Below are 121896 nucleotides of genomic sequence, written 5' to 3' on the forward strand. Positions count from 1 at the left end.
GAAAACAATTCCAAGGTATTTGAAGGCCTGAACTTTTCAATATTATCCCCATTTACTTGCCATCTATAATTACATCTAACGGGCCTCTTTGAAAAGACCATAATTTTTGTTTATTTAATAACTAAAATGTCTATGCAGTAGGAGGGAAATGATTTTAGTGCTCACCTCAAACCAATGGATGATGTAGAGATAATGGCTGTGTTATCTGCATATAGGAGTAATACAATAGGTCTTCTGGCCAGATTTTGAAGATGATGTTCTAGTTTTGTAAGTCTTGCCACCATATCATTAATGTAAAAGTTAAATATCAGGGGCTAGAATACAACTTTGCTTTACACCCTTGTAAGTAGGCACCAGGTCAGAAAGTTGACCTTGATTGTCAAGCCTTATTTGGATGTGAGTGTTGTTATGCAGCGTGTTAATGAGTGCTAGCAAATATGTGGCAATAGATGGCATTTCCAGTTTGGACTACACTTGTTCTCTGGACTGAGTCAAAGGCTGTTTTAAAATCAATAAATACCACATACAAGGACTTCTAGGAGGAGATATATGATTTTCAATTAGATGTTGGACATTTTCAATTAGTTGATGGCATTGTAGTTGATTGGGTGATAATTGGATTGATCAGACCTATCTCCTTTTTTAAATACAGGGACAATAAGAGAGGGCATTTTTAATGGGTGATTTATAACCATAAACAGACCTGCTAAAACTTGTGTCCACCAGTCAATACTTAGTTCAATCAGCTCTGGGGGAATAATGACTCCCCCAGGGGACAACTTTATGTGTGGTATGTGAACCCAACTATTGAGTCATATCACTATTTGTCATTTGCTTGAAAATTCATTTCCCTTTCTGAAGAAAAAAGAAGAAAAGTAAAATGTTGACAAACAAAACTTATCAACAAATCAACTGTAGATCTTTCCTTCCAGCATGTAATAATCCTTTGGATCATCCCTTCTGCCCACAAAGACCAGAGTTTTTGATGCCTTGACAAATTCCAAGTATTGGGGATGTACCCAACAAGAATGTAGGGGTCATTGATACACAGTGATCTAAATATACATCTACAATCCTGTTAATTTCAGCCCAAATTGTGGCAACAATAGGACAACTCCAAAACACACACATTAGTGTTCAAGTTTCTCCAACAAAAAGATGACGGCAACCAACGCTAATTAACCATACTCTAAAGTGTCCAATATACTTGAAACATTTTGTTATATTAACTTTTGTTTAAGCTCAAAAATGCTAATTTAACATTCTGTAAGAACATTCAAGCACATTATTCCAAAGAATGAAATTAACTTTCTTCAATTCCTTTAAAAGTAAGTAACTGGTTTAGCAGCTGTATTGATTCCTCCAAACCATCAATCTATCATGGAAGTTCAGAAGGTGATGATATTTTTGCTGTAAAAATTCTGATGTGGAATATCCTATGAAATCAGAGTTGTGTTAAACAATTAAATCTTCCAATAAATCAGATTTTAGGGAAATTGTACGTTGATTAATTTTATTGCTTAGAATTGGATCAATCCTTAGCAAAATGTATTAAAGAAAATTAAACAGTGCAAATGATTTCTAGGTATGAGAAAACACATAGAAGACACTTTCTAAGGCATCAAATCCAACAACCAAATGCTATGTAAGAATCACCCCACCTAGCCTTGGTTTGAAGAGACCCAGGGTGCAATTGCTGATCTTTTCCCTACATTGGTTTTGTTGTCTACCTATTATTGTTAAGAAATTCTGAGGTTCAGCCAAAAGTGTTTGAAGATTATTACCACACCCTAATAATCTCTCTTTCAGGTATAGGCATTCATTGGAAGCTATAATAATGCCATATGTCATGATGTCATGAAATGTGTGATATTCCCACCCCTATGGATGCCCATGCTTCCAGAGCTAAATATAACCCATTTCTTCAGCCTTTCCCCATAGGATTTGTTTTCCATACCCTTTATCTTTTTCTTCCATTCAGTTCTAGTATGCCCATGTCCTGAAAATGTAGAATCAGAACCAAAGATATGTGCAGAAAAAAAGAATTTTCATGATTTGAAAGTTATTATGCAGCCTAATATATTAATAACTATTTTTTGCAGTCACATCATGCTGAAAATTAATATTTATTTTGAGAATATGTGTATGGTTTGGCTTATTTGAGGGTGGTAAGCATTAAGTGGAGTGACCAGTTCAAAAGTTTTCTTGGAATTGCAGGAAAGTTATTTGCCTTTAGATATATAATCTCTCTGGGACTTTTCCTTCATTTAATTAGTGGAGGGATGTGTACATTCTGTGATGCTATCAGCAACTACAGTAAATTAAGAAGAGTAATCAGGGTTTTTCCTTTATAAGCTGAACAAGGAAGCAAATTAGAAATGTGCAATGACTATGTAATACTATAGAGATGCATTAACCAGAACAGGATGCTAAGTTTTATCTCATCACACGTGCCTATTCATTATATTAACTCTTTCTAAATTTTCTTTCCTTTCTTAATGTGAAATTATATTTTATACAATTGCTCCACAAGGACTGAATATTTTATGAAGTATTCACCATAACTCTAGTAAAATCTTCTTCCCAGTTACCTTTATCTCATACCACATCATAATGCATGCCCTAATGTTTAGATCACTAACATAGAGTTTTCCCAAAACTGATAGAAAGCTAATCAGTCTATAATTAACAGGGTCTTCCATTTTTCATTTCTTATACAGGGGAAATATTATAGCCCTATACCAGCCTGGGGAGATTAAACCGGAATTTATGGAAGACCCTCTTAATTATAGGCCAATTAGATTGCTACCCATTGTGAGAAAACTCTATGCTAGATATCTAAATGAAAAATTAACCTTCTACCACTCTGTTTTAACAAATGCTCAGAGCACTTTCAGAAAAGGCAAATCGACAGTTGACCGATGTTTTATATTAGCCTACCTGGCAGGAAAATTTTCTATTTTTCTGAAAGGCAAACTGTTTGCCTCCTTTATAGGCTTTAAGGCCACCTTTGATTCCTGACAGGTGTCTTACATGCAGGCAACATAGTAATGAATAAGGGGGTAAGGCAAAGTTGTATTTTGGTCCCAATGCTATTTAATATCTACATTAATGATTCAAAGACTACATTACTTCAGGTTGACATCCATGATTAGCTAAAAGGAAAATGTTGCTTTGTTATACGTATTTAGATGATGCTGTTCCTCTTTCATGTACTAGACTGGGCTTGAATTGCCAACTGGAGGCCCGAATCAAGTAGTGCCAAGGTAATCAAGCAAGGAAAGATTGCTGTGTGAAATCCAAAATGATTCTTATATAGATACTTGATTTAAACAGATGGCTCAAAATATTTGTCAGATTAGTGTTGATCCTGATTACTAATATGACTTTCCGTTTTATTGTATTAAACAATGATTATGGGACAACTCAGTACAGGAATTAATGGTGAAAGCTAAAGTCCCAGGTTCCTCCCCAACCTTTGGAGTAAATGACAATTGTACTTTTCAGCTGCCTTTATACCTTAGCAGTTAACATTTAAGGAAATATTGAATAGCCTTTTCAAAAGCTAGATTTCATGTTTTGTCAACAAAAATATTATGCAGTACGGGGACGCGGTGGTGCAGCGGCTTAATGACGCTGAAAGTTGCTGGCCAGAAATGGTCGACGCTTCAGCGGTTCGAGTCCAGCCTTCACGTTAGCAGGGTGAGCTCCTGTTTCCTCCCCAGTTCCTGTCAACCCAACAGTTCAAAAACTCACATGAGTAGATAAATGGGGACTCTCACTCCGGTGGGAGGAAAAATGCTGGCGGCGCCTTGCAAAAAAGGAGTCGGGAGCAGTTGCCGGTAAGCACGAAAAAATGTGCGCGCCCAAAAAGGGCGCGAAGCAACGGAAACCCCGCCTCCTGCGCTTGCCAGCTGGGCTCTGCTCTAGGAAGGAGGCTCTGGCAAACCACTTCCAAAACACCTTGCCTTGAAAACTGCAAGGACTCGTCCAAGCAGTCACTGCAGAGTTGGTAACGAATGAGCGCAGATTAAAAAAAATATATATTATGCAGTAGATTTCAAAGCATTCCCATCTGTCTTTTTTAAATTAATTTTTATTAAATCAATTTTTGCAAAGTAAAAACAATACAAATTCAAAGAAAAAAGGAAGTAAAGTAAAAGAAAAGTGATAAGTAAATGGGAAAGAAATGAAAGAAAAAGAAGACAAAAAAGGAAGAAAACAAGTGAATGAAGTGCTAACAAAGCTTTCAGATTTAATGGAGAAGATCATAAAGAAAATAGCCAAGTGAAGCCTGAATATTTCTTGCCTTTTCTTTGATAGAATACTTCACTACTAGGAGTTTAAACAGTACCATTCCTTGCAATGCTATATTTCAGCTGTTTAATGATTATTTAAACCCTGTGCATTTTATGAGCTGAGCCAATGAAGTCAGAAATGCCCCTGAATTTAGGGTGTGCATTACAGGCATATCCTCTAAAATTAAGTGTAAGCTTTTATTAGCGTAGTTTTTTGTTTTGGATGGCTATATTAAAACACAGTGCTTAGCCCCTGTGTGTGTATATATTTTTAATGGAAAGCAGGAGATAAATAATATATCTACCATCTACCTAAAGGACTCCCTTAGGGCCACTATACCATTATTCCTAGCTGCCATATTCCTTTTGTGTAGGCATCACGGATTGGTCTTTTAATGCCTGTTCTTTCTGCATTCTAAGTATAGTTTGGTTCATCTGCTGTTGTTCTTCACTTTCTTTTTGCTAAATTCCTTTCATCATCCCCCAGACAACAACAACTCCTTCTCCTTCCCTTCCTTTGGCTTAGTACAGAGTTCAAGTGGATTCCTTGCATCTGCTTGAGACAAATCTGTTAATGCAAGGAGTTTACTATAATCATTAAATCACAGATTAGGAGCTGGAAGCCTCCAAACCCATTTTACCAGATGCTTCCCTTGGACCTTCTCTTTGATCTAATTAACAAGAGGGCCACCATTTTCTAGAGATTATACCATCCCTTTAGACAAGGAGACGTATGGGTTTGTTCTGTTCTTCAGGGAATTGGGGAGGGGGTGTTAGCTATGCAAGCAAATTAGAGAAAATGACAATGAACAAGAATTTATCTTTCTCCCCATAAACAAGGAGTGGAACAGAACAATAGAAATCTTATTGTATAGAAATAAAGGAGGAGATGATAAAAACATCTATTCTTCCATTTATCATCTCCGGGGAAAAGCTCAGTGAGTCATGCACTTTAGCTGAACTCAGCGCAGTTATTCTGCAAGTAATCAGCCAATCATAGAATTAAAAATAGAGCCATTAATAATAAATGCTTGGAGAAGACAGCCATTCTGCAAAGTGGAAAGATAATTGGTCTCACTTGCAGTTCTTCAGAAATCATTTTAGTAAGTATTACCCATTTTCAGCAGGCCATAATTGGTTGTGCAAAATTACAGAGGGAATGATGTGCAGCGAGAGGTGGCCTTGTGCCTGTGCCGTGTATCGTCCTAATTTGGTGATGTTCTGTGTAGCCTTTCTTACCAGAGCTCAGCAGGTCATCGCTGGCAAAGCTTTTAGAGTAGGGGCTTGGAGCAGCACTTCCAGAATCATCTAGATGGGGCTTGAGAGGGAGGCTGTGGCACCCAGGTCCCACAGCTGACAAACACAGCTCTCACCACAGAGGGAGGAGACGGTAAGGCCACCTGAGATGACAGGCCAATGGCTATGAAGGGACTGGTAGATGGATGAAGAGCTGACAGTGTTCCTAGGCGCTAATCCAGTATGTGGTTAATGCCGTTTTACCATTCAGTAGATTGTGGGGAGGGAAGCAATTCTGGGGATATATTCTCAAGATATTTTTTTGAAATAGGTTGGTAAAAGTGGGCCTACTAAATTGGCCTCCACTGTCAACCAAGCTTAAATTTTCTCTGGGTTCTTAACTATGAGCTACCTAGAATGACAGAAATTGGATTTCCTAGTGTATTAAAAGCAGCATTGTGGTTAATATTTGATTTACCTACTTCGGAAAGAAAAGGGATAATGCACTGAAAAGCACAAGAAAAAAAGGGGTGAGAGGGAGTGTCTCAAGTGCCAGTAAGAAATAATTCATTGCATCACCCTAACCATGCCCCACATATCTCATCCACGTATATTTCTAAGCAGGCTCCAATACTGGCTTTTACACTAGGCTGCAAGCCCTTGTCATGACATACATAAAAAAGGGTGGGGCTTTGACTGCATAGTTTTGGCCACCATCTTGACTTTTTTGACCCCTTCCTTGTAGATGCCCCTGCCTGAGTTCTAGGAAAGTTCTATCTTTCATGTGCTTCCACCCCCCCCCGCCCAAAACTGGCATTTACCAATGACATCCAATATCCTCTGCCCAGCATTGATGGTACAGAATCTCAGGTTGCAATTGAAAATCTGCCTTTAAGGAACAAGTGGGTTTGATTCTTTCAAATTAGTCTTGATTTGTTTAGGATGAGAATTATCATATTTAAAGAACGAAAATTCCTGTCTATTGCTTATCTGTACAAAGTGGTTTTTAAAAGTTGTTTTGTTTGAATAGTCTAAGGTCCAGAAAACTGTTCTGATTCTTGTCATAGCTATATATTAAATTCTATATTGGTGTCCTATTTATTCCACCCTAATTATAGAATCCCCTTCATGGATCACTGCCTTGTCGTGGCGAAGGGGCTTGCGTAACTCAGTGAAGCCATGAGCTATACCGTGCAGGGCCACCCAAGACGGACAGGTCATGACAGAGAGTTCTGACAAAATGTGGTCCACTGGAGAAGGAAATGGCAACCCACTCCAGTATCCTTGCCAAGAAAACCCCATGGACAATGTTAAAAGGCTAAAAGATATGACGCCGGAAGATGAGCTCCTCAGGTCGGAAGGTGTCCAGTATGCTACTGGGGAAGAGCGAAGGGCAATTCCAAGTAGCTCCAGAAAGAGTGAAGCGGCTGGGCCAAAGCCGAAAGGACGTTCAGCTGTGGATGTATCTGGAAGCGAAAAGAAGGTCCGATGCTGTAAAGAACAACATTGTATAGGTACCTGGAATGTAAGATCTATGAACCAAGGCAAGCTGGATGTGGTCAAACATGAGATGACAAGATTGAACGTCGACATCTTGGGAATCAGCGAACTGAAATGGACGGGAATGGGTGAATTTAATTCGGGTGACCATTATATCTACTACTGTGGGCAAGAAACCCTTAGAAGAAATGGAGTTGCACTCATAGTCAGTAAGAGAGTGGGAAAGGCAGTAATGGGGTACAACCTCAAAAACGACAGAATGATCTCAGTGCGTATCCAAGGCAAACCATTCAATATCACAGTCATCCAAGTCTATGCCCCAACCACTGATGCTGAAGAAGCTGAAGTTGACCGCTTCTATGAAGACCTACAACACCTTCTAGAACTAGCACCAAAAAAAGATGTCCTTTTCATCATAGGGGATTGGAATGCTAAAGTAGGAAGTCAAGGAGTAATCGGAATAACAGGCAAGTTTGGCCTTGGAGTACAAAATGAAGCAGGGCAAAGGCTAATAGAGTTCTGTCAAGAGAACAAGCTAGTCATAGCAAACACTCTTTTCCAACAACACAAGAGACGACTCTACACATGGACATCACCAGATGGTCAATACCGAAACCAGATTGATTATATACTTTGCAGCCAAAGATGGAGAAGCTCTATACAGACAGCAAAAACAAGACCAGGAGCTGACTGTGGCTCAGATCATGAGCTTCTTACTGCAAAATTTAGGCTTAAATTGAAGAATGTAGGGAAAACCACTAGACCACTCAGGTATGACTTAGATCATATTCCTTGTGAGTACACAGTGAAGGTGATGAATAGATTTAGAGGATTAGATTTGGTAGACAGAGTGCCTGAAGAACTATGGACGGAGGTCCGTAACATTGTACAGGAGGCAGCAACTAAAACCATCCCAAAGAAAAAGAAATGCAAGAAAGCAAAATGGCTGTCTGATGAGGCTTTACAAATAGCTGTGGAAAGAAGGAATGCGAAAAGCAAGGGTGAAAGGGAAAGATATAAGCAACTGAATGCAGATTTCCAGAGAATAGCAAGGAGAGATAAGAAGGCCTTCTTAAATGAACAATGCAAAGAAATTGAGGAAAACAATAGAATGGGGAAGACTAGAGATCTCTACAAGAAAATTGGAGATATGAAAGGAACGTTTAGTGCAAAGATGGGGATGATAAAGGACAAAAAGGCAGGGACCTAACAGAAGCAGAAGAGATTAAGAAGAGGTGGCAAGAATACACAGAAGAACTATACAAGAAAGATCTTAATGTCCCTGATATCCACGCTGGTGTGATCACTGACCTTGAGCCAGACATCCTAGAGAGTGAAGTCAAGTGGGCCTTAGGAAGCATTGCTAACAACAAAGCTAGTGGAGATGACAGTATTCCAGCTGAGTTATTTAAAATACTAAAAGATGATGGTGTTAAAGTGCTGCACTCAATATGCCAGCAAGTTTGGAAAACGCAACAGTGGCCACGGGATTGGAAAAGGTCAGTTTATGTTCCAATTCCAAAGAAGGGCAATGCCAAAGAATGCTCAAACTATCGCACAATTGCACTCATTTCACATGCTAGCAAGGTTACGCTCAAAATCCTACAAGCTAGGCTTCAGCAATACATGAACTGAGAACTACCGGATGTACAAGCTGGGTTTCGAAGAGGCAGAGGAACTAGAGATCAAATCGCCAACATTCGCTGGATCATGGAGAAAGCACGAGAGTTCCAGAAAAATATCTACTTCTGCTTCATTGACTATGCAAAAGCCTTTGATTGTGTGGATCACAACAAACTGTGGCAAATTCTTAAAGAGATGGGAGTACCAGACCACCTTACCTGTCTCCTGAGAAATCTGTATGCAGGCCAAGAAGCAACAGTCAGAACCGGTCATGGAACAACCGATTGGTTCAAAATAGGGAAAGGTGTACGACAAGGCTGTATACTGTCACCCTGCTTATTTAACCTATATGCAGAGTACATCATGAGAAATGCCAGGCTGGAAGAATCACAAGCCGGAATTAAGATTGCAGGGAGAATCATCAACAACCTCAGATATGCGGACGATACCACCCTAATGGCAGAAAGTGAAGAAGAACTAAAGAGCCTCTTGATGAGGGTGAAAGAGGAGAGTGCAAAAGCTGGCTTGAAACTCAACATTAAAAAAACTAAGATCATGGCATCTGGACCCATCAATTCCTGGCAAATAGAAGGGGTAGAAATGGAAGCAGTAACAGACTTCATTTATTTGGGCTCCAAGATCACCGCAGACGGAGACTGCAGCCATGAAATTAAAAGACGCTTGCTCCTTGGGAGGAAAGCTATGGCAAGCCTAGATAGCATATTAAAAAGCAGAGACGTCACCTTGCCGACAAAGATCCGCATAGTCAAAGCTATGGTTTTTCCAGTAGTAATGTATGGCTGTGAGAGCTGGACCATAAAAAAGGCCGAGCGCCGAAGAATTGATGCCTTTGAACTGTGGTGCTGGAGAAGACTCTTGAGAGTCCCCTGGACTGCTAGGAGGTCAAACCAGTCAATCTTAAAGGAAATCCACCCTGACTGCTCATTGGAAGGATCGATAATGAAGCTCAAGCTCAGATATTTTGGTCACCTAATGCGAAGAGAGATCTCTTTGGAGAAGACCCTGATGCTGGGAAAGATTGAAGGCAAAAGGAGAAGAGGATGGCAGAGGATGAGATGGTTAGATAGCATCACTGAAGCAATGAGCATGAAACTGAGCAAACTCAGGGAGGCAGTGAAGGACAGGAAGGCCTGGCGCAATATGGTTCATGGGGTCACGAAGAGTCGGACACAACTTAACGACTAAACAACAACAACAACAATTATAGAATCTTTTTAAAGTTTCATGATTACCTTTCACAAAAGCAAATGTATTGACAATGTAACTCCATCACCATATTCTTATCTATGTTCTGTATGAGTTGATGATGGAAGATACACGCTGTTTTTCAAAAAGGTCCATGAATAAATTGCCTAATTCAGGGGTCACAGTGCAACCCATGACCGCACCTTTAATTTGCCAAAAAAGTATTTATTTTCAAAATTAAAATAATCCTTGAATAACTGTTTCAGCTAAAGATGACAAAATGAGTTGGAGGATATCTCTTTTTTATTCAGCTATTTGCTGTTTGATCATGAAACTTTAAAAGATTTATTTTTATATTTTATTTATATTTCAAATTTGGACACTGCCCATCTCACAAGGAATATTCTTTTAAATATGAGCATGCTGGCTCTTCTGCCTCTGAACAGTAGAACAGCAAGCCTTGCGAAATATTCTCTCCTGTACAGGAAATGACAAGTGTCTGTTTTATGCTGGGTACATGGCAGACCATTCTGTAGTGTCGCCACCCGCAACCCTTTTGTTTCAAAGGATACCTTGCTGCTTGTCCAGAAAAATGGGCAGTGTTTCTCAACCTTGGGAACTTTAAGATGTGTGGACTTCAACTCCCAGAATTCCCCAGCCAGCCATGCTTAAAAATTCCCCTCTCACCCCTATAGTGGTCTGTGTCTTCCTCAATCTCGGGTCCTCTACCAGAGGCCTGGGAGTTTGAGGGTTCTGCGCAGTATCTTAGCTGTTCCTAGCACTGCTCTCTTCTGGACAGAGAGCTCTGATGTTGTTCCTGGGATCTGTTGGAGCCGTTCTCCCAGCTTAGGAGTCACGGCCCCAAGTGACCACTTCGGCCTTTACTTTCCACATCCTCACTATTTCCTCCTTCAGGCCCTGGTACTTCTCCAGCTTCTCATGCTCCTTCTTCCTGATGTTGCTGTCACTTGGCACTGCTACATCTATCACTACCGCTGTCTTCTGGTCTTTATCTACTACCACGACGTCTGGTTGATTGGCCAGTACCTGCCTGTCCACCTGGATCTGGAAGTCCAACAGGATTTTAGCCCTGTTATTCTCCACAACCTTCTGTGAAATCTCCCATCTGGACTTGGGGGGATCTAGCCCATACACTGTGCAGATGTTCCTGTACACAATGTCACCTACTTGGTTGTGCCATTCAGTGTATGCTGTTCTTGCCTGTATCTTACACCCTGGCACTATGTATTGGACTGTCTCTGAGGCCTCTCTGCAATCTGCACCTTGGGTTCTGTCTAGTGTGGTAGACCCCTGCTTCTATGGATCTGGGGCTTAATGCCTGTTCTTGTGCTGCTATGATCAGTGCCTCAGTGCTATATTTTAGTCCAGCCACTGGCAGGATTTCCCAGTGTCAGCCACCTCAGCTATCTGTCGATGGTACATCCCATGCAGGGTCTTGTCTTGCCATGGCACTTCCTCTGCTTGAACTTCCTCCCATGGCTGCTGCTGCTGCCTTAGGCATTCTGTTAGCAGCTCATCTTTGGGTGCCATCTAACTGATGTATTCCTGGATGCTCTGGGTTTGGACAATGGCTTTGACACTCACCAGACCCTGCCTATCCTCTTTTCACCTGGTGTACAGTCTCTGGGTATCGGATTTGGGGTGGAAACCTCCATACATTGTGAGGAACTTCCAGGTCTTCACATCAGCAGCCTCCATGTCCTCCTTTGGCCAGCTCACTATACCGGCAGGGTATCTGATGACTGGCAGGGCATACATGTTGATGGCATGGATCTTGTTCTTCCCATTGAGCTGGCTCTTCAGGACCTGTCTTATCCTTTGGTGGTACTTGGGTGTTGCTGTCTTCCTTACCTCCTCATCATGGTTCCCATGTGACTGTGGGACACCAAGGTATTTATAGCTGGTCTCTATGTCTGCTATGTGCCCCACTGGTAGTTCCACTCCATTGGTATTAACTACCTTCCCTCTCTTTACTATCATCCTGCCACACTTCTCCAGTCCGAATGATATCCCAATATCCTCACTGTAGATCTGTGTCAAGTGGATCAGTGAGTCAATGTCTCTTTCACTCTTAGCATACAGCTTGATGTCATCCATGTAGAGGAGGTGGCTGATGGTGATTCCACTCTTGAACTATCCACTCAAGCAGCTGGATAGCGTAGTGGTTAGAACACCGCCTTTGGTGCAGGAGACTGGGGTTCAAATCCCGGCTGGTACCTACCTTACCAGTAGGGGTCCTTGGGCAAAGACCCCCTAATGCTTCACCTGCCTACCTCAAATATGAGAGTGACATGAACTAAAGAGTCATGCCGGCTCAGATGTCACCCAGATTAACAAGGTCCGCGTCAGATGTTGGGGAACCAGGACAATCTGATGTTAAGTGGGCTACTGGAACAAACCATACATGGACGAGACAAGAGAACTTGGAATTGATGGAATGCCATGATATATAGATAAAGATATAGATATAGATATAAAAATAATTGAAAAAAACAATTAATATAAGCGAGCAGAGGAACAAAAAGCCAAGTGAAATGGCAATGCTATATAGCAGGGTTCCTCAACCTTGGGAACTTTAAGATGGGTGGATCAACTCCCAGAATTCCCCAGCCAGCCATGCTTTTTATATATATATATATATATATATATATATATATATATATATATATATATATATATATAAAGCTATCATGTGGTTTTATTTGTGGGCTGACAGGATCGCATGAGCCTAGCCACTGAGATTTATAGCCCATGGTTTAGAGCTTAGCATGTTTTGTGAAGCAAAGTTAAAAAGCTTCAGAGCAACAAGAATGATGGCCTCACTATTCTCTTTCGGAGCCCAGCTTATCACACCAGTGTTCTCTGTGCGAGACTAACATTTCCTGCTAACTTTTTATCACTTCTGTGGAAACCCAGAGGATTCTGATAAGTTAACTTAGGTTTCCCTATCTTTTAGGTAATGAAAGGAGCATTACCATAGATACCTTGAATATCCTCCTGTTTTGTTTTTTCTTCCATGGCAGGTGCTATATTTTTGAAAAATACTGCTGACTATAATCAAAGCAAGCCTCTTCCTCACTGAAGCTCAACCAGAAGCTCAAAACACAACTTTTCAAACTACTCCTTTAAAATTTTATATTTTTAACCAATTTTGTTTTGAGTACATTTTTGTAAGCCCTGTAGAGCCACTAGGATTGGGAAGTGCAGACATTTGCTAATGTAGCGGCATAATCTATGTAATATTTCAAAAAAACATTTTCTCATCCCCAACAGAATTTGAATTCTTCACAGTAGAGGGTGCTGAAGGGCACTGTAGAAACTTGAGTTTTCATAGTAGAAATAGCTGCATCTTATTATCCAAGCATAAAATGCTGAACTTGGCTGTGTATCTAATGGATGCTTCCATCTAGGTCCAGCTACAGTCTAGCTGTAGACTTAACCACTGATTTGTTTCTTTTGTGTAAAAAAAAAAGTGCCTTTAATATGTCTTATTTCTCATAGAAACTGAAATATTTAAAAAGCAAGCACAGGCATACGTAAGGGAGACTGGGCCAAATAACAAATTGTGCCTTGCGATACAACCATGTGGCTTACGTACTTGGGTCTGGCATCAGGACCCAAATAGGCCAGGGTTTGCTTCCTGATGTCACAAGGACCTTGCGTACGAATCCTGAACCCAACTGGTCATGGATTAAGCAGGTTCCTGTTATGCTAGGTGGATTAATCAGCATCTGGACAAGAATACCAATTAACTCTTTGGTTAATTATCATTATTCATAGATAATTCTGTCATCATTCTGTCATGCAGATGGCCTTGAGAGAAATATTCAGAAACTGTTAAATATTCAGAAACTTAAACATTCCTTAAGCTCTGGGAATGGAAAAAATATTAGAAAGAGACTTGCGTCGGCTCCTCCCTGACTCACTGGGGTATAAGAAGGGGAGGAGGAAAATCTCAATCAGACTTGCAAGATTCTATCTCAGTAAAGTTTAGTTCTAGTGTTCCTGAGGAGTCTGTTTTCTGCTCTGGATTACCTCAAAGGGCTGGCAGTCTCTCATCTCTCCTTTGCCATTTCCCATTCCTTTCTTCCCCCACCAACTCTGTTTATATGTAATGTGCCTTTCTCAGAACTATACTCCATCCTTCTGATGAATGAATGAACTACAATCTATGAAAGCTTCTGAAATAAGAAACTAAATATTGTAGCATAGAAGACTCTGATGGTTTTCCTGTTCCAGATTAATGTGGTCACTCTGCTGAAACTGTTACATGGGCATGGGTTCCTGTTTAGTCTTCCAACCAACATCTGCTTACTCCAGCCAGGTTACACATCAAAAGCTTTCAAAACCTGCATGACTCTAGAAATGTCTATTCAAAGATACCTGTCATCAATCTCTGGAGCTCTCCAAAAATAACCCAGTCTCCTCTTCATTCAAGATTAATTCCTTCCCACTCTATCCACACACACCTCCCCACACCCTTTATCTGTTATCTCCTGTCTCTCCTGCCCTTGGTTGGGTCATCCTGCAGGCCTCCCTCTCTTGCTGCTCTCCTTAGCCTTCTTACCCTTGCTAGGCTAATCCCACCCCCTGCCCCTCAGGTGAAACTCTGGTCTCCCCACCCTCTATTTCCATCTATATTGGTTGTTCCCAAGTCAAGCCCATCTCCTCCTTTCCTCACCCATCAGGAAATAGAGAACAGCTCTGAGGTATGCAGATTTCATGGCTGTAAATCAACGGAATATCTCTAGACAGACAATTATCCATGCAACATTTGGAACACATCCATACATTCTCTCACAGCTGATCATTCTAAGAATCAGAATGTGTTAATGACGGCAGGAATGTACTTGTTCTTTTCTTGTCCTATTTTCTTTTAGGCAGGGCTTTTGGGATTGTAAGCCTGAGAGAAGGGAGACTGCCTTGCTTCTTATGGATCTTATGTCAATAACTGTGGGAGTCTTTTTGACTAGAAGAGGAGGAGGGGGGGAGGGAAGGAGAATAGACTACTGTCATTCAATAAGACCATGTAATCAAATTAATTAATTGGTTAAATCTCTTTAATTTTTCTTTGTACATTATTTTGTTAACAGATATGTTTATTAACAACTTAAAACAGAGCCAGAAAACAGTTATACAAAATAAAATCTGGAACATATCCTGAAAGAGAGGCAAGCAAAAAAAAAAAAAAAGCATAAAAATGAATATTATCTAAGCAGAAATGTATCATTTGGGAATACAAAGACTGGAATCTTTCCTCTACATTAGATGACGGAGCTTTTCCACCCAGGCTCTTAGCCCAGCTTCATACTTTTCCAGTGAGACGTACATCTGATTACTTATTTTTGGTGCCTGGACCATCTCAGAAAGATGAGGTTTATTAAATACTGTAATACAAATGTCTGTCCTACATAGACAAGCAACATAAAATCCTGCATAGGAGATTTGGGCTGCTGCTACAACAAACTCTGGAGCTTGAACAATGAGACAGAACTATCTATGGCATGCATATATATTTGACATTTCCTTCATCCATGGAAACTCTGGGTGAAGTGCAGTCCCTGCAGAGACGAACTCTCCCCCCTTTTGCTTAAAAACTAAGACTTAGGTCCCTCTGCAAATAGATTCTCAAACAGCATAGTTACTGTGGAATGGCAATCCAGTGTTGGCCTGTTGGGTCTCTTGTACCACTAGAAGGTTCTAGGGAAGTGCAAATCCATGTATGTAACAGCTGGCTTTGGATGGGGCATGACTGAACCAGAACATGTTTGGGATTATTTCATCCATTAAAAATGGGGCTGCTTTGTTTCAGATAAAGACCAAGATGTTCTTTGGGTAGTAGGTGGTGTGGGGGAAAAGAGTGGGAAAAAGTCAAGGACATTGCTGGTGGTGGCTGAGGGGAGGCAAGGAGGGAGGAAAGGTAAGATCCTGGGAAGGGTGGGATGGGCAGGCCAGTGGGATATGCCACATTGTGATATCGGCAGCAAGTGAGATGAAATGGGAGGACGGGGTGGAAGGGGAAGTGCTGGGAAGATGTGGGGGACAGACAGGTTGATGGGATCTGCTGCAGTGAGAGTTATGAGGGGAGAAGATGGGACAATACGCATCAGCCTTGCCTGACTTGCCCTGTAAAATCATTCTGAGAACTCTCTGGATTCTGTTCTGTCTGAAACCAGGAATAACCAATATGTTCCATGTTTTGTTTCTTCCAAACTGGTACCAATTCAAAATGGTTCAACAGAACTTCTAGGGTGTAATGGCTGGTTTCAGATTTGAACAAAATCTATTCCCCATTTTGTGCATACTCTTAGTAGGTACTTTTATGATCACAGGACAAGGAAGACATTTCTTCCCTGCTCCCATTGGGCAGTTTTTAAAGCTTATTGAACTTTTTTTCCTCTCTCACTTGTAAGGCGAGAATTCAGGGCTCACTCCATCAATTGGATGATCTGCAGAGCTAGAACTGTGAAATGGAAATTTTCCCATTATTAATTTACAGAATTCACTGCCCTGGAATATGGTACTAGCTACAAATGAATGGGAAAACCTATTAAGGAAGGAAAGGAAGAAACCAAGAAATAAGAGCTGCCAAAGACCACAATATCAGCACCTTTTGCCTTGACTCTGATCCTAGACTGGGGGCCTTGCAGTTGGTTTATTTGTATCATAGAATATCCCAAACATGGGGCTGAAACACTCAGTCACAGAGTGGGAAAGACCTCAGTGATCATCTAGTTCAACCCCATCCTTAGCACAGGATGTGGCTAAAAAACTGTAGACAGATGGCTGCCATCAAGCCTCAGTTTGAAGACCTTCAGTAAAGGGAAGCAACCACTCTATTGAGCAATCTATTCCACTAGCTCAGTTTTCTCAACCTTGGCAACTTTGAGATGTGTGGACTTCAATTCCCAGAATTCTGGGAGTTGAAGTCCACACACCTTAAAGTTGCCAGGTTGAGAAACACTGCACTGGCTGACAGTTCTTGCTGTGATGAAATTCCTCCTCATAAGGAAGAAGAATCTGAATCTACTTTCCTGCACTTTGAACTTAAACACAAGTATACTTCTTGCTCTATTCCCTTTAAAGATATAGATGTATAGATATTGATTTACTAATATATAACCTTTGGATAGCTTAACACTGCTATCAGATATGCACCTCTCCTTGTTTAGTGACTGCAATCTGTTCCTTAAATTAGAACCAAAATGGTCATTAAGCAACATGGTTGCTAAGTGAACACATGACAGAGAGAGAGACCCTGCAAATATCACTGGTTGTTGCTGTCTCATTCAGATAAAGCAGCAACACAATTGTTACTCTCACTCCAGTGTGCCTTGTTATCAGGTGTAGACATTTGGGTATAAGTGCACATATTGGTCAGAAAATGACTTTTTTTTGCTGTTGTATTTGCAAATGGTCACTAAACAAGATAGCCACTAAATGAGGAACCACTGTATATTCAGTCTACCCTTTTGCAGATTAAATGTATCCAGTTCCCTTACTAACTTGGTGCCCCTTCTCTGAACTCTCTCCAGTTTGCCAAAGTCCTTTGCAGACTGCAGTGTCCAGAGCTGGGGTAAGAATGCCAAGGGAGGGTCTGACCAACACAGAGTAGAGTCAGGCAATTACTTGTGATCTGGGCTCTGGGCTCCCAAAATAGTATGAGTCCCTTTAGCAGCTGCATTATACTATTAGCTCTCTCTTTGTCCAATTAACAATACCTTGTCAGTCCCAGTCTCTCAGATTGGAAGGCTCCTCCTCTAACTATTGTCTGAAGATAAATAGCAGTTTTACCTTATCATTATAACATTTATTTGTTTATCTGATTTATATGGCCACCTATTTCACAACAGTGACTCTGGGCAGTGTACAAGGATTAAAACAAACCACAACATGTAGCCCATGGTGCCCTAGATTAAGCCCCAATCATATTAAAGGCACATCGAGAACAGCCAAGCTCACCCAACCTCCTGACCCAAGTGCCTGGGGAAACAACCAGGTCTTCAGCACGTTGCAAAGCTATCAGGGCCAGGGCCATCCAGATCTCTGGGGGGATGCTGATCAATAGGGCAGGCGCTGCCACAGAAAAGGCATGACTCTGGGATCCAACAAGATGCCATCGTTTAATAGAAGCGATGGGCCAGGCTGCAACAACAGGAAAGAGACAGTCCTGCCTGGCCCGGTGGTATGTAAGGCACACACTTTTAATCACACTCAGAAGCCTACTGGGAGTCAGTGCAGATCACGGAGCAGAGGTGTTATACAGATGCCGCGAGAAATGCCAAAAACTGCCTGTGCCCCTGCTTTCTGGACTAGTGGCAGATTCCAAACACTCTTCAAGGGCAGCCCTAAGTAGAGCGCATTACAGTAATCCAAACGGGAAGTGACAAAGGCATGAGTTACCTAGAAGAGTAAGCATACCTTCTACCACTACATGAAAGCAATGAGGAAAGAAGCTGCTTTAGCAAAAATGCCCGTCTATGCACCCTGCAAAGAATCAGCTTGCCCAGAATCTCTGCTGAATGGTGAGAACTGAAACTGCAGCCCAAAGTATCTCTGGTCAATTCATTATGACCAGAGACACAAAGGACCACATTCTGATCCTTTGATATTATACTCCTGATTTGCTCCCTCAGTCTCTTTGCTACTCCTTCTTCAAGCTTCCTCACCACTACTCCTACTTGATATTTTTTTAAATACACATGCAACAGTGCATTTGGGGGTCTCCAGGTAGTGAGACCCCCAAACCCATGCTGGGTATTACCTGAATGCTTAATGCAATCACATCTGTCTTAATGCTCTTTTTGGGGGTCAATTAATTTCTCTTTTGGAGCCCCATTCCTCTTCAACTCTTTTCAGTTTGCCTGCTTCTGACAATGCTCCTCTGGCATTTTGGAGAAGCCTGTAGTGCTTGGATGTCAGACCATCAGCCAGCATTTTGATAGCAATGTGGTCTTGCCAGAAAAGCAACTATTTCTTCTTCTCTTCTAATTCCTTCATTTCTCTCCTTTCTCACTTTTGCCTTCTCTCTCTCCCCCTCCATCCTTTATCTTTCCTTCGTTCACCATTTCTTTGAATGGACTGATTAATTTCCCCAAAAGTATTATATTTTTTAAATCTGACCCAGTTAATTACAGTTTTGTATCTTTGGCGTTACTCATTCTTTTCATTCATTGATATTAAAGCACTTTTAGAATCACAAAAACTTTAAAAGATCAAACATACTTTCCAAATGAAATGCACAGATGGATCCATTCCCCCCTACCCCCCACCTTTGATAAGTTGGGGTATGTTCAGAAGATGAAGTGTATGTGAGCAAAGGAGAAATTGCTGCCCTCTTCAACAGTCTCCTCCTCCTCAAAAAGTAGTAGGCTCTATCGTGTTGATGTAGCTGTCAAAACAGCCAAGCCAAGTGGTGAGGTGTAGGCTCTGGCCAATCCCTGCAGGCCAAGGACCAAGTAACTGCATCCTTTCTGCAACACTCTGCCCACATTCTGAAAGGAATGAAAGAACACGGTTAGCACAAGGAAACAATTCCAAAAAAGGGCTACAGTTCAACAAATATTTCCTACAGCCCAAAGATGTCAGTTCGGCACAATTCTCTCAGATCCCTAGAATGTCCAGTGCTTAATTCGGTTTGGGGAAAGCAGGATTTGGATCAGCACTTAGCCCAGAACTGCACTGAGTGAACTTGATCCAATCACTGTCTCTTAGGCCAACATATCTATCATGAACTCTATGAGGATAAAATAATAGAGGTTGTAGCTTGAGTTGCTTTCATGCTGGCTTGCTCCAAATGTGACTCTAAATGTCTGTGCCATTGCTTATTATAGTCATGAAGTTTCATTGTTACGCATTCCTTTTTTTTCTATCAGATTTTTCAACAGGAAACTTCAGTGCAAAAAAATAGGCGTGACGTCTAGGGCTAAGTCTCATCAGTGAGTACTGTGGTGTTTTGCACTTTGAAGCGGTTTCAAAGGGCTATGGATTTTATCACAGCCAGTAGCACTCACAGGATCCTGCTTGCTTTTGTCAGAATGATGAAATAGCGTTAATACTGCAAGCTGTGGTCACGTGTGCAATATTGTGACACATGTGGAAAAGTGGTGAGGCTTACTGTGATGCTTTCATTAGTCTGACCCACTCCTCTTGCCTCCCCTAACCCCACTGATCAGGACAGTAGCTGCAAGGGGAAAAGGCAACAGGACAAAGTGGTTCCAAAAACACATCCAGCTGCCACACACAAAGCATCGATTCCCCATTCCAAAATATCTCATTCCTATATTAATACAGCTGGGGGGAGGGGGGGAATGAGGACTTTCCTCTCCCCATCTAGTCGAGATGATACAGAACCAATTTCCAGGCTGGTTAGACTAGAAAACGTGCTCTGAAACTAAACACTTCAGGTCAAAATGATCTTTCTCCCTTTCTGAAGCTTTTTAAAAAGGAATTGTTAAAGATTCTATCACTGATCCTCTACTTTTAATCTATGCCAGTATTCCTCAATCTTGGCAGCTTCAAGATGTGTGGATTTCAACTCCCAGAATTCCCTAGCCAGCATGCTGGCTAGGGAATTCTGGGAATTGAAGTCCACACATCCTAAAGCTGCCAAGATTGAGAAACACTCATCTATGCAAATATTAGTATATTGCTTTATTGTGCCTTTAAGGGCATGGTTTCCTTAAAAGAGAGAGGTAAATAGGAGAATCAAAGCTGGTACAAGGGGCAAAATTAACCTCCAGCCAAGGGAAGGAGCCCCCTGATTCTGTTCTTGTCACTTAGTATTGCTGCTGTTGGGCTGTGATGGCAGGGAAAGAGCCATGGCAAGTACCAAGGAAGGAGAAGCCACAGCCTCTGCCCACTTTGATTCCACTCTCTGAGTAAAGGAGTGGACTGGGCTCAGGAACAAGCAATGGTGACAGAATAACATGGAGCTGATGTTAGGGTACATCGCTTCTGAAAGGTATCTGTGTTTGCAAAGGCATATTTATCTTGTTTGACTTGGTTGACACAATTTTATGAGTTGTGACAGCACATTGAACCATAAATCAATCAACAACAATTGGCTGGGTTTTTCTGTAGACTAGGCTACATAAACATTGGTGTCTCCGTTTGTTGGGTGAAGACAGCTATAGTGAGATTCTTCTTTTCTGCATGTGTCTGGAGGGGACGCTTAGCAGTGCATCACTCATACACTACTTGACTTTCTTTAGGAAGGCAGCATTAAGAAAATGAGTAGCACACGCAGACAGAGCAAAAGGTGATGACACTTTTGTTTTAAATTCTGCACTGGGAAGATTCATAACACAGGAACGTCTGTCTTGCCTTGCCATGCCAGTCTTTCTATAACATTCTGCCAAAAGCTTTACATGCATTTCTTGTACACAGGTAAGCCTTAAAGTCAACAGGACAGTACAAAAGAGAGGGGATCATAAAGCAATGGCACAGAAAACATCCTGACAGGCTTCAGTAGTCAGGAGACTGAGGCACCAGCAACAACCAAGGGCAGTGCTCCACATCCCCTGTACTCAGGGGGTCGCTGGCACTTAACAATCCTTGAGAAGTGTTAATAGCAAGGACTGAAAGAAGGTAAGCTGCTGCTCAGGTACAGGTGAGTCTGAGTTCTATCTGAGAGGCTTACTCAGCTGGAGAGCAGCGGACAGATCCAGGAGGGCTGAGGATGTATGAGAAAAACAACAGAACAGCAGGGAGGGAAATTCAATGGGGCTTGTCCTTTTCTAAAATCCAAGATGGGTCATGGGTAGATACAACAATATCAGAAGCAATGATAGAAAAAAGCGAAAAGATGATGGTTTTCTTCTTAAAGCTATAGTAACATGATAGGTAACATAATGATAGAAGATACATCATATGAAAGATACAATATATAAGATATAAAAGATACAGAAGTATAAAATTTCCACAACACACAACCACCAACTATTTAGACAAAACTGGCACTATTAATTTTTTAAAAGAAATAACCTTAACATGTGGATTTCAATTCCTATCAGCTAAGCCAAAAGCAAGGGATTATGGGAGCTGTAATTCAAAAGGCCTGAAAGATACTGGCCGGACCTTTCTTTTAAAGAACAGGTGGATCTGAAAACAGACAAGACCTGAAACATTCTCAAAACATCCCACCTCCTCCAATGCAATCATCTTATGATAAATGAAATGGCTCCAGCTGGTGGAGCAAATAGCACCACTGGAGAAGTCCAGGATACGTGAAATGAGAATCGCTGGAATCCAAGCCATTTTCTTTAGCTTGGAAAGTACAAGATCAAACAGCTTGGTGGTCAAGTTCAAGGAGGGGGCCACAAGCAATGGCAAGCTCAGCACGAACCATCTCCTTTACTGTCACTCATGTATCAGCTTATCATGGACTATTCTCTGTTACAAGAATGTATAGTGGGCAATTAAAGCAAGTTTATCATTTGATTACAGATAATATGAATAGTTCCTGTGAGTGAATGTGCTGGATAGGATCCAGTTATAGAACAAAGATCTTCCAATTAAACTTTTGCTTAGCTCTTTTTCTAGAGCAAGGATAGAGAGCTATTCTATCCAATACTCCCACTATTGTTCAGACTGAGCTAGTTAATGTAGTTCAGCAATATTCTGAGTATTTTCCAATACCTAGAGATTACTGCAAATTTCTGTGGTTAGGTGCCAACTGTAGATCCCAGCTGAAACAACATGCCTTCCCTCTTACATTGCTGTAATTAATACCGCTAGGAGTAAGAGGTAGGTATTTGAGAGGACAGATAAGGATTAACATTCAATTCTGATATGTAGTGCAAAACCCTGGGCTGAGAATTCTAAACTAAATGTGACTGGTGGATCTACAATACAAAGTAGAGCCTACAATCCAGAAGTTTGCCTGCCTTTGAATTAGAGGATGCAAATACTTCCATACTTCTTTAAATTAAGAGTCCCATTTGCACAATATATGAGTCAGGGGAATGTAAACATGCTGTGCAGACTTTCTAAACAATACAAATAACTTGCTTAATCAACCCAGGGGGAGCTAAAATTTAATTACAAACTAACAATCTTGTTTGGGGCTAACTCCATCCCCACATTAACTAATCTTCCTGTGTTGTGTGAACTACTTCCTGAGAATTAGTTAACATTCCTCAGTCCCAACGCAGCATCCTAGTGTTTCTTAAACTTTTTTTTCCTTCAGGACCCCCTTCCCACTTTTAAAAATTATGGAGGACCCCAAAAGAGCCTTTGTTTGTATGGTTTATATTTATCAATATTTACTATATTAAAAATTTAAATGGATGCATTTGCTGCTGCTACCTTTTCTCATGATTGTTTGATGGGATTTTATATTGTATTATTTTTCAACATAGGCTGGCAAATAATTTTGATTTTGCGGACCCCTGAGAGGGTCTTGGGAGATCCCCAGGAGTCCTAGAATCACACATTAAGAAACACTGTCCCAGAGAAATTCTAGAAATCCCATAGCTTCTTCCTCAGTAGTTTTCATCCCACACAACAGGTGAAAATACCCTTTTGTTGAGAGTATTTTCCCCTCCATACAGAAAAAAATTAAAAGAGCAAGAAGTTGGGTAGGAAGTATGTCAGCTGCCCAGTCTCCTATCAATAGTTTGGAGGACTTAAAATAATGGTCGTGACATGGCAGATCAAGTTGTCCTATGATCCATGCTTAGGACAGGTTCATCTTGTCACTATCTTTTCTTCTGTTCAAAATAGAGGAATCTGAAGCCTGAAAACAACATTGATCTGAATAAAAGCTGGTCACATGTAAGGCACAATTGCCACTTTCTCCAGTCTGAAAGGAGAAAATGACTGAAGGTTCCGTTTCAGAAGCAACTGTGTGCCACAGGAAATGCTTGATCTCAGCCAGAACAATGAAGCCCTGATCTGAGCAAGAAACAAAGTACTGCTCTAAGAAATGGCATACCTTTCCTTTTGTGGTTTCTTCCCCTACAGAGTACAGCAAAAGCTTTGAAGCAGGACATGAATACTTTATCAAGAGCACTAGCAGACAAAACCAACTCAAATCATCTTTCTTTTGGTTGTTACAATTGTTAAATCAGATGATCTACATACAGCAAGCCTACCAACATCACTATGTGAGCTAGTAAAAAGGTTGACTTCAGCTGATCCCTACAATAGGGTAGGCAATTCCAGAGCTGCATGCATCCCCAGCCCCACTTACAGTCGTGTGAAAAAGGAAGTACACCCTCTTTGAGTTCTGTGGTTTTACGTATCAGGACATAATAAAAATCATCTGCATCCTTAGCAGTTCTCAAAAGTAGGTAAATACAACCTCAGATGAACAACACATGACGTATTACGCCATGTCATAATTTATTTTACAAAAAGAAAGCCAAAATGGAGAAACCATGTGTGAAAAACTAAGTACACCCTTACTGCTTCCATAGGTATGAAAAGGCTAAGTAGCAGCCAGGTGCTGCTAATCAAATGCCCTTGAGCAATTGATCATCAGCAAATGTGACTACCTCTATAACAGCCGAAGTTTTAGGAGTTTGCTGGCCTTGAGCATTGAGGTGTGTGTTAACACAATGCCAAAGAGTAAGGACATCAGCAATGATCTTAGAGAAGCAATTGTTGCTGCCCATCAATCTGGGAAGGGTTATAAGGCCATTTCCAAACAATTTAAAGTCCATCATTCTACAGTGGGGAAGATTATTCACATTCAAGACAGTTGCCAATTTTCCCAGGAATGGACATCCCAGCAAATTCACCCCAAGGTCAAACGGTGCAATGCTCAGAGAAATTGCAAAAAATCCAAGAGTTACATCTCAGACTCTACAGGCCTCAATTAGCATGTGAAATGTTCAAGTTCATGACAGTACAATTAGAAAAAGATGGAACAAGTATGGTTTGTTTGGAAGAGTTGCCGGGAGAAAGCCTCTTCTCTCTAAAAAGAACATGACAGCATGGCTAAGGTTTGCAAAGTTGCATCTGAACAAATCACAAGACTTCTGGAACACTGTCCTTTGGACAGACGAGACCAAAGTGGAGATGTCTGGCCATAATGCACAGCACCACGTTTGGTGAAAACCAAACACAGCATATCAGCACAAACATCTCATACCAACCATCAAGCACGATAGTGGAGGGATGGCGATTTGGGCTTGTTTTGCAGCCAAAGGACCTGGGCACCTTGCAGTCACTGAGTCAACCATGAACTTCTCTGTATACCAAAGTATTCTAGAGTCAAATGTGAGGCCATCTGTCCGACAGCTAAAGCTTGGCCGACATTGGGTCATGCAACAGGACAATGATCCCAAGCACACCAGCAAATCTACAACAGAATGGCTGAAAAAGAAAAGAATCAAGGTGTTGCAATGGTCCAGTCAGAGTCCAGACCTCAACCCAATTAAAATGCTGTGGCGGGACCTCAAGAGAGCTATGCAAAAACAAATGCCTGCAAACCTCAATGAACTGAAGCAATGTTGTAAAGAAGAGCGGGCCAAAATTCCTCCACAATGATGTGAGAGACTGATAAAGTCATACAGAAAATGATTACTTCAAGTTATTGCTGCTAAAGGTCATTCTACAAGTTATTGAATCATAAAGCATACTTAGTTTTTCACACATGGCTTCTCCATTTTGGCTTTCTTTTTGTAAAATAAATGATGACATGGTGTAATATGTCATGTGTTGTTGTTCATCTGAGGTTGTATTTACCTACTTTTGAGAACTGCTAAGGAGCAGATGATGATTTTTATTATGTCCTGATACATAAAACCATGGAACTCAAAGAGGGTGTACTTTTTTCCCCCACACAACTGTATTTTGCAGCCTGCAGGGCCCTCAACTTGTGGCATGATTTCCTGCCATTTTCAAGCAGGAAACTCAGGAAATCTGTAGTAGCTTAATATAGCTGAACAGTAAAAAAAAACACCCAAGAATATTGCTGACTCAACCCAAAATAGGAAAAATGTTGGAAAACTCTGGCTCCCCCATTTGGCATTATCACCTTGCCCCCTGTACTCTCCAAGAAAATGTTAATTTAGCCCCCAGTTATCAAAAAGTTACTCACTTCTGTCCTTCACAAATTGCAATGTCATAGACAACCCTGTATTTGTTATGAAAGCTTTTCCTGCCTAGTGTTCTGTAACCCCTCAAAGTCATGGCCATAATGGCTGAGATAGGCTGAGCAACAACTGCTATCTGGAAGCATCAAGTTGCACAAAGATGCCTTAAAGTTCTCTCACTGCTTCTTTTTATTTCATTGAATGTTGAACTGAGTACAGGGAGGGACATGTGGTCTTCCAGGTAGGGCTGACCCTCAGCTTCCATTATTTTTTGCCATTGGCTATGCTGACTAGACCTGAGGGACATTAGACTTCAATAACATTTGCTGTTCTACACACTGATCATCACTGGATCCAGACTCAAATTTCAAGTCCCAGTCAAGAAGTTAACTGGGTGACCTTCATTGTCTCTCAGCCTGCTGTGACTTTCTTCAAAAGGTTCTATGGATAACAAGACAAGAGTAGACTGCCCCAAGCTCCTTGAACATAAGGAGCCACATAAATGGGAAAAGTAAATAAACACCAGGAACAAAATTTTCAGTAGCATCTCAAGCAGTAATAGGTTAGTGCTGATGCATTCTCTAAGCTGCCCTCTAGAATCTGCCCTGAAAGGAAATGTTGTCTTTTTGTCCCTATTGTGGGAGGAAGAAGCACACTTTCTGCTAACTGAAGCACTGACAAAATTGAGATACCAGGGAAAAAAGATAAAAAGCCTCTTCTGTCACATGGATTTACTTAGAATCTTTTCCAGGCAGAAATGACATATTTCTCTATAGATCTCTAGGGAAACATCAATTTCACTTTCACGCTGATCAAAATAGTTTCTTTTGAAGAGGGGGGGAAAAAAAAATACCAGCCAGCTCCTCTGCTAGATTTAACAAATTCTTTGTTTTTCAAAGATCATTCTTGTTCCTTTGCAAGGCTCCACAGAGTATCTAACACATCTCATACACAGATCCAGATAAATCAAACTGCATTGTTATAACAGATTTATTTAGACCTTACTGTCTGTATATTGCAATACATTTTGCATAGTTCACTGCAAAAAGAAAAGTTAGGTTCCCATCTCTTAGGAGCATACAATCTATATCGTCATCCTTTTCCTTGTATTTACTTTCCTTGCATTCTGTTGGGAGAATATCTTGTAATACTTTTTCATTCTCACAGAAGGCTAATTCTTGCTTTACCTGTAGTCATTCTATTTTCACTTCTTTTACTTCTTTCCTTCTGTGTCCATTTTTTTTTTTACCAAGATACAGTCCTGTCACTAACAAAAATGTAGGTCTCTCCTACATTCCAGGATATCACTTTTGCATTCTTCATTAATTATCTCAGTATTTCCTCAAAAATCAAATCAATCAAATCAATATTATTAGATTCAGAATGTTGCATAATTTCCCCCCACTCATCTCTGATTCTTCCATAATCACCATTTACTGAAGCATAACATGCAACTATCAGCATCTGATGCACTTCTGCTCTCATATATACCCACAACACCTTCTGATAATACTTTTCATTCTTAATTAAATCTACGTCTTCATTGTTCTGCATGCATTCATCACCTTCACTCCATCAGATCAGGCCACCTTCATTCAATTCTATTACAACCTTCCAATTTCTCTAAGTTTAACAAAGCACAACCTAACTTTTTCCCCCTTTCTTCTCATTGGTTAATCCATACTCTTTACCATTTCCTCCTCTTATATTCAAACTTGCAATATTACATGTGTGGTGGTCATCACGAGATGAACCCACAGATATTGACTCCTGCTGTCCTCCATGGCTTTGATCAATTGAGACTTTGACATAGTACTTTTTAATAAGAAAGATAGGGTATAGACTAGGTTATTAGTCTTAGACATATCTGGGACACCTGCAGCATTCCCTGCTAACAATAAGGACAGTACCTATAAGTTTAGCATATTTTGGCCAGTTTTACCCAAGCATGCTCATGCTAGTTTAAGCAAGTTAGGATCTCTAATCTAAAAACTACCTTGCAAGCCAACATGCTCCACCCCACCAATTAGGACATGCCATATAGTGAAAACACTCAGAATGCCAAAGGCATGATAAAAACCCTGGATCTCAAGACCACAAAGGTTGTGAATGTGAGGAAGGTGGCACCAGCTATAGCATATAAAACTTCACCAAGTTATTTTAAATAATATTGTTATCTATCAGCTCAGAGCAACCATTGCATTAGTTATCCATTCTTCAAAGGACAAAGAAGGCTGTCCTAGAATCTTTTTGATTAGCTTCTGAGTAAGAAACAAAGACCCAAACTTATTATAGTCAAATAAAAGCCTTTAAATGATTTTTAAAATAAATATATTTCTTAAGATATTTTCTAAGACTGAAATCTGTTGATAGAAGAAACAACCGTGTTATAGATCCTGCCTGATACTAATTCGAGTATCAACACAAACTATGGCTATAGTGTTTTAATTAATTCAACATTTCAAGCATGCGTTTTGTACTTTGTTACCCAACCATCTCATCTTTCGGAAGGATGATCCTTGCAACTCATCATAACTGAAAGAAAACAATTTAATTCAACAGTTTCCACAGCAGGCTGCTGTTTGCAAAATACTTTCAGATGTACTGTAACTCACATACCTAGTCTTCTAAAGCACCTGAGTTACAAAGGTTGTAATGCAGGAGTAAACAATTCCTTGACAGATTTGGTTTCCGTTTATTATGGCGTAAGCTTTCATAGGCTACAGCTCGCTTTATTATGTACATTAGTCTTCTGAAGGCTGTGTGTGTGTGTGTGTGTTGTGAATGTAGTTGTGTGTCAGTGTGTGTGGGGAATGCAGACTACATGCCAGACCTCAGGCTCACTCACATCCCCATGAGTGAAAGGTAGCTTTCTGTCATGTACACTCTCAGGGCAGATCCGCACTTTCTGCCTCCCCTGTTCTGAGTACAAACCACTCATCCCTTCCTGTCCAAAGGGTTGGATGATGCTGTTCTCCTCCCATTCCCAGCCTTTTGCAAATGTGCTCTGCACCCATGTTTTGCAGCTTCAATTCAAAACTATTTTCCAACCTGAGCTTTCTTAAGCCCTTCAGAACAAATGGTCACCAATACTTTGTTCCATTCTAGTAGGAGCCCCAGCAATGATTGGCTGTAGTGCCTGGCACACCCACTTGCTGGTCGTTCTCCTGGGCAGCCATTTCATCCTGGGCTGCCAGGCTGCTGTGCTCTCTACCAGTCAGCAGTCTCTGGCTTTTATTTTATAAACTTCTAGTTGATCCAGCAATGGCACTAAGTCAATGAACTATCCTCAGTCCTAGAAGTTCAACCCTTACAGATGCTGAGGCCCTAGAAAGAGTGCAGAGAAGAGCAACGAAGATGATAAGGGGCCTGGAGGCTAAATCCTATGAAGAACAGCTAAAGGAACTAGGTATGCTTAGCTTAACTAAGAGAAGACTGAGGGGAGACACAACAACAGTCTTCCAATACTTGAAGGGCTGCCACAGGGAAGAGGGTGTTGATTTATTCTCCATAGCACCAGAGGGTAGGACATGAAGCAATGGGTGGAAGCTTGTCAGAAGGAGATCCAACCTGGAAATAAGGAGAAATTTCCTCACAGTGAGAACTATTAAACAGTGGAACAGCTTGCCTCCTGGAGTTGTGGGTGCTCCATCACTGGAGGTTTTCAGAAAAAGATTGGACAACCATTTGTCCGAGATGGCATGAGGACTTCTGCCTTGGGCAGGGGGTGGACTAGAAGACCTCCAAGGACCCTTCCAACCCTGTGTTTCTATGATCTCCGAGTGGCATTCTTTCAATTTGTGCCCAAACTGTTCACAGGACTGCCATGCTTCCCTTTATTTTTCTAGTATCTTTAAGTTGCAACACAGGAATGTTGCTACTTTGTTTCTATAAAGCTGCATTATCAGTCTGTCCTTTCTACAGTGTTTCTCAACCTTGGCAACTTTAAGATATGTGGACTTCAACTCCCAGAATTCCCCAGCCAGCCAGTTGCCAAGGTTGAGAAACACTGGTTTAGATGGACCTATAGAGGAATGCTAGAGCAAAAAACCCAACCTTTTCCTTGTTGTTTTTGTTACTGTACCATTTAAAGCTACAGTACAAACACAACATATGGGAAAAAAAGGAAGAGTCCACCTAAGTGTCAAAACAAATAATGTGGGAAGGGGGAGTAGAGGCATCCATGTGTGCAAACAGCTGGGAAAGCAAAGGCAAGGCATGGGAAATAATGAGAAAGGAAAGGCAGGCTCCATACAGGAACCAGTCAGTGAAATCTGCTTTTCCTGCCTGGGTAGAAGAGTAAGGAGCAGGGAAATGATCAGCCAGGTCTTGCAGTAGCCATCTGGTGCCCTACCTTCCTTTTGGCCTGAAATCTTTTACAGGTAGACCTTGCTTAATGACTGCTCTGTTTAGCAACCGTTCAAAGTTACAATGGTGCTGAAAAAGTAACTTTATGACCAGTCTCACATTTACGACTGTTGCAGCATCCATGCGGTCATATGCTCGACATTCGGGCACTTAGCAACTGGTGGGCATTTATGACCATCACAGTGTCCCATGGTCATGATTGTCATTTATGCGCTTCACAGCCGGCTTCTGGCAAGCAGAGTCAATGGAGAAGCTGCCAGTAAGATCACAAGTTGTGGTCATGTGATGTCTTGCTTAATGACCCACAGTGACTTGCTTAATGATTGAATGGGAAGTGATGTCATAAGTCAATCATGGTCACATGTCTTGCTTAGCAATATTGTTGCTGGTCCCAATTGTGTCACTAAGCAAGGACTACCTGTGCTCACCATTAAGGTGAGTGAAGCAGTAACCTCTGACAAGAGATGCTAAGGGGCAGCAACACGGTGTTGGAGAAGAAGGCTAAGTTCTATATAGAGACCTTTGCAGGACACGCTTCACTGAATCAAGGAAGGAACAGTGTATGATGGGAACACCATAACAATGTCAATTAATTCCAAATTTCAGAGACCATTGTGGTGAACAGGACTGAGAGTTTAATACAGTGTCAACCCCTTCTCCTTGTTTCTGAGAAAGAGATTATATCCTAGAATGGCCCTAAAAAACAGGGCTTCTCTAGAAACTCAGTCATCATTTTACTTTTTACCATCCTGCAAACACACAAGGCAGGGGAGGAGGAAGAGGGGTAAAAAGGGTGAAGGTGAGTAAGCCTCCACCCATGTTGGTACTGATCCAAATCTAACCATCACCATTTTCTTTTTATGTGTGCCAAAAAATAGGAGGAAGGAACTGACTCAAGACACGATAACTCTGTAGGAGGGATTTAAAAGTGTTTGCTACAACTGATTGAATTATCCATTATTATATATTGCAGATGTGCCAGGGGTATGTGTAAGTTAACTGCCTTTGGGAGAGGCTGGCTCAGCTGTGGCATCACAAGATGACCAGATAAATAGGGAAGATGCTGCCAGTTAACAATCCTGAAAGGAAAAAAAAAATTAAATTTCAGCATCTGTTTAACTTCACAGCCTTTCCTTTACGAAGTTTTTAGGAACTACCAAAAGGAAGAAAATGCTTTTCACCCAAACTCTGCTGTGGAACATCCACTTGGGGAATGAACAGAAACTCCGACCTGCAACACCTTCCCTTCCCTGGAACAGCCCACCCCCCACTTCCTCAGAAGGCCTCTTCCAAAGGGCAGCCAGCAAGCACAAGACCAGTCAGCCACCCCACCCTCAGAGGCTCTGCTCATTCGCCCCCGAAGGTGAGGAGGGGGCTTTTTGGTTGGGATCGCAGCCAGGCAATCCAATGAACTCTCTTCGGATACATAAGGGGCACGACCCCAAATCTTCCACGCCGCCAGCAGTTCTCGGAATAGGACCGTTCACGTAAAATCCTCGCACTCTGTGAAAGAGGATAGTAACCAGTCCCTGAATTCGATTTCACCTTTAAACAATGACAACGGAAAGGGGAGAATCTGCCTTTAATCCAACACCTGTAACCACTTTTACTACAAACCTGCAAAGTATCGTGAGTTATTAAGGCCCAGAAGAATTTGCCCCTTTCCCTCTCAGTTCCATTTTTCTCTTAAATGTGCCCGACCGCCGGATGCAGCGGAAACTGGGGAAGAGCCGTCCAGCAGCAGCCTGAGCGGCGCGAAGGACCAACGGGGAGGCCTCCCGAGCGCACCGAAGCGCTGGGCAGGGGCGGAGCGAACCACTCCCGGGCCCCGCGCGATCAGTTTTACCTTGCCGTATCTCTTGAGTCTTCTCTTGCGCGCCTTGCTTGCGCGCTCCGCTTTCCGCGGCGGTGGCTGCTGCTCGCCGTCCCAGACGAGAGGCTGGTAGTTGTCCGGGAGGACGGCAAACGCCACTTTTTTGGAGGCGCAGCCAGCCGGCTCCTCTTCTTCAAGCTGGTCCTCGGGAGCCCTCAGGGCCTCTGCTTCTCGCTGTTCCTCCCGCTCGAGGATGGGTTCCTTGTCCTCCGCGGGGTTGCGGCGCCGCCGGAACTTGACCCGCAGAGTGCCCGCCACGGGCATCGCGCAGAGGGGGAAACCTGGGGGCGTTTTCGAGAGCGAAAGCGGGGCCTTGGAGTCTGCCCTCCCCTGCCGGAACAGGCCGCAGAACTTCTCTTTGCAGCTGAGCCCGGCAACAGGTGGAGCTCCAGGAGAGTCGCGAGCGCGGGCCTCTCTCGGGTCCCACCGCGGGAGACTGGGAAAGGCGGATAAGGAGGGCCCTTCCCTGTTCTGGGCAGGGATTTTGCCAGCGCCTCGCCAGAGTTCAACGTCCAGCCTCACGTTGCACTGTTGACACGGCCGCCTAGCGCAGCCTTGGCGACTCCTCGAGCTTCCAGCGCCAGAACGTGCGCAAAAAATCCATGGCTGGGGCTCGTAAGATCAGGCGACGAAGGAAAGGCGGGGCTTTTTTAAGAAGGGCATAGTTGGAACCTCTTTTCTCATCGGGTACTAAAGGGATTTGCTTTTGAGTAGGAAGAGATGTGGTTCCAATTGTCCTCCCACTTCCCACACCCTTTATTTGTTTTTAACCGTTGACTATGTAATCTGGTGATGGTTTCAACTTCCTAATAGAAAATGTAAAACTAGAATTAATAAGATTCGGTAATTAAAAGTTAAGAATCCACTTTAGACTATCTGCAGTTAAAGGCCTGCTTGAAAATAAATGGAAGAAACCAGTTTCCTCAGTTCAGCGGACAGTGCATTTCAGAGACAAGGGAGATGAACCTCTGATATCTGAGGACAGCAGGTAAACCTTCCCAGATGATCATGAAGGCCACAAGTCCACACAGCATTAGGTCAACTTACAGTGAAAAGACTTTAGAATTATTCCACAGCTTATCATTCTGCAGAAGCGGCTGCTTTGAAGGTCATTTTTCAGTTAAGGCAGCTACGGAGCCAAGACTGAGCAAGAATTCTGAGCAAGAATTTCAGCTTCTCTCAGAAAACTGGAATACCCACTTACTGCCAGTTAGACCATCTACATTACGGTACTTTTGCACTGACCACTAAGGTCAAGCCTCTTCACTAGATGCATCAGGTATCAGTTGGAAAATGATGGCTGTAATGGCTCATGTGTGTTTAAATAAATAAAGGGGCCAAGAATGTCAGAATTAGTGAGTTATAAGTGGAACAGCATTCTCTCTTTTAGGTTTCTACAGTATACATAAATTTTATATATGTTGCTATGGCTTCTTGCCTCTAATAAGTTAACCTTGTTGATCTCATCAAAACAAAATAAAACCCTGTTAATATTTAAAGTATGAAGAACCTCATGAGTGACTTCTAATATGTCCTCTTGATTTTCCTGGCAATGATATGGAAGTGCTTTAATTCAACTAAAATGTTTTTTGATTTCTCAAGTTGGAGTTGACAGATAAACTTCTGATACTTGCTGTATTGAAAAATTTATTGAATGACAGCAATAAAATAGTTTACTGCTTTTGCTTTCTTCCATATTAATATTTTCAGCTTTCTAGTTTAGCCTACAGCCCTAATATTTTCTGGTGGTTTGTTATCCAAGCACTAAACAAGATGGACTGTTTTGCTTCTAAGTTCAGTGATGTGCTACCACCTGGTGAGACTCTGTATGTTGTTGGGCTGCAATTCCAGTCATCTCCAGTCATTTGTCCATGCTAAGTGGATTGATAGTTAAAATCAAGGTTTTAAAATATTCTCAACCACGGTGTGGATTCTTGCTTACTCCTTCAACAGACTAAGTGCTCCCTTCCTGAAATTACCAACAAATTCATTTACCTTTTGCTGCTACAAGTCACTAACCCTTTGTAAATAGTTCTTGAGTGACTTGATTTGTTCCTGACAAATTTTAACTAGAGAAAGAAAAGAAATTATATTTATGAAACAGAAGGTCCTTAATTGCACAATGGCTAAACTAGACCTGCAATTAATCTACATTCTATTTATTATGCAACAGGCAGACCAGGGAAGCCGGAGCAGCGGTTCCCACCACTTTCTATTTACATAACAAACAAGCCAAGAGGCTGGTTAATTGAATTCACATAATCAACACTCAAGCTTAATTTAGCCCTCAGAAAAGGACTCAGCGGAGTAAAAAAAGGGAGACTTGTGATAAATACGACCATTCTCTCTGAGATTCCTCCAGTGGGCTTTCCATGCCGACTGCAGAGATTTGTTGCCTGTCTGAACTCCCACTAATCATCCAGCAAGAAGAAAAATCAGATTTTGAGATATAAATATGTCAATACCTAGTATCTTTGAGAAATTTGTTAGTATATGAACAAACTTCCATGGTTTTAGGTTCCATCTTCTATTGTACGCTATTGCCTCTTTAGTTATATATCTTGCTGGCAGAAGTTTATTCATAAGCTTATAACATTTTCTCCAGACAGAGTTACTACAGGAATTCGATACAGCAGATCAGGTATTACTGTATCTCATGCCTAGCTGTCCAACTGCTGCATTAGAACTAAGTACAAAAATATCAACAATTACACATTTTTCCCCAAAAGGAACCATCACAAAAAGTGCACATGGAACATTTTAGTTTCTGATGCTCACTGCAAGAAAATTTCCAACATCCATTCTGAGGTTGAATGAAAATACAGACTTGATCTCTTAAACTGGTCAACATAGCTTAAAAGAACAGCAGACAACTTGTATCTGCAGGTGAACTCCAAGTTCCTTCTGTACAGCCCACAGAGCGTGGAGCCAGAGCGCCAACTGATGCGGCCATGTGTCCATGCTAAGGACCCAGGATATCTATATAGTGCATTCTACTGCCAAAATATTGTATCTTATTGCTGTAAAATGTTAGATTCCAAGCTGTTCAGAGCAAGGTCCTCTTTTTTCTAAATCTTCATTCATAGCAGTAATGGCTAGAGATGTAGAATTTCCAGGAATGTTGGTTTTTCTTTTTTCTTTTTGAAAAAGAACAGAAATTTTGGAAAATAACATCTATTTAGTATTTCTAATATTCATTTTTATGCCATACTTTACAGACCTAAATTCACTTTGATATTTTAAGAACATACAATGCAATATGTATAACTTTGTTTACTCACACAATTATCCTTTTTGGTACTGTATATTTGTTAAATGTAACAGCAATTTAGTCAGGCAACAATTCAATTTAATAATTTAATTAGTAAAGTGGAAGTAATAAGAATGAAAGTAACATTTCATTATGAGATAATGAAGAAGCAAGAGACTCTGGAAAAGGCAAGAGAAAGAGAGACCAGGAAAAGACAAGTTGGCAAGATACTATCACTGTTGATGCAAACATGAGCTTGCAAGAACTGAAAAATGCAGCTGCTGACAGACGATCTTGGCAAATTGTTGTTCATTGGGATACAAAGAGTTGGAAGTAACTGAACAAATTTAGTTTGCTTCAAAATGTTTTTACGTTTTTTTGGTGCTCCTTTGTGATTCTTCTGCACTTAAGGCCTAGTCAAAAATAGATCCACCAACCACTAGATAAAAAGGCAGCAATAGAGAAACCAACAAACAAATCATATACTGAATCCCCCCCCCCCCGCCCTTTGCCAATGAAAAAGACAGTGGCCTCTCAGAACATTTCCTCTTGAATCCAAGAGTTGTACTGTACTGCTCGTCATCTGTATACAGGAACTGTAGCACTCTGGTACACCAGATAAAGGTCTTGCATGTCCATGATAATAGAAAACATTTGAAGGGAGTAAAGAATGGTTATTTATGAGAACTATGTCTTATTTCCTGGCTCTAGATTGGCAGAACAGTAAGACCAGATTGCATACTCTTCCCTTATTTATTCAACTGGTATACTGAATATACAGGGGGTACCAAGTCAGGCCCCATAGGAATGACATTTGAACATTCCTAAGTACAGGAGCATTTTCTCTGAAAAAAATATTAATAAAACATATTGTGACTGGACTATGGGGTCTGACTTTTGGCACAACCTGTATATCGAGAGAAGCTGGACTGGAAGATGATGGTGGTTTTAAAACTGAAGGAAGAAACCTTGATAACCTGTGTTGAGCCATTCTGAGAACTGGCAGTGAAGATATCAAAGTGATGGATAGTTTCTGCCTTTTAGGACCAATTATCAACAGTAAAGGAATACACTGCAGACTAGCACTTGGAAGAGCAGCCATGAAGGCCTTGGGAAAAACATTCAAATGCCATGGTGTGCTTATACTTACACAGATCAGAACTGTGCAGGTAGTGGATTTCCCTATGACAGTCTATAGAAATGAAAGTCGAACTCTGAAGAAGCAAGATAAAAATAATATTGACACTTTTAAACTTTGATGTTGGAGAAGACTCCTGAGAATATTATTAACAGACAGGAAAACAAATAAATGGATTACTGAACAAATCAATCCAGAGTTCTTACTCATGGTGCAAATGATCAGGCTCAAATTATCATATTTTGGACAAATTATGCAAAGACCTGGCTTCCTTGAGAAATTTATAATGCTGGGAAAGATGGAAGAAAAGAGAAAAGGCCACCCGGCAGCAAGGTGGGTGACTCAGATAAAGTGGTGATGGGTGCATCATTGGAGACCTGAAGGGCCAGGCTGGGAACTGAAAATCTATCTAAGTGGTTGCTGACTTGATGGAACATAATCAATCAGTCACTCAATCAATTAATCAATGTCTAATTTCATTCATTATTCAAAAAGAAAATAATTCATTAGAGTTTTTACTCCTTCCAAAGTTTTTCATATTTTTCCTTGAAAAACAGAAAAAAGCATGTGAAAAAGTAAGGGGAATATATGATTCTTTTCTCAGAGTCCATCCCCCAATATTCACTTCTCTACTCATGGCAAATAAAGGTATCTCTAATTTGCATAGGTTCATCTAAAAGTAAAGTAAGTCTCAAAGGAGACCAGTCTCTCAAAATGCTACTGTTGTTCAGGAACTTGTTAAATGTAAAAACGAGAGCAATTGCCCTGTGCCGCACATGCAGAAGGGGTCCTATCTGAAGTATACCTAATATGTGAAACAACTAGATGTCATTGAAGGTAGTAAAGCCAATAAGCCAAAATATACTTTTTAAAAAAACCCTCACTATTTGGGAGTTTCCCTGTGCATGCTTATTTACTGAGCTATTGATTTCAATACACAACAGTGGCCACAACACAGTGAATGAAGTGAGAATAAAGAGAAAGAGATGCTCCAATGTTCACCCGTCCCCCAATCTCAGGGGCCTTTTGTTATTTTTAAAAAGCCCTTTCTCTCCCCACATACAGAAGAAAATTTGAAGAGAAAATCCTCAACTATTTGTGAAGTCCTTTTAAACCATTAAAATTGCATTTACCCACAGCTCAATGGTCTTCTTTTCCAGTGTAGCAAAAAAGGTGAAGCCTTTATGCCAAATACCTCCATTCAGCTTTACTGCTATAATTATTCAAGCAGTTGCTTTATATCATTTTATAGCAATCAAGACACACTATTCTGAGGTGTTGTGGTATTTATATAGTTACAAAAACTAAACTAGTGAGGCAAACCTAGTTGGGTGTGTTTAAAAAAAAAGGAAGCCTTTTATTATCACTACAGTAGTGGCTATTTCAAACCCACATTATCTCTCCCTACCAGTCTTTTGTTTAGCTCTGCAGACCTTCATTCTTTGTACTGAATGCTTACCAATGTCTGGAAGGAGGGTATGGGAAATTATTAGCGAACTATACACTTGGTCTGATAAAACTGGAGATAGATTATACATAGATGCTTTGTTTTAGAAAAAATAAAGAATGTTGGAGGAATATGTTGTTTGTACCTACATTTAAATCCAGTGTGAGTTTTTTTGTAGGACTTCTGCATGGCTTAAGATGAAAACATCTGCATAATTAAATTACAATCTCCCATATACATTTCAGATGTTTTAAGGCAGAACCATAATACAACTTGGTTTTGGCTCACCAAACGGAAAAACATTTACTAGGTTTGTATACCATAGCTGTTCTATTGGCATGGATTTCTACATTCTGCTAAGTTAAAACCAGGCAAATAACATTACGATTTAACATTATGTGCAAGCCAAAACAATGTGGGACTGTGGATTGTAATGAATGTGGCTTTAGGTGACGAGAAACACCTAGACCCAAATCCACACTAAGCCATAAAGCTTACTGTAAATCATCCCCAATTCATATGTACTGTTGTGTTTTAGTTATATTGTTAACCATTGGAGCACATTTTGATAATGTGGTATACAAATATGCTAAATAAATCTTTAAAAAATGAAATGAATTAATGTAAGGACCTAGACTTACAAAACTGAATTACTTCTAGAAACAAAAACAAGTAGTGGCATTCAAGCTAATTTTATACAACTGTTTTGAAATAAAAAGGAAATTTTGATAAACTCTGTAAGCCGCATATAGTCATATGCCTGAAGCAGCATGGAAGCATTTACAATCAGTGGATAGATGTATGGATGGATCTAGAATATTCACAAATCTCTAAACTCCCCCCAACACAAAACATGAAACCACTAAATCTTCTCTCCCTCTTCTCACAATCCCTTTGTGAACTGCACCTCAGACCATCCAGCACATACTGCTAGATAAAGAGCAAGGCAACGTGTTTGATAGTATTGGAGATCTGTTCAAGTAAGTTTTTAATAGAGTGCACCAGTGACTGTGAATTAGGATGACTTTCATTAAAAAAAGTTTAAAGGAATACCAGATAAAAAGGAACACAGTTCTTTCTTGCCAAAACATCATCTGTTTCCTAAGGCAGTACATGTTCATTGCTGAGCAGAACTGTTACAGAAGAGCTACATCACAGTACAGTACAGCATCTCAAGTCCATCTGTTAGAAAGCCATTCTTAAATGGCACGTTTAGCTACACTTACAGCCTTCTAAATTCAGATTACAGAGTTTACCACACTTTTTTTTTTTTTGCTTTTTGCTTTTAAATAAAGTGATAATTTGGGGTGATTTTTCTAATCTTTATAGGAGTGTGCAGATGGGGCCGTATGTTGAAGTTACAGTAATTACAACATTAAATAACATTGCACAACCAACTGCTATGATTAATTCAGTACAAGATAATCAATATTAAAAATGTACCATGTCCTAGTGATTTTACAGTTTGTATCACTAATTATGAAGGGGTTTTCTTACCTAGGCAAGTGCCTGCACACAGCTGCACTTTACAGGCATAATGATTTATAATAAATACAAGAAAGTGGGCAAAATATTCAAAATGCAAAGATACATGGGAACACAATTTATACAATCATATCAACAATGTAATAAACAATGTAGGCTTAAAAGTATATGAAGCTACATGTATTCTTTGGGGGAAAATATTCCAAAAACCAGTTAATTCCTGAGGTGGCATTTATTAGCTTTTAACATTAATCATAATTTCAGAATTCTTGTGCTATGAAAATCTCAATATGAAGGTAATATTTTCACAAATTGTGAGTTGTAGTCTTCTAAAGGTAGCAAACAATATTTCATACGACAATATGGATATATGATTCATATGTTTACTCTAGTGAGTCATTTGACCCAAGGATCTAAGAACAAGATTTAAGATTGCAAATAAAATGTAATCAGGATTTTATTATATTCCCCAATGTGTTTCAGAACCCCATTTTCTTTACTGTTAAGTGCCAACACTGTAAACATATTTGCATTTTTTTTCTGAACTAAACACTGTTTCATAAGGGATGTAAGAGCGAAAAAGGGAAACAGGAAGAATCCTGTGTACGCTATAAGCCAACTTTCTTTACTGATTTTATATAAGGTTTGTTGTAAAGTAAGTAAAATTGATCAAGCTACACTTCTGAAAACCATTTTTGTGCATTTTTTAAAATTATGGACAGTTTTTTTAAAAAAAATGCATGATAGAGGTAAGATTTATAAAAATCACCAAAATAATAATAAAAAAAAAGACTAGGAAGAAATTTTTAACTCAAAGCAAACATACTTCTGTGCTGATGTCTAAACAACTATACAAGGTTGTATTTAAGCCTTCTTACTATACAACTCTGTGAACATAAAATGAACAGAATGCTTTATGTACTTACCTTTTTTTTTTAATATAGGTCATACAGAATTAAATTTTACAATTCAGAATAACTATGTATAACCTTATTGCAATAGGGACAATCTCTACATGGGGAGTTTCACAGGCCAATCATGTTAGGCATAACCAGTACATTCAAAACATAAGCTTGAATCTTCCCTGATCCCAGAAATGTCATTTCTCTCTACAGCTTAAGCTCATTTGCTATTTTGGATGCAATGTTTTTAAAGGCAATAGAAGTCCCCGATATTCGCTTGAAGCGGACTCCGTTGAGTGAAAGGCGTGGCAATTTACATACTTCCATCTCCCACTGAACAAGGCTATCCTGTCGCGCATCACCATGAACACAGAAGAGCAGGAACCTTTCTTTTTGCTCGTAGTCACAATTGTTAGCATCTAATACTTTTCGAATTTCTCTCATCATATCATTTGGGTCCATGGAACTTGTCGTTTTCATACTCCAGGTGAACCTCAAAGACCGTGGCTTAGAATCTTTGCCATCTTCTTTTTCTCTTTCTTTTGGTTCCCCAGAAGTACTCCTGAAAAAGTAAACAATATTTATACCCAAACAAAGCATTTGGTCAAAATATCCTTTCAATTAAAATCTTGCTGCTAAAAATATCAGTGTAGCTCCGAAGGAGGCTTCTCAGCTGTCACCAATTTGGCTTTCTTTAGAGCTGATCATCTGAACTCTGTACATGGCTTCAAAAATATATGTGGCTTACACAAAACAGAAGAGAAAGCATGCTTGAAAAGCAACAGGAAAAGGCAGCTACCCTGTTATTCTCTAGAAACTTTGTGAGTACACCTCTTTATTATGGGAGTGTATTTGGCCAATTTAAAGATGTAGATCTAGAAAACAAAGGGAATAACTTTGGATGCTTTTCATTTTTGACAATAACGTCTCAACAAATAAATTATTTGCTCCAACTATACAGAAGAGTAATTCTTGTTACATTATTTTTTTTTTTAAAATCTGCACCCAATAACCACAATGAATTGTTTTGTGTTGTAAAAAACACCAGAAATAACACTAGCACAAGTGCGTTGTCATATGTAGCATAGTGTTCTGTTGTATCTTCTGTGCAAATCAGAAGCATTTGTAAATTAAGTATGGCATTCAGTAGGATAATTGACAGGAAAAAGTCTTGTCTCCCCTGTTATTCAGTGTACTTTAGGCATCAATTAATACATTGCATACATCTCTATGAACTCTATGGAGCACTATGTCAATTGGGATATGAAAGAAAGAACACACCTGTTAATCAACATCAGAATTATTGCTTATAGTCAATATACCATGTCTGTGTAGACTACTGGATATTGGGTTAACATGCCTTGGATAAAAAGAGTTCTCTGCCCTTTTGAAAGCAGCCCACCTCAACACCAAGCACATGACAAGCCACTCCCATAGCAGAAGAATTTCAGGGAAAAATGCATTTGGCAAGGATCTGCCCTGAAGAAAGAAAGAAAAGATTCCAGGGTGGATGCAGAAGCACTTGTTCACTTCTTAAGATCTTTTAATAGTCTGTTGTGTACGGCTCAAGCACAGACAAACAAGTCATCATCTGAACTTGACAGCATTTTCCTATCAAGTTAGTGGTGTTCTATCATGCTAGTGGCGCTGATATGTGTACACAAACAACCTTCAAGTGGACACTGTTAGCATAATCTGTAGCACATGCCACGATTAAAGCTGGAATTATTCTAGTTGTCTCATACTATTTTTCAGGATACAAATAGGAACTCTACCCTCATTCATGTGGCTAAGAGTTACTGCCACTCACATGCACTTTAGTGCATTAGGCTCATGACCATGGCAGGAGGAATTCTAAACTCAACAGCTCAAGGCAGAGATTAGCAACATGAAAGTTTATATATTAAATGTATCAAGGGCCACCTTCCACAAAGCACTAGGAACTACAGCATTCACATAGCTCACATATCCTGACATGTAAAAGCAACTGTTAATAAAACTTCCAACCAAACACACTGTCGCTAAGAAAGGAGTGCTTGCTCAGATTCTAAGAGCAATTTCATGCATAGACTGTTCAACATGCAGTGGGACAGAGGTGGCAATATAGGGTATGCATGTCTTGCCTCATACTCTACAAGGAACATAAATTGACGCATGCAGTTCTGTTGGAGCATAGGTCGCACTCCTAAGTAATCAATCCTCCACTTTGTGCAGTAGATGGACTACTTATACATGGCAATATCTATGTAGCCCTTGGCATAAACCAGGGGTGCACAACTTTCTGGGGCCAAGGGTCGCATTTGCTCTTTGGGGCTGCATTCCAAAATGTGGCTGGAACCACAGAAAGAAGCAGATGGAGCAAGGATACAAAAAGAATGTTTATTTTAATTCAAAATGAATTACCATTACAGTGACTGTGTTAATCAACAATTATTATGATTAGTCCTCGTGTATTTAATATTACGTTATGGCTCATTAACAATTCTACAATGTGACAACATTTGAACACCACACCCAGTCTTTTGGGGGGTAACATTCAACCCTGGGGGTGTCTGGTTGTGCATCCCTGGTCAAACCCAGAAGTCCAAGTAGGGTCTATGTATGGTATAAATGAAAGGACACTCCTACATCCCCACAGTGCAGAAACTAGCTCAAGGGTATTTACTGATATTGATTATTAAAAATACTATTGGTCTAGATTATTTCTCTATATATGCTTGTATGAAACCAAAAGGGACTTGTCTGAACATTACTAATTTTGCTTAGTATTTGCAGAGAAGCAGCAAATATGGCCAGAGTGCTTATTGGTTTCGGTGGTTAGGCCCTTAGCTTGTTCTTGGAAAGGCAACACTCCGACCTTGGAAAGACTTAGAAGGAGATCAGCAATCCACACTAGGAATAGCTGTATAAGAATCTGCAGACAACTGCTGCTGATTTTATAATAAATTATTTAAAATAATAGGAGTTAAAGGAGAAGAAATTTAATATTTTAAAGATACAAGTTACCTAGAGATTTTGCCATTTTACATATTAGTTTAAAGGCTTTCAGAATCATGAAATTTTGAGCACAAAGGGACCTAGCAGCGAAGTATTAATAGTGGCTCCTCACCTTGAGGTGTCAGTTCTGCCACTGGCTTCGCCTTCACTTGGATCCCTCAAAACAAAGTTAAGGTTAAGATTTTAATAAATGAAAGTTAAAAATAAATGAGTCAAGAAAACCTGCATCTAGAACAACATTAAAATTACCGACGAACAAATATCCAGCATGAAATTGTCATTTACTGAGATTTTAATAAACTTTTCCACAGCTGCAGTTCTTCATATGCAACTCCAATTTATTTTTACCCTACTGGCCAACTTTAGTTTCTTCATTCCCACTCCTATCCCTTACATCACTGTTTCTCAACTTAGCAACTTTAAGATGTCTGGGCTTCAATTCCCAGAATTCCCTGGCCAGCATGCTGGCCAGGGAATTCTAGAAGTTGATATCCAGGTATCTTAAAGGTGCCAAGGTTGAGAAAAACTGCCTTATATTATTGGTAAAATAACCATCTGTTAACATGCTCATAAACCAAAGTGTCGACTACACTGTTGTTTTATTCTACCCACTTCCCACAAAGCACAGCATTGGTTAGAGCACTACAGCATTCAAAGACCCAGGAAAGGTATTTTTAATTATAACTCTAGTACTTGCTTGCTTTGTCATGACTTTACACCATAACACTGCAGTTCATTTGATAACTGTATTATGAAAATATTTATCTATAAATTCAGAGTACTAATACCTGAAAATTCCATATTAAATTTAGATCTTCCAGCTTCAACAGCTCCTATTTAGGAACTTAATAATATTATTTATTTAGTAGCCTTCGCTGAATGCAGTGCTCTGACAGAAGTTGTCTTGGGGCTTGGAAACACAATTCTAACAATACCTCAGTAATTTTGCTCTATTCAAAACTAATCATTCAATATTTACCAAAATAGACTATAATATTAAAAGGTCTATATTATTATATATTGTGAATTTTAATTTTATATTCAATACAATAATTTTCCATATCAATATATGTATGAATCAGTTGTGCTGAACAAAGCATCAGTTTATGTAAATGTATTAATATATAACTTATTATTATTGCATTCAACATTATAACTAAGTTATAAAAAGCACTGTCTATGTTACAGCTGCACAGCTTATGACCAACCAAATGAAACAAAGCTAAGCCTGGCACTTTCCAGCAAACAATACATAGCTTCTCCTAGCTTTAAGATGATTGGTTCAGATGTCCGCCAAATCAATAAACAGTTGGTTTATTTGTAAATTAATCTGAAATTTTAATTTTAGTTAGCCTATCTACTTAGTCCCCTTCTACTGGTAGTAGATGATGGGAAAATTTCATTTTGCATGACTAGTTGGACTCAGTTCTCATTTAGCTGGCAATATCCATGTAAGAGGAGAATGTGTTGATGGTTTATGTTAAAATATGAAGCATGATGTTGGCTATACAGTGTGTAGAAATAAGGAAGTACAGGTCATAGCAACATAACTGTTCATAGGAATCTGTTTGGACAGTTCCAAGTAGACACCATTTTTATCATGATTCAGTGGGCTGCTGTAGATGCTTGATGGGTCACAAATTGTGCATGCTTGATATGTACAGAAAGCTCCCTATATAAGTTAGGACACATTTTAGATAAATTATTCTTTGTGATATCAAATCAAAACATTAGATCACATGGCATATTTATGATTTCTAAAAGATACTCCAGATGCCACCAACCATTTGAACACTAAAGAACGCTTGTTAGTGAAATATGTTCCTCAGTCTATTATACATAACAGAACAAAAGGCTGGGTTAGCAAGTACTGCAATCATGACAATTCCAAACACAGACCTTGAAGCTGTGTTGCAAGTACCTAGATAGCTGAGGAACCTTAAATGTGATGTATGAAGTACAAATGTGAAGTGCTATGAACCAAATTTTGTACTGAAGTGAGCATAGAACCCATTTCAGAACTGAAAAGTGCTTTATTAAAAATAGAATATATATGGCACAAGAAACAAAGTCAATGGTAGAACTCCCACTACCACATAAGGTATTTGAACAAGATTCATAATGTATGCATTTAGAAAGTATGGTTCAAGATGACACCTTGTTGTGAGGATACAAATTAATGAAAAGCAAAATCACTTTTAAGGTTTGGAATGTTTAAGCAGAAAATGATTGGTTTGCAATTTAAAATCTACTCACAAAGAAGTATCCTTTGTTGCCTACTGGTTTTAGAGTGACTGCATTAATTAATTTAAATTTACACTGTCTGCTTTTCAGGAGAAAAGATTCATTTTAGACAGTGCTTAAAGTGTTGCAGCAGACAATAAAGCATTTCCTCCTCTATATGAGAGACAAGGCTTACAGGGATGATGTCTACATTTTCAATGTTTAGAATTTTACTTAAAATCCATTTTTTTAAAAAAATGTTTCCCTTACAAATCAAGAGAATCTGGAAAATTAATTTAAAAGTTTTGAAATGAGTAACCATGAATACCAGATTCATGCAGTGTAGATATGCCAAAACAGAGATATGCCCACCACAGCTCCTTTTGCTGAAATGACATTCATGTAGGAAAGAACTTGTGCTAGAATTGGCTTTTAATGTCTAAAATGCCAGCATGCCTATTAGCATTTTCACATACATTGGCCAATACCATACTAAACTTTACAAGTCATGCAAGATACCCAGATATTTTTAGTGATGGCTTCAGCAAATAAAATCTTAATTATTGTATCCTAAATCTTGAAAACATTTGGGCTTCAATGGGGCTTCTAAGGAGTTGCCAAAACAAAGCACTGACCTGAATGAAACCTGCTTAGTTTTAACAGTAGCAGTCTCTTATTTCACATTTTGCAATAACCAGAAATGAAATCAATGGTTCCTACTAACCTGCGGACAAATTTGGAAGTTATTTTGCTTATAATGCCAGTTGATGTTCCCCTTCTAGTTTGAGCAAATGTCCCTGTTTCGTGCGATGGTGAAGCAGGTGGCCCATTGTAAGTGGCATTGCGCCTCTCCCGTAGCTGCTCACCGTGGAAAGTGCTTCGGCTTGAACTCCCACGAGGAAAGCGGGTTCTATCTGGAGTGGTAGTGCTAATACTGTGAGCAGACGGGGATGCAGCAGGTGCTCTTTGAGTTGCACTACTGAAAAGGCAGAAGAAAGTTTGAAAAGCAAGAGCAAAAGAGAGAACCGAGTCATGGGAGGCTTTTATTATGATTGGCACTTCTCTTAAGTGTATCCTGGACTAAAACTGAGGTTGAAAATGGCATGTGGTTCTCAATTCATAACCTACATTCTGCTTTTGAAATAATGTAGATTGCATATTTTATTTTTAATAAAGCAACAGAGAGGTAAAGCTTATTGAAATAAGTTTGGAAATACTTCTGAAAAGATACAGAAGCATACTTATGGAAGACACTGGTTTCACAAGCATGGAGTGCATTTGAAAATAAAACTAGGATTCAGGTTTTCTACCTTCAAATGTCAGTTTAATGGCTTTTCCATTCAGGTCTAGAGACCCAAGTTCGAATGCTCATGTATCCATTAAAATGTATTATTTCTCAGCTTGTTCTATCTCTTAGAGCTGCTTGGGGTTAAAATAGCAGTAAAGTCAGTAACAGAAAGAATGTTAAAAACGCACACACAAGAACCTACTCCTCTTATCCTCCCCTTTGATTTCCATTTTCCAGTTTACTGACTCCTCCGCATACTTCCTTCAGTCACTTTACATCTGGTTTCACATTAATTCCACAAACTGCTTTCCATTCTAACCTCAGAAACTCCTCCTGTCCCTAGGACCACCATGGACAGCTTGCTTGCTTATTTATTTATTTATTAAATTTGTATGCCGCCCATCTCCCCCAACGGGTGACTCTGGATGGCTCACAATTAAAACCAAAAACCATGAACAATTAAAAATAATACCACATAAATAATTAAAATTAATTTAGGACAGAAAGGCAAGAAAGCTTGCCCTTCTGTCCTAAAACAATCCAATCACTTTGTCCACTGAGTGATTAAGAACATTCCAACCCCATCACATGAGGTCACTCTTAGACGCTTCAACCCCAAACATGTCTGCAGTAGAAATTTCAGAGCACAGCTGTGTTGCATATGACATAACTTCCAATAATACACCAGTGCCTATTTACAGATTTCTGACCATGCAAGTAAATACTATACATTGAAAAATACCTTGGCCGGTAAGCTTCAGTGCCATCTTTGATAGTTGGAAGTGCAACTTTTATAGGATGACCAGAGGCTGACATTGATTTCTGGTGTCGAGGTCGTGCAGATATGGCAGAAGTGACCGCAGAGCCAGCAGAAGAGGTACTGCTTGCAGACATTTCTGTTAGGCTTTAATTATAGGAACGAAGATGTTTAGAGGAGTATCTTGAAATAAGCTGTTCTCTAGTAAATTAGTTGCATGTAAAACTTCCAAAGGAATGTTAGATCCTTTTTTCAAAAGTAATTTTGAAGCTTAGCCACAAATAACAGCTTCCAACAAGAAATGCTGCAAATGCCTGTACTGGCTCAGGTTACAGGCGTACGGCAGCTGACTGTGTAGGTTCTACTTACCCGCCCCCCCCCCCAAAAAAAACCTGTGAAAGGAATCTTTTCACAGTGATGTCCTCTATATACCAATTAAGGAAAATACATAATATTTTCAGATTTAGTGATGGAAGGGGAATAGGCAGAAGCGTATTAATTCAGGTCCATTTAGCAGATTTAGAAAGTATACCAATAAAGGGGAATCATCTCCTACCCAAACTAATTTATGTGCATGTATAATTAGGAAAAACAATTGTGGTTGACTTCCTTGGTCAATCAGAATAAATGCTTTGCACTCCTTGGCACAGTTTAGGTCTATCATGACATTTGCAGATCCTGGCCACTACTAAGCTACTAGCAGCGTTTTAAATGAATCTGCTAGTTATTCTGAAAGAAGAAGCCACAGCATGAATTCTTTGCAAATGTAATCAACTGATTGAGAGCAACCAAAAACAATTGTTTATTAAGAGGGATCTTTCTGCTACCTGTTTTTATAATTTCAGAAAACTATGTTTTTCTCCTAGCTCTATCTGGATGAGTTTGGACTACAACTCCCAGAATTCCCAGCTAACTTAGGGTGCTGACAGTGCTGGCTAGTAATTCTGGAAGTTGCAATCCCAAAATATCTGAAAGATAACCAAGTTGGGGAAGGTGCCAGTTAGACACCTCTGCATGAGTTCATATGAGCATCTACAGGGTTGTTTCATTATTTTACTGTGTCATCTGGCTCATTCAGAAGGCATACGATGTGTAACCCACCTATCCTTCTTGTTGTGTTTTCTCTCATCATTTTATTTTTTTTCTTGGCTGCTTATTTGAAGGTTCTTTCTGGTAGTTGCAATTTCTGCAAACCACCAAATGAAAAATATATCAATCCTGTAGGAGCTATTGGGGCAGCTTTAAATAGGGAAAGTGAGAGAAGGCATTGCACTTTGGTCAGCTTATAAAACTCAAGGGTTGAGGGGAGAGATAGAGGCAATTAATAGAGACATAATTAAGGAAATAAGGCATGTGTAGAAGAAATGAACAAGGGAGGATACAATGCCTCGGTGGAAGAATAACAAAAAATGTGGGCATAATCTTTGCAGGTTTAGCATTCCAGCTAATTTGGTAGATAGATCAAGGGGAGAGTATTTTGAAAGAACAGCAATTTAATTTTTGCTGGCATTTTCCAAGCTGACCTCTGCATTCAGCTGACAGCTTTCGACAAGCACAACAAAGGGACCAACAGCAATTACAGCCCACAGTTAGAGCGTTAAACATTGATGTATGGCTTATGTGTTTATAGCGCTCATGCAGCAGCAGCCATACATAGAAGGAATCTTGGCACTGTATTGGTTTACAGACAAAATGGGCTCCAAAGTTGGTTCTGCTCAGGAATGATGGAACCTCTTAGGTTCCATTTCTCTGCAGAACCTGCTTAAATGGTTTGTTTCCAAGGCATCTTGCATCATGTTAAATCTATACTTTAAATAATAATGAGGTCTTTAATTCTGGGGAGATGAGGTTTAGTACCTGTTGTCTTTCCCATTCTGAATGGCAGAATAGCGATCTGTAGAGCGTTCACAGACATAGGTGTTCCTCCGTGTCATGCTAGTTCCAGAAAACATATTGTTCTAGAGGAGAGGTGGACACAGATTTACACGTAAATACAAGTTAAAATATATGACAGAATGAGAAAGCCTAAGTATATAGCATATTATCATGCTCATATATTCTCTCCTGCCCAGTGGTGTCTTTCACACATAATCATACATCACTGCTCTATTTCTATTTTACCAAATGTGCTAAAGGCACATATCTTCAATCTCAAAATAGAACTTCTGCAAGGACAGTGATCCTAGACAGAAAAAAAGTATTAAAACTATGGCATAAAATAGTCTGGAGACTCTATCTAAAGTGGCATTTGCAACTAAATTAGTTTGAAAAAACTCCCAAACTCTGCCAGAAATTCCCATGAATTCAAAAATTGATTAAAATATATCTTCAATTCAACAGAATCTAAAGAGCAAACAGAATCTAAAGAGCAAACTGTATGCACAGAAAATTTATACAACACTTTTCTTCAGAGAGGCAAGGCTGGGGATAATCATGCACATATTCTATGTATATAGCTCTTACATATTTCATTATAACTGTGGTTACAAGAATTTTTTGTTTTCTCATTTCTCCTATAGGGAGCCTGTTTAGCTAAGTGTATGAACTAACACTGTTCCCATCTGCCCCGTTTTTTTCACCTTGAAAGCTATGTATTAAAGCATGATTGTCTTGCAATACTGAGTTGATTCTATGTAAGTATGGACAAGAGAAGACACCTCTTATTTCTGTTTAAGAAATCAAAGGCCTTGGCATTATGTGAAAAGAACAAGCTGTCATTATTAAGATTTCAAATCCAAAGTAGCAGTAATGATGAACACAGTCCTGAAGGGAAATGCAAATTCCTTATAGTCTCTGGCAATAGCTACTGCAATTATCTCCTAATAATAGGCCTCAAAGACTATTCACACTTTTAACTAGTCTCTACATATAAGCTACAGTTTGCATTCAGAACAGAATGCAACATCAGCACAAATGTTGGCATGAACCACAGCAAATAGCTGATCTGGTAGCCAGGCTTTAGGTATTTATGCTGGGGGGGGGGGAACATTAGAGAAATTTGCAGAATTCAAATGGGTCTGAACAAGGTCCAAAAGGCCCCATCTCTTTTCTCAGGTAGAAAGGTTTTAGTGCAACTCCTCTTATGTTTGTGGGGGTGTGCATGAGATCTGTAAGGCCCAGAAGTAGTGTTTTTCACTGAGCCTTTCTGGAGGGCTTTTGGATCCCAACACCATTATTGGGTTTGGGTTTATTTGCCTTGTTTTAATGCTGTTTTATTTTATTGTATTTCTTTGTCTTGTGAACCTCTGAGAGTCCTGAATTTGTATTGCAGCAGCATACAAATTAGACAGATAGATAGATGCAGGACTGCTACACAGGGACCAAGCTATATAGAAAAAACAGGACATTAAATAATATTCTTATATCATAGAACATAGAGTTGGAAGGGACCTTAAAGTTCATCTAGCTCAGCGCCTGTCCAGTGCAGGATCCATTAGAATATCTCTGACAGAGGACTATCCAGCCTGTTTGAAGATCTCCAATGAAGGAATACTCACAAGTCCACTGGCTGACTGCTCATATGCAAAAAAAGTCATTAAGACTCACTGAAATCCACATACCCACTGAATTTGCTAATTAATCTTACCCTGTTAATATGCTGACAGCTACTTAATAAATAATTTTTACTGTACTAGTGAGAGACTGGGGTTGTTATTATCACCAATAACAACAAATGACACTTTTAGAGCATTGTAATTTCACTTGATATTTTGAGAAATAGATAATAAAGGATTCGTGAATAGAAGAAAATGGACTGAAGACATATAACCCAACAGCTGACCTAAATACTTCAGCCTTTCAGCCATTATAAATCTAACAATATCAACCATATGTATTGATAATCAAAGTTCTAGGCAGGGATGGATAACCTGTGGGTTGTGAGCCACATATGGTCACCCAACACCCCAACTGCAGCCCAGCATGTTGGGAACATGCTGCCTAAATTTAATAAGAAAATGATTCTGGCAGTGCTATTTTGGGCCTTTTTTCCTCCAAAAATGGGCGTGGGAAGCCATATTTTCAGTCTCAAGCCCTGTGCAAACAGCCTGAAACCACAACATCAAAATTTGGCATGTTAAAGGTTGTTCACTTCTGTTCTAGGTCATAACTGTAGCATTTTCAGCATATAATATGCTGCTCCATATTACTACTGCACATTACTATTTCTGCACTAGCAATCTATAGCATTATCTCACTATTGCGGTGGCAATATACCGTATTTTTCCGACTATAAGACGATACTTTTTTATAAAATCCTTACACTAAAAATTGAAGGGCGTCATGCAAGGAAGTAAGCCGAGGAGAGAACCGCGCAGTTGCAAAACTGCCCATACTTTGTCTCTGCAAACAGGCTTCCTCCAATCACGAGCCTTATGTAACTGATGTCAGCTGATGCTGAACAAACCAATTAGAACGCATCCCGTTGGAGGTGGAGAGCCCATAAAGATGTCAGAAAATAAAAAAATAAATAAGCGAATGTCTTACTCTGCAAAATTCAAACTGAATGTAATCAGTTATGCAAAAAAGCATGGAAATAGAGCTGCAGAGAGACAGTTTGGACCTCCTCCCACTGAGTGTATGATCAGACAGTGGAGAAAACAGGAAAAACAACTCCTTAAAATGCCAAAAAAGAAGAAGGCCTTAAGAGGAAAACCAGCAAAATGGCCAAACTTGGAGCAGAGGCTTAAGACTTGGATTCTGGAGCAGCGCCAGAGTGGGTTATGAGTGTCAACCAAGCTTATTCAATGTCAGGCAAGAAGGCTTGCAAGTGAAATGAAGACTGTTGATTTTACAGGAAAGGCAAAATGGTGGTTCAATTTCATGAGGAGAGAAGGGTTGGCCATGAGAGTACGAACAAAGTTAGCTCAGAAAATGCCACCGGTTTATGAGAATAAAATCCTACAGTTTCACTCCTATGTCATACAACTTCGGAAAAAATATGATTTTGAACCAAGTCAGATTGCAAACATGGATGAGGTGCCTCTCAATTTTGATGTGCCTTCCAACAGAACCGTTGATATGAAAGGAATCAAAACAGTGGCAATCAAAACAAGTGGCCATGAAAAGACACACTATACTGCTGTGTTTTCATGCTGTGCAAATGGTACTAAACTGCCTCCTATGCTTATTTTTAAGAGGAAAACATATCCTAAAGACCGTACCACCTGGCATTATTGTGCAAGTTCATGAGAAGGGATGGATGAATGAAGACATTATGGCCATTTGGTTTGCAAAGATTTGGTCCAGAAGACCTGGAGGGCTCTTAAAGAAGCCAGCTCCGCTTGTCTTTGATCAGTTCTGAGCACATTTAACAGGAAAGGCAAAAAGGGTTGCATCAGATTTGCGAACACAGCTAGCAGTTATTCCTGGTGGACTTACAGGTCAGCTACAGCCACTAGATGTTTCAATCAACAAGCCATTTAAAGCCCTGATGAGAGAAGATGGTAACTTGACACCAACAGGAAGAGTGAAAAAACCAACCATTACTGAGGTCTGTAATTGGGTCCTAAACTCATGGTATGGTGTCAAACAAGAGGTGATTGTGAAGTCCTTCAAGAAATGTGGAATCAGCAATGCCATGGATGGAACTGAGGATGATCTCACATATATAGACAGTGACTCAGAAGACAGCAGTGATGCAATAGAAGTTGAAGAAACTGATATGTCTGGAACTAATAGTGATGAAGAAGAAAACAGTGATACAACAGAGGCTGAATAAAGTGACATGCTCAAAGCTAAATGTGATGCATAATATTATAGTACTGGTATGTAAATGTTACCTAATTACTAAATAAAAATGTGTTCTGCTTTATCTTTAAAATATTGATTTCTTAATTTTGGGTTGGAAAAGTGGGGGTCGTCTTATACATGGGGACATCTTATAGTGGGAAAAATACGGTACTTAGCTTAAATTGCCACCATGATGGCTGAACGATGTTATAAATTACAAATGCGGATATTCTGTCTAATGTCAAGATATGATAGTACTTACATTTCAATTGTGCTACATGAGTAGGTTTTTTTCACATCCTAATGATGCTATCCACCAAATACTTGCCCTGCTACAAGGCAATTGGACATTGCTTATTTGATTCAAAATACAGGAATTTGCAGGATTGTCTAGAAAACGCAACAGTGGCCACGGGATTGGAAAAGGTCAGTTTATGTTCCAATTCCAAAGAAGGGCAACGCCAAAGAATGCTCAAACTATCGCACAACTGCACTCATTTCACATGCTAGCAAGGTTATGCTCAAAATCCTACAAGCTAGGCTTCAGCAATACATGAACCGAGAACTACCGGATGTACAAGCTGGGTTTCGAAGAGGCAGAGGAACTAGAGATCAAATCGCCAACATTTGCTGGATCATGGAGAAAGCACGAGAGTTCCAGAAAAATATCTACTTCTGCTTCATTGACTATGCAAAAGCCTTTGATTGTGTGGATCACAACAAACTGTGGCAAATTCTTAAAGAGATGGGAGTACCAGACCACCTTACCTGTCTCCTGAGAAATCTGTATGTGGGCCAAGAAGCAACAGTCAGAACCGGTCATGGAACAACCGATTGGTTCAAAATAGGGAAAGGTGTACGACAAGGCTGTATACTGTCACCCTGCTTATTTAACCTATATGCAGAGTACATCATGAGAAATGCCAGGCTGGAAGAATCACAAGCCGGAATTAAGATTGCAGGGAGAATCATCAACAACCTCAGATATGCGGATGATACCACCCTAATGGCAGAAAGTGAAGAAGAACTAAAGAGCCTCTTGATGAGGGTGAAAGAGGAGAGTGCAAAAGCTGGCTTGAAACTCAACATTAAAAAAACTAAGATCATGGCATCTGGACCCATCAATTCCTGGCAAATAGAAGGGGTAGAAATGGAAGCAGTAACAGACTTCATTTATTTGGGCTCCAAGATCACCGCAGACGGAGACTGCAGCCATGAAATTAAAAGACGCTTGCTCCTTGGGAGGAAAGCTATGGCAAGCCTAGATAGCATATTAAAAAGCAGAGACGTCACCTTGCCGACAAAGATCCGCATAGTCAAAGCTATGGTTTTTCCAGTAGTAATGTATGGCTGTGAGAGCTGGACCATAAAAAGGCCGAGCGCCGAAGAATTGATGCCTTTGAACTGTGGTGCTGGAGAAGACTCTTGAGAGTCCCCTGGACTGCTAGGAGGTCAAACCAGTCAATCTTAAAGGAAATCCACCCTGACTGCTCATTGGAAGGATCGATAATGAAGCTCAAGCTCAGATATTTTGGTCACCTAATGCGAAGAGAGATCTCTTTGGAGAAGACCCTGATGCTGGGAAAGATTGAAGGCAAAAGGAGAAGAGGATGGCAGAGGATGAGATGGTTAGATAGCATCACTGAAGCAATGAGCATGAAACTGAGCAAACTCAGGGAGGCAGTGAAGGACAGGAAGGCCTGGCGCAATATGGTTCATGGGGTCACGAAGAGTCGGACACAACTTAACGACTAAACAACAACTAGAAGCTGAACTGGAATGGGAAGGCAAGACCTTGAGCCGCAAGAAGGACAATGAGAGATCAGGTTCCAGCTCATACACACCCATCTTTTCTCCCACAGGCACTGCCTTCTTTTCAGGCATTAGTTAACTGAGAGATGCCAAGATAAAAGATCACCTGGAAATCCTTCAATAACCCAGCTGTCACAATCATTTTTAAAATATATTGTTGCTACTTAGATTTTCACAGTCTTGTTTAATCTTATATGCTACCATCAAACAGTTTACATAGAAATATTAAACTCGCCAATAATTATAAAGACTTGTTATGTGCTGCAGAGATCTGACAGAACGAGTGAATAAAATATTTCACTTACACTTGGAACAGCAGTTGATTTTTTCCTCTCAGGGCCTACCAATGGACTTGCTGTCACCTCACTTTTGGACCCAACTGTTGTGCTGCTCAATTTCCGTGACATTTCTTTATCCCATTCTTCTTTATGTTCGCTCTCCACACTGTTTGCCTGAGCTCTTTTCGAATATGAGACAGCAGGAGGGATGGATGGGCCAACTATTAAACCGAGAAAACATCAATGAGATAATGTATCACCTTCAGTCAGTCTGCTAATTATTTCTATTTGCTGAAATACAAATAAGGCAAATGAATATAAATATGACAAGAGCTATTCTATTTTATTGAGATATTTCACACAAGTTTTACCTGAAAGCAAAAATTAATTTTTATTGACTTGAATAATTTTGTACAAGTACATACACAAACACGCACGCACCCACACACACACGAGAAGTTCTTCTAGCCTCTATACATAAACTCTCCCAAATGCCAATGGCTGTTACTCCATTTATAGATTTCCAGTAAAGCAATTCTTTAGTTACATCTAACCATTTTCTGATGGAAATGCCGAAATAATAATTGCAAGTAACAGCAGTTTTCTTGGTTATCAGTTTTGATACACTCATGCACAAATAACTTTTTGAAAGCTGTGCAAGCATCACAAACATAGAGGAACTCCAAAGATGTTTTAAAATCTAAGATACTGTACTTTTAAGAATTTGCTTTCTCTTCTTATCTTTAGCTTTCAATATATTTCTTTCCAGATAACTTTTCTCTAAGTTAATATACAAATGTAAGAGATACTTTGCTGTATTTAGGGTTCAATTTTAATTTCAAAATTAAATCGAACAATACAGATCCAAAAAGTACACTGCATAATTACAAAAATGAAAATGTGATAGACTAAGGGCAGCAGATTCAAACATATTTGGCCCAATTTTTTAAAAGAATGAGCTCACAAACTGCTCAGATCATACATATCTTCTCTAATATGAGCATAACTGATGGGGGAAATAATTTCCAACCTAGCACTCTCTAGTATCATTTCAAGAGTCTCTGTATATTACACCATTCTACCAGATCTGAGCAATAATATCAAATATGTAGCTTTGGATCATTTTCCTCAATAAATAAATGAACAAGTATAATGTTGACTCATTTGTTTAATTGGGTTCTCTTTATCTAATTTTAGGACTTGTGTGGAAAACAGATTTTACTTCATATTTATGTAGAAATACTGAAAAATGTTCAAAACAGGTTCACAAACATTTAAGCTCCACAGTACTCATTCCTCTTAACTCCATTCTGTTTTCTTCTTTTCTGCAGTTCCCACTGAAAGGAGGGGAGTGTGTATGTGCAAGAGTGATTTGTGTTTGAGAGAGAAAATGTGGCACACCAAAGTTTCAACAACCCGCAGAGGTACAAAGTTAAACATGCTATCCTTTTGCAAATTTGCATGAGTACTTACTCTTTCTGTGCCATTCTTTACAGGTTCAAAATAAGAGAACAGTGAATATGGCAGATGAATATATTTGGACATCTTTTCAGTCAGTACTTTGGCAGAAATAATGGCTTCCAAATGTTTCCTACAGCCAGAAAAGGAGCTTTCTGTTCCTATTTCTGGATTTTTTTCTTCCTTGCAGAACTCTTCTAGCTCAGTGATAGCCTAGGTCCCCTTGCATGCACTCCATGTTTGAGATCTCCCTAGATATTATCAATAATATTCAAGTCTTGAGGACCGTGAAGGTCAACACTTATCCCATAGTCAGTAAAGAAATCGAAGCTGAAAAAAGGTGGCTATTTTAGCAAGCAATAATCCAAAACTTAACTCCAACCACAAAGAACTTACAGAAAAGAAAGATAAAAGTTTAGTAATGCCTCTGGTTTCAATATTATTGAAAATCTGTGGAAAGATCTCAAACAAGGAGACTTACCCACGTTTCAGAGCCAGAAAACTTCTGCAAGGAGGAATGGGAAAAAAATCCAAATTCCAAAGCTAAAACTAAAAGACCTTTACTAAAGGAAATATTTGGAAGCTATTCTTTCTACCAAAGGAAGTGCCATAAAAGTACTGCCTGAAAGGGTGCCCAAACCTCTGCACCTGCTGTATACAGTGGGGCAAAAAAGTATTTAGTCAGCCACCAATTGTGCAAGTTCTCCCACTTAAAAAGATGAGAGAGGCCTGTAATTTTCATCATAGGTATACCTCAACTATGAGAGACAAAATGGGGGGAAAATCCAGAAAATCACATTGTCTGATTTTTAAAGAATTTATTTGCAAATCATGGTGGAAAATAAGTATTTGGTCACCTACAAACAAGCAAGATGTCTGGCTCTCACAGACCTGTAACTACTTCTTTAAGAGGCTCCTCTGTCCTCCACTTGTTACCTGTAGTAATGGCACCTGTTTCACCTTGTTACCAGTATAAAAGACACCTGTCCACAACCTCAAACAGTCACACTCCAAACTCCACTATGGCCAAGACCAAAGAGCTGTTGAAGGACACCAGAAACAAAATTGTAGACCTGCACCAGGCTGGGAGGACTGAATCTGCAGTAGGCAAGCAGCTTGGTGTGAAGAAATCAACTGTGGGAGCAATAATTAGGAAATGGAAGACATACAAGACCACTGATAATCTCCCTTGATCTGGGGCTCCATGCAAGATCTTACCCTGTGGGGTCAAAATGATCACAAGAATGGTGAGCAGCTGGGACCAAAGTAACAAAGGCTACCATCAGTAACACACTACGCTGCCAGGGACTCAAATCCTGCAGTGTCAGATGTGTCCCCCGCTTAAGCCAGTACATGTCTGGGCCCGTCTGAAGTTTGCTAGAGAGCATTTGGATGATCCAGAAGAGGACTGGGAGAATGTCATATGGTCAGATGAAACCAAAGTAGAACGTTTTGGTCTAAACTCAACTCGTTGTGTTTGGAGGAGAGAGAATGCTGAGTTGCATCCAAAGAACACCATACCTACTGTGAAGCATGGGGGTGGAAATATCATGCTTTGGGGCTGTTTTTCTGCAAAGGGACCAGGACGACTGATCTGTGTAAAGGAAAGAATGAATGGGGCCATGTATCATGAGATTTTGAGTGAACACCTCCTTCCATCAGCAAGGGCATTGAAGATGAAACGTGGCTGGGTCTTTCAGCATGACAATGATCCCAAACACACTGCCCGGGCAACGAAGGAGTGGCTTCGTAAGAAGCATTTCAAGGTCCTGGAGTGGCCTAGCCAGTCCCCAGATCTCAACCCCATGGAAAACCTTTGGAGGGAGTTGAAAGTCCGTGTTGCCCAGTGACAGCCCCAAAACATCACTGCTCTAGAGGAGATCTGCATGGAGGAATGGGCCAAAATACCAGCAACAGTGTGTGAAAACCTTGTGAAGACTTACAGAAAACATTTGACCTCTGTCATTGCCAACAAAGGATATATAACAAAGTATTGAGATGAACTTTTGATATTGACCAAATACCTATTTTCCACCATGATTTGCAAATAAATTCTTTAAAAATCAGACAATGTGATTTTCTGGATTTTTTCCCCCATTTTGTCTCTCATAGTTGAGGTATACCTATGATGAAAATTACAGGCCTCTCTCATCTTTTTAAGTGGGAGAACTTGCACAATTGGTGGCTGACTGAATACTTTTTTGCCCCACTGTATGTCTTTCTATGAATTTGAAGGTAAATTTATTTTTTCTGTGCAGTTCTTTACAGATTCAAAATAAGTTTGCCTTCAAATTCATAGAAAGATTGGTGATTAACTTTTTTCTATACAGAGGTTGTGACAGCTTTTGTTCAGTTAGGGATCTCTTGAAACATACAATTTGACCAGGTATACTTAAACTTTTACAAGCAACTGAATGCAGATGGGGGAATCAGTTCCTTTTTATAATTTTGTACCTTATTTTACAAGCTTTATTATTAATCAGCAGCTACTAATTTAATTAATATACTTTTTTTTTGTCCTGTTTTGGTTGTTGTTGGAAAGTGGGGACTGGAGGTGCGGCTTCTGACAGATACATACAAAGTGTCTGTATGTGACATGCATTTATAGCAGAGTTTGCAACTCTTGGTTGACAAGTTGGGGAAACTGATTGTTGTATAAATTTCCATATATATATCTCTTTTTCCCCTAACTACTCTTCCTTTGTGGACTATTTTAAATTCAGGATCAATTTCCTTCAGGTAAATATGATACTCCAAAAAAATAAGCCAACTGTATCTGGGTTTTTCTGCCAACTCAATTATTACAGTGTACTCTTTGTATCATTCAGCACAAAATTTCCAACTACAGTTCTAGTTGCAAGATTAGGTTGGCATGTTTGGGGGTGGGGAGGCTTTCTGAGAGCACCTTCTGGTTTTCAACACTGTACACCATCTATGTCCAATTCAGAACACACCCAAATATTTTTCTTCCAAATTCCAAATATTACTGCAAATATTTATATTCTAGGATGGGGAGGGAGGATCTTCTAGACCACTTTATGCAGCCACTAGGCTGCACTGCTGAAACTTGGTAATAAAACTGATTTTCAATGACACCTTTTTTAGATTTATTTATTGCTCTAAAAAGTACAGAACAGATGCAAGATTTAATGTACCTATTTTGCATTTTAACCACCACCTGCCAAGAAAAAAAGGGCTTAAAACTTTCAACCCTGTCACCAGATAAACTTCTCACAACTCTTATAGGTGTGAAGACTGCCCCTTGGTTTGGAAAAGGCAGTCAAATCATGATCTAAACTAAAAGATTTGAAGCAATCAGCATTTTCTGTTGCTGAGAGGAATGTATCACAAACATGAAGAAATGAAACAGAGATGGATAAAATACTGGTGATTGGGGGACTGCACTTGATTTAGGTCAGTAAGGCCAGGATTTTCTGGGAGGATGTGTCCAACTGGGCTTCCAGAGGAGTTACTTTAGGGTAGTTCTATTCTTTTCTAAATTGCATTAAGCCTGTTTTGGTTTGAGAAATTTTGTGGGTTACATAAAAGAGCATGTGGCCACCTATTATCTTGGACTACCCATCCCTGGTTCAAAGAAAGTGCCTGCTTTCACAGATAACAGGAAAGTCTCTATTGCATCCTGATTTACTGTGATGGGCTCCAGTCTGCACATTTGTTTAGGGCAGTAACTGTAACATCCAGCCTTATCTACTAATCAATCTTCCTTGAAAAGTTATTGCACTGCAAATATGCTAGTTCAAATCTGATTATTTAAAATAATGATGAACAATATAAACCACTTTGCTTTATTCAGAGTTATAATAGCTACAGACATAAAAAGAAATGCAAATGAAAACTACATCTCTCCACTAACCCAAATGATATTTACACTGCTCACATGATAAAAGCATCATGATGTGATAAGCAATGTTCAGGAAGTGTTGCTGCCAAACCCCCAGGAAACACAACACACAACTTAAAATTATATTTTGCTACTTTACTTGGTTGAATGCCATCCCCACCATGTTCACTGAACCGACGTTGTTTCTGATTGGCTGATATACTCCGCTGGACCTTCAGGTGAGCAGGAGATTGCATGGAGCTATTGTTGAGGTCACTGCTGGGTCGAGATCTTTGACTCAGGGTACTACTGGATAGAGACTCGCCCCCCTCAAACTGTAAGGAGAAGCAACGTATTTGGAAAGCAAGTCCAGCTCTTTTTTCTCAAAACACATATTTCTTTCTTAAGTTTAGTCACATTAAGTTACACAATTAAAGAGTACTTCTGATGTCATGTTAGAACAACATTTATTACCAAATGAACCTTAATTTTGGGCTAGAGATGGCTGTTGTTTTTTCATGATGAGGTTTCTTTTTAAAAAAAAAAAATCTAAAATGCAGCTTCAAGAGCCTGCTACTGCAAAAGAAGATAATGGGAGGAAGGCTTTTCTCCTCCCCATGTTTATCTGTAGAGAAGAAGATTCAATCACCCTCAAACCTCTGCTATGGATGGAATAATTTAAAAAGTATAAATTGCTTTTCATAAAGCAATTAAAACCTTTTTGTTCCACAATGTCTCTGATTCTATATGACTATGGGTGCTCATCTTAATATGTACAATATATATGTTGTTTTATGTTATTGTTTTTATTATTTCCCTGTTTCTTGCCTTGTTGTATACTACCCAAAGTTTCATGATTGGGGCAGTTTACAAATATTATAAATATATAAATAAACATCAGTTACAGAAAGGATAAGCAGCTTCTCTAGTGCTTTTCTACTCCTAGTAATAATCCACCAAGGGTGGCTATCCAAAAAAAAGAGAGAAAGAAAGAGAGAGAGATCAATCACAGAAAGACAGATGCTTCCTTATGGTGAGTAATCATTCATATTGATAAACAAGGTCCTGACTTATGAAGCATAAACTTGCATCAATTGATCCAGTTTATAGACTGCCAGCCTCTGCCAGCTTGTTTCCTGAGAATGTTGTCTTGTAATAAGGAAAAGTATCTCTTGCTTCTATTTCTCAACCCACATAAGGGGGGGAAGGACAAGAAAACACTTTAAGAAATCAAATAGCACCAAGACCCTTATTTTTAATCATCTTGCACTGTGCAGAAAACTTCCAAACAGGGTAGGAGTTTATTAATTTGGTATAAATGAAATGCATTCAAGGGGTAAACATGTTTGCAACATTCTTAGTGTTTATCTAAAGCAGATAAAAATCTGTGAAATGCTGAGATGTTAAACAGATCTGTTTATACTGTGTCAGATTTCCGCAACATGATAGCCTCCAAAAGTGTTGGATGACTACTCCCATAATTGTGGGAATTGCAATCAAACACATCAGGGAAGGCTCTAGATTATGGAAAAGTGCTATGCCACTGGCTAATATTTTTAATGTTATCTATACAACAATGGTGAACTCAAAGTTGTTGCAACCTCAAATTGGTATGCTGAAGGATGCCAATGGACAGATAGTACCCAATTCAAAGGAGATCAAAGGAAGATGGAAGGAGTATATTGAAACACTGTACAGTTGAGATGTAAACATCCAATACTTAAAAGATATTCCCCACTTACAAGAACCTCTAGTACTAGAAGATGAAATTAGATCAGCACTATGGTCATTATCAAAATGGAAGACTATAGGAACTGACTGAATATCCACTAGAATACGGCAAACAACAGAAGACTCAGTAAAGATTCTAACCAAGCTATGCCAGCAAATTTGGAGAATGACACAGTGGCCAATCACTTGGAAGAGGTCAATCTACATTCCAATACCAAAAAAAGGGAGACTTAACAGAGTGTGCAAACTATCATACAATAGCATTAATTTCACATGCTAGCAAAATAATCCTTAGGATCTTCCAATGCAGATTAGAGCCCTACATGGAAAAAGAGATGTCACTTGCTCAAACTGGCTTTAGAAAAGGCTGAGGAACACAAGACATTATTCCTAATGCACGCTGGATAATTGAGCAAGCCAAAAATGCCCAAAAGAAGTCACAATATGCTTCATCAGTTATAGAAAGCCCTTTGATTGTGTTGAACCTGTCAAGCTGTGGAATGTGCTCAGAAAAATGGGAATCCCAGAATATCTCATTGTCTTCATGAGAAACTTATATACAGGTCAGGAAGCCACCATAAGGACAGAACATAGTGAAACAGACTGGCTCCAGGTTGGCAAAGAAATGAGACAAGGCTTATACTCTCCCCTTACTGTATTTATTCAGCCTATATGCTAAATATATATTAAGGGAAGATGGATTAGAAGAAGATGAGCATGGTTTTAAAACTGGAGGAAGAAACATCAGTAACGTGTGCTATGCTGATGACACTACTTTGGTAGTTGAAAATGCAAAGGATCTGCAAACTCTAGTAATAGAAGTTAAGGAGGAAAGTGAAAAAATGGAAGTAAAATTAAGTACAAAGAAGACCAAACTAATGACAAGAAGTAGAACAACCAGACTTAGAATTGGCAATGAAGATATCGAAGTGCTGGGTATCTTCTCTCTCTTAGGATCTACCATCAACAATAAAGGAACAAAGAATCAAGAAATACACCACAGACTAGCACTTGGTAGCCATGAAGGCCTTGGAAAAGATATTCAAATGCTGTGATGTGTCTATACTACAAAGATCAGAATTGTGCAAACTATGGTGTTCCCTGTGACACTCTATGGAAGTGAAAGTTGGACTTTGAAGTAGGATAGGGAGAGGATTGATATCTTTGAACTTTGGTGTTGGAAGAGACTCCTGAGAATACCACGGACAGCCAAGAAAACAAGATGAAGCTCTGCAAAAGCCTTCTAATATTTTCCCACTATGCGAGTTTATTACTGATATGCAAGAGATTGAACTCTGTATCACCATCCTGATTATGTCTCTAATACTCACATATCAAGAACAGAGCCTGAAAGTTTAGGCACCAAGGTCAGACAAGCATTTAAAACCCTAATGATTGTTGCAGCTGTGGTAGTGACCTAGGCCCTACTGAACTCCAGTAGCATTCACTGTTTACCAACTTGGGGTTTTTTTTCCATCTCATTCTACTGCATGCATAGATCAGGCCAAAACTTCTAAAAATGGCTAACATATAAATCCATGAGTTCCAAAGAGTAGTTTCACTTGTTAGTAATTGCTACGGGCCCTGTTAGGGCAGGGTAGCACTCAAGCAGCCACATCGTTTGAAAGGCTTGTGCAGCTACTTCCAAGGCTGTCCCTGGCTGTCTGCACATATATTTGCATGCACAAGCCCTTTGTTTTCCTGAAAGCCAAGCAGAATGTTTGTCTATGTATGCATGTACCCACACATTAAGGGGGCTGGGGACAGCCTTTGAAGCTGTGTGAGACAGCTGCTTTAAAATTTCAAGGGGAGGTGCTTTACTTGCACTAAAATGTTTTACAAAGCATTCCTTTCAAAAGTTTTGCACAACACTAGATATTATGTTCTATCTCCTCAAATTAGAAATACAAAACAATTTTAAAAAGCAGGTAAAAATAAATAATGGTAAATTACCTCAGGTGGTTTTCTCCCTAGAAGCAAATACGTAGCCATTACTTCATCATATTTTTGGTTTACTAAGGAGTCATGAATTTCATCTCTTGCAAAACCCATAGTGACCATTATATCTAGGGGAAAAAAACCCACAATTTATTGATAAGACTAACTGAAATGTTTAGGCTAACATCAGGGCATTTTCTAGTGTACTGTTTACATCCATACCAGTGATAATTCTGAGAATATCTCAGAAGTAATTATATATAATTTTCTAATTTGTTTATTTAAAAGATTTGTATTTTAGATTTAGCTGTCCAGCAACATTTCTCAGGAGTTCATAGATAACTCATAAATCTTCTTTTTAAAAATCCAGCTGGCCAACCAATTCATAATTTCTCCCATATTCCATAAAAATCTGTAATGCCAAACCTAAATCTTCATAGAATTAAGAATTATAAAGGATAGGAAAGAGAATAGAAGAAGAGATATTGATGACTGTTTAGTGTCCCCTGAGACATAGTCTATGTAGCAGTAAATGTATCATGGACCTTGGTCTCAAAAGCCAAATTCAATTTGTTTCTTTTTTAGCACAAAGCATAGTTTATAACATCTGAACACAGAAGTATTTCTCCTCTAAATTACCATTCAAAATCATCTTTCAAGTATGTTTTTGCCACTGTAGTAAGAAGGGAAAATGCAAACGATGTCTTCCATGGCAAGTGAGTGGAAGATGAACAATTTGAGAGTAAAAATTATGTTTTGGAATATTGAGCACATGTATGAATTAGCTCCAATCATATTAGATTTATAGTCAGATGGCACAGAAATACTGTAAGTATTTGGAGAACCTAAAAAGCAAGGAATAGTTAGATTAAAACTATTACCTATTCGTTTACTGTCATTAAAATCTGGTTCAGGTTCAGTGTATGGCTTTAATTCTTCTTCTTCATGACCAACATTCATCCACCGGTCTTTCATAATTTGCTTGAAAATAGATGAAGTTGAAACATGGGATTACATGGAATTATTTAGAGAGGGAGTATTAGAACCCCCTTTAAATGAAGAAATATTCATGTTATTTAAATATATAGTTTAAAAGTAGCAATAAAATGATTAATTAATTCTATGTCCATTTAAAACCCAAACAAAAGGCATTATCTTCGACAACTGTTCCAAGGGCACTGGGGAGGAAGGGGAGAGAATCCCCTAAAAAGGACCATGAATGCCTTACACCAAGCATGGCTATTAAAGATCTTATTAGTCTGGAAAGCTACATAGAAATGAGTTCTTCAGTGCTATGTTTTATTCTCCAAGAGTAGACACAACTGGAGCACCAAATGAATCTAGATAAGACGCATGACTTCAAGTAATAAAATATTAGCGCACTCAATCCCATGATATAAAACAAAGCACTCTTTAGGTCCAAGAGTTGTGTCAGCCATATAATATGTACAGATGTAACTCTGAGCAAAAGCTGAACCTCAGTGATGAAGGCATACTTTCCATCCAAAAGATCCCAGGATCAATCATTAACTTCTCCAGTTAGGGCAGGAAAGGATCCTGTACAGAAGTCTAGAGAGCCACTATAAGATATTTTTGACAATACTAAGCTAAACAAGCCCATTGTTTGACTCAAAATTAGCTTTTAAAGTTCCTAATTAACTGGCAAAGAAAATAGTTACAACCCACTGCTTGTTTAGGCTCATTCTGAATTGAAAATAAAATTTTTAATTGTCAACAGAAATATTAACAATGCATTGGTAGACCAAGAATGTCTCGTAAAATTCCAAATTTATATTGAGAAATTGGAAAAGTTCCAGATGTTAAGCAATGGCTTTTGGAAATATATAACTTATTTTTCCTGGAAAAGGCAATATTCTCCATTGATCAAAGGATGAAGCAATTTGTACTACTTGGTAGAGATTTGTGATATTTTACAATAATATTTTGCATTTGATTATACTATAATATTATATGGTATTTACTAATAAACCAGTGACTACTGGTAAGTTTAATATATAAGGTAGATTTTAATTTTTTTTAGTTAATTTAGTTTTTTTCTTTTTCTTTTTCATATTTCTATCTTTTTTAAAAGTTTAAGGATTGTTCTGTTTAATTTTGTTTTTTTAGTGCATTTTGGAGTTTGGCTTATATTTTGTATTTTTCTAAAATTAAACAAACATTTCAAAATAATTAATTATTTGCCCCAACCAATTAAATTAATTTGGGCTCCAGATTAATATTTTATATCTAGAAAATTCAAAAGTGACTGTTTATATGCTTGTATATTGACTCATTAAACTGGTGAAACATATCAGGTTTTTTTTTTAAAACTCTCCTTTTGGAAAGGAAGGCATTAAGATTAAAAATAAATAGACATGAGTTAATTATATAAAGGGAGCAAAACTTATTTGAATAAATTTATACTTCCATTTCTTTGACAAAAAATAGCCGCCTAGAGTCGCTTTGTGTGAGATGGGTGGCTATATAAATGTGACATATAAATAAGTAAGTAAGTTACAGGTAGTCCTCCATTAACAACCACTCGTTCAGTGATTGTTCAAAGTTACAATGGTGCTGAACGAGTGGAACTTATGACCAGTCCTCAAAGTTCCAGTCATCCCAGCATCCCCATGGTCACGTGATTGTGATCCAGGTGTTTGGTAACCAGCTTCTACTTACAACGATTACAGCATCCCGCAGTCATAGAACTGCCATTTGTGACCCTCCCACAAGCAAAGTCAATGGGGAAACTGGTGGGAAAGGTCGCAAGCTGCTCCTACCACTTTCCTCCGCACCCTCCCATGTGCCCATCCGGTGCCCGGCTGTGCTTGCACCAGGCCACAGAAGCCACTTGTGTGCCCTCCTGCCCTCTGGAGCACCCATGCCACACCCAGCCATGTTTGCGCTGTACCACAGCAGCCACTTGCACGCTTTCACGTCTTCTGGAGCACCCACCCCGCACCTAGCCACACTTGCGCCGCAGCAGCCATTTACCCACCCGCTGGCCTGCTTGTGAGTTGCCTGGGATTTGTGACTTCCTGCTGGTTTCCTCATTGACTCTGCTTGTTGGAAGCTGGCAGGAAGTTGTGAGTTCCTCACTTAACGACCCACAATCCTTGCTTAACAACAGCAACAGGGACTGCCAGGATTGCTGTAGCTAAGTGATGTGGTTATGTGATATTGCGCTTTACAATAGCATTTCTTAGTGATGGAAATTCCGGTCCTAATTACTGTCGTTAAGTGAGGACTATCTGTACTATATCCTCAAATATCAACTTGCATTTGTATTTACAAGAATATGTATTTTTATACAGCTACCAAAAACACCAGCACATCTTGATAAACAATTCATAGCTACATGACTCAGGGACAATTCTAGTATGGAATGGCTACTAAAATACTGACATCTACAGTTCATCCATTTTCAAGGGAGAGTACAATTACTATGACATCTTACAGATGAGTTGTTTGTATTTTCTATTAATCCGTCATAAAATCACTTTGCATTTGAAAGCTTAAGAGATTGGGGGGGGGGACTTCCTGTTTTAGCTAACATGTTTATTTTTCAGAAGTTCATTTTCTTGAATCAGAACAACCAGAAAGTAGATCTCAATATTTAATGTTTTTAATTGTTCAAGTGTCTTAGGAGGAACATAGCTGATTGTTTTCTGTCCAAAATAAATTTTCATTAAAAAGAATTACTCAGTTCCATGTTTAAAAGGTTGTGATATTTAATAATATATGAGTTTTGATACACAACTCAGACCTAAATTTTGTGTTTCTTTAAAGAAATTCTGCCCAGATATTTTTAATATAAATAGTGTACGTTCTATCTGATCATTTCTATATAGCAGTATTCCATCTTCCATCAATAATTTAGTCTTCACTGAGTACAGAGTTTTAAAAAGTGTTCAGATTAAACATTCAGCCTTTCTGACATAATTTATCCGAACACATTTTGAAATAACTCTCACCCATTCTTAGAGACAATTGTTCAGTTTTTCACTGGAAAACAGTCTCTCTTCTGAAATATTTACAGTGTGTAGAATATAATGTTCTGGCAAGAAACCAATTTAGAACTAACAACAGTAAATTCTTGCAAAGTTGTCAAAAGAAAAACAGCACTAACAGATGCAAGATAAACTAAGCGCTCACAGGTTCCATTTCCTAAAAATAAATCTAGAAGAATAATCAGCAGAAAGCCACATATTAAATAAAATAATAATAAAAATAATTTAGTTGTATTCTGAAACACTCAAAATTTCACGAAATAAAGATACATTAATTTTATTTGGCTTACTAACAATTGTTAGATATACAGACATCTGCTTTCATTACAGGATTTTTCTTCGCCTTCTTCCCCCATGTATCCCTTAAATTTGTGTTAGAAGATCCTCAATAATTCAGATTTCAAGCAAGTGCACAGGGGTAGAGATAACGATGGTCAGTGCCATCCTTTTAACAAGTGGACAAAAGCAGTTGCAACTCCTTAAGTAATTTTTTGTGGTATCTCAAGTGGACTGTGGAAATTCACTATATTAATTCTGTACCCAGAAAACCAAAATTAGAACTAACAAAGGCTGAATATGAATTTTGGGAGGTGAGATTTTTCCTACCACCAATATTCCAGGGTAAATATTTGGAGAAGTTACATACCAGTTTTTCTATGCTTATCCCCTATTTTGTGCCATTAACCTAGTGTCTCAAGGAAATTAAAACCAGAATAGTAGTTGCATAATAATATATTGTATGCATTCTACAGTTTGACCGTCATATTCTTAAGATGCTATATGGTTCCCTTATTATTAATGTCTGTGTTTGTGCTAGGCAATTAGAAAATACAGCTGCACAACAAACATAATAATTAATTTTTACTCACCACTGGTGTCCTTGAACACATCTATTTCTTAATAGGAAAATCTTTAACTGACCACAACAACCTAATAATACTAAGCCCTAAATATCAGTGAAGCAGAAACAACTCAAACTCTCCCTCTCTCTAGTGAGTAACCAAAATATTATTCAGGCAATGGTCACTGCTAATCAAGAGTATATTTTCCAACTAGCATTCAAGTTATATATGTCAGAAACAGATTAAATGAGATTAATTTGGTGAAATACTATCTCTAGCTGTAAATGCAAACCTATGAACTTGAAAGAAAGGTCACTGATGACTAACATACATTGTATTTTGGAAAGCAATTTATCATCTGCTGTACTTTTATTGAGTTTAAAAAGTCTTAAATCTTTCCTAGATCCAAAGTCCAGAAATCCACATGACTGGGGGCTTCAACCTGCAAGAGTTGCTACATAATTGAAATACTTTCACAAAATTGGCATCATCATCTATCATACAAAAAAGGAAAAAGGCATTCTTAGGGTAATGGCTTGTTTGGGAATGCAACTGTCTTAACAATAAGAAACAATTACAGTTATGATTGAAAATGCTTCACCCTTATTAAAAATGAAGCTAATGTTTAGAAGTTATAAAATATTGCTTTATTAAAAACAGCCAGCATTTCATAGCTTGAAATTGTAAATTAGATTTAGCATATCTGAATACACAACAGGCCCTTGCAGTATACAATAGAATACACAACAGGCCCTTAAGAATATACAACAGGCCCTCAAGAGTATATTTGGTATGATCTTTATTCTTCTTGTTTTACTCCAATCCTTAAATTCCACTTGTTTAATTATATACAATAGTTCTTCAAATTAATATCATATTAGACTACTTAAAAGGGCAGCAAAAGACCCAAGGGTGGGCCAATACATTTTTTCAAAATCAATTATTCAGTACCTATGTAATTTGTATGTAAATGAACGCTATTGCAAGAAAAAATTATTATACAACTAGTCTTCGAGTTACGACCATTCATTCAGCAACCGTTCAAAGTTATGGCAGTGCTGAACATATTGTACTTAGGCTTGGTCCCCGAAGATACAGCCATTGCAGCTGCCCCGTGATCATGTGATCAAAATTTGGGTGCTTGGCTGTCCGCCCGCACTTACAACTGCAGGGGTGCTTCAACTCCCCCTACCCATCTCCCCCCATCTCTGTCCTTTTGGCCCCCTGAATTCTGCAGCCCCTACTGCCTTGCGCTATGCCACCTCCAGCTGAACTTCACTGTCTTCTGTTGACCAGCTGCTGGTTGCATGCGGTGGTTTCCTCGCAAGAAGTGGGGAAGAAGGCTTTGCATGGTCAGCAGATGCCTCATGAAGGGCCAGGCCAGGCACGCCTTGTTAGCAGCAGAAGCAAGAAAACAGCAAAGGTCAGCTGGGGTGGCGGAATGCAATGCAGCAAGGGGGGCTGCAGCTGGGGCTTTGCGCCATGCTGCTAGGCTGGACTAGGGTGTCTGGGGCTTCATGCTGCAGTGCTGGGCTGGGACAGCTATGACTTCCAGGGGTGGCTGGGGCTTCACACCATGCTGTTGTGCCAGGTTGGGGCTTCCAGGATTCTGGGGCTATCTGCTGCTGCACAAGGCAGGGTGGCCAAAAGGGCAGAGATGTGGGGTGAATAGGTAGTTGGGGGGAGTTGGAGTGGAGGCAGTTCCTTATCTTGGAAGAACTGAGGCTCGGGGCTGGGAGGGACCAAGCTGGGGATGGCTTGCATTGGGGTGGGTCCTCGGCTAACAACAGGTGGGATTCAGTTAACAATGGCAACAGAGAGTGCTAGGATTGCCATTGCTAAGCGATGCAGTCATATGACATCAAGCTTTATGACTGCATTGCTTAGTGATGGAAATTCTGGTCCCAATTCCCATTGTAACTCAAGGATTACCTGTACATGCATTTACAGGAAGTATGCTGTTGGAAGAGGTGTCCTCCCATATTTGCTGATGCCCATCATCTGTGCTAAGATTATAAAATGAACTGTGCTGGATCAACCCACAATTCTACCTAGTTCAACAAATGTTTCCACAATGGTCAAAGGACATGAACATAGCTGCACCATTATGCCTGTATTTTAGTAACTAGTATGAGACCCATGCTGTCTCCAATACAAGGGTAACATATGACTACTAGACATTATTTTCCTTAATAAAAGAAGTAATTTTTGTAAAATGTTTTTGATTGGTTTACTGCAAGTTTTAAAAAATTCTAACAAATTAAGTAACATACTGAAACCTACTTATTAGCCACAAGACCATTAGAAGTCAGTGGGCTTCTCTTGATAAATCTGTTTCACAACTTAAACAATTCCCATAGGGAAACTCAACAGGCAACTTGCAATGAGACTAGCATTATCAGAGACAACTGTTCTCCAGGATGCGTATACTTATCCAAAACACTGCAAGTCTGATGACATAAATAATTTGTTTTAAAACAGGTCTTTGTAAACTGCAGCCAGGTTGCATGCACCTTCAAGAGCCAGAACTTCTCCAAAAGTTGCCATTCACTGTAATTTTTAGTGTGAGTCAAAGAAGAAATTATTAACTATATGGAGGATATATTAGAAGTATTTAATTAATGCAAACTGTATGTTTAAGTTAATTAAGTCCAATTTAATTAATATGCTGATTCCATCCATGTTTTAGAATGCAACCTCCCCAACGTTATTTAAAGACCAAGCATGGCTTTTGGCACAAAAGACTAAAGCAGTGCACAGTAATACTTTTAGTTTAAGGTTTCAGGAAGAATTATAGGAACAGTTCCCCCCACCCTCAGGGTTTAACTTATTCCACTGAACTGCATTAACAGACAAGAAAATATTCAGAGTACTTACTTCTAAGCTCCCTCTCTTGATTGGATTCAACACAAGTAGTTTTTTCAGTAGATTTTCACAGTCTGTGGACATATAGAATGGTATCCGGTACTTTCCCCGCAATACTCGTTCTCGCAATTCCTTTTGAAAGCCAAACAAAGAAAACAAATCTAATACTAAGGCAAAAATTAAAAAATCAGACTTTAGTTATTTCAGATATTATTTCTACCTTTAAGTTCTGACCATCAAATGGCAATGATCCACTGACGAGAGTGTAAAGAATGACTCCAAGACTCCAAACATCTACTTCTGGACCATCATATTTCTTTCCCTGAAAGAGTTCTGGGGCAGCATATGGAGGGCTTCCACAAAAAGTGTCCAGTTTGTTGCCTACAGTAAATTCATTGCTAAAACCAAAATCTGCAATTTTAATGTTCATGTCTCCATCAAGAAGAAGGTTTTCTGCCTAAAGGAGAAAAATTGAATACCCACATTTAAAATGTTTTCTATACCATCAATAGTAGAACTATTCAAGCTAAACAATTGTGTGTTCTATTCACGCATGAAGCAATCACCAGCAATGAGAATATAAAACATTTAGAAAGTCAAATATCTGCACTTCAAATAATAAATTCAATTATGTGTTATTTTTTCCTCTTGTCTGATATCTGTAAACTGCCAACATGATTGCAACCTTAGATCCAACTGACATCAATGAGATTTGTGTGGAAGTATAGCATTTAATATCCTTTCCTTTTTCAAAAGTGTTATCCTGTATTCTAGAGAAATGGTTGAATAAAAACATAGAACAGAAATAAAATAGTGCAGTATCTAGAAACAAAAGTAAACACAGGCCAACATTTTTGTTCTCCCCATTTCTACTGATTCAAGCACACATGTACACACATAAAAAAAGCAGACTTATCTGAATCTTCTTTTAAGTATTTATACCATATGAGTACTATTAGTTCCAAAGGCTTCCTTCTTTTACTGTTAAAAATATGTACTCTTCTAATGTAATTATTTTCTAAATTCATTATTTCAATTATTCAATTATTCCTCAGAAAGTTTTAGCACACGATACTCTAGAGAGTGCTTTTATTGCTAAAAAAAATCATAAGAATAGGTCAACAGTAAAAAGCTTGTACATGACATGGAACTTGTGCAAAGACTTAAAATTCATTTCAGTGGAAGGGAGAGATGAACTTGAGACAACTTTTTAGAATTACCTGAAGAGGGAACACACAAAAGGACAAAAGATCGAGCAACCAAATATTATAAAATGATACACTGAGAAATGAAGAAACTCCAAAGGAAGAATTCTGTATCAGACAGAAGAGAACCGGGGCAGAAAACCTTGCATCTAAATTGCAACGTGTAAATCAGCCTTTCAAAATAGTGTAGAATGGTACTTCTTGTGTCAGATTAATTTTATTCCCTACCAACTCTATCAGCTGCCTCTTTGCCTGTGTACTTCTCAGTTGTCTTAAAGCTCTTAAATGGGTTGGGGCCTGTTGCACCTCGGCTCTGAGACGCTAGGACAGAGCTCTGCTTGTGGTACTGCTGATGGGAAATATCCACAGGTTATTGCTCAAGTCAAGGCATGTAAAAAGAGGTATAAGAGAAATAGAAACTAAACTAATATGCAGTAGTAGCTTAGTCAGATCATGGAAGCCTGCCTAAACAGTTGTTTTTCTTGCTGTACGTGACTGCGTGTACACACACATCATACTAAAGAGTGACCTATATAAGCAAAACAAATGTCTTTTTCATTTAACTAAAAGAAGCTATTTCACAGATAGCAAAAGAGGGACTTGGGACAGATATGTAGTAATAAAAATTAATATCACAACAAAAATTCACATGGACAAGCTAGACACAGGTTTGTGCCCATAATTAAAAAGTGCATGAAGCACAGCCTACTATAAGCAAGAAAGGGACATTATATAACCATTACAGAATAAATACAGGAAAACAAGTATTTCCTGAGTCAACATTAAATGTGTTACATATAACACATGCTTTTCTCTACAAAAGCATATATTGAATAATATTCTCTCAGAGACATAAGATAAAGACCATTTGGGAAATCTAAATCTAGCTCTAAAATCTTGTTCACAAAGTTAATCTACTTGTTGTGTTCTATCAAAGTTTCAATCCTTAAAGGACAAAAATCAACATACCTTGAGATCACGATGAACAATACACTTTTGATGGCAGTACTGCACAGCAGACACAATCTGAAATATCATCATCCTTATTAGTAAAATAACACATAAGGACAATCCTAACAATAATACTTAGTATCTGTATAACTGTAAGGCATTCAAATCAATCTGCAACATTATCTTCATATAATGCTTACAACATGTCTATACTGCTGATATATTGTCAACTTCTTATTGTGATAGGACGCTGGTAGGAAAAATAAAATGGCTTATTAATCACCTAATAGCCACATTCAGCTATCAACTTTGCAACTATGGCTTTCTAATATTGGATTGCTTTTAACAAATCACAATTAACATTAACCTCAGAGCTGGCTTGGGCAACGCAGAAGCTGCAGGTCAATACAATGATTCCTCATCCAGATACCCATCATGGTTAACGAATTCTAGGCAGAGAAGAGGTTTTAGTCACTGGCTTTTTATATCATAATGATTCAGGCTCAATTATCTTAGCTCTCACTAGTTCCCATGTTTGGAATGCATTACTTTAACCAGAATTATTATGCCTTATTAGTTTTTGAAATTCAAATCCTGTCAATTCAATTAATATATTTTCTCTATTAAAACTGCAATTTAATATAACTCAGTCATTATGCTCATACTTTAATGCAGTTAAACAATAGACATAGGGGCTGAAACCTCTTCTTTGCTCTAGACGCTAGGAGAGATATGCAGCAAGTTGCCACTGAAGGGGGAGAATGATTATTTTGTGCAACTGTAGCTTCCCTAAAGGAGGCTACATGACAAACTGAAAACTAGACAAGCACAACTTATAAGTAGGTATTTCAACCAACCTCTAGTCAGTCCATAGAGATGTAAAAACCCAAGAGATTTTTTTCCCCAAAATCTCAAGGCCAAAAATACACCCCTCCCATTCAAGCCTTAATATTATAGTCATCTACATTATGTGCCAGACCTGCATTTAGCATGTCACTATGAACTATATTAAAATATTGATTAGCAAAGGCAAGTTGAGAGCCAATTTCAGGATGTTGCCAAAGATGGACTGAGTTATGAATACACAGGGCCTCTGTTTTATAAAATGTTTGATTTTATTGCATTTTTGAGGACAAACCATTTATCCATATGGGAAAACCACATTCTCTGAAGGTGGAAGGTTGAGGTTGGAAGAAGCAGAAATTTAGTGGTGGGTACAAAATTGAGAAAGAGTAACGGAGTAATAAATTAACAGCTAGTGGATCTACATCTAAAGAGAGTTAGGAACAGGGTTCAGAAGCTAGGTGGGGGTAGGAGGGTAGAAAAAGGAATTGATACCATAGCATGTAAGCATACTAACAAACATGGTTTGATACCTTATTGTTCCCACTTCTCTTATAAATATAATTAAATTGTTAGTATCTGTTCATTTTCAAAGGTTTCCAACATTCACAGCATAGCAGAAAATGGCACACATTTTTAAAAAGATGTTAATTTTTTGTTCATTAGGTATTTCTGAAACCTGCAATACATTAATATTTGCTTTAAAGATAAGCTGATCCAAAAGTTTTCTTTTTTGTAAAAAAAAAGCACTGAAATACAATGAAAATATTTTAAAAATTAACTTTACTATCTGAACTTCCACTTGGGAACTAAAAACCAACCTTATTTTTATTTGAAGGTATATAGTTTGATTTTTATCTATTTCATACCTGTCTAAATTTTGCACGTGCCTCTTTCTCTTTCATTCTTCCATGTGCAACCAAGTAGTCAAATACTTCTCCTAAAATAAATTTAACAGTATCATACCACATAATACTAATGACTGAAAAATGTCTACTGTACTTACAATATTATTAAGTTTTACAAATAGTTAAATTATCTTTAAAACATAATACTCTATTCATTTTTCTGCTGATTCATAGAGAAAACCATGCGTCTGCTTCCTATAATACATAGAATAAAATTGGTATTCAGATTACATTTTGCTGGAAAGAAAGCCATTTAGGTTTTTTTAAATCAACAAATGGTATTGGTCCACAAATTAGTATTGGTCTTTAATACTGCTAACTGCATCATTCTTTTGCAACAATGTTTCAGTGAAAAGGTGTCTCAACTTTGCAAATACATGAAAGCCCTTTGTCGGCAATCAATTTAATTAGCTTTGCCTGCCCATCCACAAATATATTGGTCAGTTCTTCATGGCTTAATACTTTTCCAAAATAACCAAGCAAAAAGAAAAAGAAAAGAAAAGAAATGCTTGATAGACTTGAGTGCTCAACAGGATAAAAAGGCAAGGTATATAAATCAAATCAATAAATAGACAAACAGGCAATAATCATGACACATCCAATTCAGAGCTTGGGAAGACTTTATCTGATTGGCAGCTTATCCTATAACCCCTCGAACTGAAGGAAAAGAATACACACACACACACACACACACACACACACACACACACACCCTCTATATACAGGTCAGTGCTCAGTTTGTGTCTGACCCCTTCCACAACAAATAGATCTTAGCAAAAGTTCAACTACTTGCCTACAAGTTTAGTTATGAGTGAGTTTAGCTAAAACAACATTAAATTAAAATATGCCTAATTTGTACAAAAACAGAATATGAGGTAATATTCTGGGGAATTTAAGGGAAAAGATAAGGATAGTATTCTTCCCACTCATAAACTAATTATCTGCAGGCATGTTTTTTGTGAAGAGTCTGATATCAGGAGGCCTCAGTTGAAGTCTGAAATGGGAGGCCAGATTCACTACATTATCTATTGAAAACTAGGCTGTAGTTCTGCTGTCCATTTTCTAAGAGACACAAAGCATGAAACAGCCTGCATCAAAAATAGCCAAAATCAGTAACTTCCAGCTCAACCATGGTTTCCATGAAGTTGAGGTAAGTTCAAAAAATATTTCACAATTCTCCATCCCCACTTTCTAATATCTGCATTACACATTGACTTTTAGAAGTAGAACTGAACATTAACTTACCTCCACTAGCATATTCCATTACTAAATATAATGTTTTCTCTGTTTCAATAACTTCAAATAGTTTAACTGCAAGATAAAAATGGCAATAAATTCCCTATCCATAAGCAACAAAGAATATTTGAAAACAAAGCTAAATACTTCATTTCTTAAGTTAATGCATCTTATCCATGTCACAAATATAAGGAAATGTATGCTGAAATCAGAGTTTAGTTCTAGAGATTCGACTCTTGAAACCAAAACCACTCACTATTCTGCTATAACTAGATTGGGTTAGAATGGTGCCTGTTATGATTCCCCTGAAGAAGACAGAGGAGACAGCAGAACTGTTAAGAACCAAAAGGACAATGCCCCTGGAATATATTAGCAAAATTACTGTTGTGATGGAAGAGTTTAAGCTAACAAGATTTTAGCATGCTGAAAACCAGCTTATTCTGATGAAAGCAGGAGCTAAAGGTCCATACCCTCTATGCAACAATGTGTGTACCTTGTATGCAACAAGCCCTCTGGCCGATTCAGGAACAATAACTTGTCTCTGGAACAATATTGTTCTGCCCTCCTCAGCCAGAAGAATTGTCATCACAAAGTAGGGCTCTAAAGGTGGGGGAAACTAAAGCAGAAAGGGAAAGTTACACACTTTCATTACAAAGTGGTACTGATTTTCACTAAAATTAATCTTTAAAGTCCATTCTGATAAAACCACTATCACATTTTCAGGTATTAATAATAAATAATAGCATTTATATACTGCTTATAAAGATTCAAAGTGCTTTGCATGCATTATCTCACTGTAATCCTTACAGCAATCCCAGAAGGTAAGCTGTATTATTATCTTTGTTGTGTATTCGTGGGTGGGTGGGGAAGACTGAATCTGAGAAAATGGTTTCCTAAAATTGCTAGTGAATTCACAGCAGCAAAATTTGAACTGGGAATTCCTGATACACAGCTTATTATTTTAACCACTATGCTAATCAGACCAGAATTATAATCCTGATTATAGATGTTTTTACAATGAGAATTTGAATAAGCAGTACTGTAATCAGTTTCCTTTCAGTGCTCAGCACAGAGAATCTTTCAAGGCCAACAGGGGCAGAACATAGACTATGGCCAAGCTTATATACTTATCTACTGTTTCTAAATTGGTGTGCTGGATATTAAGACTTTGCCAATTACATAGGCAAGAAGACATTTTTGAAGGCAAAAACCTGGGATAGAGAAGCAAGCATTTGAATCAAACACATATAATAAAACGTCTGTTTCTAGAAAATAGAGTTTCTTTCAAAGTAATAATGGATTAATATAGCCCTTACTATGTAATGACATGAGATACTTGTTATTTAAGGAAATTCCAAAACTGGATTTTTAGACTATGGTTCTCCAATGACAAAGTTGGAAAACCAATTAGAAAATGTACTGCCCCTGCAGAAATTAGTTAATGAAGCAATCTGCATCCCTACTGCTATATTCTTATAATTAAGTAGTTATTTTCCAGAAGAAACATTATGTTTGCTTTATTTAGGAAAGCATGAATTCTTTAGAAGGCAAAAGCAATAAGACTAGAAACTTGCGCACAAGGAACTTGTTCACAAAACTAAATATTAAGTAAATTTTTTAAATGTTACAAATACAATATATAAAGAATAAATTGACTTTAGTAGAAAAATTTAAGATTCCTACCTATATTTGGATGATTCAGTATCTTCATTATTCGTACTTCTCGGAACAGCTGTTAAAAAAAAACTATTTAACTGAATGATTTTTATATAACTGTAATAAGCCGCAAAAATTAAAAGTATATATTTAGGAGTTTAGTTTAATGCTTAGTACACTACTATAATAGCAAGTTGTCCTTATACAAGTAAAGGTCTAGATCTTAAATCAGTTGTATTATATTCTCAGTGCAATCAATGCAATTTATCTTTAGTGATCACTAACTTTTCACACTGATTTCATTGGATCTGATTCATTGTCAATATCCTTTCAATTCTGGATTATGATTAATACCAATGTATATGATTTCTAAAACTTTCTTCCACATTCAACTACTACCTGAGGTTTAACAGGGAACTGATCTTATCGGTTTTTCAGATTGGTTACAGCATCCATATGAAGAATACAACAATAAGAAAATCAGGAGAAAGATCTGAAGAATTGCTTTTTTTTAGGCTACACAAAATGATCATTTGCAGAAGTGTTTCAAATCAAAGGCATAGCAGCAGCATCTCAAATCAACGAAGCAAGGTTGTTAATATCGTGCAAATATATATTAACATGGAAACAGTTTTTATTTTTAACATACAACATTGATATTGCTGAAAATTGTAAGTTACTATACTATTCTGTATTGGTGTTAATGAACAGCTGAAACTTTGAATTTTTAAGTTTTTTTTTTAAGTTAATTGATATCATCTCAACCAGTTCAAGGATCAGGTAAAGTATTTATTTATGCTGGTTTAAAAAAGCTGAATTTAGGTAAAATTTAAGGGGATTTGTGGGATGATTAATAAAAAAAACCCTATTTAAATGGACATATGAATTTTATTGTATAGTTGTATAGTTGTATAGATTCATATGATCACCAGACATGGCAGATATGCCCACAAAAATGGTCAAACAAATGTACCCAAATGGTTGTCGTATATAGTAGTCACCACTCAGAAGCTATTTCAAGCTACATTGCGAGAAATACCTGTCATGGTTATGTTAGGATTTGATAGCTCACTTCCAACGTAATACTGGCCTAGCTAAATACTAGGATGAGCAGAATGTACCCCAATATTTCTGACAATAACTGCATTTTTAAAGTAAGTATTCTCATTATAAGTAAAGTTGTATACCAGATCAACATTTTGAGACAGACATTATTCACAGTCTGCATCAGCAAAGCATCACATTTCACTTACATTTCTTCTCAAATGTACCTTAGCAAGCAGATCATCAAAATTAAAAGCTCTTCTGGAACAATATCTTATAGTATTTTTTTAAAAGAAGTCATGCCTTGACCCTCAGGCCAGCCTGTTGTCAATTTACTGGATAGGAGTAGAAAGCATTCTCCAAAATAGTTCAGTATCAGAAGGTAAGTCAACCAGTTCTTACCACCTATTCCCATATTAAATCAGGATGTATAGCAGCTGTCATTCTCAACCTAATCTAAGCAACTCAAGCATACATACTATTCTCAGTGTTCTTTGGTTATCTTGTATGAACAAACACATGTCCTTAAAGAAAGAAAAACAGAGGTTGCATTCTTGAATCCGATGTGCCAATGTGTTATGACAGAAACTTTACCTTTTGTAGGCTGGTAGGATTTAATTGAGTTTTGTCTATAATTTTGACAGCAACCTAAGGATGGAAAGGAAAGAAATAACTTTTTCTACAAAATAATTAAACAGATTACCTTTTTAGAATATGTAATAATTGTTTATTTTAGGCAGAAACTGGCCCAATTCAGATGCAATTCTAAACTATCAAGGTGTGTGTTCTTTAGATAGTGAGCTACAATATACTGGAGGGAGATAACATAGGGAAAGCACACTCATAGAATGCACACATCCCACTGTGATACATCTCATTCCTTCTAGCAATTCTGATTGTCCCTTTTCCCCACCACTAATAGCAGCAAGAAAACACCCATAATTCCTGTAAGGAACATTAGAGAGAGGACATAAATATCTCCCTCAAAAATCTGATCAGGACCACTAGGAGAAGACAGGTGTGTGAGACAGCTATTTCTCTCCTTCTCAGCCAATCAGCCATATGTGGTTTAATATTACATAAAGTTGGGCTAGTAACCTCCTTCTTCCTACCTTCTTCTGGCTTAAATATGATGAAAACAGAAGGTACTACTTCCTTTTTTAGGCTAATTTTAACACTGCTTTTAACTATTAGACTTAACTATGATTTATTCAAACAAGCCCAGCTCTATCCAATAAAATCTATTTATAGTTACTTAAATAGTTAAGTTTCATCCCCCAGCCAGTAGAGGTGTATCAATTCTAAGGGATCTGCACATACATTAAATGGCAGGTTACTTTTCTCAATATTTTAGCACTTGGAATAAGAGAAATTACTTCAGGACATCTGTGAACAGACTAAAAGTTTTTAGAGAAAAATCACCAACAAAACACAAATCTTGACACTATACAAATACAGTGGGGCAAAAAAGTATTTAGTCAGCCACCAATTGTGCATGTTCTCCCACTTAAAAAGATGAGAGAGGCCTGTAATTTTCATCATAGGTATACCTCAACTATGAGAGACAAAATGGGGGAAAAAATCCAGAAAATCACATTGTCTGATTTTTAAAGAATTTATTTGCAAATCATGGTGGAAAATAAGTATTTGGTCACCTACAAACAAGCAAGATGTCTGGCTCTCACAGACCTGTAACTACTTCTTTAAGAGGCTCCTCTGTCCTCCACTTGTTACCTGTAGTAATGGCACCTGTTTGACCTTGTTATCAGTATAAAAGACACCTGTCCACAACCTCAAACAGTCACACTCCAAACTCCACTATGGCCAAGACCAAAGAGCTGTTGAAGGACGCCAGAAACAAAATTGTAGACCTGCACCAGGCTGGGAGGACTGAATCTGCAGTAGGCAAGCAGCTTGGTGTGAAGAAATCAACTGTGGGAGCAATAATTAGGAAATGGAAGACATACAAGACCACTGATAATCTCCCTTGATCTGGGGCTCCATGCAAGATCTTACCCTGTGGGGTCAAAATGATCACAAGAATGGTGAGCAGCTGGGACCAAAGTAACAAAGGCTACCATCAGTAACACACTACGCTGCCAGGGACTCAAATCCTGCAGTGCCAGATGTGTCCCCCTGCTTAAGCCAGTACATATCCGGGCCCGTCTGAAGTTTGCTAGAGAGCATTTGGATGATCCAGAAGAGGACTGGGAGAATGTCATATGGTCAGATGAAACCAAAGTAGAATGTTTTGGTCTAAACTCAACTCGTTGTGTTTGGAGGAGAGAGAATGCTGAGTTGCATCCAAAGAACACCATACTTACTGTGAAGCATGGGGGTGGATACAGCATGCTTTGGGGCTGTTTTTCTGCAAAGGGACCAGGACGACTGATCTGTGTAAAGGAAAGAATGAATGGGGCCATGTATCGTGAGATTTTGAGTGAACACCTCCTTCCATCAGCAAGGGCATTGAAGATGAAACGTGGCTGGGTCTTTCAGCATGACAATGATCCTAAACACATTGCCCGGGCAACGAAGGAGTGGCTTCGTAAGAAGCATTTCAAGGTCCTGGAGTGGCCTAGCCAGTCTCCAGATCTCAACCCCATGGAAAACCTTTGGAGGGAGTTGAAAGTCCGTGTTGCCCAGCGACAGCCCCAAAACATCACTTCTCTAGAGGAGATCTGCATGGAGGAATGGGCCAAAATACCAGCAACAGTGTGTGAAAACCTTGTGAAGACTTACAGAAAACATTTGACCTCTGTCATTGCCAACAAAGGATATATAACAAAGTATTGAGATGAACTTTTGATATTGACCAAATACTTATTTTCCACCATGATTTGCAAATAAATTCTTTAAAAATCAGACAATGTGATTTGCTGGATTTTTTTCCCCCATTTTGTCTCTCATAGTTGAGGTATACCTATGATGAAAATTACAGGCCTCTCTCATCTTTTTAAGTGGGAGAACTTGCACAATTGGTGGCTGACTAAATACTTTTTTGCCCCACTGTATACTTCACTGTTTATAAAGATACAGCTAGACACAACATAAACAGTAGTTGAGAAATATACTTTCTTTCCTATAATGTGGCATGCTTCAAGGCTATTTAAAGGAAAATATGGCTATATAGGAAAAGAGCTAAAAAAATTTATGGGCATGCTTTTGTCTTGAATCTTTTCACTTTGTTTTTCTCCTGAGTGGGATTACTTCTAATTTAGAAATCTAATCAGGAAAAAGAGGGATAAATAGGCTAAGAGAGGAATTCTCCCTTTCTTCCTCCTCCACCCACACCATACTTTAAAAATTTCCATTCACTGTTTTACAAAAATATAGTGGTAGACCAAATTCTGCCCACACAGCTGCTGCCATCATTTTTCATATGGTATTAACAAAGCTGCTATATTTTCAAGAACAAAGTTCAAATATGTATACTGGAGACAGCAAGAAAAAATATAGTACACTGGATTTTATTTTCAACAATGAAAATATTGGACACACATTTTGCAAATAAAATAAATAATAAATACTGTTATCAAGCCTAGACTAAAGAAACTTACCTCTCTACCTGTAAGAACGTGTCTAGCCAGCTTCACTTTAGCAAAATTTCCTTTTCCTATTGTTTTTAATAAGCGATAGTTCCCAATGTGAGGATGCTCTTCATTTACAGATGTGATTGAGTTTCTGCAACGTGGTATATTCTGTCGGCTACTTGATTTTGTGGGTTGTATATGAGATTCAGAATATCCATCAGCAGAAGTGTGCTATAAGATTAAAAACAACATGAATCACTACTTTAAACTATATAGGATTTATGAATTTTAAAATAGGTAAAGAAAAGGAAAAGAATGACTGGAAAATTGTGAGAGTAAATAAAGGACTACTTTATATTCAACTTACATCTGAAATATTAAGAAAAATAAATAATGTGTTAAAAATAAGCAATGGTATAGTTTCCTTTCTTAACACTTTTCTTAATTAAAATATAGCAACTTGGACATTTCAGTTCAGAACTGAACCAGTATCTGATTTTCAATTAAATATACCTTGAACCCTTTCTATTATCCAAGAGGTCACAGGCTATTAAAGGAGAGAAATCAGAGAAGTATGTGGACAAAGTATACAATACACATGTTTCTTGTATGCTTATCTCTTTTAAATATTTTAACTAATTTAAAATAAGTTACATGGAAAATTATAAGCCATATCATAACATCTAGTTTAACAAATGCATTGGAAAGGATTAATAGTGAAAAGCACATGCTAAGCTATTGTTATTACAATGGTCTATTGATTACGTATTAATAACTGTTTAAGTATTAATGGAACTGCATACTGTAATGGAAAAAGGAGGCATTTGCCTTTTCACCAAATGCTATATAGCTAGCTTATATTCTGCATGTTTATAAGTACGTTTATAAAAAAACAGATTTATGATACAGATCTATTTTATCTTGAACCTGCGCTGGATAGCACAATAGCCAACTCAGTATTTGATTTGGTCATTAGTTAAAAATATGTCAACTCTATACAGGACAATATAATACACTACAGGCATGCAAAATGAGATAGAATTTGTTTATTCTAGAAAAGGCAAGCTCAGCCCAAGCATTTGGATTCCTACCATATAATTCCTCAGTCTACAATTTTGATTGTAAAGAAAGAAAGTTCAAGTACCCATAATTTTGCAGACTTGTATAAGAGTGAAGTTATTAATCTTTTGGGAAAATCTGATGACAGCAATTACAAATGGTGCACATTGGCAAGATTATTGTGTTAAAAGAACTTTGTCTGATGACTGCAAATAAAGAATGTATTTCAGACGGTGACAAACAGTAGTTGAAGTCTTGATACAATTAGACATTTGATGATGCTATTTAAGGACACAGCTGACATGATCCTTTCCACTCAAGAAAGTGGATTTACAAGAGCTCTGAAAAACTTGTCAGAGGATATCACAAATACTCAGTACTTACTGAGGCCTGTTAATGGCTTAAAAAACCCAAATTGCTTCAGGTGAAAGGTGAATAGGAAGGCCACCTTCAGGGTAACTAAGTCTTCCACAAATGCAATAATCTCAATTATCCCATGTTATGTGTTATTTATGCATTATTTAGATATGGCAACTTAAAAGTGATCAATCACAAAACTTTCTGAGAATTTTTCAGTACAGCTGTTCCTGACAGAAAAGATTATATATAAAAGTGCCTGAGGGGTATAATTCAGCCTAGGTAAATTTCTTAGTGAGAAATGAAGTTTAGATTATTTGCAACGTCTTTAAATGGGTCACAAACATTCATAAGGACTACTCTGAAAAAGCAGAATACAACAGGACAAAGCCCAAGAGTTCCATGCAAGTGTAATCGTGATTCACGAATATCTGTTCCAGAGAGAGAACACTGACAATGCATGCAACTTAGCTAAACCGTACACTTCTATCATTAAGAAACAAAACAATTTAAATGCAGTTTTTATGCCTCTGTGAGGCAAATTGCTTCCATTACTGTTTTTAAAATGTCTCAAAACCCAGAAAGACAGCTTAAAAGTCACACAAAAACAGGCCTGGATCAATCCCAGCTATATCTTAAAGTGCAAACAGAAGAGTTGGGCAACCAAAAGAATGTTTATAATGTCCTTAATTATACTCTGTTGTAACCATCTTGGTAATTATTGGAACCCACCTCCAAATATTTTGCACTGTAACTCCAATGAGCCACAGCTAGCAGAGCAAATGATCAGGGAAGATGGGACCTGTAGCTCAAAATAACTAGAATGACCCATTGTTAGGAATTCAATAGCTAAAACATTTATAGAAATAATAAATACTGTCATCACAAAACATGATTTTCTGGCATTATTGGGAAGGGATAAGAAACATACATCAATATGAAATGTGTACTGAATTGCATAAGCAAAGGGTTAGTCTTCCTGTTTTTAATCTAGTCTAAAAATTGCAGGTTTTCCAAATGGAAATTATGAGGACCCATTTTATGGATATTTACAGAATAAATCCATCTTTAAAAGCATTTTTCTCTTTGAAACCATACTAGATCATCTATTACAAACTCACTGGGTTTGTGGCTCATATTTTTTTCTAGTTGATATTTAAACAGCAGAACCATCATTACCTGCATTTATAAGAATAGAATATTACAACCTAAGAAGCAGCTCCCTCAACGCTTTCAATCTGTTGTGGTCACTCTCTCAGATTTTATCTTTAACAGTGGAAGCATTATGTATTATTTTTCATCAGCAGCTAAAAATGTATAGCATAATAGCAATCTTATTGGTAATTTCTAGGCATGGCAAGGCCAACAAATAGTGACTTGTTTTAACTATTGTTTTATCTCTAGAATTTACTCCAGTATGAAAAGACAAAACCTCAGGCTCATGTGCTCCACCTCAACTTCTTGCCTACCTGGCAAAAGTGACTGCAAAGAGAGCTAGAGATTAACTCCAGTATTCTATTAGATCAATCTGTATTGGGTATACCCAGAGAGTGAAAATCTTTGCATTCTTTCTTCACTGCAGATTTATTACAGTGTTTTCTTATACATGGGCTGTTCTTGATATGACGTAGAAGCAGCAGTTGGTATAAAATATTTAACTGGCTAAATGGCACACCAGTATGAAGCACTGGTGTTTAATTAATGTCAAACCCTCTAATGGACACTAAGAAGGCTTGATTCTCATAAGGTTTTGTTAATCAGGTTTACTGCAAGGAAAAAGGGATGAGTTTATAGAATCTTAGAAACTGGATATGTGCATTTATCAGCAAAAAGTTAAGGCTGGTGGTCCTTAATGCCTTTGATTTTCTTTCTAACTTTCTCTTGAATAAAGTGAGAGCTACAGTGGGGCAAAAAAGTATTTAGTCAGCCACCAATTGTGCAAGTTCTCCCACTTAAAAAGATGAGAGAGGCCTGTAATTTTCATCATAGGTATACCTCAACTATGAGAGACAAAATGGGGAAAAAAAATCCAGCAAATCACATTGTCTGATTTTTAAAGAATTTATTTGCAAATCATGGTGGAAAATAAGTATTTGGTCACCTACAAACAAGCAAGATGTCTGGCTCTCACAGACCTGTAACTACTTCTTTACGAGGCTCTTCTGTCCTCCACTTGTTACCTGTAGTAATGGCACCTGTTTGACCTTGTTATCAGTATAAAAGACACCTGTCCACAACCTCAAACAGTCACACTCCAAATTCCACTATGGCCAAGACCAAAGAGCTGTCGAAGGACACCGGAAACAAAATTGTAGACCTGCACCAGGCTGGGAAGACTGAATCTGCAATAGGCAAGCAGCTTGGTGTGAAGAAATCAACTGTGGGAGCAATAATTAGAAAACGGAAGACATACAAGACCACTGATAGTCTCCCTTGATCTGGGGCTCCACGCAAGATCTCACCCCGTGGGGTCAAAATGATCACAAGAACGGTGAGCAAAAATCCCAGAACCACACGGGGGGACCTAGTGAATGACCTGCAGAGAGCTGGGACCAAAGTAACAAAGGCTACCATCAGTAACACACTACACTGCCAGGGACTCAAATCCTGCAGTGCCAGACGTGTCCCCCTGCTTAAGCCAGTACATGTCTGGGCCGATCTGAAGTTTGCTAGAGAGCATTTGGATGATCCAGAAGAGGATTGGGAGAATGTCATATGGTCAGATGAAACCAAAGTAGAATGTTTTGGTCTAAACTCAACTTGTTGTGTTTGGAGGAGAGAGAATGCTGAGTTGCATCCAAAGAACACCATACCTACTGTGAAGCATGAGGGTGGAAACATCATGCTTTGGGGCTGTTTTTCTGCAAAGGGACCAGGACGACTGATCCGTGTAAAGGAAAGAATGAATGGGGCCATGTATCGTGAGATTTTGAGTGAACACCTCCTTCCATCAGCAAGGGCAGTGAAGATGAAACGTGGCTGGGTCTTTCAGCATGACAATGATCCCAAACACACCACCCGGGCAATGAAGGAGTGGCTTTGTAAGAAGCATTTCAAGGTCCTGGAGTGGCCTAGCCAGTCTCCAGATCTCAACCCCACGGAAAACCTTTGGAGGGACTTGAAAGTCTGTGTTGCCCAGCGACAGCCCCAAAACATCACTGCTCTAGAGGAGATCTGCATGGAGGAATGGGCCAAAATACCAGCAACAGTGTGTGAAAACCTTGTGAAGACTTACAGAAAACGTTTGACCTCTGTCATTGCCAACAAAGGATATATAACAAAGTATTGAGATGAACTTTTGATATTGACCAAATACTTATTTTCCACCATGATTTGCAAATAAATTCTTTAAAAATCAGACAATGTGATTTGCTGGATTTTTTTCCCCCATTTTGTCTCTCATAGTTGAGGTATACCTACGATGAAAATTACAGGCCTCTCTCATCTTTTTAAGTGGGAGAACTTGCACAATTGGTGGCTGACTAAATCCTTTTTTGCCCCACTGTAACTATCCATTTAGGAGATATGAATAGAATATCCATCTGTTCTTATTCTACAATGTTTTGCAAATGTCCAATCTCATTCTTAGGCTCAGAAAACACCATTACAATTAATTTCTAAGAATGAAACAATGTGTTCAATCGATTTTTTTCAAGCCCTAATCCATGGGTAAGCAATTTGGCTTCACACTATACCTCCGTAGTTTAATTCAGAATATAAATATGGTTAAGGATACAGGAATTATAATCCAAAACTTCTAAAGAGACATAGCCCTAAATAGTCAAAGTCTGAACCTAGCATACCTTAGGAAACTTTTCTTCCTCTTATGCTTCAAAATTTTTTTTCAGAAGCTGCCTCATATCATGTGACCCCATTAAATCACAGAATAGTCTTTTAAATAGTGACAGACATGAGGTACTGTATACAAATTCATCTACTTGCTCTACTTCCATCATTAATGTAGACCTTGCAACGGTTTCCTTCATCTTTTCTGAAAACACACCTAGATTAGTTTTCAGATCCATACTCCTCATCACATCATACGGTCTATCTTACATGTACTGCAAACTGGGTTCCCAGTCAACAGCACGGAGTCATCCGCACAGAAAAGTACATTCACATCTCCAACCAACACATCTCTAACAAAATTTCTTATACATTTATCTGTAAAAACATTAAACATCCAAGGGATATCATACAAACTTGTCTTACTCCCTGTTCAATGTTGAACCATTCCCTAAGTATCCATTTATTATCCCACATACTTTAACTTCAACTCCAGATTCATGCAAAACATTCTATAATTCAGGGCTACGTATTTTATCAGACACTTTCTCAAAATCAACAAAAGTTTGCATCCATGTCCTCTTTTACTTGTTTTATTAAGCATTCTTTTTCATATTTCCCATTACTGTAGCTATACACACTTCTGTGGCACTCTGTAACAGAAACCTTTTTGATCTGTTCCAAGCAGTTACTTCCACATCCTCTTTCCCTACATACACTTTCCTTGCATTTTTGTTGGGAGATTAATCTATCACTTTTTCATACTGAACTAACCTCTTCTTATAGCTGTTTTATGCTCCCTCATTTTTCTGATTATGTTTTTTCCAAATCTATTTCTTCTCAGATCAAATACCACTAAGAAATGGTCTGTTCCACATTGATAACCTTTCTTCACCCTTATATCCTTCACTAATTCTCTCAATCTTTCACCAAAACAATTAAATTAATAATGATTTTAGAACAATATACATTTCTTTGCTATGTGAACATATTGACAGACTTAAACTATTATTTGAAACAGTTCTTTTTCTAGGCAGATACTTTCCAAACAGTCAAAATTCTCACTGATTTCTAGTTCGTTCATTCTTCATCTCATCTAACAGAACAATTTTTTTCCTATGGATTGTATTCATTCAGACCATTTAATGCATTTTCCTAAAATGCATCTTTGTTTTTTCCATTATCACCTTTCCTTGGAATGTAACATGTGCTTATCAACAACCCACAGATTTCTACTTTCCTACACACTTGACTCCATTTCTTATTGCCTGCCTAATATTTTAACCTTTTCAGTCATAATTATACCTATATGTCCACTTCCCTGCACTATGCATGGAAATACTCTACAAACCATCTTCATTCAAATATATTACATTCTTCCCTTTTTTCTTGATTTCAGAAACACACAATGTATTTTACTTTCTTTCATTTCATTTGTTAATTCATGCTCTTCATCTTTTACTCCTCTTAAATTCCAAATAACAATCTTCCATATGCCATGACTGTCACCAGATGGGTCCACAGATATTCATCATGGCTTTGGTTATCTGTGGCTTTTTAATAGGATAAAGAAGATATAAATTAGGGCTTCAACCTCTTGACACATTTTGGCCTATATACCACAAGCACAACCAATGCAGAGTTTTACCACAAGTATGTTCACATTATTCTATGCAAGCTAGGAATTCTAATGGAGAGTTGCAAGTCAAGAAATTGTTGCCCACATCCCACCAAGAGATAAATGCAGGATATTGACATACACTAAGGATATTCTGCTTGTTAGCTCCTAATTCTTTTTTGTATGGATTCTGAAAAGCATATTTGCTTCTGAGTATACAGTACAAATTTCCCTCCAATAATATCTTGCTACGTTCTGCAATTTGTTTTTTGTTTTATTGTCTTAATTAGTTGCAGTATACTGCCTTCACAGAACAGTTTTCAAAAGTTGTCATAAAAAGCCTGGTTGGTAAGTAAGTAAGTAAACAAATATCCTAAGAAATTTTAGTCAACATGAACAAATATACTTATCTTTAAAGTCACACCAGCATGTTTCTTCCCAGACTTATTCAGTAGTGACAGTCTTTCCTGAGAACTTCTTGTGTCATACTTCCTTCATGTGAAGGCTGCTCACAGATGTTTTCCCAGGCAGAAAATAATAACTATACTACACTCATAGAGCAAATCAGGCTATCTGCATGGAGCTTCTACATACTCTTATCAGTGGTAGATGCAGAAACATTTCACACACAAACTGCTGTCATGTAGAAATGGTCAAACAAACCCTAGGGAATCCAGTAAATCAGTAATCTAGAATCATTCATTTGAGAATGTTGACTACAAACAAAGGTTATTTGAGTAACTGTTTCCTGGAAAAATATAAATTAAACCAAATTAAACCAGGCTTCTGCTTTATGTAATGTATTGTAATTGAAATACACTTTTCAGTTTTTGAATAATGAAGGAAGCAAGGCAACAGTAGCTAAAGCCAAATAAAATATAGTTTATTCCATTTAGTAATGGTGTTACATCATGAAAAGTATCGTTTGTAGTTATAGGCAGTATTCTTATGTTTTTATATATATAAAACCATTACTAACTGTAGATGTTTTCTAGTGCTATAATGCATTCCAATCAGATATGCCATATATGATCCCTTAAAGACAAGACATGTTGCCATAGCTAAGTCCAACTTGCCAACCTCCCATCATAAGCTATATTATTTAGACTGCCAACCTCCTCTTAATACCCAAATTAGACAACATATAAATTATAAATTACACTCATTAGCATTCACATCAATTCTGAGGTTTCAAAAAAGTACCTAGTTTTCCTGCCTCCTAAATTGTGATGCAAACACTTTGGAACTAGACATATAGCCTATCTCAGGAATGCATGATCAAATTATTGTTGTGGCAGTGATGACTATGGGATATTTTAGCAAGAACAGCAGAATAAGCTGCATTTTGATCCAGAGTCACTGGGTGTCAGGCAGTATATAAATTTAATGAATTAAATTAAATTAACTTTAAACCTCTGTAGCACGCTAAAATGGATAATTTGAGCTTATTACAAGAAAAACCACTATCATAACTGAGCATTAGCTTTTGATAGCATATATTTCAATTTCATATAATGGATCCAATAGATTAGCTCTTTCACATACTTTTTTTGGAGCCAACAGCATTCTAGAACTCTGAGATTTACTGAATAATATTCACTGTTTATATTCTAGTGGATTACTAGACTGTCCTGTCTGCACAGTTTCTAGACAGCCCCTCAGGACAAATAATTTTCTCTCATGTGCAGACATTAAGCCAGCTGAACTGGAATGGTGCTAAAACTTCTATTTCAGGTTAAATTCATTAATTACCATAACAGTATGGAAACTGCTGTGGTGCAGCTGTTTTCACCCCCGCTCAGCTGTCATTGAAGAAAACCATCATACAGACAAAATGATTTGCCATGGTTATTTTCAACACCACCATCACTGGTAGACAATAAGCAAAGTAAGTAGTTTTTGTCCAAGTGACCACTTTCTTCAAATATTATCCAACTGGCACTGGAGCAGCTATTCTACCACAGTTTCCACATTTTACAGATATGTCCTGTGGTCAAACTTGTTTTTCATACACAACAGCAGCTGCCATCTATATTATTCTCCTTTTTTCTTCCTTCAAATTGGAAAAAAAAGAATAAATAAAAAAGCAGGAGCATCTTCAGTACTATAGACAAAAAATCAGAATGCACAGTTCAGGTCAGCTTTGAACCAAACTATCAAATTAAGTTGATCTGATTTGGAAAGTTTGTTCGATATGGAAATGTAAACAAATTGCCTGCACTCAGATTTCCAGACTGAATCCTTCAGCTTGAAGCCTTGTACTAATTCCTGGAGTCTCACTACTTTATTTTCTTATCTCATAAGAGAGGGCAAAAGCAAGCATAAAATATTTTACATGTCTGCGCCACAGTGAACCAAATCTTAGTAACTTCATCCTGTCTACTCCCAAAGCCACTAGAAATTGATATACCAGGTTAAAAGGGTGATTACTGCACACAACTGAATATAATAGCCTTTCCAGTCAGAATATAGGACAATTTTTTCTTCTGGATGTTAATAGATGGACTTAAATAATTGATGAAGCACTTACACATTCAACAGACAACTACTTCAGAATATTTTAGCTCTATGAGGAACATTATGTTTTATGTTAAAACCATAAACTTGAAAAGAGGTGGGGGGAGACAGATATGTATTTGAATCCTAGGCTTTAATGGAATATTATTTATTTATTTATATATCACATTTATATAGCTGCCCATCTCACACAAAATGACTCTGGGTGGTGTACAACAATTAATAAAATAACAAGTGAATAAAAACAGGCTAAAAAAGATAAAAAGTTATTAAAATAAAAACACTTTTTTTAAAAATTTAGGTTTTAAAATATACAAACACCACAGAGAGAGCAGAATATCAGTTACAATGGAGCCACCTAAGAATGTCTCCAGTTCCCAAAGACCCCCAGGCCTGATGACACAACCAGGTCTTGCGGGACTTCCTAAATGACAGCAGGGAAGGGACAAGCCTAATTTCAGGAGGGAGAATGTTCCATAAGGAGGGAGCCACGGCAGAGAAGGCCCGCCTCCTTGGACCCACCAAATGCATAAGTCCCTGGCCGATGGAATGTGTAGCATACCTTCCCTGCCGGATCTAATGGGATGGGCTGATGTGATTAGGGAAAGGAGGTCCTTCAGACAACCTGGCCCTCATGAAGGGCTTTAAAGGTCAAAACCAGCACCCTGAATTGGATCCAGAAGCAAACTGGCAGCCTATGCAGCTTGCGAAGCAGAGGTGTAATATGTACTCTTCTAGGAGCATACATAACTGCCTGCACCACCACATATATTTATGACAATATCAATATTATTTATTTACTCAATTTATATAGCCACCCATATCACTTTTAGGTAACTCTAAGTGGCTTACAATAAAACAAATAAAAACACAATACATAATATAAAACAAAAATAAAAACAAATGGCAGCTGGGCATGATCTAACCTACCTAGCATCCATACACCCAAGAGACAAGATCTAACCTATATCCAGGGCCCCAGATTTGAGCATAAGCCAGGTTTTCAAGGCCAACAGGGATGGGGGCAATCTAATCTCAGGGGGAATGATGTTCCAAAGGGCGGGGCCACGGCAGAAAAATATGTCCAACTTTTACATCTGAGTTGGTATGCCTAACTCAGTGGTTTTTCACTTGTGAAGTCAAAAATCAAAAATGGGTCCCCAAGCCTTAGGGTGGGACACCATGGTCCTGTTGATAAACTGAAATTTCCTTCTACAGAAGCATGCTTAAGCACAGGGTTCATGATGAACTGAAATGAGCTGATTCAACAGCAGTAAGTAGATCTTTACTGGAAAGGAAGAGGCAAATTTGACCTGAGTGTATAAACAACTTTCCTGCTATCTTTGAGAGTCATCTCTTCTTCTTCACACTCCAAATTCTCAACATCTGTCTCTTCCCTTCTTGTTGACTCACAGTGGCCTTGCCGAAAAATTCTGTACTGTAATATAAATAGACTTGCTTCCCTGTGTGCTTAGTTATTATATCTTGTTGTGCATCTAGTTATTGTATGATAGTGTGCTTGTGTTGTATGGAAAATCTGGTTGCTGTATGTAAAAAAGATGCAGAAAAGGTGAGTAGTCTAAGTAGTGAATATAGCAGTTTTTTAAAAAAACAAAATTGAAGTTGTATAACCTTAAAATATGGTAAAATATCAGTACAAAGAGGCTTTTTTTATACAAAGTTTCACATTTCTCATTGATCATGGAATTGTTAAGCCACAGTGTGAGATCTGGGGTGAAGTACCAGGTAATGAATACTAAAGTAGAATGATCTAAAAGGCATCTTGAAACTGAACACAGAACTTTGATGGCAAAAACGGAGCTTTTTTGAAATGAAATAACTGAAATGACAGTGAGTTGACAATCCAGCTAATAAAGCTGTATATTCTGCACAACAAGACACTCTTGTTCTTATCATGTTGCTTGGCAAACTGCAAAGCAAAAAAAAAAAAAAAAAATCACACATCAGTTACAGCCATGGTGAATATAAATTTTGGGAATGAATTCAGCAAGGAAATTGAACAGTTACCTTTTTCAAATAACAATAACACAATGTGTACGCATATTTACAGTATGTGGATAATGAAACAAGGTTATCTTTCAGATAGATAGTTTGCAGAACTCAAGTTGAATATTTCAATACAAGTCATAAACAGTGTTTGGGCTAACAGAGAAGCTGACCACTTAAAAAGGAAAGCTGAAACTGTGGACTAAGAAAACAAAGGGTAACAAAAATGCTTTTTCACCCAACATAAAACATGCTTCTGCAAGATGAAAATGCTGAATTGTCTGACATAAAAAATGTTATCATCGAACACTTGGACAAAACAAATCTTGACTCTGACTGCTATATTTCAGAGGATAGAAATGCAACTGGGTATGCAACCCATTTGATATTGACACTGAATACTTGGTTGATGACATTTTAAGCACTGCTAGCCTTCAAGAACAAATGACACATTGTGCTACATTAAAAGAAGAAAAAAACAGAAACATTGAGTGCATTCTGGAACAAAGTGGGGAAAAAAAACCCAACTCTAGGAAATGAGGTTCCTTAAAGTTTTATTTTCCTTCCCTACAACATATTTGTATGAAGCAGATTTTCTTCACTCGGAATCACAAAATCCAAGCTTTGAAAATGAATCAGAGCATGACTTAAGATGTAGATATGAGAGACAGAAGAGGCACATAAAGTGCTGCTGGAAAAGATGACTCTGACTGAAGATGTGTACGAGTCCATGTTACGGCCTACAGAGTGGTGATAAGGGCAACAAAAAGTCATTATTTTTCTGCTGTTATTGGGTTTGCAGCCCTTTTCAAGGTAACCTGATCTCTCATGGGGGCCAAAGGACAAGAAGAATACCTGAAGGGCCACTGTGAGAAATATTCTAGGAACCTTACAGATAAAGTCATTCAGATTTGGACTCTGACTGGACAAGTCCTAGAGAACTGACTGGGGATGGGTCTTGCTCTATTATCCATGAGGACTTTGAGCCTATAAATCTCAAGCAAGGGGAAGAGTCCTTGGGGATGTCAGTGCTGCCATCTATGCATTAGATCCATGTCCCCCTTGGATGGTTAAACCCTCTTGGGAGGTGGCCCACTAGTGGATTTAAGCAGCAGTTAATTCATTTTTGAGTGAGGGAGCTATGCTGACTGCCTTGAAGGAGGCAATGCTGTGCCTCAGGAAACCATGGCTGGACCCAGCAGTGCTGGATAGTATTTGATTGATTTCTAACCTTCCCTGATTTTGGTTTCAAGGATGTGCCAATCACAGTAATTTACCATCTTTATTTCTCAACAGGGTGGCATTGCCCCAGGGTGAACTGGCATGTAATTTCCTGCTGAATGTCCCCTCTTTTTGTGAAGTGTGGGGCAGGGATGGGATGACAGGCCTTACCTGTGATAGCCCTCACTTTGTGGAAAAACCTCCGCAAGAAGCATATGCAGCCCCATGTCATTTCAATTCTATAAACAAGTTAAATGTGTTTTATTTCAACAGGCCTTAGACCAGTTGATTGATTACAGATGGTTATATCATGTTTTAGTTTTGAGTCTGATTTTCAATATTGTCTTTATTATTTTATTTCTTTCATGTTGATGCTATATACCATCTAGAATCCTTTGAGATTGGTACAGGTTGTAAGTAAAGTAAAATAAATAAAATACATAGGACATTTTATAAAGAACAAAAAATAGTTTTAATCCTGATTTGAACATGATTTGAATCCTGATTTGAACATTAGAGAGAATATTTTCCCTTGTAAATGTGACGTGTGACTTCTAAAACATTTGTTTTATTTAATATGCTTTATAAGATGAAAATCAAAATAGACTAGGCATCCTTCCCTATTAAAAAGCTACCTAAAGTGATCATACCCTCCACTGCAGATGGTTGTCTACTTGCTTGTTACTATTTCCAGTAACTTTCTACACTGGGATTCATAACCTATAATCCTCCAAAGCCTTGAACAGAAGGAGCCCTTCCTTCTGACAAGTTGTTCTAAAATGGTAATTTTTAATAAGATGGTAGGGGAAACTAATCAATACATGAGAAATAAAATTAATTGTATATAATTATTTTAATTAATGATACATAATTATGTATTGAAATCAAATCAAACCTAGTATTGTGTCCTGGTCCCACTTTTGAAATACTGCCCCAACTTGCCACCAAAAAACTAAATCTTGGCCTTTATGCCAAAGAAGTTGCAGTCCAAAGGTTGTGAAAGGTTAGCTAACAACTTTCACAATCCTTTGGTGGCTAGGGCTAATAGGAAACATCTAAGGATACCTGGTTGCCTACTCCTATAGTAAGGTGAAAAATCTTTTCAAACTAAAGGTGGGATCAGCAACACACGTTGATGACTCTCAGTTCTGGACACAATGTTCTTCCATTCCTTAGGTAACAGAACTGGGGTTGGAAACTGAATCCAGGCCAAGGGCCAGATTATTCACACCCTATGCCCCCAGCCAACCATATGAGATAAGGAGGCAGGAATTTTCAAAGGAATTTCTGATGTATGTATTTAAAAAATTTGCATGGCTGCCCATCTTAAGCACAACTCCGGGCAGCTCACAGCAACAATTAAACCACAAAACCATAAAACAAAAACCTGGTGCCTCAGTCATCCTCCTGGGATGCCCCAACAAACAACTCCAGACACCTTCACTCTGCCCCAGTACCTGGGTAAAAAGCCGGGTCTTGATGGCCTTCTGGAGGGTGGGGGCCTCCAGATCACTGGGACAAGGGTGTTCTACGAGATAGGAGTAGCCATGGAAAAGGCACACTTATAAAGTTCCAGTAGGTGCCAACATTTCAGAGAAGGGACCTGGAGCATGCCTACCCTATCCAATCTCATATGATGGGCAGATACTATCAGGGAGAGGTGGTCCTGTAAATAATCTGGTCCCATGCCATGTAGGGCTTTAGAGATGATAACAAGCACCCTGAATTGCACCCAGAAGGAAACTGGGAGCTAGTGCAGCTCACGCAACAGAGGTGTAACATGGGTGAACCTAGAAGTGCCCAGCACTGTGTGGCTGCTGCATTCTGGATGTTCAACCTAAAGTCTTTTCCTGACAGAATCATTTGGCAAGACTACAAAAATAGTGACACAAGAAATTTAAAAAATGAATACATGACAAGATCAAGCTTACTTGATAAGCTCAAACTTTCCTAAAAAAAAAAACCAAAAGAAACATTTAAATGTCCCAAGACCAGTTATGTAATTCATGTATTAAGACAAAGCAAAACATGTTTTTTTTTAAGTCTCTCCAAGATAAAGGACGAGATGACAGTGCTCCTTCCCTAATCTCTACCCACAAAATTTATGGAAATGTCCTTCACACTTGTAAAAACAATTTGGCAAGAACAAGGATTATGTTAATGCTAAAATAAGCATAATATTTCCTATATTTCCTAATAGTAGTAGTACAGAGTGCAGTGCAGAGTATCCTTTTCCCAATAAAATGTGAAAACAGATTATTTAAATGAGAAGAAATAATATATTTAATTCACCCCTCTGCTTGTGAGATAATCATGCAAGTATTCATAGGCCTACCAACATGCAGTTTAACTATAAAAACATAGTTCTAACAGCAAAATATTTTCAGATGGATTTACGGAGAGGGAAGGCAAAAATATTAGCTAACATAGATAAAAGGCTATCAAATCTTAAATGTCTGTCATCGACTTAAAATAATTTTGGCAGCATTGAAATTACAATGAGGCAGCACAGGAAGACAATTTCCCTTTTCCTTCTGCAACCCCTGCGCCACGTTCCCATGCTGCTCTCTTAGTATCCCAAATGCCTAAAGCAAGGTTGGAAGACCTAACCAAGATACCCTACTTCTTGTTCTACTAAGGGATGCCTACCATCACTGTGGAATTAACAACAGGATACACTTAAATACTGAAAAAAAATAAACTATGAAAAAGTAATATAGATGAGCAAAGCAGTTTGGCCATCTGCATTAAATTACCGCACTTAAAATAAGAAGTAACAGGGCTATCCAAATATTCTTCTATAATGCAATGTATTGGGATGTCTGTGATCTGAGCCACTTAGCATATAAAGAGTAAGTTTTTACTCTGTGGATAAGCTGTGATAATTTTTTACTTTTATGTCCCTGAATATTCTATTTCCAATTTTTTTTCATATTTCCATTTATTTGTATTAGAAAGTACAGGATTTTATTCTGTTGCATTTTCTTTTACATGAGATTCAAAGTCTGTGCTGTGACTATTCAAAGGTGAAGAAACAAAAAATCCATTCTTGCATTTAATTGGGATGCCCCATAGCTGCACCCAGAACTGCACTGTTTCTTCTTTTTCAGGTGTTGACTGGTTCACTGCCGTCTCTCCATTGATGGATTGGTAGAAACATTTCTGATTCGACTGAAATTGGAGATTCTGTCTATAGTGTGTAATTTGAGCTTCATGTCTGCTGATCTTTTTGACTATGGCTGTTATTTGCTGCTTTATTATTTCCAGTGCTTCTTTGATCTTCTTTGTTGTTAGGTGATCTTCCTTGATCAGGTATTCTTTGGTTTTCTTGTTCTCCAGCTTCTTTTATCCGTTCTAGCTTGCTTGCATCTGATCTTAGCATGCTAATATTATTTTCCAACCTGATCTTCCATTTTGGTGGTACCCTGTTTAGCTTTTTTTCTTGTTTGTGATTTTGCACCCAAGGTATTCAGTTATAAATGAACCGTGCTGTATATTAGTTGGTTTGTTTCTTTCAGTGAGTTGGTGCTTATGCTTCAGTGCAAGCAACCTTATTCTGTTGTTTTTGTGCTGTTCTAGATGCCCATATATTTTTTGTTTCAGTTCTTTTTGTTTTTCAGTTAGAGAGCTTTGTTCTTTCTGAGAAGAAGGCAGAGGAGAGGGTGCCAGGTTTGGGAATGAAAATGATTCAATAGCTATGCTGGCTTCCTCTACTGCCAACTCCCCTTGGTTTGCCTCTACAGTCTGAGCTACTTCTGGCAAGGCTTCGATTTCTTTGCCCTAGGTAGACCTTTGCAGTTCTTCCAATTCTACTTCTGTGAATACTCTGTTTTGTATTTTAAATCAATACTGATCTGCTAGCCTCTGTTCTGTTATTTCTGATTCTAGTTGTTGTTCTTTCCAGAACTGGTGTGTTCTTTTCAGATATCCTCTTCTTGTTGGACTTGATTCGTAATAGCAGATCATTATTTCTTTGTTTTCAGTCTTCGTATATTTGTGATGGGTAAACAACTTTTCTTCCAGTAGTCCTGCTGGCCCTGGTTGCTCAGCCAACAGTCCTGAGAGCCCACTTGTCACCAGATGTCCAGGAACTAGAACACCTAGCATGGTCCTTGTTGACCCAGGCAATGACCAATCTGGTATAACTTTCTATAAATTACATGTCACCATATTGTTTATGCAAGAGACCCTCTTTCTTCTCTGATGAGATCTGTCCAGTATGGCTGAACCTATGGCATAGCTCTCATCCTCCTCGGAGCATGCAAGCTCCACAACCACGTCAAAATAGTGCCTCACTGGGGGTATTATTATTATATAATGTTTCCTATATATAAAATATAATACATCATTATATTGTGTTGTATGAATCCAGCCATTGTAATCTATAAATGAAGTGCCTCAAACATGTAACCCGTGGGCCACATGGGGCCCTGCAAGTCTTCTGTGATCTGTGACAATATTTTGTAGGTACTGCTATTAAGGCCAGAATAGGAGAACCATGTAGATATGAAGGCTAGGCCATGCAAAGCAATCCGGGAAGAAGAATGGCCTGCTCTGCTATTGTGGCCTTGTACCTCTTCCATTTTTTGTCATTTTTTACTTATGTCCAGTATGGTTGAACCTCTGGCATAGCTCTCGTCCTCCTCAGAGCACACAAGCCCCACAACCACATAAAGGTAATGCCTCACTGGGGGTTGTTGTTGTTGTTAGGTTAAATCAAATGGGTACTTATTCTTTCCAGTAATCCCAATATTTTTGTTTTTTAAATTTTGATGTTTTATGTATTTATATGTATTTATGGTTTTAATGTTTTGTGTGAGTCACTCAGAGTCCCCCACTGGGGGGAGATGGGCAGGGGAGAAATTAAATAAATAAATAAATAAAAAGAATGCCACTGATTGACGTCAAAACATAGTCTACAGAAGGCTTTTAGTCATCTGGTCATGATAGCTATGTTGAAAAAAGCAAAGCTATATTGGACCTATTATTCTATAAATCTATAGCAAAAAAGTACATTTGAAAGCAGGTAAATAGTATTCATTTGTAACATAAACCTGTTTTATAATTATGTGTTGCTACTCTATAACTCAATCAAAACAAAGAGTATCATCTATTTTTACAACAAAACAAAAATTTAAAGCAACAGTTTATTACAGGTTTATGCCTAGACATTTTTTAAAGTTTGCTACCTTTCATAAATAAAATGTTTTGTTAACTCTGTAGAAAGTTTGGATTTTAATCACAGAGAATGAAATCCATTAACTAATTTATGTCACTGCTACATTTTGGGTAATGCATACAACTCTAATATTCTTTAAAAAATTAATCTTAGTACCTAGCATTTAAAAATGCATTATGTGATCTCTATGATGACATCAAAGAAATAACACAACTTACTTTTTAATCTAATCATGCTCAATTTAGAGCTCACTGGATTTGGCAGACTACATCTCCCAAAATGCCTAAACAGTTTGGTCAAAGGTCATGCAGGCTTAATAACTGTAGTATAGAACATATGGTTCTACATTGGCAAGTTCTATTAGAGTAGTCCATGATCCAATAACAGGATCACAGACAAATCTTTCCCATTGTTAGTTGGGATGGAGATACAGTGGATACAAATATAAAATTGGAGAAAAAGCAAGGAGACTGATCAGTCTGATCCTGTCAAGTATTGCCCCTTAACTGACTATAATCAAATATTCCATAAAGTGAAGAATGCAAACATGCAGGTATAGTGGTAAAAGTTTATGAACCCTTTAATACAAACTGTAATCCTGTGGTACTGTGACCTACGATGTGATCAGAGTTTCAAATCCTATTAATAAAGATATTCTGTTTAAACAAGCACCACACAAACAATGTACTGCATCATGCCTTATTGAACACACTGAGCCAACATTCATTGTCTTTCTTGTGAAAAGTATGCAAAGCTTATTTGGTGGCACCTCCTTTAGCAACAATGATATTTCCTGTACCTGTTGATCAATCCAGCATGCTGGCTTGAAGGTATTTTGGCTGATTTCTCTTTATAGAATTGCTTCAACTTATGGATATTCTTATGTTAATTACTTGTTTCACGTCATACAAACATTCCAAATGGGTTAAGGTCAGAGCTTTGACTCTAATACATGACTTTTCTTCTTTCTTCTGTTGTATAACTACTTGTCTCTTTAGGTTCACTGTTGTGCTGCATAACCTACACTCACTTAAAGTTCAAGTCACAGACAGATAACTTAACATTCTCCTATAGCATTTGCTGATACAATCCAAAATCCATCATTTCCTCAATGACTGTGACTTGTCCAGGTCCTTAGGCTACAAAGTAGCCCCAGTCATGATACTCGCAACCCTATGGAGTGTTTTATTTTCTCTAAACATAACTGAGCCCATAGGGTGAAATGTTGAGGTCTCAAACTGGGAGAGGAGGTTTCTCATATTTAGAGAAAACGAAATACTGCATTCCAACAAAATAACCTAATTCTAACCACGAAACACAGGGTTCAATGGCAAAGGAGATAAAAATACAGAGTTGTTCAAAACACAAAGAGCATCTGAAAAGAACCTCCAAAAGAAAAATATGCAAGATAGAATAAGGCTCTGAGCAGATCACAAGGTGCTACTAATATAGAAGCAACTCTCACGTAAAGAGGTGCTAATCAGAATAAAATACACAAGGGCTGTGTTTGTATGAAGACAATAAATTAGACTCAAAAGCACACAATCAAATTAAAAGTAATGCACAATATTTCAAGCTGAAGGTTCGTATTTATTATTTTAAAAACAGACTGTTTTTGGATTGATGGAAGCCAAAGCCTTTGGCAATAGTTTTATAGCCCCTTTCAACCTCATGAGCATCAATAACCCTTCTACTAGGGCAAGGTTTCTCAACCAGGGTTCTGTGGAACCCTAGGGTTCTGTGAGAGATCACTAAGGGTTCCCTGGGAGATCATGATTTATTGAAAAAATTATTTCAAATTTGGGCAACGTGCTCTTGCAGTTATGAGCAGAAACCAAACAAAAATCTAATTACAATTCTTTCTGAGCTCTCTGGTAGTGTGCGGTAGGACTGTGTTTATTTGGTTGAATCCATTCTTAATTTTTGATGCAAAATAGGGGAGACTGTTGATAACAGGTGAATGCTATATTGCAGGAAGGGAGGAATATATTGCAGGAAGGGAGGATATACTGAAGGAAGGGGAGGGAGAAGTGCATTTTTCAATAAATTAATGGACTCGTCCAATTTAGTCTGTTATGTCAGTCTCTCCCTCCCACATCTTTTCCCTGCAGTTTTCCTGTAGTCATTTTATCTGATTATTTTAAATACATTTCATACATGTTTATTCAGTCATGTCTGAGAGTCCAATGTGGCAATTTTTGAAGGGGAAGTATGAGAGAGAAGAGGAGGATTCTAGAAGGGCCAATACCGATAAGTTTAATGATGATAATGATGATGAAGAATATAAATCTTCTCAGGCATTTCCCAGTACTGGTATATCAACGGACTAAAAAAAAAAGTCTGTCTTTACAATGAAAGCTATTTATCAATGGGTTTTACATGGACTGGTGATCCAAGCTGTCCTATTCTGTGGTGGTTCATCTGTGGCAAACAACTTACAAATGCAGCAATGGTTCCAGCAAAATTAAAAAGACACTTAACTACAAATCACAGCCATATGACAAGTAAAAGTTCTGATTATTTTAAATGGCTATTGGAATCACAGAACAAACAGAATAAAGCATTTGTTAATAAAATGACAGTCAGTAAAAAAGCCCAAGAAACAAGTTATTTAGTAGCAGAACTTATTACACAGCAAAGGAAAAGTCATGCTTTGGGTGAGAAAGTAATCATGTCAGCATGTAAAATAATAGTGGGAAAAATGCTAGGACCAGATGCAGTACAAGAAATTAAAAGGTTCCACTGTCAAACAGTACAATAAGTCGGCGTATTGATGACACGTCACATGATGCTGAAGAGGTTTTGTGTGATAAAACTGAAGACTAGCAGCTTTTCTATCCAAGTTGATATCTTCTATCCAGGATTTCATCAATAGATGTCATGTTATGGCATTTATAAGATTTGTAAATGAGGGTGAAATTCAAGAAAACCTTTTCTGCTGCAAAGAACTACATGAAACGTGCAAAGGTCAAGATGTATTTAATATTTTGTCTTTATATCTGGAAACAAAAGTCTGTCTTGGACTATGTTGGCATCTGTACTGATGTGCTCCATCAATGGTTGGCTCCATGAAAGGTTTCATTTCTCTTGCAAGAAAAGAAAATCCCGATGTCGCAACACACTGCTTTTTTCACAGAGAGGTGTTGGTGTCAAAAACTCTTGGAGCTTAAATGAAAAAAGTTCTGAGTGATGCTACAAAAAAGGTTAACTTTATTGAACAAAGACCAGTTCACTCAAGAATGTTTTAAAAACTGTGTGAAAAACTGGACAAACAGCACATAATTCTCCTGTTACACAGAAATGTGGTGGCTCAGCAGAGGAAAAGTTCTCAACAGGGTGTCTGAGCTGAAGGCAGAATTGCAAGAGTATTTTCAAGAACATAGTATTCCACATTTTGCTGAGTGCTTTGAAGATGAAGAATGGTTGCAGAAACTAGCATACTTAGTGGACATCTTTCATCATATGAATCAGCTGAACAAGTCTCTGCAAGGCACTGGAGAAAATATTTTGACTTCAAGTGACAAGATTCTTGGATATAAAAGAAAACGGAATGTTTGGAAATATGCTGCAAAAGGAAATACTGAAATGTTTCCACTGCTGCTTGGGCTTGAGAGTGAGGAAGGATACCAAAAAGCCTCAAATCTAATTGAAAACCACCTGGAAGTAATGCAGAACAAAACTGATCAGTACTTTCCCTCCCTTTCAACACAAATATATGACTGGGTGAAGGATCCTTTCCCTCTTGAAGATGAAATGAAAAATCTGGATGATGCTACAAAAATGGTTAACTTTATTGAACAAAGATAAATAATGTTCACTCAATAATGTTTTAAAAACTGTGAAAAGCTGGACAAACAGCACATAATTCTCCTGTTATACACAGAAATGTGGTGGCTCAGCAGAGGAAGAGTCAGCCTGAGAACTTCACTTTGAAGGAAGAGGAAGAACTTTGTGAGCTGCAGTCTGATCATATACTCAAGATGAGATTCACTGATCTGCCCATGGACAAGTTCTGGATTTCTGTGAAAGAAGAGTATCCTGCCATTCATAGGAAGGCACTGAACATTTTGCTGCAGTTTTCAACTTCTTACATGTGTGAGCAAGCTTTTTTTATTTAACAAGCATCAAAAGCAAAGACAAAAATCATCTTATTTCAGTTAAAGATGAAATCCGTGTGTGCTTATCTCAAGTTTGGCCCAGTACTGAATATCTGTGCAGCAAAAAATAAGCACAGGTTTCCCATTAAAGAGGTAAGTTTCATTCTTTATTTTTAGTTTAAGAACACTGTTAATGCACATATATAGGCCTACACATGAAACAAATATAATAAATTTGTAACTTCTGGCCTATATTTGAGCCTGAATGTGCAAGGGTTCCCTGAGGTCTGAAAAATATTTCAAGGATTCTTCCAGGGTCAAAAGGTTGAGAAAGGCTGTTCTAGAGTCTCCAGCAATCTCTTTTGACTTGGGTATGATTTACTTCCACATGCCTGTGTTGTAAAGATCAAGGCTGCCAACATACCTTTTCCAGCAAAGAAACTGAATGTTGATCAATATGCATAGTGGTTTGTTTAAAGCCTGAGAAGATTCAGGAGGTGATTTTGAAAACAGACCTATATATTCAATTATCTGAGAAGAGAGCAGCCATTTCACTGGTTCTCAAGAAGGACACCAGAAAAAAGGTTGAGAAAGCCTCTCTTCTAATAAATTGAAAAAATAAATTGGGTTCTAAGGTAAAAGTAATCCAGCTGTTGAGATTTCTGGAACTTTATCACTTGCTTTTTCAATAAATCTTACTAAAAGGACTCAGTGAGAATCCTATTTTCAGTTGAGTTGGTATCAATAGCCTGATAATGTGTTCAATACAGACATGACACAGTTGCATGTTGCTTGCTTAACCAGAATCTCTTTATCTATTAATAGAACTTAGATAAAGCTCTGATCACATTGTAGGTCACAGTCCTGCAGGATTATGGTTAATACTAAAGGGTTCACAAACTTTCTCTCATCATAGTAGCAGCCTACCTTTTACATTTTATTATGATAGCATAATAAGAAGCTATTAAAGTTGCTCATCTACTGACCCTGCAGAAGTCACAGAATGTTGAAGTTCCTGTTTCTGACCACCTGCTGTAGCTAAAAGCATTGACTGAAAATAGGAACATAGTAATCAGCAGCAAGACAATAATCAAGGTGTAACAGATAATATAGTTTAGACAACGTTTGCTGCAGAAGTATAGAAAGAATCAATTTTGTAGCAGTAGGTAGATCTTGGTGTTTCAGAATAAAAGCAAAAGAGAAGAACAGTACTGTGTTCAGAGAACACATGAATACTTAATATTCATGATTAAAGAAAGCATAAATATCTAACATTTGAATGCTATAATTTATTACAATAGCTTTAAGAATTCATTTAATAATGTCACAACATTTATTTTATGTAATAAACAAAATTAGTAGTTGTAATAAAATTAATGCATTGTCAAAATTAGTCTCTTCATTTTTCATGTGTCAATACTGGCCTAGTTAATTTTTAGTCCCATCAGAAATAGAAATGATGATTCATATTTTCAAGCCAAGGCCATTTTTATTACTGTCTTTTAACTGATTGTACTGTTTGTTTTTAATACTCTGTAAACTGCCTAGAGTCATTCACAAGTGGGTGGAGTTAAAAATTGGAATAATAATATAAATAAATAAAAATTTTAAAATGTAGTTGTCTGGCATGGTGATATGGTTAAATGGGCAACCATTGTTAAAAACATACGGTACTGAACTCATGCATTGCACCGAGGCATTATTGTTTAGTAGCCTGGTTCACTCACAATGCAAAGCTAAAACCAAACAAATCACACTATGTTCCACTGAAATATGTGAACCTAGTCCTAAAGTGAAAAGGCCATATTTTGATTTTCTATGCATTTATTGATAGATTATAATCTGTGCTGGATATTCATCATTTGTAGACAACTGTGCAATAAAAAAAAAAAGGCCATGATGACAACTCACCTTTGCTAAATTCTTCCACTAAATACTCTTCTATCTTGTACTATGGCCTTGAAGTCAGAGTACAAAGGAAGGTAGAAGCCACTGCTTTGCCTAAACCCAAGGACCCAGTTAAGGCAGATATGGAAATAATCAATACACTTTCTGCTTGCCCTCAGAGAAAGTAATTTTCTGCCTCCAGATGATACAGCAGAAATCAACACAGGCCAATCCTAGATAATAAAGCATATTTTTGTGCTTTTCAGCCAAGCTAGCCATAAACTCTTCTATACTTCCAGCTAAGAAATACTACAGTGTGTTCTGAAGTCTATTAACTAAGAATGACCACTTCTGTCTCAGACCAGAGGTAAGTCAGTAATTCTTAAGGCAGAAAAAAAATCAGATATGTAAACAATCCAACTCAGTCTTCTTTTCCAACAAGTCGTCAGCAGCAGTACTTCACCAATTCAGATAGTCTGACACTTCACTGATCACTGAAAAGGAACTGAAAGGTTGTGTAGGCATCATGCAATCAATCTAACATAAAGAATATAAAACAATGTTATTTATTAGATGTATTTTTATTTTACTGCTGAGTCAGAGCCCAGCAGTTATAAACAAGTTATTTCTACCATATTCTACCCCAACCCTCAATAGCTTAGCATTTAATGAAGCAAATAGCAAAATACATATGTCCAAAATGTAAGTTTCTACTGACATTCCAACAGATTTTTTAAAAAGAACATGAAACTACAGTATTATAGATGCTTAATACCTTTAAAACAGCAGCAACCATGCAACTATGCTAACTTATAATGCCAAATAATTTGCTTTGTTTTCACTGTTTCAGTCAGTTTGCTCATAAGCCACTCCCTTCCAATTTTATTAAATAATGTTTTATTTTATAGTTAAATAAAAAGGGAAAAACAGGAAGCAGGAAACTCACTCTGGCAATCCCTCTACTTCATAATTACACCTAGCCTTGAATATTGCCTACTTATCAGTAGCATCCACCGAGGGGGGGGGGAATCAAAGAAGTTAAGATGGTGCTTGTGGCAGCTTCATAACAGCAGCAGCAGCAGCAGCAGCAGCAGCAGCAGCAGCAGCAGCAGCAATATAAAAATGCCAAATCCAGTCTAAATATCTGACTGTGTGACGCATCATCATCATCATCATCCCGCCACCTTTTGCTTGTCACAGGGTGTAAGCTGTTCCAAGCAAAAGCCATCTTTACTTGGAACTTATACCTGTGACCATACCTTTAATATTAGTAAACAACAACATCTGCCTATCCTAGGTCCTTGGGAAGGAGTTGATAGGTGGACAAAATGCCAAATCCAGTCTAAACATCTGGCTGACTGTGCACCAACCATAATAATAATAATTTATGGGAGAGATACTCCTCGTCTGGCTCCTGATGAGACCTGTCCAGTATGGTTGAGCCTCTGGCATAGCTCTTATTCTCCACAGAGCACACAAGTCCCACAACCACATCAAGGTAGTGCCTCACTAGAGGGAACAAAGTGCCTCACTGGGTAGTGCCTCTCCCATAAACAATATGGTGAGATATAATTTACAGAAACCTATACCGGACTGGTCGTTACCTGGGTCAACAAGGACCATGCTAGGTGTTCTAGTTCCTGGACATCTGGTGACAAGTGGGCTACAGAACTCAGGACTGTTGGCTGAGCAACCAGGACTAGCAGCTGCAGGACTACTGGAAGAAAAGTTGTTTACCTGTCACAAATATACAAAGACTGAAAACAAAGAAATAATGATCTGCTATTATGAATCAAGTCCAACAAGAAAAGGATATCTGAAAAGAATGCACCAGTTCTGGAAAGAACAACATCCAGAATGAGAAATAACAGAACAGAGACTAGCAGATCAGCGTCGATATATAATATGAAACAAAGTACTCACAGAAGTAGAATTGGAAGAACTGCAAAGGTCTACCCAGGGCAAAGAAATCGAAGCCTTGCCAGAAGTAGCTCAGACTGTAGAGGCAAACCAGGGGGAGTTGGCAGTAGAGGAAGCCAGCATAGCTATTGAATCATTTTCATTCCCAAACCAGGCACTCTCTCCTCTGCCTTCTTCTCAGAAAGAACAAAGCCCTCTAAAAAACAAGAAGAACTGAAACAAAGAATAACCGGGCATCTAGAACTGCACAAAAACAGAATAAGGTTGCCTGAATTGATGTTTGTTACAAAGAAACAGCTAGCACAAGTATTAAAAGATGCTAATACTGTAATATCAAATATAAGCACCAGCTCACTGTAAGAAACAAACCAACTAATGTACGGCATGGCTGCAGTTATAACTGAATACTTTGGATGCAAAATCAACAAACAAGAAAAAAAGCCAAACAGTGCACCATCAAAATGGAAGATCAGGTTGGAAAATAAGATCAGCATGCTAGGATCAGATGCAAGCAAGCTAGAACTGATGAAAGAAAAAAAGCTGAAGAACAAGAAGACCAAAGAATACCTGATCAAGGAAGATCACCTAACAACAAAGAAGATCAAAGAAGTACTGGAAATAATAAAGCAGCAAATAACAGCCATAGTCAAGATCAGCAGATACGAAGCTTGAATTGCATACTATAGGCAGAATCTCCAATTTCAGTCGAATCAGAAATGTTTCTACCAATCCATCAATGGAGAGACTGCAATGAACCAGTCAACACCTGAAAAAAAAGAAACGGTGCAGTTCTGGGCACAGCTATGAGACAACCCCCAAAAATACGACAAGAATGCAGCTTGGATAAAGGAGGTGGATGAGAATAAAAAAGCAGCTGAAATGAAAGAACTTGTAATAATGGCAGAAAAGGTGGAGAAAAGGGCAAGGAAGATCAAGAACTGGTCAGCACCAGGTGAAGATGAACTACTTGGTTTTGGTTGAAATATCTGACTGATCTGTACCCACTCACTGCTAAGCAGTTTAACAACATACTGCAAGGAGGTGAAATTGAAGATTGGTTAACATCTGGCAAAACCTACCTGATAATGAAAGATCCAACAAAAGGGCAGCACCAGGCAACTACAGGCCAATTACCTGCTTGCCAACAACTTTCAAATTGCTAACTGGTGTGGTAGCCGATGCAGTCCAACAGTATCTAGTTGAAAACCAACTCTTTCCATCTGAGCAGAAAGGAAGCTGCCTAAACAGCAGAGGAACAAAAGATCAGCTCCTAACTGACAAGATGATTTTGGAAAACTGCAAGAGAAAGAAGACCAACTTGAATGTAGTTTGGATTGATTACAAGAAGGCATCTGACTCCCTGCCACATGATTGGATAATCAAGTGCCTAGAAATAACAGGAGTCAGTAGAAACATCAGAAGGTTTGTGCAAAAATCAATGACACAATGGAAGACACAGTTGCTGGTCAATGGTGACAGAATGGGAGAGGTTAATATCAAGAGAGGACTCTTTCAAGGAGACTCACTATCACCACTACTGTTTGTCATTGCATTGATTCCTCTGTCAACAATACTGAACAAGTCAGGCCATGCCTACCAAACATCAAAAACATCTGCCAGTCTATCCCACCTCCTTTACATGGACAATCTGAAGCTGTATGGAAAAACATTATCTGAAATAGAATTGCTGCTCAACACTGTCCGAATATATGGCCAATATATTGCAATGGAGTTTGGACTGAACAAATGTGCCACCCTTACCATCAACAGGAGAAATATAGTGAAAACTAAAAGGAATCAAGATGCCCTGTGGAAATAAAATCAAGAGTCTGGATGAAGAAGACCACTACAAATACCTTGGAATCCTTCAAGCTGATAACATCAAGCATACTGAAGTCAAGAAGAAGGTTAGTAGTCAATACATCATGAGAGGAAGATCTTAAAGTCCAAACTCAGTGGAGGAAATACCATCGAGACATCATGAAGGCTTACTGAATACTGAAGACACCAAACTGGCTTACAAAAAAGACCAAATGAAGAATAGACAAGAGACATGGCAAGGCAAAGTATTACATGGCCAGTACATAAAAAAGCTAGCAGGCAAAGCAGATAACAAGACCTGGTAATGGCTAAGAGCAGGAAAGTTGAATAAAGAGACAGAGGGGCTAATTCTGGCTGCACAAGACCAAGACTTAAAACAAATGCATACAGAGCCCGAATTGAGAAAAGAGCAACAGACTGCAAATGCCACCCCTGCAAAGAAGCTGAAGAAACAGTGGACCACCTAGTCAGCTGCTGTGAGAAGACTGCCCAGACCGACTAAAAACAACGGCATGACAATAGCAACAATGGTGCATTGGAGTACTGTATCTGCAAGAACTACCATTTGCCTACAAGCAAGAACTGGTGGGACTACAAAACAGACAAAGTAATAGAAAATGAAGAAGTTAAAGTGCTCTGGGACTTTAGAATTCAAATAGACAAATACCTGCCACATAACACCCCAGACTTAACAATTGTTGATAAGAAAGACAAAAAAGTCTGGACACTGGACATTGCAATACCTGGAGACAGCAGAATAGAAGAGAAAGAACTGGAGAAAATCACAAAACATAAAGACCTGCAAATAGAAGTAGAACGACTATGGCAAAAGAAAGCAAAGATCGTACCAATAGTTACGGGTGCCGTAAGTGCAGTTGCAAAACATCTGGAGCACCACCTGAACACCATAGGTATTAACAAAATCGCCATCAGTTAATTGCAAAAGGCAGCTTTACTTGGAACAGCTTATATCCTGGAACGATACCTTTAGCGCCATCAAACAACATCCGCCTATCCCAGGTCCTTGGGAAGGACGTGACAGGTGGACAAAAATGCCAAATCCAGTCTAAACATTTGGCTGACTGTGCAACCAATAATAATAATATATTAAATTTATATGCCGCCTGACTCCCAGTGACTCTGGGTGGTTTACAATTGTAAAAACATCTAAAAAACAGAGAACAATTCAAAAAACACAAAAACAGCACAGGACAAAGGAACAACGATGGCAAAGAAAATAAAACCAGAGAGGAACAGAAAGGAAGGGCATCAATTGTCCTCTCCAAACACCTGGGTGAAGAGCCAGGTCTTTAAGGCCCTTCGAAATACCACTAGGGTGGGAGCTATTCGAATTTTGGGGGGAACCTCATTCCAGAGGGTAGCCGCTACTAAAGAGAAGGCGCATTTCCACGGTCCTGATAGGTGACATTGTTTAATCGATGGAACCCAGAGTACACCAACCCTGCCAGATTGAACCAGTCAGGCAGATACTATGGGAGACAGATGGTCCCTCAAGTAACCAACCCCTATACATGTAGGGCTTTATAGGTAGTGACCAACACCTTGAATCACACCTGGAAGCAAACTGGCAATCAGTGCAGCTCACAAAGTAGAGGTGTTACATGGGCATACTGATGTTTAATGGGAGTCATTTCCCAGAACTACTAGCCTCAAATTTGATCCATATTTACTTACAAAATAATACAACTGGTTATTATTGAACATACAAAAACAGCCAATTCTTTCTCCTTTTATGCTTTGGCTATATGTAATATTAAACTCATATTGCACAACAATTGTGCAATTGTTGTAATATTAAACTCATATTGCACAACAATTGTGCAATTTTCCTCAAAAGGGAAATATTTTTACTTTACCTACTTCTCCAATTTATCAATTGGCTCTTATAATATCATTCTGGGACCTCCAGATTTGTTTTCCAGTCTAAACTGTCCTATATACATTATGTATACAGAGGAAAAATTGTGATATTTTAATGTGTGGGATAACATAATACGTATTATTGGTAGTTAAATGTCCAAGTATGGAAAATAATTTCCTGGTCCTGAGACTTAAAAAAAAAAAAGTCTGAGTGATTTTTAGAAATCTTTTATATCACACATTTGGGGAAATTATTTTTTAAAAATCACATCAAGCTTTATATAGAAACTTGCATCACAAGGAAAATCCTTTTCTCCTTAAAATTTGTGTTGACATTAAAAAAGATAATCCATCTTTGATTCTGCAGATTGTTCCTAATCACTAGTGCTACCTGGGATGCAATGGATTCATATATTGCAAGACCATACATCGTTCAGGTGCAAATTACTATAATTACATCATCATCATCATTTCAGACTACACCGATGAGAATAGTGTCAGACTTTGCAATACAGTATGGTCAGAACTGTGTCATTGCCTTTCCCAACTGGGTTTCTCAAGCAATCTTCTCATGCATACATTTTGCTTAATGTTCCATTTCCAATCAATTCTTTCCTTCAATGTACCTGTTAATGATTCAGAACATGAGACTACTATTTTGAGAGTAATTTAATCTTTACATTATTTCTCTAGAAAGTCTGGGAAATAGTATATTATCTGACAAAATGCATCATGAGTGAGACAAGCATTTATAATTTCTGGGTCCTATACCTTAGAATTTCTAACAAATCCTTACTTGTTCAGCACCTTCATCTCTTATGCCTTATCAGCAGATAGTACATTTGTTACTTCCAAACTACAATAGGGCAATTGTTGTGCAAAATAGCAGAGTTACGTCAATTTTCTTAAAGGAAAGTGATACTTGTCAAATCAAGGCTACAAATAGCTGACAAAGAAGATATTCACTATTTAAGACATTCTAAGAAGACAATGCCAATGTTTCCAAGCAAACTGTTTTCAAGCAAACGACAAGGGAAGCCAGGTAGTCACCAGAATTGGGTCTGACTTCAGGCAATCTTTACTCTTTATCTAAAACAAACTTGGAAGTCAGCCTTGGACTTTACTTGCCTGTAATGGTGGGCTTGATCTCTGTAGCCTTCTGCAAATTTCTCTACTGCTTCCAAGTCCAGAAAAAAAACCCTATTTCTGGAGAAGGAGACATGTTGGGACTCATTTTTACATTATCAAAACAGTCTGAGTCCTATCTTCTTTCTTATCCATACATAGGAAATAAGGTGGACTACAAGCTGAGAAATCCTTATTACTCTAATCTTGGAGGAATGTAGTACAAGTGAAAAAAGAGCTACATCATCAGTTAATTCAATCTGATTTCCTGTGGTAACCACACAAGTCGACTAATATAAAAGTGGGCCCAATTTATAGAAGCAAGTACACAAACAGTTGTGGAACATTCAAAAGTAAAACTAACCAGTTCATTTAATACAAGTAAATGTCAAATATTAGCATTTAATACCCCATGCCAAGCCTATAAAAAGCACAGCCCATCAGTATCCTTTTTGTGGTCCCCAGATCCCAAGTGGGTAAGGCCAAAAATCTGAGGCCTTTTTGATATTTAATTATTTTTGATAATTTGGGTTTAAGGGGCAATTGTCTTAAGCCTTGCAAATACTTAATGCACCTCCTGTGGCCCTTAAAATTTCTTAAACTGTCTCCCAAAATGGATCCTAGTCCTATTCAGTTTGGGAATATGACAGTGATAGTAGTGCAGTGCTGTTTTATGTCTGTATATTACTCTCCTATATCTTTTCCCAACCCCTATCTCTTTGCAACCTCAATCAGATGAATGAAACCTGCCATATTTTTATTGTTTAGAAATTACACAGAAGTCCTGGCTTTCCCCCCAGAGTTTCTGTGCATTACTATTCTGAAAATAAATGCTCAAATGAAACATTTTAAGTTGACTATAGGACTCCAAAGAACATTCACATGAACATTAAATATTTTCCTGGTTGTTTTAGCTGTTATTCCAGGAACAACCGAACAGTAAAGGATTGTCATCCATACATGGAATAAAAGAAACAAAACAATCAACTCAAACTTTAAATCCCAGCACACAAAATGTCAAATAAAGTTAATCAATGTAAAATATATTTCTTCCCACACATTTCAGATCACAGGTTGCCTGAGAATCTAGAATGTTGGCACGATATCTACAAATCACATTCCTTCTGAAGTTAAATAGATTTTGCCCCTGGAAGAGTTTCTGATAGCCAAGAGCCCTGTGTCTAGAGAAACCATTATCTTTCATTCTTCTTTGCAGAGGCTGCAGTGGGTGCAGACAAAGAGAATCAATTCTCTGAAATCCTATTTGGTTCATTCTTAAAAATATCAATATCTTTCTGGAAAATATCTAGTGTAATAATAATTTTAAAAACTTCAGTATAAGAATACTCAACTGGGGAAAGGAGTAAAAATCAAAATCAAAATTACTTTAAAAGCAACTGCTTGTCTATTTCAATTATTTTATCAATTGCTGACTCACTCTAGGAAAATTATGGGAGAGAAGAAGAGACAATAGCAATCGTACTTAGAACAATCTGAAGTAAAATCAGATTAATTACAATCTGACCACAAATAAATAAAGCTCTAATACATTCGCAGACTTAAAATATACACAATGTACTACAAATGCTAGGATTGCTAAAAACAGATACCCTTAGTTCAAACTTATACAGAAATTATCTTTTTCAGTATATTCTAGAGCTGCTAGTTTATGCCTGTTTCCTTAATATATCTTACACTGAGAACCATATTCATGGTTTGCTTGTCCTGTACTTACTCAAATCCAGTTACACGCCAACTCTATTCAATCTGCAGTGAAACAACTTCAGAGCCCTTATTTATTTCTAAAGTCCGTCACCCATTTCTGATTGCAACCAATGCCCTCAAGTTTCAATGCATAGAAGCATCCATTCTCAACTTATATTTTCAAAAGTAAGAAACTTGCCATTAATCAGAAAGACTCTTAATATTCTTAGTCATGTTGGTACAGTTCTTGCTCCATGTAAAGTTAATTTAAGGCCAATTTTTGCTATTTTATGGTACCTTTGGGGGGGAAATGCTATAAACAGACACAAGTTTTTATTCTTCTCACCAGTAATTTTTTCTACTGTTATGCTAAGTAACAATAAATGTATGCTCCTACCTACAAAAAAAATCTACTATGCATCTTTCCTGTCATAACCTCTCTTCCCTATAAAGGGAGTGGGACAAGGTCCTTACACTGCATTAAAAAAATTTTTTTTTTACTTTATATGTGAAAGTATTAGCTAAGCCAAACTAAATCAGGATTACTACATCTGCAATACGATATGGTGTGTATCCATACAATTTCTTTAGCCAACATTCTGATTAAAACAGTCGGGAACTCTTTAATTACACTGAGCCAATGAAAGCAAAGCTATTTTTATAGTCAGCATTTCCTCTTCTCCCCACCATTGCTGTCACACACTTTCACATTAAATGCAACTATTCAAATCAGAATTGATAAATGGTGCCTCATACACAGACACAGGGATTCCAGGAAAGGGGGAACAGAACTTATGTTTGCTTAGAAAAATAAGCACCTTCAACAGTGATGGCACATTTCACACGAACACTGTAAAGTATGGGTCAATTCAACTCCTACTGCAATACTGCATCTCAAATATCTTTTCCCTCACACGTCTAACAAATCCTGTCATGTTTCCAGAAACAGTATGTGCAGATATAATGCCAGATTTTATACAACCTGGGTATTCAAGTTTTTTTTCCTTCATAAGTCAAGCAACTATTAACAAAGTGAAATGGGCATTCCAGTCACATTTCTGCTACCCCAAAGTCTAACATCTTGCATCTTGAGTGTGTCTGTGTTTACATAACACCATTTAAAAATACTTGCATGTGTTAAGACTTTTTCATTCTTGTTTTCCCCTATTGTACTGTTCCTATAACAACCTTCAAATGAAAACTAATCATTCCTTTTTATTTCTGTTGCTGTTATCTAAAGGCCGCTATCCAATAGTAATTATTTAGATAGACCTATATTGGAATGCTGCACAAGACAAAAACAAGACTAAGGACCAGGGAATTTGTGAAAAAGGATCTTATTGCTTGATACCAATGATGGACTGACAAAGCAGCCCACTTTTGGAGGTCACAATGTGGGCATCCATGCCTGGACCATAAGATCCCAGCTGGCACACACAGAATGACTTCTGGAGAAGAGGATCCCAGGAAAAAATGGATGCCAATTCCAATCTGTACCAGAGGCAGGGAGAGATCTGACCAGAAAGTTTACCTGCAAGGTTACCTCCTGCACAGATCACCCGCTCTTTCCCCTCCTCCTGCTTGGCCATGGAGGACCGGCTATCCCAACCATCTGGAAAGCTTCCACGTAAATCGAGACTGGCAGGCCAGCAGCAGAACTAGACACACCAGAAATATTTCCCAGCGGCTGCACTGCGGGGGGAGGAGGGGGAGCCGGAGTCTCGCAGCACGAAGGAAGGGCAGAAAGTCGCCCCGGGGAAAAGAAGGCGGCCCCGGGTGTGGCGAGGGGAAGGGAGGAAGCATCCCACCGAGGCGTGGCTGCAGAACGGGGAGAGGGGCGGAAGGGGAGATCCGGCGAAGGCCTGCCCGAAGGGGGGAGGGGAGAAAGGGGTGACCCTTCGCCGGAGACGAAAGAGGCGCCGGGCGCCACCCGAAGGACACATCGGTCCTCCCTCAGACCCTCACGAAAGCAAAGCCGCCCCTTCCCCTTCGGAGCCCCCCGACCGGCCGCGCGAAGGAACCTCCGCCCGGCGGCCGGCCACAACTCCGCCCGGCGGCACTCACATTCTCCGTGTCCCGCTCGTTGACGGTGGGCAGCGGTGTGCGGGTGGACATCTTGCGCGTGCGATTGCGCCGCCGCTGCAAAGCCGGCCCGGGCCAAGACTGGGAAGGGCCGGCCCCGCGACCGCCTGCTCTCCGCCTCCCTTTCCCGCTCCGGACTCGCAGGCCTCTGCGGGGCGGCTTCTCCGCCGGAGCGGCCCCTCTTAGGCTCCCGGAGTCCCTGCCATGGCTTCTGGGTCGGCCGCCCTCGCCGCCGCCCCCTGGGCCGGGATCGCGGCGGCGGCGGCGGCGGCTCCTCCTCCCGCTGCCGCCACTGCGCGCTCAGGTGAGTAGCCGGCCGCGCTGCGCAGGGGAGCCGGAGCTCTTCCCTCCCCGCATCCGGCGGCGACGGCGGCGGCGGTTCCTCCCCGTTCTCCTCCTTCCTGAGCCGACACGAAGCGGACCGCGGCTGGCGCTGATCTGCCGGCAAAGGACGCGGAATCGCCAGAGCAGCCGGTCACGGTCAGTGCGGAGAAAACGCTAGGGGCGCTTCAGCCGCGCGGCTCTGCGGCGAGGCTCGCGCCTTCATTCATTGCTGAGCCGCCCTCCCGCCTCCCGCCGCGCACGAACCCAAATCCACCCCTCCCGCCCTTTCGGGCTGCTGCTGCTCCTCCCGCTGCCGCTCCTCCCGCTGCCGAATTCCGGCGGGGAAGATCTTCAGTGCGCAAATGACGCGAAATCCACGTGGAGTTTGACCTGTACAGTACTGTGTATTTTCCAAGTCGATGGAAACGGGGAGACTCGTGTGACTTTTGTAGCAAGGATCCCTGTGTGAAATCACTCCCCCCCGCCCCACTTTAGTTTGTCTGCCTTTGGCCGGCAGCCACCTCATTACATTGCAGGGGAAGATCTGTGGCTGAATTTTGCATTCATTGATTGTCAGACTCAGCGCCTGGTCTGCTTTGATTAAAAAGTTGTTTTTTTAAAAGCAGGGTTTTGGGAGGGGCAGCCGGTGGCAGCTGCTAGGAGCCAAACGGTGTAGTCCAATTCTGCCTTTTCAGAAGTTCAGACTGAATCTCCACTGTTAATTGTTGGAAGAGTTGAAATGAGCTGGACGTAAAAGAATGCAGTGGAAATTGCTATAACAGTCTTCAAAAAGGGATCCCGAAAACAAATGATGGTTGGGACATTGTACCCATAATATGAAGTACAGTATATATAAGCAATGAATCCCTATGTTAATTGTCAGGTAAGAACCATACATAGAAAATATTTTCAACGTACATTCATTGAATGTAAACCTGGCACCAAAAATGGTAATGGTTACAGTTTGAATTAAGCCCAATTTACTTGTTGAAAGAGCAGACAAATCTACTTCAGGCAGGATGTGACAATGAATGGGTTTCTCACTGGTTAGAGGTTTTGTGAGGGCCACCACAGAGAAGTACTGGAGCTCTGGTAGAGCTAAGGTGCTGCAAATAATAAACCCAACCACAGTCTTCAGTGCCCCAAATGCTTTTTAAGGAAAGAAAGAAAGTACTGTTCTGTGCATCAAGATGTCAGTATAGATACACAGCTTTTGCAAAGCAAAGCCAAGCTGTTACTCTGGAGCACCTGCAGAAGAGGCAAGAAAAGAAATGGATGCTTCTGGATTGGAGAGGACTAGATGTGGTGCAGAAAAATAATGAGGTGTCAGTGGTGTGGAAACTATGCCGAAGTTAAAAATAGTAGTAGAAAAATAACAATTTGTATTAATGATGACAATGATTACAAAGTTTGTTCTCTTCATCTGGAAGTGCCATATGGGGTTCTCCTTCAGCTTCCATCTGCATTATGTATATAGTAATAATCAAGTTTACAGCACTATTCTAAGAAAGTATGCGAGCAGCTTTAAACACTCGAGTGTATAAACAAGAAGACCTTATCAGGTTCAAATGATTAGGTCTTTATTCTCAGTCCAGTTCCACTGATATTCTCTAGAAAATCTTAATTAGAATCCTGAGAATACTAACATTTGATTTGTTAAAAAATATGTTTAAGGTCTTCCTGATTAGAAAGTGCTGCAAGATGTAAACAAAGTACATTACAATAGATTATGCTGCTTATGATTTATGAGTGGATGAGTAAAGTTTTATACATTTGATGGTGGGGATGGGGAAGAAATTGTTTTGTTGTTCTCATTTTTTCTATAATTTTTTAAATAAAGAAGACAGAGAAAAGTGACGAGCATTCTGCCTTTTCCAACTGCATGGGAAGAGAGATAAGTACAGAGAGAAGAGCATGTCTGAGACAGATGACAAAAATGTCAGCAAGAGAAAAAATGGCCCCATCCACTTTTAACTGCTCCAAACCACAACTGACATTTGACCCCATAAGTTACTCCCAAAAGAATGTGGCCTCAACAGAAAAAAGATTGCCCATCCCAGACTGAACAGTTTATGAGGGAGAAAATGAAATTGTCATATTCACCCATCCTTATTTGATAGAAGGAATTTCCAAAGGGGACTATTGCAAAACCATTGTGTCCATCAACTGTAAGTTTCCAGTCATGTTAATTACAAAAGCATAATTTCATTCCTAGAGAATCACATTAAAAAGTGAAAATGATTCCAGACTTCTCAGTTTGTAAATGATGAGCACTCTGAAGTAAAGTTGGAGTTTGTCCCTATAGTTTTGATGTAGATGTTTTGCAACGTAGAAAGTAAGGGGCATTAAAAATTTAGCCAGCCAGCCTGCCTGCCTGCCTGCCTGCCTGCCTGCCTGCCTGCCTTCCAAATGGGAGCTTGATTCAAATCTGACCAAAGGAAAGGGGCAGAGAGTATATTTCTGGGTCAGAAGAATTTCAAAATTAGCCTGTAATAGAATTTGATTACCTTTGGTTTGTTTAACATAGGAGACTAAGAAGATTCTTGTTGGATCAAATGAAGCCCTATATAGTCCAACACTCTGTTTCCAAACTTTCCAACCAAATGCCCCCTGTTGCTTTCACATGCCTGATGTGAAAGCAACAGTGCCCTTGTGTGTGTGACCCCCAGTGACTAATACTAAAAATGATATAGATAATAATAGTCACTGATACCTATATCCTCGAATTTGATTTTAATTTTTCCTCACATTAGAATTATTCAAGCCCCTGGGCTATTGGAATGCCTTTTTCTGTATCTTTTCCAGTATTAAACTAACTTTTTTGAGATGCAGTGAAAAGAAATGTATCCCAATGCAGCACAGATTTGTACAAAGGCGTTATATCATTGATAGTTCTGTTTTCTATTATTTTTCTAGTAATCCCCAACTTCTTTATTTTTAAATGTGTAGCCTGCCTTTCTGCTTATATAAGCATTCAAAGCCATTTACAATAATAAAGCAAAATATGAAATATAAAGTCAATTTCATTAAAATCAATGCTGTCAAAATCAATTAACATTTTAGAGCTTGCTGAAATGGTTTTGCCATTTTCCTAAATACTGGGAGAGTGGTGGCCTAGGGCATGATTGGTAACAATATTTCATACCCCGAGAGACCAGCAGGGAGACAGGTCCCTCGGATTGGACCCCCCACCAAGTGATTGATGGACCCAATGGAGATCCAAAGAGAGCTTGGTGTTTTCCCTGAGGATCTCATGGGCAGTTCAGCTGAGGCCCTAGTTGCCTGGAATGGGTGGATGGCTGGGGCCTTGGATCGTATCATTCCTATGTGGCCTCTCCCTGTGTGCCAATCCCCGGGTGCCCCTTGGTTTAGTGAGCAGATGTGATGGAGTGGCATGGGACTGGAAGGGGGGTAAAGAACGTGATCTCGTCTCCAGAGCAACGCGCTGGAGATAAGAGGCAAAAGCTGACGCACCCCTAACATTCCAGGAGATAGTGAATTCCTGTTCCTGGGAACTAGCCGGCAGTCTGAGAAGATTTTTGTAAACAAGCACTAGCTAATAAACCTTGCTGATTGAACCTGCACGGTCTCCAGGAGTTCCTTGGGCTAGGCCTGACATCAATTCTGGAAGATGAAACACCAGAAGAGAAGTCTGGAGCACTGCTGGAGGAAAACTCAAAGCGACTCTGACTAGACACGGGTAAGAGCCCATATTAGGGATTACCTTGTGGCAATAAGGGCGGCGAAACATCAATATTTCTCTGCTCTTACTGCA

The 121896-nt window shown here is 38.6% G+C and overlaps 2 protein-coding genes across 9 annotated transcripts; both read right to left on the reverse strand.

Annotated features, from left to right (window-relative positions):
• Positions 1-16813: 16813 nt before the first annotated feature.
• CUNH1orf115 (chromosome unknown C1orf115 homolog) lies at positions 16814-32783 on the reverse strand. Its single transcript, XM_088146438.1, has 2 exons — positions 32142-32783; positions 16814-19378 (listed from the first exon to the last, which is right to left on the reverse strand). Exons 1-2 carry the CDS (start codon positions 32430-32432, stop codon positions 19259-19261), a joined length of 411 nt encoding a protein of 136 aa, XP_088002564.1. The 5' UTR covers positions 32433-32783; the 3' UTR covers positions 16814-19258.
• Positions 32784-38974: 6191 nt separating this feature from the next.
• On the reverse strand, positions 38975-118367 carry MARK1 (microtubule affinity regulating kinase 1). 8 transcript variants are annotated; one of them, XM_088146461.1, is made up of 18 exons: positions 117780-118367; positions 83564-83767; positions 80598-80651; positions 78987-79035; positions 77313-77378; positions 76029-76099; positions 74335-74391; positions 72381-72617; positions 72173-72292; positions 65325-65424; positions 64459-64571; positions 60956-61109; positions 55503-55696; positions 49513-49613; positions 47641-47802; positions 46335-46586; positions 43500-43544; positions 38975-40952 (listed from the first exon to the last, which is right to left on the reverse strand). In XM_088146461.1, exons 1-18 carry the CDS (start codon positions 117828-117830, stop codon positions 40598-40600), a joined length of 2385 nt encoding a protein of 794 aa, XP_088002587.1. In that variant the 5' UTR covers positions 117831-118367; the 3' UTR covers positions 38975-40597. The 8 variants fall into 8 exon arrangements, with proteins under 8 accessions (XP_088002587.1, XP_088002574.1, XP_088002581.1 ...); XM_088146448.1 differs by having other exon boundaries at positions 60935-61109; XM_088146455.1 differs by having other exon boundaries at positions 46335-46589; positions 117780-118365.
• Between the last annotated feature and the right edge of the window lie 3529 nt (positions 118368-121896).

The sequence above is a fragment of the Python bivittatus genome, unplaced genomic scaffold (genome assembly GCF_059951505.1).
Source record: "Python bivittatus isolate LINGU-HERP-01145 unplaced genomic scaffold, Pbiv_v1 ctg000020_np1212, whole genome shotgun sequence".
NCBI classification, from domain to species: Eukaryota; Metazoa; Chordata; class Lepidosauria; order Squamata; family Pythonidae; genus Python; species Python bivittatus.

Excerpts from the sequence above, each read along its gene's own strand:
- CUNH1orf115 (XM_088146438.1), bottom strand. The coding sequence starts at position 32,432 with ATGCCCGTGGCGGGCACTCTGCGGGTCAAGTTCCGGCGGCGCCGCAAC. Across the intron at positions 19,379-32,141 it reads GACTCAAGAGATACGGCAAG|AATGTGGGCAGAGTGTTGCA; the intron begins GTAAAACTGATC and ends CATTCCTTTCAG.
- MARK1 (XM_088146445.1), bottom strand. The coding sequence starts at position 117,830 with ATGTCCACCCGCACACCGCTGCCCACCGTCAACGAGCGGGACACGGAG. Across the intron at positions 77,379-78,986 it reads ACTGAATCATCCAAATATAG|TTAAACTATTTGAAGTTATT; the intron begins GTAGGAATCTTA and ends TTTATCTTGCAG. Across the intron at positions 46,590-47,640 it reads ACTGAAGCTTACCGGCCAAG|TAGTGCAACTCAAAGAGCAC; the intron begins GTATTTTTCAAT and ends CTGCCTTTTCAG.